General features: G+C 32.8%; 12 protein-coding genes and 1 long non-coding RNA gene across 19 annotated transcripts; 5 read left to right on the plus strand and 8 right to left on the minus strand.

Annotated features, from left to right (window-relative positions):
• Positions 1-26624: 26624 nt before the first annotated feature.
• LOC121118619 (Fanconi anemia group A protein) lies at positions 26625-29215 on the minus strand. 3 transcript variants are annotated; one of them, XM_040713198.2, is made up of 6 exons: positions 28949-29215; positions 28672-28839; positions 28540-28616; positions 28341-28481; positions 27772-28142; positions 26625-27699 (listed from the first exon to the last, which is right to left on the minus strand). In XM_040713198.2, the coding sequence occupies exons 1-6, from the start codon at positions 29051-29053 to the stop codon at positions 27065-27067; spliced, it is 1497 nt and encodes a 498-aa protein (XP_040569132.1). In that variant the 5' UTR covers positions 29054-29215; the 3' UTR covers positions 26625-27064. The 3 variants fall into 3 exon arrangements, with proteins under 3 accessions (XP_040569132.1, XP_040569134.1, XP_040569135.1); XM_040713200.2 differs by having other exon boundaries at positions 28672-28836; positions 28949-29198; XM_040713201.2 differs by lacking the exons at positions 28540-28616; positions 28949-29215 and having other exon boundaries at positions 28672-28805.
• Positions 29216-33384: 4169 nt separating this feature from the next.
• Positions 33385-35146, minus strand: Fib (rRNA 2'-O-methyltransferase fibrillarin). Its single transcript, XM_040712544.2, has 4 exons — positions 34953-35146; positions 34293-34819; positions 33803-34048; positions 33385-33743 (listed from the first exon to the last, which is right to left on the minus strand). The coding sequence occupies exons 1-4, from the start codon at positions 34963-34965 to the stop codon at positions 33576-33578; spliced, it is 954 nt and encodes a 317-aa protein (XP_040568478.1). The 5' UTR covers positions 34966-35146; the 3' UTR covers positions 33385-33575.
• Positions 35147-36207: 1061 nt separating this feature from the next.
• Positions 36208-37585, minus strand: LOC121118011 (uncharacterized). 2 transcript variants are annotated; one of them, XR_011780376.1, is made up of 3 exons: positions 37450-37585; positions 37132-37372; positions 36208-37070 (listed from the first exon to the last, which is right to left on the minus strand). It is a non-coding gene; the product is annotated as an uncharacterized lncRNA (long non-coding RNA). The 2 variants fall into 2 exon arrangements; XR_005864307.2 differs by lacking the exon at positions 37450-37585 and having other exon boundaries at positions 36834-37070; positions 37159-37298.
• Positions 37586-39191: 1606 nt separating this feature from the next.
• On the plus strand, positions 39192-43419 carry LOC121118010 (carboxypeptidase B). Its single transcript, XM_040712546.2, has 8 exons — positions 39192-41470; positions 41529-41750; positions 41885-41981; positions 42038-42337; positions 42406-42496; positions 42559-42764; positions 42819-42900; positions 43139-43419. The coding sequence occupies exons 1-8, from the start codon at positions 41409-41411 to the stop codon at positions 43330-43332; spliced, it is 1254 nt and encodes a 417-aa protein (XP_040568480.1). The 5' UTR covers positions 39192-41408; the 3' UTR covers positions 43333-43419.
• A 5223-nt stretch (positions 43420-48642) lies between these two features.
• Positions 48643-51047, plus strand: LOC121118014 (ubiquitin carboxyl-terminal hydrolase 37). Of its 4 annotated transcripts, none has more exons than XM_071888968.1 (5): positions 48643-48725; positions 49116-49346; positions 49427-49822; positions 49892-50735; positions 50823-51047. In XM_071888968.1, exons 2-5 carry the CDS (start codon positions 49142-49144, stop codon positions 50959-50961), a joined length of 1584 nt encoding a protein of 527 aa, XP_071745069.1. In that variant the 5' UTR covers positions 48643-48725; positions 49116-49141; the 3' UTR covers positions 50962-51047. The 4 variants fall into 4 exon arrangements, with proteins under 4 accessions (XP_071745069.1, XP_040568484.1, XP_040568483.1 ...); XM_040712550.2 differs by having other exon boundaries at positions 48713-48805; XM_040712549.2 differs by lacking the exon at positions 48643-48725 and adding an exon at positions 48919-49057.
• A 302-nt stretch (positions 51048-51349) lies between these two features.
• On the minus strand, positions 51350-52639 carry LOC121117610 (pyruvate dehydrogenase (acetyl-transferring) kinase, mitochondrial-like). The gene has a single exon (XM_040712053.1). It carries the CDS (start codon positions 52637-52639, stop codon positions 51350-51352), a length of 1290 nt encoding a protein of 429 aa, XP_040567987.1.
• Positions 52640-53500: 861 nt separating this feature from the next.
• Positions 53501-57282, plus strand: LOC121118017 (erythroid differentiation-related factor 1). Its single transcript, XM_040712552.2, has one exon. The coding sequence runs from the start codon at positions 53735-53737 to the stop codon at positions 57173-57175; it is 3441 nt and encodes a 1146-aa protein (XP_040568486.1). The 5' UTR covers positions 53501-53734; the 3' UTR covers positions 57176-57282.
• Positions 57077-58120, plus strand: CNPYb (protein canopy b). Its single transcript, XM_040712557.2, has 3 exons — positions 57077-57211; positions 57283-57469; positions 57531-58120. Exons 2-3 carry the CDS (start codon positions 57291-57293, stop codon positions 57970-57972), a joined length of 621 nt encoding a protein of 206 aa, XP_040568491.1. The 5' UTR covers positions 57077-57211; positions 57283-57290; the 3' UTR covers positions 57973-58120.
• On the minus strand, positions 57992-60049 carry Vha55 (V-type proton ATPase subunit Vha55). The gene is made up of 3 exons (XM_040712554.2): positions 59446-60049; positions 59079-59382; positions 57992-59018 (listed from the first exon to the last, which is right to left on the minus strand). Exons 1-3 carry the CDS (start codon positions 59807-59809, stop codon positions 58211-58213), a joined length of 1476 nt encoding a protein of 491 aa, XP_040568488.1. The 5' UTR covers positions 59810-60049; the 3' UTR covers positions 57992-58210.
• Positions 60050-61047: 998 nt separating this feature from the next.
• On the plus strand, positions 61048-62984 carry Zpr1 (zinc finger protein Zpr1). The gene is made up of 2 exons (XM_040712555.2): positions 61048-61673; positions 61737-62984. The coding sequence occupies exons 1-2, from the start codon at positions 61145-61147 to the stop codon at positions 62603-62605; spliced, it is 1398 nt and encodes a 465-aa protein (XP_040568489.1). The 5' UTR covers positions 61048-61144; the 3' UTR covers positions 62606-62984.
• A 1812-nt stretch (positions 62985-64796) lies between these two features.
• Positions 64797-67757, minus strand: LOC121118020 (transcription factor E2F5). The gene is made up of 4 exons (XM_040712556.2): positions 67236-67757; positions 67052-67161; positions 65362-66116; positions 64797-65282 (listed from the first exon to the last, which is right to left on the minus strand). Exons 1-4 carry the CDS (start codon positions 67395-67397, stop codon positions 65179-65181), a joined length of 1131 nt encoding a protein of 376 aa, XP_040568490.1. The 5' UTR covers positions 67398-67757; the 3' UTR covers positions 64797-65178.
• A 139-nt stretch (positions 67758-67896) lies between these two features.
• Positions 67897-74481, minus strand: LOC121118016 (vitellogenin). Its single transcript, XM_040712551.2, has 4 exons — positions 74069-74481; positions 73430-73905; positions 72220-73359; positions 67897-72124 (listed from the first exon to the last, which is right to left on the minus strand). Exons 1-4 carry the CDS (start codon positions 74097-74099, stop codon positions 68060-68062), a joined length of 5712 nt encoding a protein of 1903 aa, XP_040568485.1. The 5' UTR covers positions 74100-74481; the 3' UTR covers positions 67897-68059.
• Positions 74482-75441: 960 nt separating this feature from the next.
• LOC121118022 (serine/threonine/tyrosine-interacting-like protein 1) lies at positions 75442-96589 on the minus strand. The gene is made up of 6 exons (XM_040712558.2): positions 96220-96589; positions 77881-78070; positions 77477-77802; positions 77304-77415; positions 75804-75941; positions 75442-75660 (listed from the first exon to the last, which is right to left on the minus strand). The coding sequence occupies exons 1-6, from the start codon at positions 96444-96446 to the stop codon at positions 75571-75573; spliced, it is 1083 nt and encodes a 360-aa protein (XP_040568492.1). The 5' UTR covers positions 96447-96589; the 3' UTR covers positions 75442-75570.
• Positions 96590-118621: the final 22032 nt, after the last annotated feature.

Here is a 118621-nt window from a genome sequence, read left to right on the forward strand (position 1 = left end):
AGGATGGAGAATATATGTATAAGACTAATAGTGTGATTTTTCTTTTCTAATGTAATATAAATACTTTCAATTCCCAGTATTTATTATTTACTAATGGGCATTTCGTTGGAAATGAGAAACCATTAATTAATGATTAATTTATAAATATGTAATATAAATAATATATCAAAGTTGAGTGATTTCTTTGTAAACACAAGTTGCGGATATATTTAGCATTTACGTTTTGTGTTAATCATCATTTATCTCATGTCATGTTTAATTATCTTAATTCATTTGTATTTTTGAATTTATTCATAAATATTTCACTTCCCATAAAATCATTTATTTTCATTAATTCCCGAAAATTATCAGGGAAAAAATATCAATGACATATGTACAACTTTATGATGGGCTTCAAAAAGGACGATATTTTTGCACGCCATAGTTATTCATGAATAATTATCTACATAATAAACACGTACACACAGGTAAAAATCAAACTTACTTGTATGTACAAAAAAGGCACATCTACGCAATATTGTAATCTATTAATAATACCTAGACGTTGCCTTAGACGCCATAATCAAAAGTTTAATTTATTTTTTCATCTCCGACTATCACCTTGTGAGTTAATACAAAATAATCTTGAGTGAAAGTCAAGAAAATCAGGAAATATGTTTCGTTTTTTTTTTCTTCTTTTTTTTTTAAGATGAAGATTTACTCAAACAAAAATAGGTCACAGTTGACACAAACTGAGGATAATTATTCGGCAAAGAATATACAATATATGAGATTCCAACTCAATTTTGGGGGATATCATTAGATTTGTAAAAAAAAAAAAATATGTGGAAAAAAACGAAAATAAAATTGGCAACCCTGACAATGAGGCAAACTGAATAAATATATATTATGTGTAAACTGGTGTGACAGTCCTTCCGTAACAGTGGCTGCAAAGAATTTTTATATACACATATATTTAATAATATAAACATTCAAGGAGTTATATTATTCTTCCGCAAGACAACGCCATTCTTTGACGTTTTGTTTACAAATTAATAGAAGTAAACAAGGATTTCAATAATGTTTGAAAGGAGAGGGGTAAAGTTGTTTAACGTTTTATAAAATTGTGACATTAAGGAAATAAACACAAATCCTACTTTGTTTCTTGTAAAGGGGAGACCCGTAAAATGATTGTGGTAAAAAGCTTGCAGACAAAATCGTTGGGGTACTATCGTTGTGTACATATTCACTCTGAGACAAAATCGTTGTGGGTAGAATCATCCTGAAGCAACATCCTTGTAAGCAATACGATTTGAGTAATTTAATTGTAAGACAATATTATCATCTGCAATTTTCGTTCAAATTTATATTATATTCGGACGATAAAACTATTGAATGATGAAGAAACATGCAGGAATAGAACCCTTGTAATATGATATAAAACACCCTGGTCCACAGGTTGTGTAGGGGAACTGCTGGGCCTAAAGCAAGTTAAATTAAACTTACGGCGCTTCCCTGAGCATCAAGGAACCCTTCTAATACTCCAAAATACAACACAATCCTCAGGTTGTACATGGGAAGTGATGTACCCTAACTCAGTTGAAACTCCACTGCCGTTGCGTTTCTAAGGACCAAGAATCCCTTCTATTATTCTATAATACGCCCTGATCCACAGGTTGTGTAGGTGAACTGCTGGGCCCAAAGCAAGTTAAATTTATATCTCAGTGTTTTCTTGAGGATCAAACAACCCTTCTAATATCCCAAAATACACCCTGGGTCTCAGGTTGTTTAGCTGAAGTGCTGGGCTCTAGGGTAATTTAAACTCCACCACCGCCGTGTTTCTAAGCAACAATGAACTATGTCCCTTCCTCGAAAATAAAGGAGGTTGTAACCACAAAGATATCATTCTCGCCTAACGTCATATTTTTTACAGCTATAGAAATCCATGTAGCTTACTTTTTGTCTTGACGGACCACATATATATTTTATTATTTGCATTTCTGAAATAATTAATAATGATCTCTTCATTATAATGAAAGATAATGAAAAAGAAATATCATACATAGGATGTGAAAAAATGATATCTGAATCTATTTGAAAAGATCTCCCCTCATCTGGAGACGAATCTAACCTTATGCCGCGCAAACAGCGATGTAAAATGCGTTGAAGTTACATCTTTTTTCTCTAAAAATAAAAATGAAAATATGTAAAGTATTATTGCACTAATTATAGTATATTATGTATGTAGGTTGAAGACTGTAGGGTCGTCAATGCATCAACATATCATCATCCTTACTTGACAGTTTTTTGTCCAAGTTATTTTTTTATTTATTTTTTGCCCTTAAGTGACAACATCAAACTGACCTAGAGAAGAGAATATTTTTAATACAAAATTGATTTTTTTGAAACAATAAAAGAAAATGACTCACTTTTAGTATATTTTAACTTTTATAAACTATAAGGAAGACATGTGGAAAAAAAAACTATCACCCTAAAAAATAATAGGTATAGCTGTTTTTCTCTCAAATGTCCTTCAAATTCTCAGGGTTACCATGTTGATTTACTGTTTCTATCATTTTTCATACTGGTAGGTCATATTTTCTACAAGGATAAGTAGATAATACAGCACTCGTCATGAACAAAGTATTTCATAAACCCTTTCTGTTTGAACACGTACTTTGTACATTGTCCCCAATGGTAGGTACAAATTATGGCTTGCTTGTACGAGTTAGAACTAAAAATAAACCCCAATATTACTAAACATATACAATACATAACCATTAAAAATGACCTCCTTATATTTAATTTTTAAGGAGAAAAAAAATAAGGAGGGAAAGGTGAGTCATCCCCTCCATACTAGGTGAAAATAAAATGGCCTCTCAGCCAGGGGGCTCTTGCAATATATATAGTTTCAAAAGATGCATCGTAAAATGGGAAAGAAATGCCTGGGGGTAAATGCAAAGACAACTACTTAATAATTTTGTATTAAGTATTTTTGTAAATACGTACTGTTGTTAAAAAAAATTCCCCTATGAGTAAAAAGTTAAATTAGACCAAATGTGGTTAAGGCGTTCGCAGGATTATACCGGTAGTTGCATAAATACGCAGACTATTTGTGGCAAATAATTAAATGTGTAATAAAATTCGTAGGACGTATTTTTTTGAGAATTATATAATAGAGAATTTATTCTGGTATGAAATTTAATATAATGACTGAATATAACCGCCATCAGCTGCTATGACACCCTCCAAGCGACCACGGAAGGCCTTGCACACATTGATGATGTAATGGTCTTACATGCCTGCTCATTGACGCTGGCCTTCAATGAGTGCAAATTCGGGTGACGGGTAGCACAGGCCTTCTTCTTAATTTGCCACCACACACTGTAGTCAAGGGGATTCAAATCAGGTGATTGAGGTGGCCAAATGTTTTGGTTCCAAAATGGCATGTTGGCAGCGAACCAATCCTGAGTCATTCCAGAGGTATGAGCAGGTGCCCCATCCTGATGGAAGATAAAGGTGCCCCATTAGAGATCTTGAGGGTCCATGGAAGGACCTTGTCCTTCAAAATCTCCAAGTAGGCCTCTGATTTAAGTCTGATTAAGAGTGGCAACCATATGACGTTTGGCCTCGTCATTCATCGTAAAGGACTTTGTTTGATGCGAGTAAGAAAAACAAAAACAAAGCCAAAAGATTTACCGAGTTACTTGTGGTGGATTTTTTTATTTCCAGTCACGGAACCTCGAGATATAAGCGTTTAAAAATTAGTCCGCGTATTTATACAACTACCGGTATATATATATTTTTTTTTTTTGGAAGGGGGCTTGGTTTAAAAAAATTAAACAATGATATTATTATTATTTTTTTTTTTTTAAATCCAAAAAAAGTTTCAAAATCTAAAACTGTTTCCAAAAAATTAAATTTTTTGAAAAAATATTTTCAAGTATTAAATGTTTGGGAAAAAAAATTCGATAATTTATAGATATTTACAGAAAATTAAATTTTATGCCGCTTAAAAATTGATATAAATTTGCTACAGAGGTCAGATCATTTGATGAAAGCTTTCCAAATTTTTGTAACTGTGATGTTGAATTTCAACTGGCTAAGTACCCATTTCAAATATGTCCAATAACGTATGGAATGGGCAAAGTCATTCATTTGTAAAAACTGCAAATGTTTCTGTACCACAACTCGAGTCGATTGACCTGAAATCAAATGATGTAACAAGTTCAAATCATCATCTTCTATTGAAGAATTATGAATTGGAATGCTTTAGGATTTGAGGTTCTAATACAATTGGCTCTTTGTGTTTGTGGAATGTTTGGATCGACATGGATGTGCCAGTCTGTTTTGACTGAGATGAATGTGGTGAAAAATAATGATCGTATTAAACTCACGCATGAACACTTGGATCCAATAATGAGGATTGCTGCAACCAGTCTCAAACTAAGTTCAAAAAGATTACTCAGACTTCACCAGCAAATTAGAGTCAATATTCAAGCGTCAATGACTTATATCATGTATATATATTTTAATGTCAAAATAAAATTAAAGCAATGTTTCGTTTGTGCGACCCCCGAGATGATCTCTTAATTCAGGGGCTCCACAAGGGGGTGGTTGGTTCGGCTGTCGCCCACAAAAAATTTTTTTTTTTTGCATTTTACTACAATTTTTTTTTTGTAAAAATTTAATATCTGAATTTTTCTTTTCTATATTTGAAATGTTTTTTTTTAATTTAATTTTTTTTCTATAAATCTAATTCTCTGTGAATATCTATGGATTTCGAATTTTTTTCCTATGAATTAAATACTTGAAGTTTTTTTCAAAAAATGTTATTCTTCAAAATTTTTTTCAAAAATATTTATTTTCTGTGAATAGCTATGAATTTTTGAAAAAAGAATTCCTGAAAATCAAATATTTGCTGTTTTTTTTTAATTTTATATTTGAAATTTAATTTTTGAATTTTTTCCGAAAAATTTAATTTACTGTTACTTTATTTTTTTTTTTTAGTAATACACAAAAACTAATAAAAAAACCTTTTTCAAAGTCTAGTATATTGATATTTTCATCTTATCCTAGAAGTTTGAAAATAAAGTCCATATTTAAACGAAATAAACTCATGAAATATTATGAACTAAATATGTATGTTGAGGATTTTTCCGTTTCTTGATATTTACTTCAGATTCTTTTTGTGTTGACATAGCACAAATGTACTTTCTATAAATAAGAAAAATTTTATATTATTTAACTAGATATGTATTTTATTAATATTTGATGTTGGTGTGGAATGATTCAGCCCTAAAAATGAAAGTGTTTGTCTCTTGAATGAACAAGTCAAATATTTGATATTTACAAACATATGTAATATGAGCAGAGATTGAGCAAATATTAAAAAATAACAAGGAAAAAAAGCTTCATAAATTGTACAAAGTTAGTTTGAGCACAACTATAACGACAATGATTGGAAAATTCCCACAGATGCAATAAAAATCACCTGAAATGCTCTAATTAAGTACATATGATCAAACGTGAAAATCGTGTGTAGAATGAACATGTTAAAAAAACCCGACAAATCAACATGGTAACCCTGACAATTGTAACCAAGGGTAGGCAACCTTTGAGACATGGAGTACCAACTACAAAAGTTCTAATCAATGTGTGTCCCACAATCAACAATAATGGTAAAAAAACACACACAATCTACGTAAATATTTTCTAATTTACGCGTGCCAGTCAATATGCCTCAGCATGCCAGCAGTGGTACGCTGCCATAGGTTGCCGACACCTGATTTAAATAATGTTTTAGAGGAGAGAAATAATAATGATCATGACGTTTTATTAGATCAGCTAAAATTAGCTGTGACAAAAGAGGAAGGAGAAAAGGATTTAAACAAGGACATTTGCTAAAAATTACTCCGATTTCGATTCCCAATTTCTTTCAAAAAAATTATTTTTTTTATGAACAGCTGTGGTTTTTCCAAAAAATTTAATTATAAAAAATAATATAAAAATATAATACTTGAAATTTAACATTTGAAATTTTTTTCCAAAAATTTTTTTTTTTTTGTCAACAGCTGTGGATTTTCCTAAAAATTAAATTATTTGTGTGCATCTATGGATTTTTGAAGCAAAAAATTAAAAAGATACTTGAAATTTAACATTTGAAACTTTTTCCCAAAAAATATTTTTTTTTTGTCAACAGCTTTGGATAATTTAATTTTCCTACAAAAATTTTAATTTTTGAAATTTTTTTGCAAAAAAATTTGGTTAGTTGTGAATATTTTTGTAAATTTTTGAAATTTTTACCCAAAAAAAATTTACCATTTGTGTTTCTTTCTAAAAAAAAAATTTTTTTTCCCCAAAATATATAATCCTTGAAGTTTAATTTTTGAAATTTTTAACCAAAATATTTTAATTTTTAGTTTTTTTTCAAGAAAAAAATGCAAAAACCAAGCCCTCTTCCAAACAAGCAAAAAATATATATAATCATGCAGACGCCCCTAAAATATGATCACCCAAATCACTAATAGGGTCATTGAAATAATTGACCTAAATACATTTAGAAAGACCAAACTGATTGAATCCGGGGACAAACGAGTTTATAGGCCAATCTATATTATATTTTAGAGATGCAAAAAAACTGCAGATTTTTTATCCTTCCCGATTTTTGTTTTTAAGGGAAATTATTCAATATTCAAGTTAGTATTATTTGCAACAAATGTTTGAACATGATTTTATGTATAAATGTGAATCATAATTAGTCAAATTTATTATTTTAATAACTTGAGAATGAAGAAAGCAAATCCATGTTCTATTCCCTTGAAACGGTATTCCATTTTCAGTCTATCCCCGCCCCTCTGAGTGAATGTAAATAGTTACACGTTTGAACTTGTAACAAAAAAGTATTTCCTTTTTGTGTGTGTGTGTGTTTTTAAGACATGCCCACATAGTATGAAGAAAAAGGTAAGCTACCCTGTGGAATTCTAGAGACCTGGAATAATCACGCAGATTGATATTCCCATATGAGGAGAACATAAAAGAAGGGATTGGGTGAAAAAAGGAATAGAAGAATCATCTTTTTTTTTCACATTCCTATTCCAAATATTTACAGGGTGCAACCTCTATTTAACAACAAACAAAAAAAAATTGATTTTCGCCTAAACTAATTATCCGATTTTAATTAAAAGTAACGCCAATCTAAATTGACAAAAATTTTATAGTTCAACATAATCGCCTTTGGCGTCAATAACGTCAGGAGGATCAGTTGTTGTTTTGATCAATTCGCCCCACACTAAGTAGTAGATGAGGTCCAGTGAGCTTGGAGGTCAAACACTGGGTCCAACAAACTCAAAAAATAAATTATGACCACCTGGTTACCGTTTTCTTTGCTGTGTGGCATGGAAAAGAGTCATGATCAACTACAGAGGCTTTCAGTTTCTTCTTGACACTCTAGATAAAGGAACTGTTCAGGTTTAAGAAGGTTGCAATCTCAACATTGTCTCGTCAAGCGAGGATTGGAACAAGGATACATTGTGGAATAAATACTTCGTTGATCGGTGCTATTTTTTAATTTTCTATGAATAGCTATGGATATTTTAAATTTTTTTCAAAAAAAATTAATATATGAAATTTAATTCTTAAAATTTTATCCAAAAATTTAATTTTTTAAATATAACTCTTATAATTTTATTTTTTTTGTGAATTGGAACTATATCTGAATTTTTTTCCAAAAAAAAAAATAAGTCCCCCCCCAAAAAAAAAAAAAGAAGTTTAATCCTGCGGACGTCCCTGACTGATGTTGCAGACGCTTAAAGCTTGTTATTAAACAACAGCTGCACAGTGTAGATTATTGACAATTCCATCAAATCTAATAGTATTTCGTTTTTCAAGATTCTTATTTCCAGACAACTAGTGGATTTTTTTAAATGAATGGAAAATATTACCAAAGACAAAGAAAACTAAATTTTCTTTATTGAAATCTTATGTATCTTAATCACCATGATATTTTTATAAGAAGTTTCCACTCTGCTTTTATTTCCAAACAAATTCTAATATTCGTTTCTTTGTTTAATTTATGCATTTCTCTGATGGACAAGTGGGTCAAAAACCAAACATGTTTCCTTAAAAACACAAAAAGGTTATTTATTCATCCTCCCATTTTTATCCACGTAGTCATTATTTTAAAGAAAATCAATTTGTGAAGTGAAATTAATGGTAGTAAATAATAAAATATAATTGTATTTAGTCCAAGATCTATGTACATTCATTTCACATGTGATTGATATTGAGGGAAAACATATCAATCTTAATGTAATTGATTCTCGATATAAGGAGAAAAATAGCCTTTGCCAAAATAAATCATGCTCCAAGAAGAAATGAGGAGTGGGAATACTTGGGGGTTTAAAGCACAATTTTATGAAGTCTTTCTCCTGGTGTCTGTAATTAAAACTCCATCAAGCCATTATTATTTACAATCGATGTTGGGTTATTAAGAAAAATTGTTTCGAAGTGTATCATATGCTGTATGATTGGTTGCGATATATCGACAAAACAACGCGACAATGGACAGGGACGTTCGTAGGGGGTAGGCTTGAAGGTCTGCCCCCCAATATGTTTTTTTTTTTTTTTTATTATTTTACTAGAAAATTTAATACCTTGATAATTTTCTTTTGATCATTAACAATATGAAAATGATGCTACTCTTATAAAATAAAATTTCAAACTTATAATCAACTTGTTTGGATTAAATCCTTAATTCCACTTGTGTATATAAAAAATAAATATTGGTTCTTGTCCTCCTCTTTAAAAGCCCTTAGCACAAGACCTATATGTGTATAATTAATAATATATAAATATTAATTAAAGTAATGTATCAATTAAGAATTATTTTTTACTAAAAAAATATTTTTAGTAATTTAATAGACATCAGGTATTAGGTATTCAATGGCCTATTTCTGTGATCACATATAATCTTATTATAAAGTTTGATTAAAATCGATCTGTAACTTTTGCTCTAATCCTGCTGACTAATAAACAAACTAACCTCCGTTCAAATTCGTTGCAGCTTAAAGTTTTAACAACTTGAGATTTATACATCGATAATAAATCGATGACCAATGAAGCACCCAAATGTTTTTTTATAATATAACTTTAACGATACAAATGAAGAAAATAAAATTGAAGTCTATCTTAAAAACTATATTTTCTTCTTCAAATTGAACAAGTTATACAAAAAATTAAGATAATATAATATATATATTTATCCAAGATCCTGAAATTTAAAAAAAAAATCATGGTAAATGTGAAATCCTAATAGATATCTTGAGTGTCATCAAATTCCATCAAATCTACTCTCGATCAAATGTTTATATAATATTGTGAACAAATACTAAATGGCAATAATCTCTGATCATGACTAAGCAGTTTTTTTATACGCATGCTCCGTACACATGCTACATATTGCTTTAAAAATAGTTAAATCCCTATGCAAATATATATTTATGTATATTGTATATCTATACATACATACATTCTGTCAAAAAAGTACCGATATTTATTAAATAAAACACAAATTTCACATTTAATTATTAAAAAATTTTTTGTTCCCTTCAAAGTAATCTCCATTGGATGCAATACACAAATGTCAATGTTTTTTTCAAGTCATCGAAACATTTTTATAGACACTTTTTGGCATGATCTATAGCTCCTTCCTCGAATTTTGCTTTAAGGATTCAATAGACTCAAAACAGGTTCCACGGAGTGGCAATTTAAGTTTGCGGGGAAAAAAAGTAACACGGATCTAAATCAGAGGAATATGGTGGTTGATTTGATGGTATTTATTGCGTGTATGGCTTTGAATTTGCTCACAATCGTAGCTCTTGTCGATGGCGCGTTATCGTCCTGTAAAACCCAGGATTTTTTTCTCCATAGTTCTGGTCATTTTTGATGGCGAACTTTCTTATGCAAACGCCTTAGTACGCCCAAATAGTACTCTTTATTGACCGTTTGTCAATACCGGTCGGTGAGGACGAAGGTACCACTCATAACCACAGATTTTTATTATAAAACTGATTCACAAAATTCTTTTTATAACTTTTTCAAAGCCTCAGCACATAAAATTTCGTTCACAACACAAAATTTAAGCAAACTCTTTGTTCAACAATTTCATTCAATGTAAAAATAGTGGAGCACTATTGAGGCAGACTGGCTGAACCATCTTTTACAAGCAAACTGATCTACAGATCGCGCTCCAACTTGGCATTATAATGAAAGATAGTGCTGCCGACCCAAAAAAAAATTTAAACAAATAAAAATTAAATTAACAATTCACAGTACTCTTGGAACAGAATGTACATTATATGGAACACACAATATTTAATTTCTTGAGCTCTCATTTATAATCAGGGGCGTTGGAAACCAATTCAAAAGTTATGTGATGAAGCCAACTTTATGAAAATTACGTCATAGATTTATTGATGCCACATTATCAATCAACTTTTCTTTGTTAAATTCTTTCAAAAAGTAGATTGGCCCTTGACCCATTCCTCCAAGGTTTAAAGGTCATACTAATCATCACTATTCACATTGGTTAGTTGATCATTCTGTACTTTTAAATGTTTCTTTTTAAGGGGGGGGGTGAGTAGTTTGTAACGAAAAAAAGAGAGCGAGGAGAAGGCGGGAGCGATACATATGGTACTACTGAGTTAAGACCTTTGTTAATATCAGCAGCCTGTTATATGATTTTGGAAGTAGAAAATGAATTACTGCTATAATTATATATTTATTTAGTATGCATTTTCTAAACAATTTACACTAAAGATAGGCTAGAATGGTTACGTCCGAGAGAGAAGTTAAAAACACGACATAACGATTAAAAAGAGTCCATGCAACAACCGTTTTTCCTTTTCCAATTTCTAGAGGTAGTTTTTTCATACGCAAAACTACTCAACTCTAGGCATGAGAGTCGTTTTCTTAATTTAGGGAGTGCCGTCGTCTTGCAGCAAAATAATACAACTTTCTGAATGATAATATTTTTATATATAAAATATAGAAATATCATTCACATACTCGGTGCTGGGCCCTTTCATTCCTTGTCTTTTCATTCCCAGACAATTCATACCCTGTAAAATTCATTCCCGAACATTTCATTCCCACTTTAAAGATGGATATTTAGTGACGTCATCGGGTTTCAATACAGAGATAAACTTAACGTAGGTGAGTGTAAGTGATTCTGGAGAAGATTGTGAGGGGCTTAAGCAAACTTGCTTATTATTTACGTAGATGTGAAGTGTGAGAAGAGAAAAGGGTAGGACGAAATTGATATGAGGGAATAGTGGAAGAGTAATGACGTCATTTACTGCTACTTCCCAAGTTATGAACAATATCCATGGATCGGGATTCCATTCCTACTTACTATTAACGACTTATGATGACGTCATTTCTAATCGATAAACCCCATAAATCCTTCATATTCCTTTCCCATCCATCACAAGTTATAAAAAGTGATCTACAGTGCCGACTCTCCGGGCCTCTCTACATACTTAAATACTACTAACTAGTTTTGACAGTATGACGTCATTAAATATTAAAGTGGGAAAAATCCGGGCATGAATTTTACGGTGTATAAATTTACTGGGAATGAAATAACCGGTTACGATATCACTCACTGTGTAAAATTTATGGTATGTCTCCAATTACAGGCTGTCATAACCCCTGGTGGATAATATATATTATTTTTAGTTTGAACATGTCCTATTAAGACTATAGGCATTTTAGTACTTAGAAAAATAAATTAAAAAGAGAAACATATAATATAATATGATATCGTCATGGGCAAAACGTAGAGAGAAATAAAAGTTTTGATTTGGTGTTAACGTCTTGCTCTGAATGATGAATTAAAAAATCAAATTTTTGGAAAAAAATTTCAAAAATAAAATTGGGATACTTAATTTAATTGAAAAAAATTTCAAAAACCCATAGCTACTCTCAAAAATTCAATATTTCAAAAAAACCACACAAAATGAAGCTATAAATATATTTCATTTAATAAATTTTTTTGCAAAAAAATTTAAAAAATATCCAGCTGTTCACAAAAGATTGTAAAATATACATTTCAAATAATAACTTTTTAGGAAACAAATTTCAAAAATCCATTACTGTTCTCAAAAAATTTAATATTTCAAAAATCCAAATAAATAAATTTACTAAATGCAAAAAAAATATCCAGCTGTTCACAAAAAATTAAAAAAATTACATTTCAAATATTAACTTTTTTGGAGAAAATTTTCAAAAATCCATAGCTATTCATAATTAAATTAATTTTTTTTGAAAAAAAATAAATAGAAAAATAAAATTTTCTAGCAAAAAACAAAAATAAATTTGTTTATTAAACGCCCCTGCTGGTGTCATTACATTATATCTGTTCCATGGATTCCTCTGGTATTGGATTCACGATTAAAATTCTAACTCCAAAATCCTATGGAGTTTCAAATATTAACTTTTGTTTTAACCTCTAAAAAGCCAGTTCTAAAAAAATACCAGAAGCCCATCTGTACTGTTGAATTATCAAATTTCAATTTATATTAGGATGTGTATGTTAGTATAAATTTTGTAATAATATCGAAGAAATATGAGGAAATTTGTAGCACATATTACAGCTATTGTTGATTCCCAGGAATGATCTAGGAAAATTTGAATATAAATTTGTAATAATATCGAAGAAATATGAGGAAATTTGTAGCACATATTACAGCTATTTTGAAGGAACAATTTCATTATTTTAAGGAATCCATCCATTCCAGAAAATCTTTTTCTAATTCCCAGGAAATTTATCCACTTAAGTATTTATCTCTAGTACTGTAGTTATCCTCAATCTATAATAAGGTTCCCTAACTTGATTATAATCTAATTCAAATAATGGTTTCATCCAATTGGCGCTCAGTTCTAAGCAAAATGTCGGACTTTGTGGATGTGCACAATACTCATTATAGCAAAGTGGGATCATTTTACTCAAAATAGGTAAATATAGCAGGACAAAGGCAAGTATTGTGGCAAAATTTTAATGGCTAAAGACTCCAACAAAACCGGACTCAATTAATATGTATAAAAAAGCTAGAAATCAACATAGGTATGGACGAAACATTTATGAAGAACACAAAAGTGATTAAAAAATATGTCAACCAAATAAACAACACTAAAAGAGATCTTTATGAAATGAATTGCTTGGATGTGAAACTCTTTTGACTCTTACCAAAATTCAGTTAAAAAAAAAAAAAAGAAGCAAAAAAGCATACTTTTTCATTGTTATTCTAACAGAAAGTATAATTTTTTTCAAGGATGATGAAAATAAGACCAAAGAGGATTTAGACGAAAGGGATGAAGAAGAAAACTACTTGAATAATTTTTAGAAGCCTTGGTTCTAATAGAAGAAGCTATTTAAAAAATTCCTGAAAGAGATTCCAATCTCTTCACATGGTAAACCGCTACTAAAGTAAATTATAATTTATTATTCATTAACAAAATAGTTGACAAAGCTAAGGCTTTGTTTGTCCAAACCGGGGACTTGAATATTTTTCAACTATGCTTCGCAATCGACAAGAAGATGAAACCCTTCATGCTTTGCTATTATTCCGCACACATGTCAATTAAAAGGCACTAAAAACTTGAATATAACACTTATTTGTGTCAATTATTTTCTTAATAATTATCGATACTTCTTTAAGCATTATGAATATTATCAATATAGTTGTAATTAAAGATTTTGTTTTGTTTTTTGAGCATTACAATATCTTAAATATATATTCACCAGCAAAAGTGTACTCAGCGTTTCTCGGACCAAAGAGGGAGAGGAAATCTCATTGAAAATAGTCAAATTAATTGAGAAAATTAAGAAAATATTAAGAAAATACTTCTATATATTAGAGTTTTGTGAGTCTTTTTTTTTTTACTTCATAAAACTCGAGTACCAATTTACGAGTTTTGCTCATGGCACATCACTAATTATTCCTCCTTCTCTTAGCTCTCTTACAAAAATCCCATCTCTACTAATAACCAAACAACCCTCATGCCCAATTGTAATACAGCAGGGGCGTCCGTAGGATTATATATATACCGGCAGTTGCATAAATACGCAGACTATTTGTGGCAAATAATTAAATGTGTAATAAAATTCGTATGACGTATTTTTTTTTTTGAGAATTATAAAATAGAGAATTTATTCTGGTATAAAATTTAATATAATTACTGAATATAACCGCCATCAGCTCCTATGACACCCTCCAAGCGCCCGAGGAAGGCCTTGCACACATTGATGATGTAATGGTCTTCCATGGCTGCCCATTGCTCATTGACGCTGGTCTTCAATGAGTGCAAAATCGGGTGATGGGTAGCACAGGCCTTCTTCTCAATTTGCCACCACACACTGTAGTCAAGGGGATTCAAATCAGGTGATTGAGGTGGCCAAATGTTTTTGTTCCAAAATGGCATGTTGGCAGCGAGCCAATCCTGAGTCATTCCAGAGGTATGGGCAGGTGCCCCATCCTGCTGGAAGATAAAGGGGCCCCATTAGAGATCTTGAGGGCCTATGGAAGGACCTTTTCATTCAAAATCTCCAAGTAGATATACCTACCGGCGTGGAGGGGAGTGGCAACCATATGACATTTGGCCTCGTCATTCATCGTAAACGACTTTGTTTGATGCGAGTAAGAAAAACCAAAACAAAGCCAAAAGATTTAACGAGTTACTTGTGCTGGATTTTTTTATTTCCAGTCACGGAACCTCGAGATATAAGCGTTTAAAAATTAGTCCGCGTATTTATGAAGCTACCGGTACATATACATATATTGTGGTGGGGGATGGTGGAGCTTGTTGATTGGATTTTTTTAAAAAGAAAACAAAAATCAATAAGTATTCACAAAACATTAAATTTTTTAGAAAAAATTTCAAAAATCCATAGCTATTCACAGAAATTTTAATTTGGCAGAAAAAAATTTGTATAATTAATTTTTTTGCTATACTGCATAATTGAGTAAAATGCAAAAATTCTAAATGAGGGGGGCTACAGCCTCTGGAGACACTCCTATACAGTCAAACCTATATCATCCAATCAGGCAACAAATATGAAGAAGGGGCCGCTTAGTGCAGGTTATCTCTTAAGCCATGTTTCCTATTTCGTAGCAATTTCATCACTGGATAAGGCCACTTGTTGAAGTGACAGGTTTAAAACAAGTGGCAGTTAGATCAAGTTTGACTGTATAAATTTTTAGGGTGTAGGTAGCTATTTGGATAGAAAAAGGTTTGCCTCTGTGGGTCTCCCCATCATAAGGCATTAATTAAATGTGAATTCAATTCAAGTGACGTCAAATTTAATTTAAAATATCATATCAGTATAATTTGAAAAAAGGAAGAAGATAATCTTTCACTTTTTTTTTTTTTTTTTTTTTGTTAATATACAATGATGATATTGCAATTTCCATTATTAATTATAATTTAACTTGTACCACACCTATGTACATATATTGTGTATAGACTCATATGTATTCAAAAATGCACTGTGATCCAATTCAAAATATAATTAATAACGACATCATTAAAAAAAATAATAAAATGTATTATTATATCAAGAGGAACTTGATTTGGATAATTCATGATGAGTATCTAGGCTTGTAGGACTTGATAGTAGGTGGATAAATGCCTACTAAACTTCCCTTCAAACGTTTATACAACTCATTCTAAAGGCACCGTTTTTAAAGTGGAAGGGAAAATAATTGTCTTGAGTGACCAACTGTCTTCATTTGCCAGGACATGTCTTCTTTTTATATCCTGTTCAAGAGTCTGGATGACTTTTTTTATCAATTCATGAAATGTCCTTTTTTTTTAAATTGATTTTCTAGGATCTAAAAAGATAACGTGTTCGTGCTAAAGTAATTAATATCAATGTAATATTCGGTACGATGCAACAAAATGAAAATTCCAGCAAGCAGGATTACATAACGGTCTAACCTGTAAGCCTTGATGTGATTGAAATGGTTCAATAGTAATTGGAAAGAATAGGCTAACTGCTAAAAGGTTTTCAATGTTTTGTCTATCTTTTTTTGAAAGAAGAGGGGTTGAGCGATTCAACAAAAAGAACGTCATTAATCATGATAAAAACATCAAATATGTTCAAAATATGCAATGACAAAATATATTTTGATATAACGGATTAAGTGGTCTATAATTAGATTGATTTCCCTATTTACACCTCTACAAAATATTATGTAGAATGTACTATTTATGGAAACACAATATTTTAGAGCGATCCTTATCATTTTTGTACGCATTTTTTGATGAGTTCATATGACAATAGACACAAAAACAAAGGAATCTTTTGCACCTATATATAATTTTTCATCATTGCACAACAAAGCATGAAATTAAAGCGACACTCCATGAATTATTTTGTTGCAAATATGGAAATAGTAACAAATAGATGTGGACTATAACATCTATCCATCATTAGGGATGGGATTTTCGTAAGAGGGAGAGGAGAAGGAAGAGCGAGACATATGGTACGACTGAATTAAGAACCTTGTTAATATTTATTTTATTATACATTTTAAAACAATTTACATCAAAGATAGGCGATAACTCTTCTTTTCGAGGGAGATATTAACACACCCCCGACATATTAAATAATAAAAGATTTGTATGTTATATTCTTCAAACCTCAACAATTCTCCTTTTCAAGATTAAGAGGTTTCTTTGGTTAAAAATTCGCCTAGTTTGAGGGAGAGAAAATAGCACGCTAGCAAAGTTTAATAGAAATACAAGGTTATACCATAACCCAGGTACGACTGATGTTTGAATTCCACCACGCTTTTAAAAATAGACGTCATAGAATATGAGAGGTTGCGTGTTTTCTCAAAATATGATTTCTTGCCCAGCAGTCGGTACGATACATCAAATTGAAAATTCTAGCAAGCCCGATTACATGATGGTCTAGGCAGTTATTTCTATTAACCTTGGCACGTTAGTAATTTTCATGCTTTCAAAATATAATTTGTCATGGCCTTATAGTCCTATAAAACAAGACACATGTTAAATTCCAGAACCTCTTCATTTTCAAAAGGAGAATTGTTGATGTTTAAAGATTATAAAATCCAAAATTCTATGAAATAAATTGTCCAAAAAATGTTGACAATGTAAAGTATGGAGTAACTTCAAGTGTGTCTACCATAGGGGCCAAGAGACTATTAGCCCCCACTTCTTTGTACTAAGTGTAATACTTGTATAATAGAATTATAAGGTTGTATGACTATGACGTCATCATTATATAATTTGGCTCCCCACTTGCAAATACATTCAGGCGCTGCTGGCGTGTGCTCTTGAAAAATGGAGTGTGGCACTAATGATTTGTTGAGAGGCTATTAGTCTAAGTCCTTGTTGGGTTCAGAGTTGAAAATGATGATCAACATCGGAGTAATAACCGCATATGTCCTTTCTAAATACGGAGTGGGATTTGTGTTTAATTCCTCCTTTCAGCCTGCTTTCACCTAATCTAATATAACTTCACATAGAAAAGCTCTCCTCCCAAACATTCGTCAAAGTTGTCTCCTTGACAATACCATATCACACTTTGGTTTAGTTTTTCTTTTCTTTTTTACAGAATGACGGATCATTATTTTATAAAACTTTTCGTAAATACATATATAATGTAGTGTATAGTGTACGCACATGATGGATGTGCAAACTAGTAACCCACCTTAACTTTTAATAGTTGCTATACTTAAACAAAGAACAGACTTCCTGTATACCTATTTAAGTACATATTTATGTACTAATATTAAGAAGATAAGTTCTTAATAAGGGGAGACATTTTGGGGTTAGATAAAATCTGGGGTACATGTACCATCGCTCCCTCCCAAAGGTACTCAAGTTATTAATAAAATGATTATTTGACATGGTGAACCGATTTTGTAGACCAGTTTTTTTCTCACTTTATTTATCACCATATTTTTTTTTTTAGTCATTAATTTTTTCAAAAAAATATCAAAAGTACACGGTAAGTTCTAGAGCAAATACTGTATATATATATAAGAGACGCCGGTATCAAAATTAATCTGAGCCGTCTCTGTTTAAACTTCGTATGACGTCATTGTACTTGAAAATACATATGATGTCATGTTATAAACAATTTATCTGTAAAATCGGTCTAGACCGATTTTTTTGTTAGGCAGAACTAATTCGGTCCAACAAAAATATAACAATCTCAGACCGATCTAGGATTTCCAGACCGAACCCCAACACTAGTGGGTACTTTAGAATGATACATATACATGTAAATCCGGTGTGTTTTTTAGCTGGCCCGTTAATTTGTAATTGGTAGTATAAAGAACCAATTTTATTTCCCTTAGCAGTTGTCATTATTATTTAATTTCTGAGTAGTAAACATCCTTTTCTAAATAGATTCAATTATATTCAAAAGCCTGTTTAAACGTTCGTGTGTGCTCATAAAAGTCGGAGCGTAACCCTGAGGATTTGTTGCAGAGATATAATTATAACTCCTTGTTGAACTCAGAGTAGAATTGGGGATCGAAATCGAATTAATACTAGCAAATGTGAGCTGATCTAATTAAACGTCATGAGCCTTATTCTTTCTCTCCTGCAAAACATTCTTCAAATTGTCAGAGTTAACATGTTGCCCATTCCACACTGGAGTTTCATCTTTAGTCATCATATTAACATATGTACTTTAGTAGAACATTTAATTTGCTTTTTATTGAATCGATGGGAATTTTCCAATCATTGTTCCTATAGTTTGGCTCACTTTAACAATTTATGAAGCATTTTTTTCTTTGTTATTTTTTAATATTATATTTTATAATATTTCCTTAATCTTGTTGGACTCAGGGTAGAATTGGGGATCGACATCGGAGTAATTCTTGCTAAAGTCCATGTTCATTTTCTTCTCTTCCTCCTCTCTTGTAATTATCAGGGTTACCATATTGATTTCCGGTTGCTCTTGCTTTTTTAACAAGTCCATTAAAAACACAAAAAATTTCTCACTAATTATGCGTGTCCCTCCAATCCCGGATCAGTGAGCAAACAAATTATTACATAGCTACCACATAGGTTCATAGATGAACCTACCTTTAACAATCACTTTTTTTAAATTATATGGAGTCTTCAGAAATCAAAGACGGGCATAGACTCTTTCTAAATAATATGTGTATATATACAATGAATATGAGTTTTTCCCATATTTCTGTCTTTCCCTCTCTCTCCCTCTCTCTCAGTCAGAGAAGGAATGTCGTTCAATTAGTGTCCAGACCTAAACTGTATCCTTTATTGCGTTTTTTTATCCACTATTTTCAACTTTCTTCAGTTTCCCTTGCCTGAACGCTTAATTCAGGTTTTACTCTATGCACAATTATATTATGTGTGTTGATGTTTACAAACTCTTATAAAAACACAACAGGATTGACCAAGTATAATTTTACGAAACAATATCTTGTTCTACAAAATTCTACATTATTCTGACAAATTGTACATTTAAAAGTAAGAAAAACATTCATGTTATTAAGTTGTTAAACTTGATAAGGTAAATTGAGTAAATATAAAGATATCCAACAACTGTTTAATAGTACTACTTTATACGTATATAATGACCTTAAATGTATCTTAAGAAAATATACTCATTATTCTACAAAGTATGTACGATAAAATAAATATAAGCCTCCATTAAAAATTTTATGTACTATTATCTATTATATTCATAAATTTTGCTTTTTTATTTTTTGTTTCCTACAAAGTTAAGAAGAAATAGTCCAAGAATTTTCCTTTTCGTCAAAAATGAAAAATATACAATTTAATCTATGTTAATCATCTAGTTGAAATAACTGGGATTGCTCGCAGTTATAACAGAGAGGGAACCCAAAACTTTCAGTAGCATGACTGAATTACAAAAAAACCTGATTTTTATGGAATCTGAAAAAGAAAACTCACAGCCAAATTGTGATATGTTTAAATACTATATTTAGCTACATTTTTTTATTCAGTATATCATCCTTTACGAGCAAAAACAGCCTCGACACGCCAGCGAACAGATTGACAGATCAGAAGGCCAAGTCCATGGCATACCACGCTTTCAGGATGGCAGCGAAGAGAAAAATTGAAATTTGGATGAGAAGTTCGGCAAATATTCTTCTCCAAGACACTCCAAACAGCAAATTCCAAGGGATTTAGGTATTGGCTGGAGGAGGGAATCCAATATTTGACTCAAACACCCTGCTGAGAAGCTATTAACTCTATTACAGCCAATAGCTAAGGCTCTAGATCAGGTAAAAAGGGTCAAATACACTATTGATCAAGAAGTCAATACTAGGAAAGATTCATGTTACTAACTCAAAAACAACCAGCAAGTGGAAAAACTGGTGAGAAAAAAAGTATAAACAGTTTATTACCAAGGCTCATCTTCTTGCCAACATGACTGATCCTTCACTGCAGGAGAAGGAACTTAATGAAGAAGAGATGAATATGGCAATGGAATATGCAAATAAGAAATATCCAGCACTTGTTCCTATCATCATGAAGTTTCAAGCAAGATCACCTCTTTTTCAGTCATTTAAGTTTACAGAACATGTGACCTAGACCATTTCAGCTACTGAACGGTAGGAATCTCAAACAGGTTTTATAGGCAGTCACGGCAGTGAAATTGTTTCTACAGTTTATCAAGTGTCATATCCATGTTATCTGGATTAAAAAGAGTCTTCTCATCTTTTAGACTAGTACATTCTAAGCTGAGGAACCGCATTGGTTCAAAGAAGGCAGCAAAACTTGTTTTTCTTTTCAAGTCCATGAATGAACACAATTCAATCAACGAGGATGATGCATAATTGAAAATATGTTGTAACCAATTAATTTCAGATGAAGTAATGTTTTTCTTTTTTAATTCATGTCTGCATGAATAAACTCATGATGAAGGGTGATAATTTTGTAAAGAATAGAAAAGCGTGCGAGGAGAAGAGAAGAAATACTTATGGCATCATTGATTAAATAATATACATATTTTTCTATCAATCAAGAACGTTATCATTCCCGCCTTTATTATTCAATATTAATATTATATTAGATGCTGATAGTCAATAGAGAACTGAATAAAATGCCTAAAATACCGTCGCCTTCTGTCTGGATTGTCATTTATAGAAATACATATAAAAATGTTTTGAGTCATCCAAATCAAATATATATCAAATAATATCGCCGGATATTACTACATAGTTAGCTTTTGCTCTAAATCTTTAAGATGGATTTATTTCTACCATTTTTTTTATTAGTATATTTATTGTATAATTTTATGCTTTTGACATTTACTTTATTATTAATAATTAGTTAGATTTCATCGGTAGAGATATATCTATCCTGTGCACAATTGTATATAGCAACTTCCACATGAAGAAGAGGGGTGATTATCTTTTTGATTAAACTCCACGTCTCGCTAGTGTCTTGCAACCTAAAGTTATGACATATTTAACTGGATTCCGATGTCAAAACAAGAAAATATTATTTGTATCAATCTATTATTTCAATATTCTGTATGTATATATAATTTATTGTTATTAGTTATATGATTTCAATTGTTTAATTTTGTATATTTAACATAAATTTATAATGGTATATTGTTTAGTATGTAGATTATATTTAATTAAAGCCTTCTTTTTTAAACCTGGAACTTCAAATATATTTCGAAATACTCTACTTTGTCGTTTCATTAGCTATTCTGAGAATAAAGTTCATAATGAATTACAATTTCATGGAGTGTGACGTTTTCAAATCTACTGTAACGAATAAAAAACGTCTTAGTCAATTATACGTAGTATATCTTCATTAAACATTTTGCTAATAAATACTTTCATTATACCCTTAAAAATCATAATAAAGCAGGTAGATGATAATCACATCAGTATTTTAAACAATGATACCATATGTCTTTTTTTCCCCCTTCTCCTTACACGCGTTTTTCTCTACAATATTATCAACTTTACAGTCATGATAGGGATATTTCATAAAAATATGTTAGACTCAGAAGAAATTTAACTTAAAAGGACAATATATTTAATTTATAATTAAAGAATAATAATTTAGGTTGTGTAAGAAAGCTCAAAAAAAAGTTAAAAACGACAAATATTTTAAATTTACAACACAGTAGAAATTATTTCAGTAAACTCAGAAGAAATTTAGTTAATAAGGACAAAATATACTTAATTCATAATCAATAAATAATTATTTCAGTTGTGTAAGTAGGTCATTTTTCTTCAATTACGCTGTATTAAAAAAATAATTATTGGGCATCAAAATGTTATTTTTTATTTATACATTATAGAAGTATGATTTAAATAATTGATTCTTATTTTAAAAAATATTTTGATTTAAATCAATGATAGTTCTTTGGAATTTCCAATCCTACTCACAAAAAAAAAAACAAAAAAACTGAAGCATTAATTTTATACTATGAAATAATTAAATGTGGGATTTCCTAGTAAAATAAATAATTCCCTTGAATTCTTTTTATGTATATGCGTACAATCTCAAGAAATCTCGGGAAAACAGGATCTTGGTTTCACCAGAATGAAACTCTATTACCTACCTATCAATATATGGATATAAATATATATAACCTCTATTTAAAATCTAAAAATACATCAGATTATGTCATAATATTTAAATACAATTTATTGGCGTCAATATTTCTATGTTCATTTTTGGTTGCAATACTTTGCTAAAAAATGAGATAAGAGGTAGAGTTTACTTTTGAGGGCGGTTCATCCTCCCTTAAATGAGGTACATGGATACATAATAACACTATTAAGTAGTTGTAACTATATTTCTCTTAACCATAATTTAATATAACATTAAGTTAACATAATTAATGTAACTAATATTAACACAATTCACTACTTGAATTCCTTCAAAAAACCAAAGAGCTAAGAATATCATTCACGGCTTTACCTCGCTGACCCAAAAATTCACATTGTATTTTGTTAAAAATTTTTTTGTTTCTTTTCTCATAATAAGTGTACTGAACGTTGATTAGTTGAATTTAATTAGCTCTTGTTGAGCTGTGAACAATTACCGAGTGGTCCATTAAAATCTGAACTCTTTGAATTTTAAAATTCAACAAGATATAATTTATTAATGAACTATAGAATTTCAACGAAATTAATACTAAAGATAGATGTGTATCTGAGCTCTCATAATAATTAATTTAGCCGCCCTTAGCGGCAATGATGGCTTCCGAGATGCGGAAGACATGGAATCCACTGCAGACGTAGTCCTCTGTCATGGCGTCCCAGTGTTCGCTGACAGTGGCTTTGAGGAGCTCGGCGTTTGAACGACTTAACACTGCAGGCATTCTCCTAAATATGTACCCAAAAGTCGAGGGGGATGTATCAGGGTTTTTAGGGAGCAAAAAAGTGTCAAAAAGAGTTCAAAAGAACTCAAAAGACTCATTCAAAAGAGTCCTGCAAAGGAAGAGATGCGTTTCTTTATAAAAATAGGCCTCTCATTCCTCACAAGGCTTTTTGCACCCACTCTTTTGATAGCTCTCTGGACATTCTGGTGTGAAACCTCGAGATCTTTTGCATGGGCCCTCATGGACTTGAGGGGATTAGCCTGGGCTATTTTCTTTAACTTCTCCGAGTCGAGTTTGGCCTTTTTGAGAGAGACCTTCTTTGACTCCAACGTTTCAGACTTGCTAACGGCGTAGACGGTGGTCCTGGAGACGTGCAACTGCTTGGAGTCCGCGAATAGAAATTCGTCGATAACGTTCTAGTGTCATTTTTTTGGCTTATACTGAAGTTTGTTTTGTTTTGTAACTAATTGTTTCTGCTTGAATATATCGAAATATGAATTAATTTCAATCACTCAACCTTCATTAATTATTGAATTAGTAAGTTTTCAGATTTCAATGTACCACCCGGTACTAGAGATTATTGAATAATAATTATATTGTTTCGAATAATTCATTAACTAAAAACTGATTTTGGGCCTTATTTTCTGTTGTTTTTTTAAAGAAAATTTGCGTAGTAGAATAAAGGTAACGGCTGTGATGTATGTATAAAGGAAATGCACATTTATAAAGATGCATATACCCCTGGTTTTTCGTTTTTTTAATGTGGCCCTCAATGATTAAGATTATTTCCAATTCTTTAATAGTAAATGGGATATAAATATGCTCATTACTCATAAGTAAGGAAACAATCAAAAGAAATACATTTTTGAAACCAGTCACTGACATTTTTCTTTATACATTTATTTATTATAACAATTATCTTTTTATAAGCAATTCACTTTAGGCATCTCACAAAAAATCATCCTCTTTTTGTCGATAAAATATTCAAAGGTCCTTAAAATTATGCATCTTGGATACAAAGGGAAAATCCCCCTTTATGTTGGGAGAAAAGAGTTGATTCCATAAAATTTGGCTCAACCATGTAACACAATGTAATGTTAAGGGTTAAAATTGTATAAGAGATAGATATACATGACGTATCAACACATAATTATCATATCAGGGCCGTTCATAGAGGGCTTTAGCCCCTCTCTCATCACGCCAAAAATTGTCTTTATTATTTCAAAAATCTGGGCTAGTCCACTCTCCTCCAATGGGCAATTTGAAGAAGGGCAATTTTCCAGTTCCTGCGCTTGTTTATAACCTATAAACAAGAAGAAGTGGCCCCAGTCTACTTTTTTATATAGTCATTTTAAAGAAATTAATAAATGTATTTTTCTATAATAAAAAACAATCAATAAAGAACAGCATTCTGGTAAAAATCTTAATATTTTTCGAAAAAAACAAAACAACGAAGCCCTCCAACGAAACCAATATTTGAAAATAGTTTCTTTAAATAAGATTCTAAATAATTTTTTAGAAAAAAGGAAAGAAAATGGCTGCACATTTAGGTCCTGCTCAGAGTAAAACCAACCCTGTCTCTCTTCTAAACAAAAATTCTGTAGATGACTCAGCATATATGTGTTTAACTTTTATGTACTAAATTTGCTCCAGAGTAAGAATTATAATGATTCTTTGAAATACAGTTACAATTTTCAACAAAAATCATTCATCTTAAATCTAGTTTCGATAATAGAAAGCCCCTTACTCTAGGAGGCCCATGACTCCAAGAGGTGTATGTATGAGGGGGGTACATTTCCACGACCAAACACTAGTTCTCATATTTGTAGGAAAAGCCAAATTTTTCCACCAAAAAATTATTCAATTTTTCTTTCCTAAAAAAAGTGAATTTATTTCTTTTGTCACTAAAATTTTATCTGTCAAATTTAGTATTGATAAAAAAAGCATTCAGTTATTTTGTCAACTCGATCCCCCCCCAAATATTCGCTCTAATCTCATACTAATAACGATACGAGTTTAAATTTACTTTAGTTCTGATGCATCTTCTAAATTTCCCATATTTTGTATTTGGGTGGTATACAACTTTGTTGAGGGTCTTACGGCATAGAAATTTAACTTTTAAAAAAAAAAAGACACATTATTCTTTATTCATACAACTCTGATTGAGCTGAAACATAAGTATCATTCCGATTCTCAATCCTTTTATTAAGACACTTATAGCAAGAATCTACCCAGATACAAAAAAATGCTAAAGTTATCAATAAAAAGTAAATTACCAATTTAAATAATTTTATGAGATCTTAATCAATTTAAAATATAACTTCAATAAAAATCACCATCCCAAAAATGTGTAATTATGATGTCCATTAAACTGTACAATGTACACACGCTTCATTGGAACATTAAAAATCTTTTTTATATTCATGTATAAAAAACACTATTAGAATCAGTTATCGAATATAAAAACTTTTTATTACCATCGAATTTTATGATTTGAGTAGAGGATGACACATTATATTCGCCCATGAGTCAAATCAATGTCACAAATCCTGAATACAAACCTGGTCAAAATAACAATAAAAATAGTCAGGTAAAAAAAATAAGAACTAATATATGATTAAGTTGATCTAGGTGATTATTTAAATATGGGTCGATATAGAGATATCAGGGGTCTATGTTGGCAGAATGAAAATTTGAGGGTATACTTATTTAGCCAGTACACGAAATTACACAAAACACAAATTTGGAATATTCTGCATACTTATACATAAATGTTAATAGCGTTTAATAAGACTATCGAGGGTCCTAATTTATTTGTGATATTTTCGAAACGAAGTTTCATGAGTTTTGACTATGGACCATGGATGATAAACCCATACAATGAAATTGAAGAAGCAGATGTCATGTTACAAAAAGGACTGATGGGAATATAAATGGGATGTAAAAAATGTTGACAAATTGTTATGAGAGCATCAAACTCACTCTTCCCATTTATGATTAAAACATTATTTTCTTGTAATTTCATATAGGTAATAATATTCTTACTTTTTGATTTGTTACTAAGTGAATTTTATGTTTTATAAATAAATAAATATCTTCTCATTTCATTAAAACAAAAAATCGATAAGGGATCTATGGGCTAGAAAATATATGCTTTAGAGTAGCAGCTATTTCAATTTTATTTAAGGATTCAAGGGTCCATTGAGTCCTTTAAATTTTATTTACAATATAAAACTACGATATCTACTTATTTAAATTTTCAGTAGTTACTTTTATTTCAATAAGGGATTAATTTTAACTTTTTTAATGGCAATATTTATTTCCCTAAAAGATCAGCCTCCTAATAATTTGTATGATCTCTTTAAAAAACTTTATATTGGTCAATTTACAAATTGAAAATAATTACCATTATGTATTTGGTTTTAAAATATTTATAAAAAGAAAACGTAATATTCAAGAACTAATTAATCACCTAACCTCTGATTGGATAAATTGTACCGAAGAAACTTTTCATTTATAAAGGAATAGTTCAAAATGGACAAAATAATCACTTAACAAAACCATCTCATTTCTTTTCTTATAATCATTTCAAAAAATGTAAGATCATATATTAGTCATTCTACAATCATTTCATATTATGAAAAAATATATTTCCACATATTTTCTTAATAAAAAGAGATAAAATTAAAATCTTAATCAACTTTTTCTTTCCTCAAATAATTTAATCATATTTTTAGAAATTTTGCCTTTTTTCGCAAGGGCTTCAACCAAGTGAATTGTTTCTTGGGTTTTATCGACAGTCAGAAGAAGGCGATTCAAAAAATAACGATTGAAATATGGTTTTTTAAAAATACTGGCTTGAAGCAGTTTAGAAGGCAATTTGCCTGTCGAGTTTAAAGACTTAATTGCTCCTTTAATATCATTATCCACTTCTATTACAATCTCAGGAGGAATATCCGAGAAAAGCATATTCTCTTCCTCTCTTTTCTTCTCGTCTAAGATGTCAGCGAGTCTTGTTTTAGCCAGATTTATATAGTCTGCATATATAGTCTTTAAATTGGTACTAGGAACTGAAGGGGTTTTGGACAAGTGTGCTTTTAAGTAATGAGATTTTTCGTGAGGAACAAGTGACGTTAAGAACATGACAAAAAACTCATAATTAGCCCGCGATAGATTGGTTTTTGACGACTGCCCAGAGAATGTTGTTTCAAACCACCGAGCATATTTCGATGCGTCTGGTAAATATACTTGACGAATCAGTAAAAATGCTGTCACCATATATTCTGTATTTTTCTCATTAAATCCCGCATTCAAATAGTACATGACTAAATCTAGATGGGATGGGAATGAAGGAAAAAAATGTATTAATTTGATTGGAAACGCTTGAATTACGACAATTATACCATTGACTTCCTTTGTCACACCAACTCTATCATATGAATGAACTAAGGCTAATAAGCTTAGGCAATGAAACCAATTGACTTCTTTCCGTTTCAAAATCTTTTTATAAATGTTCATTACTTCACTCAGATCATTGAATGGGATTATCATTTCTATAAAGAGATTTCTTCGAACCTCATGCTCCAATGAGTTTATAATGAGGTTTCTCCAGTTTTCTTGTTCATTAAGAGCTGTTATCACTTTAATATTAGGATTCCAAGTAATAAAAATATTGATGACTTTTGAGTAGAATTTTTTAAGGTCATCTCTTTCAAGAGTTGACTTGTCATTTAGAGATTCAAAAAAGTTACAAGCAGATCCATTTTCCAGTATCCTATTAAATAAATTTATTGGGTGATGAATTATATGTAATATGTATAAATTATAACTTAATCAATGTATCTGTGAAATAAAATAGCTGATTAATTGGTAATCTTCTTTTTTTTTTTTTTTTTGTACAAAAATAGTATCAACCTCAGCAAAATCCATATCAGTCGTGTTTTAGAATAAATGAAACGTGATAGATACTCACGATTGATGAACAATCCAATCTAGAAGAGTTATGATCAAAGGACTTTCTAATACAATGAGGCGTTCCATCCAAGATACCAAAATTATATCATCATTTTCTTTTTTCCACGCTTCAAGGAAGACTTCTTTAGAACAATTGATACTGAAAAATGTTCAAAGTGAGATGTGACTATTTATAAAATATTTTAATCACATAATACCCGCTCAAAAATTGCTCAAAACTAAGGATTTTACATTTATCTAACTTGTACAAAAATCCAAGCGGTGGAATCTCCCCCTATCCAAGTTAGAAATTAGATTTAAAGCTTTACTAAAGTACTGGATGTTCTCACTTTTGCACGAATCTTTTGAATTGTTTTTTTTCGTAGTTCAGGGATTCTACGTACAGGAAGACGTCCGCCATTTAAAAAGTCTACTTCGAGACATGCATCATAATCATTCTGACTTAAACATTGAAGAAAGAAATGTTCATCCGGGTCGAGTCCGGACATTAGAGTCTGCTAAAAATATTGATTTTGATATACATTAAACATACAACAACAATTGAATAGTAATGATTTGAATCAATCAAAAGAAGTAGTAAGTGTAAACATTATAACTTTAACTTACCTGACTTGACTTGAATGAATATTTACTCTCATCATGAGAAAATTCGTTGCCACTAATCGTCGTATCAAATAAGATTTTTCTGAACTCCGTATCATAGATTCTCATGATTATCTAATTTGGACTTAGCTGAATTACTTGATAATTGCTATAAGTATTAGTTATTTACTATTAGTTGTAAATTATTAGTTAATAAGATTAACCATTAAGTGTTTAAATAATTGTGTTTATATTTCAAAGTTATGACGTTTTTGATGACGTAATAAATCTAAAATTAAAAACCAAATTCTCTGCATAAACGCCGCTATGTAGAAGGAATATGCACTTTCTTTTGATATTTTATAAGTTGTCGTAAAAAAATATCATTCCTGTTCATTCCTGTTCATTCAAATTCAATATATTTCAATTACATTCATTGAGTAAAAGTAGTTAGTATTATATATATTGAATTCATATAATTTTATTCCGATGAATTATCTATTATTGAAGAGTATTATATGTGTGATGATAGCAAGAAATTATGGAACAATTCATGTGGTTCAAAACTAAATTATCATATAATGAAGTTAACTTTTCGAGGATTTCTTCTAACAAAAATATATATTTTTTTTTTAAATATATTGATTTAAAGCATTTTTCCGTTTACGTTTAAATGATGGGCTGGGGTTTTTTTCTAGGTCATAATTGGAGGTTCTCGCTATATTTGCCATTTTCAATTCACTAATTATATAATTAACATTATCTTAAAAAGATATAAATTTATATTGTAATAATTAAACATTAATATTCAAAACTGAATTACATACCAATAACCTTTACTGTTTAATTTGAGTATACATATATATAAATATGGAGGTCAAAATAAAGGTTTATGTTTTTTGGTTTATTTATCCCAACTAGGTGTGATTCAAAGAAGAGAGGCACAAACTTCTTTGTACCCATCACTGATGGGCCATCAGTGAACCGAGCTTAAGTGTTTCAACATGGGATTGCTACGCTGGTTAATTATTTTTCTACATATCAATTATAAAAAAATTACAAAAAATGAAGTTTAGATAGAACATTTTATACGTTAAAGTTAAGAAATCATCTTTTCGGCAAAGGATGTACAATATATATAACGTAAATCTTTGATATATATAATTAAGAAAGAGAGATGATCGAAGGATGATTAATTGATTAACAAACAATATTAATATTTTAAAAAAACATTATTGTGTGCGTAACGTTTTCATTTATTTACTAATTAATTTTTTTATTATATACTAATATTATAATTACTATGCATCTTTGAAGGGCTGATTCTAAGTTATTCATCATTAAAACTACTTTATAATATTTCATTTTAAATTATGAAATGTATACCCAGTATTTGGTATATTTTTTGAATAAATGCAATGCCAAAAATACATTTAAAAAAATAAATAATAACTGGAATTATTTATTGTATACATGTCAGTATCCAATGATTTTTTATAGGCGCATGTCCATTTTGCCAATGATTTAAAATCTAAAATTATTTTATTAAGTATTATTACACAAACTATAATTTCAGTCAATGAGTTCTACTAACATTAGTAAAACTCTTTGGTTATGTTTTACGAATATAGTTTGTTTTGTTCATATCTAAAATAATAGTAATCCAATGACTACTTAACATGATAAGGGATATCCTAACCAAAAGACTTTCTAGGATATACTTTGTAAAATTTAATGTTCTATTCAAACATTCAATGATTATTGCCAAAAAAAAATTATATGTATACTGGAAGAAAAATTCATGGATAACTATTCATATATTATCCATGTTACAATTATATTTGACTCCGTGGGTAAAAATACATGTGACTTTGCTGACTCTCGGCTCACTCATCAACCATGCCTATTACTTCATGAGAATTAGAGATACTTAATTACTAAAAAGTTACTATGTTTTTAACGCCAAGTTGTTACGATTCCGCTATTTGAGTATTAGAGTCGGAAAAATAAAATCTCATTCGATATTTGTGTCCGTGAAGATCAAGCGGCTCACAGAGGACACATTCTGTGATGTCTAACTCCAACACTCTGAATGTATCCTTCATGAAGAAGAACAACAAGCTTCTTGCCAGGGCGCTTAATGAGAGTCGTGAGAAGATCCGTGATTTGGAGAAATCCATAATACCACTGGAAATAGAGAATGTCCAAGTTTCGAATCTGAAAGCCCAAGTTAATTATCTGAAGATCATTGTTGGTGTAAGATAAGTGATAAGGGATAACCAACAATTATCCTAGTTGGATTTAGAAGAAAGAAAAACCTTTTTCAGCATACAAAAATATATTTCACTCCTTCTTGAGAGCCTTTTCAATCGTAACATAAAAACACACAATCCGGGAGTTAAGTAGAGTAAACCAAACCAGCAAATATCTTACTCTTATTTTTTTAAACAGTCCATGAAGGATAATCTTTAAAAAAAGAAGGAAACTTGAATACAGTAGTGGACGTAGTTTCCTCACAATTTCTTATTTGATCCCACTGTCTTTGTGTTGAACTTCCAAATCCACCCTTCACTCTGGTCAATCTCATCACTTCTGTATTTGGGGTCACTTTTACAATGACTTGCATTTTTATATAATGCATCTTATGGGCACCAGTGAAATTTAGTCATGTAGCTTCTTCTCCCCTCTTGTAAATGGATTTAGTTGACTGTCTAAAGCCACTGAAAACTATCTTCCCCGGGAATTTGAACCACTTTGTAGACTAGTTTAATCCTATAGTTAGTAGTCTTAGTGACTCAAAAAATTTATGTTTTCCTCTGAAATAGCCACGACTTATCCAAGTGAGACGAGGGAATTGACAGCCAAGTCCAAACTAAATATGATATTTTTGTACGTGCCAGGAGGATTCGCCTTGAACGTGTCCGCTTTGTAAGTATTTTGCCCATCAGAGATATATTTATTGCCGCATCGAATCACAAATACGCATAAGATATAAACAAACAAGATCATTTACTCCCGAGGCACAGGGTGGGAAGCACGAGTGAAGAGTCGAAGCGAGCAAGCAAAATCTATGCTAGTGTTATGTGAATGAAGTATGCTGATATATTATATAAATATATCATAATCACAAATAGATGTAGACTTTCATGGACGAGGTCCCCATCTTGATCTTGTACTCTAGTGCAATCCTTGATGTAGGTAGAGACTTCAATAGCTCTTCATGTCATTTTGATGAAGAAATGGATTGTAAATGAATGCCACTGATTCTTTCAAACGGAACATGGCATTCTGTGATTCCTTCCCAATGCTTTGAAAGCTACGTATTAAGTTTTGAAATTGTCATTGTTTCAACTTTTTGTCCCTAATTTCACAAAGCTGAAATATAACGGTAAAAATTCAACTAACAAATATATAATTAAGAAGTGTTGCGTCTTGACGAGGGAGAGACACAAACTTATTTATAAGGTGGAGAGATCCAGGATGACCGAGAGACAAATGAGAAGATGAAATGGCGTGGAGGAATAAGACTACACTGTTTATAAGATCATATGTATTATATATAATACAAAACCATACTCTATTCAATTTACACAATACGAGACTATTTATACTACGTAAAACACAGTACTTTAATACACTAAAGAACATACAAGAAAATAAGAACAAGAAAGGAAATATGAAATACATAACAAAAAATGATGAAATTCACTCATTCTTGTGTTTCCTTCTAATTTGCTATTAATTTTTTTATGGCTCTACCCGTTTTGTAGTGACTTTTTTTAAGAGCACAACCAATATTACTAAATGCTGATTTCGTTGACAGGATATTGGTACATGTAACTTTTTAATCTGAAAATATTTTCACGTCTACTGTCTTCATTTTATTTATCTTAACCTATGGTCTAATAATATGTTTGTAAAAAATATAGTTTCAATTATTTTATATATTTATTCGAAAATTTAACTTAAAAAGTTCCATATTATTAACGAAAATCCTCCAACTTAGATATCGCAAGATTTTTTATCAATATCTTGCCACATTTCTCCTCAAACGTCTTTTTATTTCAATTATCTACTGTTATTGTATTATCACGCATTTATGACAATGACACAGAGTAAATGATAGCTGATTTAAAACCTAATATTGTATTCTAGCGCTAGTTGTATGTTCGAACAAGCTTACTATATTTATCAATTATTAATCGAAAAAGATTAAATTTTCAATATTCAGTATCTGTTTTTAATACTCAAATTAGTACTAATATAATAAAAAAATATAGTCGGGCTAGCCTAAATAAGATTTAAAATGAGCGATACTAAGGTTAGAATTCTTATCTTTTATTATCACGTAAGTACAAAACCTTAATTGGAGACGAGGATGCCAGCAGGGTGGTTGTATTCCATTATGGCGGTGACGCGCCAAAATGCTCTTAAATAATTATCCAGACCAGAAATGCTAATAACGTTTGTATGATAATTTTAATAGCTAAATATATATTCATATATCTACGAATAAGATAATTTAAAATAGTGTCTGCAGTTTGAACCGCAAAAATTATGTTGTAATAACAAGTAAGCATGTAGGAATATTGACATTTTAATATACAATCTTAAAATAGGAGAGTGGAGAATAATACTTCAGAGATCATGATTAGCCATTTTTGGGAGGAGGTCTGTAGGTTCCAACGACAACAGCGTGATGCCGTTCATATGGTTCCAGGGTTACTTGCTCTTGAGGTTTCATTTTTTCACCTTGCATCTTCTTCACTTCTCCAGCAAACACAGCCTCGGCTTCAGCAGTTGAGTCAATACAACTAGCCTGAATAGAAACAATAATTGATTCAACCTGGTTAAAGGAAACTTAATGTACTAAAATACCTTAATAGAGATCACGAAGTTGCCTCCATTTTTCAAAAAGTAATGAGCATTGTGAGCTACGATACGAGCCTGATCCGGCTGGGCGACATCAGCAAAAATGGTATCAACCATGGGGACCAACATACGGTATTTGTGTGGATGCCTAGCATCCTCGACAATGGGAACTACATTCGTTCTTTTTTTAGCCATATTAATGAGATCACGACCAGACCGATGAGAAAATTCCACAGCATAAACCATACCTTCCTATCATGATAAATAATAACCAGAGTTAGTTAATGCACGTTGTACTCAAGTGATAGTTAAATAAAAATCATATTATATTAAATTTGTAGGTTGCTATCAAGACCAATGATCATACACATGAAAACTGAGCTGGTTAGCATCCCTTTTAATCTAGCACCGCTGCAAAGCCGGGTAGGAATGAAGTCCGCCCGTCGATTAAACGCTGCACTTGGAATTAGAGACAGGGTTCATCAAATATACTTACAGGTCCAACAATATCTGACACGTGGGAAACAGATGTCCCAGATGCAGCTCCAAGATATAATACTTTAGATCCAGGTGCCATGTGAATTTTGTCGACACCACCAAGGACGGCAGCAGCAAGCTTAGATCTGAAGGGATTCCAAACACGGTACTCTATCTTTCCTGCATCACCTCCTTGATCCACAGAGATACGTTTTTCGCCATAGACGGCTTCTCCAGGCACTAAATTACGAGTAACGAGGGCATCTTCCTTTCCACGTGCAATGAAAACTCCTTCATGCCGATGGGGTTCAACCACAACGGTTTTTCCACCACCAGCACCTCCACGGCCACCTCTTCCTCCGCGACCTCGGGCACCTCCACGACCACCGGGGCCACCACGGCCCCTACCTCCAGGAGAAAATCCTCCTCTACCACCAGGAGAGAAACCGCCTCGACCTCCACGTCCACCTCCTCTACCAAATCCTCCACGGGAACCTCCTCCACGAGGAGCACCACGGCCACCTCCGCGGCCTCTAGGTGAAAAACCTATAGAAATAAAATCGGTTAGCGAACGGACGGAATCAGTCTAAATCCGTGTCATCTCTCCACATATCCAATGACAACAGAAGAGAACCATTGGTAAATGGTTCTAATGATTTATTTAATTACTCAACATTACCTGCAACAGCCATCTTTCGATATATCCGACTCCTATTCACACAGTCAAGAAACGTGGACTACTTGGGTTCTTGAACAAATTGTTTATATTTCTCTATACGAAAAACGTGTTTATAAGAAGAACCCCACGCGCACGCTTATCAGCAATATTACTGTGTTACGCGGCTACAATTTATCTTTTAGCCATTTTTCTGGCTATTAAGTACCATAGTAATTAAGCGGGGAACACTGAAATTTTTATGGAACGATATATTTTTTTTGGGTGTGCGCATATTTTGACTGAAGAGCAACAGAATTTTCTCATACTAATAAAGTAAATTTTAACTTTAAAAGCTCATATCTTACATATTTCAAAATTTATTGAAAAAAAAGTTTAACCATCATTTTTAATAAATAGAATATTTATCTTGTATATTTTAATTTATTCCATTTTTATAATGAAAATCATATTCACTTTTAACACGGAAGATAAAATGGAGCTAATTCACAGGTAAATCAAACTTTTAAAACAAAATTAGCAATTGAATAATTTTTTGAAACAATTATACTTTTTTTAAATTTCCATGTCATAAACAAAATATTTTAGCTCAGATATTGAATAATTTTGATACAATTTGATTGAAAAAGTGTTGAGTAGGTGGTTACTACTGCATGAAGTTTTTTGATACCATAACTCTTTGATATTGATATTTGATTTGCTCTCACTCATATGCTTAAATTGGTTAGGATTCATATTGTGCAATTGTGTATATTGGACATAATATATGTATTTAATCAAAAAATTGGTTTTAATTAAAGAAATATATATATTCAATGTCATTGAAATGATAGTTATTTAACTTTCTATAAAAAGTGGTAATTTAAAGTATTTACTTTATTAATATGAGAAAATTATTTTGCACTTCCGTCAAGATAAAAAAAGTGCGTGTTCCATATTAATCAAAGTTTTCCTTAGATTGAGGATATGAAAATTGTATAAATCCTCATGTGTGTAAATCAAAAAGAAATGTATGTGTTGGCAACATTGACAGACGACATATTTGCTATCAGAGATCATTCAAATGACTATAAAACCCAATTTATTGGACTGGAGCAAGGACTCCTGTAAGTAGAAAAAGACACTGCACTCACGCGTTTCCAATATGGGTCTTAGTTTATTCTATATGGAATGTCTCTCTTAAAGTGTTTTGCTACAAAATAAAGAGTTTTTAAAAGTATTTTGCCATCATCAACATAATAAAAATGATGGCTATATATTTCTAATAGAAGTGGTATTTTATTAGTACTTTAATCAAAATAAACATTGAAAACATATAAAAAAGAAAAGGCACTATCAAAAAGTATAAAGTTGGTCCAAGTCTACAGGTCAGAATATTTTGATTGAAATTTAGATTTTTGTCTATTAGCTTCTCAATTCTTAGCTGCCATTCTCTTTTTTGTTAAAAATCGGATGTCATCATTCAGTTTAGCACTTAAATTTTTACCCATGAGTCATGACTCATGACATTAAACAAAGCGAATGAAATTATTTGAAGAAAAGCTGACCAGGAGTGTCCTTCCTCGCACTTTACTCCCACAACAGCAATAATGTCAGAGTTTAAACTGTCCTGCATACTGTCAATGAATGAGCAACAAATGAAGCTCTAGGATTTGGGATGCCAAGTAAACTGTTTTTCTCTTCAGGAGTAGCTGTGATGTAAGAAAACATGGAGTGAGCATAAAGACAGGAGAGGTAGAGAAGGTCGGATGGAGTCGACAACCCCCTCTACTCATTATGTCGATGAACTCTTTTAGGTCTACATGCTGATTGGTTGGGCTATCGAAGGTTATTGAGTCAGGAGGTGTGTCTCTAATGACCATTAACTCTTGCCATGATGTACAGGTGATCTTCTTCTTCAAAGAAAACCCAATATACCCGGCAACAAAGTAGAGAGCATTACTCTCTCCCTTGGAAGCTAGTTCCTGGAGGTCATCTGGTTGCCAGTTAGTCAAAATGAGTCACTGTTGAGCCCTACGTGACGTGGTCGCAGCTTGAGTTGCCCTTGATGACGCTTTAGGAGTTGAGAGGTAGTTGGGGTAGTTAGTCCATAGGGATGGTACTACGTCTGGTTTGAGGTACCTGTAAAAGAAGAACAGTTATAAAAGTGAACAGCTGTCTTACCTCTTCTTTAGAGCCTTGCCAAGGGTCTGACTTCTTTTAGACTCACAGATGAAATCAGAGTCGTTGAAATGCAGGGAACACAGCTTTATACTTTTGGATGGTGCCTAATCTGTCTTCTTCAGATCTGTTTCTCTTGGAATAGCTCTCAGCCAGGCGGTATGAAGTCCGGCGTTTCTCTTTGTGTTTGGCCACAGATGGATCGTAATACCAGAATGTTGTGGCACGTTGTCATAGCCCGTTCTACACGCTGGAGCACAACACTTGGTAGGCATGATTGGAATTACAAAACACAATAATTATGGCGTTCACAAAGTAACTAATAGTTATTAGTAATAACCTTTAATATGAACAGCTCATCAGAGATATGACTTGATAGCAAAATAGAACACAACAAAATACACATTGATTACGACGAAAATCCAACTGATAAAATATTATCAGATTTAAAGTTAGTATATAGTTGAGACAACAACTAAAATCGAAGACATGCAGTACATATATGATATAAATATATCTATATAGATGCATTTAACAAAACAGGAGCACTAAGCAAAATTATCTTTAAAAAATTTTTTTAAGTAAACATATAGAAATAACATAAAAGACAAGGATGTTGCCCCAGACACAAAATTTCCATTTATAAGCTTAATGCAGTCATTCAAAAAAGTTACTAGAATCCCCAAAGAAAAGTGATTACTTCTTAACTGTGCTACGATGTTTTTTGTATTGCCTGATAATAAATTGGTTTTATAGTGTCTTTTTGAGGCAGAAGGAAAATATTTAATTAGATCATCGGCATATTCCCACCCTGAGTCCTGCAGTTACGGAACCTTCAATGAGAATGCAGATGCATTTTTTTAAATAATCTTCCTCAATTCCATGCGACAAATGATCGATCCCTCAGCTAGTTTTTGTGCTATAATAGCTTTGCAATTACTTAAAGCCTCCTCCTCATTGGAGCAACGGTTACAACTGAAGGAAAAACCAAACAACACCGTGACCTTTAAGCTACTTTTATCGGTAATTTTTATATTTAACCTTATCAGTTCCCTTGAAATTTCCAATGTAGGGCACTCTACAAAAGCATGCACCTCGTTTTTAAATATTTGCCGCAATCTTTACAGGGATGAAAAAATTTAATTGTTCCCGTTAAAATCTGGAATTGTGAGATAAACTTTCTTCATCATAGATACCACGTAATGACCTTATTTTCCATTTTTGTGGTATTCTTAGTTTGTAAATATAATAGTCGCATATCGTAGTTGCATTAACAGATCCTAGTGGCTTAAAATTAAATTTGAAATGCTAAGGGACAAGGGTGCCTTTCTTGTCAGAGGAAAAATAAACCTTCCATTAAAAAAAAAAATGTTATATGGACTCATATCATGTAGTGTCATGACTTCATCCCTCAATGCAATTCGATCTAACTCATCAGGTGCTAGAATATTTCTTGTAAAAGGGAGTTTTTTTATATTTGTGTCTTATAATATCCATAGTACTGTTTAAGTCGTAGCTAAGTGACTTACTTTACATGAATCTGTGAGCTGCCGCCCCTTCGCTTAAGATATCTCCGATGGTACAATTAGGTAGATCTGATCCCAAAATTAAAATCCTAAATATTGCAAAATTAGTTAATGTTGCCAAGAGAGTTTAACAATTTCCGATTTGAGTCATGAGGGCCTTTATTTGTCCATTTAATTCCTAAAACATTGACAACATCCTTTATACAACATCCCTACACGGTTAAAATCGCCGGTTTCCCCATGCCCATGTGAAGTATGGTTGTTATTTCATTGTTTATAATTAGGTCTGATATATTACTAAATTTTTTTAAAACATTTAAAATGCATTTGATTCTTTTTATAAGTTGACTTTCAGAGTTTCCTTCCACCATTATTGTAAGTTCTTCTGCGTATAAATCTAACAAAGGTTTTTCAATTACTAAGTTCTTACCGAAGCCTTTATATTTTCTAAGTAGAAAACAATTTATGACCTCCTTAGCTGCAAAAAATAATAAGGGGGTACAGGGCATCCCTGACTACAACTCTAACCTTAGATTTATGAGATTGCTCTTATGTACATCAATCTCTATTGTCGATAATCTGTTCTATAATAGAGCTCGGATGGGGTTGAAAAAACGTTTGGGTAACAGTTTTTTTACGGCTCTGAGAAGAAAATTGTTTTGTATAGTATCAACTGCTTTACTGAAATCAATAGAAATTATGACGGCATAGACATTCATCTACTTAGTTGAGTCCAGAACAGTTTGAATATTTCTAGAAATATCGGAGACTTGTCAGTTTTAAAAAACCTTTTTGCTCAACTCACTGTCCTTTGTTGAGGAAAGGCTCCACTTGCTTTGCTAGAACTCAGGGCAATACTCTGTAAGATTCGCAGATGATGGTTAAGGGACGCCAATGTCTAGGCAAAGTTCCATTTCCCATCTTTGGAATAAGAGAAATCCTACCATGTATGAGAGACGCAGGGGAGTAGGCTCCTCTTCTTCATATGGTTACCAAAACTATCTAAATAGGGTACAATTTCCTTTAAACAAATTGAATAAATATCACCTCTAAGAGTTGACCTCACAAAAAGGTTCTAGCATAGATCACAATGCCTTCTCTCATACTTTTCCATAGCCGTACTTGAGTTTTATGTCAAAAATGTGGTCTCCATCTCTAGCAAGGATGAGTTTGCGGCAATCCAACGCAACTTTGAACAGATTGTCATTTTCGTCTTTAAGATCAATCTTAACCGGTAATCTAATCTCGTTTCTGATTCTATCCATTTGAATTTTTTCTCGAGTAATAATTAGAGGACAATGAGGTCTGTCCCAATTAATGCTGTACACTTCACTTGGGTTGAATTTCAAAACCTCTGTTGCAATTAAAGCAAAATTGCCTATATGCATTTGGTTTTTACTTAACGAACATCTTTATTTAATCCTCTAAGCAAATAGACAGAAATATTTCCATCCTTTAGAGTCATTAACTGTACCATCTGATATATATTCAAAAGACGATCTATGTCCTTTTTTTTTTAAATTGAGTTGACAGCTCCACTATATGGCATCAAATGTTGAGCATTTACATTACCTTTCTTTAGGTTTCCAATTTATTTGCCGTTACCTCATTGGCAACAGGGATTCTAACTCAGGAATCAAGGAAAACCTTTATCCTCAAGAAGGATGTTATTTGCTCCAAGAAGAAACGCGTTCTTGGGAGCAGCTGAGACAATGTTTTCATCCATAACAGAAGCCAAAATTCAAGCCTTTCTTCTTAAAGTTTTTTTCGGAAAACGATGGTATGAAACGGCCCTTGGGGTTTTAGGAATGACCGCTGCATAGACTCTTGTAGTTATAATTACTTAATTAAATTAAATACATGGAAAATAAAAAATATTTTAACATACAAGGAAGTACCCGTATTATATATTTGAATACAAATTATTTTACTATGCACATACTAAGAATTCTAAAACAAACTTGCTAATCCGTGGACATATCTACTATAATATTATATTATAGTAGATTATTTATTAACTTGTGTTGTCTTAATAATTTAAAAGCTTACTTTCGGCTTTATATTTAGTAAAATATCGAGCAACCACTTTTATGATAATGATAACCTTTATTTGAATGTTTACTTTTTAAATTTATATAGTACTCCATAGAGGGTTTAGCTATAAATTAAAAAGTGACTGGCGTCTCAAAAAACAACTATACGAATAAGTAAGTTTTCTATATTTGTTCAAAATCAAAAAATTTATGGGCAGAAAAGGAAATCACTGAAATATATACTTTCATTTTGTTTTGTTTTTTTAAAGGTACAATTTTTTTTTATTATCAATGGAATATTGGATCCATAGATAAATAAAGTTTGTAGAAATTTGTCTAGAGATTCGTTTTATATAAATATTATTTACTACAAGTCTTATTGTCAAATATAGAAAGTTGCCCTCACTGATCTAGGGACAATATCAAATGCTATATTAATTAATATATATTTTATATCGATTTAACTAAAGATTATAACAAATAATGGTTATAGAAAATAAAGTTATTTTTGAATTATAATCAGATGGACATTAATAAAATGTCGAATGTTGTTTAATTGACGGATAATTAACTTTGCTTGAATCAAATATCTCTTTAAATTGAATTTTATCACTATGTAAATTGCACAAAGTTAAATATTAGGATATGAATTAGTTTTGCAAATGCTTATCAAGAATTAATAATAGTTTGGAGACCTTTATAAACGACGATGTAATTCAGTTAGAGCATCAGTCTCCATTATGTGGTCTAAACTAACTTGTTTAACACTTTTATTTGCTCTTGCAAATTGTAACTATATTGGGTAAGAAACTATATTATTTCATTTACTCTGGCTATAATTAATCATTATCATGGAATAGATACAAAGTGTTTCAAACCGAAGATATTCATTCTCAAGCAAAAGCTATTGAATTGATCAAATTCATCGAATCCGCAGATGAAGGAGTCTATGACTTCTGGGTGTCTCCACGTGTGGGCTCTTATGCTAAGGTAATGGTTGCTCCTGGATACGTTTCTAAATTCGAACAATTCTTGAAGGAGCAATCCATTGCCTCTACTCTTTTGATTGAGGATGTGGAAATGTAAGTTTATAGCTTTTAACATATTTATGCAGAGATGAAAGTCTCAGGAGGACAAATCTCCCTCACAATTCCTGCGACTGTGCTTATGTGTATCATTACTCGGTCCATGATTAATTGTCAAATCCTTCTTATAGTACTAATCAAAGATTTTCCATCATTGAAAATGCTTTAAGAAAAATCAAAACTTCATCCAGATCAATTGACTTTGAAAACTACTACAGTTCAGACGATGTAAAAGACACAAATGAGTTTGATTTTCCACACTAACTCACTTTCTCTTGTTCCAGATCTTTTCTTATTTGCATGAGCTTGAAGCCGATAATGGCTTTGTCGAAGTTGAAACCTATGGAAAATCCTACGAAGGTAGAGACTTAAAGGTCATCAAGATTATGAAGGCTGGACCTAATGCTCCCAATATCTTCATTGAGGCTGGAATTCATGCACGTGAATGGATTGCACCTGCAATGGGCACATACATTATTCATAGTCTTCTAGAAGATCCTGAAAATGCTCGTTACCTTGACCAATTCAATTTCCACATCATGCCTTCCGTTAACCCCGATGGCTATGAATTTAGCAGAGAACATGTGAGATATAAAGTTTCCACTTAGGATTGATCTAGAATATAACTTTATATATATATTTTTTTAAATAGAGACGTTTTTGGAGAAAGACAAGAAGCATAAATCAAGGATCTAGATGCAGAGGTGTTGATCCCAACAGAAATTGGGCCTTCCATTGGAATGGTAGTTATATTTTTAGCTTGTATTATAATATATGTACATAATATTTTTGATATAATGTGTAGAATCTAGTGTGAGTGATGATCCATGCACTAACATCTTCCCTGGATTAAAACCATTCTCTGAACCTGAAACCGACGCTATTCGTCAATATGTTGAAAAGTTACAACCTACTCCATTAATGAGCTTGTCTCTTCATAGTGCTGCAAATTTGTGGTTGGTGCCCTACGGATACGCCTACAATGTATATCCTGAGAATTACGATGAGCTTGTAAGCTTCATATTTATATTGAAAATAATAATTTTCATTGTATATGTATTATAGATGGGACTCGCAAAGAAGGCAGTCAATGCATTGAACGCAGTTCATGATGCTGGATTTGAAGCTATCAACTCAGCTAATTTATGTATGTACAGGGGCGTCCGCAAGGCGGTGGGCTGGAGGAGCAAAATTAAGCAATATTTGCTTTTTACTATAAAATTTAGTTTTTGAATTTTTTTTCCAAAAAAATTAATTTCTTGAGAATTTTTCAATTTTTTTAAAAAAGATTACCCCCCCCCCCAAAAAAAAAATGACCCTGGACGACCCTCTTTTATCTCTAAAATATTTGAACGAGTCATAGTATATCCTGATTATTTTCTTAGATCCTGCTTCTGGAGCATCAGATGATTGGTATCTTGGTGTATTGGGATCAACTTATGCTTACACTGTTGAATTGAGACAAGGTGGATTATTTGGCTTCGATTTGGATCCAAGCCAGATTAAAGAAAGTGGTGAAGAATTGTGGGCAGGAATGAAGGTCATCTTTGATAGATTGCATGAAGTATCATTACAATAAATAAATTTTTAATTGATATCCTGTATATCATTTATTATAAATGTTTTAATATTTCTTTTTTTAATAAATAGAACGAAAAAAAGTAAATTTTTTAGAGTTGGTATGACCTAGGACTGCATTCTTAATGTGGTAGGGGTGGTGGGGATTTTATTCTATCATATTAGAAGGGGTTCTCGGTGCTTAGAAATGCGGCGGGGGTGCAGTTTAAACTGCCTTTATGCCCAGTACTTCACCGGACAACCTAAGAGCTGGGGTATTTTTTTTGGTATATTAGGGAGGTTCCTTTTTGTCTAGAAACACGAGTGCGGTAGAGTTTAAACTATATTTTGGCCCAGTCCTTCACCTGTACATCCTGAGAGTCGGGGTATATTTTGGGATATTAGAAGGGTTTCTGGATGGTCAGGGAAGTGGCGGCGAATAAATTTAACTTGACTTGAACCTAGTAGATCACCTGCACAGCCTGGAGGATATATATTACATCATATTATAAGGGTTCCTTGTTGCCAGGAAACGCCAAGGCAGTAGAGTTTAACCTGTATTTTGGTCCAATACTTCACCTGCTTAACCTGTTAGGGAATATCAAGAGCTTTCATTGATACACAATCTATTTTGGAATATAAGGACGTTTCCTTCATACTCCAGGAAGCGGCTGCGAGTTGCCCGTCTGGCACAGAATAAAGCAACTACTACCTCATCGCGTGGAAGAAGAATGATTATATAATGTTTAATTATTAGTATATCATACAACCAACATGAGGATAATTCTTAAAATTTTACCGTCTTTATTTTTTGTTTTATATTAAGCAGAAGAGTTCTGAATTAATTTTTAATTTCTTAATGTCTCTTAAAACGCCTGGCAACCCTACTCTAATACGATAAATATTTATGAATTTAAATATAACTATAATATTTTCGCTGCCCTAATGAAGAAGATTCTCCTCTTTAGAGAAGTTTTCTCCCCCCCCAATAATATAACTGGGAGCTGATATTAACAATGGTCTTTTTTATATACATCAATTTTTATGAGTCAAATTTATATGCAAACGAATTTCCAGACAAATTTCTAGAAACTTTATTCTATTTACTTATCCAATATTTAATTGGAAGTTCATTTTTGTTTCACCTCAAACAAACGAAATTGCAATTTTCACCCCCATCGTAGCCTGTCCTAGCTCAATAGAGGGACCCATGCAAAATTTCAGCCTCCTAGGTTCAATGGTGTGGGAATGTATAAAGGACATCTACATACACACACAATCTCCCTTTTATATATATACAGAAGATATAGACAAAGATAAAGAAGATTAATATGTTATTATCTCTTGGTTTTTAATAATAAACCAAGACTCGCCAAATGACGTCACCAGAAATAGAAACAGATTTATTTAATGAATATGCTGTGCCTGCGCAGCCCTTTTCTTAATGCCTAGCCTTGCTCTAGTAACATAGATAAAAACTAAAAATGCTTTAATAAAAACTATCGTGCTTCTTCCTTGATAAATGATATTACTTTTGACATTTTCAAAATAAGGAGAAATTATATAATATGAGCACTAAGATTTTACAGGTTACCAACGTAAACTCTTTTTTTACTGACACGTCCCTGGCTAATAAAGTTGATAATTCTGTAGAGAAAAACGAGTGCAAGGAGAAGGAGGGGGGAGAAAGACTTATGGTGTCATTGTTTAAAATACTGATGTGATAATCAGCTGCCTGCTTTATTATGATTTTTAAGGGTATAACGAAAGTATTTATTAGCAAAATGTTTAATGAAGATATACAACGTATACTTTGACGTACAGTGGATTTGAAAACGTCACACTCCATGAAATTGTAATTCATTATGAACCATATTCTCAGAATAATAACTAATGAAACGACAAAGTAGAGTATTTTGAAATATATTTGAAGTTCCAGGTTTAAAAAGGAAGGCTTTAATTAAATATAATCTACATACTAAAAAATATACCATTATACATTTAGTTAAATATACAAAATTAAACAATTGTAATCATATAACTAATAATAACAATAAATTATAAATATAGAATATTTAAATAATAGATTGATCCAAATAATATTTTCTTGTTCTGACATGAATTCAGTTAAATATGTCATAACTTGAAGTTGCTAAACACAAGTCAGACGTGGAGTTGAATCAAAAAGATTATCACCCTTTTTTTCCTAATGTGGAAGTTGCTATAAACAATTGTGCAATGTTTAATAAAATTACACAATAAATATACTAATACAACAAATGTTAGAATTAAATCCATCGTAAAGATTTAGTGCAAAAGCTAATTATGTAGTAATGTCCGGCAATATTACTCCTTATTAAAGGCATCAAAAAAGATTCCCCCCGTTATTTATGCTTGCTTAACAGCATACTATTATCATGAAGTATACGCACAATTGCTAATTATAATGCTACACCCAATGTAACTACCCCTGTTGTTGTGACCATTTAAGCAGTTGTTTTGCCTTTTATGTGTTTTCTGAACACAATTTCTTGGAGCTTATGAACCATAGCTAATCCTTAAGTGATAAAAAAGTAATATTTATTGACTATGTAATATTAGAAACCTAAAGAGCAAACCCAAGTCTTTAAGTGAAGAAATTAATGCCAGACAAACTAGTTGCGGGCCATCCAAAGCTACTACCCCCGTTGTTGTGACCATTTAAGCACTTGTTTTTCCCATTTAATGAGTTGTGTATTATAATTCTTGATAATTTTAGCTAAAATACAATCATATTTTATGATTAGATTTAAAAAAAATGAGTACTTATTGTTAGATGGTACAAAATTCAGAGTTCCATTTCGTAATTTCGTATGTATGCCTCTAAACATGCTGAAAATTATCTTAACTTCACAATTTACCATGGGGGTATTTCTATAAATGACATCATTACCAACACCCTCCATTAATTAATGATGGTTCCTTGGGAAGGGAAGAATTTACCCGTGTATTTCTCCATAAATTTTTTGAACGTAGGATGATTAGCCTTGGATAAGGTTATCTAAAATGCAATAAGCATCTTTGTGAGATCAAGTTAAAGTCTGACTTGATGTATTCATCGTTAACTTGATTTTATAGATGAATATCCTTACTATTGATATGAGACGAGGATAATGAGTGGCGTGTAATTCTAGACAGGGACTAAAGGCACATTTATATCGACAAATCCGACAAGCCATATGTTTCTCATCCGATAAGTATTTTCCAAATTCCTGGCCCTCCATTTTTAGAAATCCAGACAGAAGGCGACGGTATTTTAGGCATTTTATTCAGTTCTCTATCGACTATCAGCATCTAATATTATATTAATATTGAATAATTAAGGCGGGAATGATAACATTCTTGATAGAAGAAGATGTATATTATTTAATCAATGATGCCATAAGTATTTCTTCCCTTCTCTCGTACGCTTTTGTATTCTTACCAAAATTATCAACCTTACGGCTATTAATAATCAATAACAGAATAAGTTATAATAAAATATATAGGATTGTAAAAGGTGATTCAAAACGAGCGGTTTTTGGATTGTAGAAATAAAACACATAAAATATTATATTATGGTCAAAACTTTATTATGACCCGAAAAAACAATCCTTTACAATTATTTCTAGAAAATAATCCCCTTGATATGTTGGCCGCAACAGGCCTTTAAATGGTCTATTCTTTCGCGCCAATTTTCGATGACGCGTTCGAGCATTGTGACCAGAATCTCACGAATAACTCGCTCAATATTTGCTTCCAATGCTTCAATCGTCGCTGGTTTATCCACATAGACTTTTGCTTTTACGTAGCCCAAAGAAAAAAGTCCAAATGTGTGATATCACATGATCTTGGTGGCCAATTCACGGGGCCAAAACGTGAAATTAATTGCTCACCAAAATGATGTCCCAATAAGTCCATTTTTACGGGCGCTGTGTGGCAAGTGGCACCGTCTTGTTGGAACCAAATATCGTGGAGACCATGCACTTTAATTTGAGGTACCAAAAAGTCTGTTACCATGGTCCAAAAACGTTCGCCGTTGACGGTAACGTGTTGGCTGGCAGCGTTTTTGAAAAAATATGGACCGATGATTCTTTCTTGGATACGTTCAAGAGCCCATTCACTGAACACACGACGCAAACGAAGGTCCGGCGGCTTCAATTCTTGCACAAGCTATATTTTGTATTCCTTTAAACCCAAATCTTTCTTCAAAATAAGCCAGGTTGTTGCATACGACAAGCCAAGTTGTTGAAAGCGGTGGCGAATCGATTCTTCACGATCTTCGGCTACAGCCGCAATATTTTCTACGCTGCGAGCTATACGTGGCCTACCAGACAACAATTTGACAAAACTCGTGCGCGCCTGTCAAAAAATCCCTACTGGAAAAAACCGCTCGTTTTGAATCACCCTGTAAAAGATAGGATACAAAAAATATCCTAAAGTATGTAGCCCAATTATAAAGTAGACATTAACTAATAAGTCTACAATATTTATGTCGCATCTTATTAAAAGCGTAGCTATACATTTGTCTCCCTTATTTAGCGATAAGATCTCGGATTTTCCGCGCTTTCTTCTCAGGAAGGACGAAATCATCATGGACGAAGAGTCCCATGACAACCCAGATGAATAAGTTGTTTTCTTGGGGTCCAAGAACTCTTATTCAAATTTATCTTGAAACCAAGGATTGTGTATACCATCAATACTATACACGAGGCGAGTGAGCCTTGCTCAACGGCAGTGGGCACATGTTTCACAAGCTTAGTGAAAATTCTTGGTGCTAATGTCAATGCGAAACATAAAACATTAAATCGATAAATATTATCTTTCCATCGATAATTATTTTTCTTAGGAACTACAAAAATTCCCGAAATAAAGGAAGCTTAAGAGCCATATACTTTGCCAAGTCCCTACAATCCCCCTCCGTATTCAGTCTCCCCTTCACTTCTTCCACGAGCTACGAAGCATCGGGGAAGTTTTTCTCATTCTTATCATTTTACGGAATGATTGTAGAAGAAGAATTGCTAAATAATATGTTCCGTGGCGTCTTGTCCTTTGCCTCCTCTTTAAGAACCAGAGATATCTATGGTTCCCTCAACGAAGAAACTATCACTAATGTAAAGCTACGCTATGACATAAAATTAATTATTATCAAATAATACGCTTTTGAGCAATACCCCGTAGAAAGTTGGATCACGCAGATATGGCAAGCCTTAAAAACCAAATGTTTATACTCTTAATTTTGAACCAATCAACTCTTATTTAGAAATGCATTCACATCGTATTAAACAAAGTAAATACTTTTATAGCAAAACGCAGTTTGATCAAACATTATGTAATGACGTAATCATTCATCGAATTCCCCTCCCCCTGACCTTATTCTTATAATTATTTACTTAGGTATATTAACTATCAGTCCACATAAAATAAACAGATAACTGTAATTCAGCATCATAATATTGTCTATTGACTTGTAGATAGTAGGTTAACATACAATATTTTATAATATTATGTACTTTTAAGTACCCTAAGAAAGCTAGAAGCTACAGAATAATATAAATTATTTTATTTTAGACTATTAGTTATATCCTTCATATGATGTTATGTTATGTAGAAGTTTTGTTTTAGAAACTACATACACATAATATTTTTGTGTTTTTTCTTTTCCCGGTTTTCTTATTCCATTCACTGCTCCCTGAAAAAAGGAAGAAAGAGACTTTCCTCGATTCATAGTACTGAGCAGTCACAGCTTGTTTGATTGTTAAATATATGTTTTGTGATTCATGTTAGGGAAATGTGATGAAGGGAGCTTCGGAATGAAGGAAAGTGTTCGGAATTCATCGCCGGGAATCCTCCGTAGAGTCCTCGAAAGCCCTCAGTCTATCAAGGAAAATGATGAAAATAATTCTCCCAAAAAAGCAGAAATTGTTGTTGAGTCGCCCGAGAGTCAATGCAAGGAAATCAATGGAAATAAACAACTATTTCATTCCACCTCTTCCTTTTACGAATCTCCGAGTAAATGTATGATATTTATTCATTTAATATTGTATTGACGTATGTATACAGAACAACCTAATCATGCACTCATTGAATTTTTACAGCTCGATTTAAAACATATCCTCGAAGATGTCGTAGTTCTCCTCTTGGAGCTCACAACACGCCTTCTAAGCCCTATGCCACATCCAAAAGCCTCTATTACTCTTCTCCAGAAAGAACTGACTCTAAAAAGAATAATATTTTAGCCTCTCATCGCATTGGATTTCCCAACATTTATCAGACCTGCTATTTAAATGCTATATTGCAATGTTTGTTGTCGCAGCCCAGCTTTGTACAAGGTCTACTCGACATCAAATCTACGTATAGTGGGAGAGTTCCTGCTCTCCTAAAGAGTTTTTGTGCTCTTGCTGAGGCCAAAGAATGTGGAAATCAGTCATTAGTGTCCAAAGAGATCCTCAAGTTGAAAAATATCCTTTCTAATCTTGATTCCACATTTAAAGGTTGTTCATTTTAATGTTTCTTATAATTTATAGGTAATTGTTGATACCCTCTCATTTTTGTCGTTATAGGAAACTCCATGCACGACGCCGACGAGTTTCTACTCAAGTTTTGTGACACTCTTCGTGAACAATGTAAGTCTCTTCAAGCTTCGGATCCCATTACGGAAAATATTGAGTATGAAGTTGAGACCATTGTTACTTGCTCCTCTTGTGGTCTACAGAGCTCCATGACTTCGAAAAATTTAATATGTACCCTAAGTTCTCCAGTGGATGATAACAAACGGACTTCTATCGGCGGACTTTTAGAAAATACATTTTCTGCTAGTAAGATTGATCAATGGTCATGCGAAAAATGTGGAATTAGAAATGGATCTGCCATTCTCACTAGCTCTTTTAAAACCCTACCTCGCGTTCTTATTCTTCACGTTCCACGCTCAAATTACGACTCTCACAGTGATGTCAAGAATCATAAGATACAAAATGCAATTAGCATTTTTGAGAACTTGAACTTATCTTCACTCACAATTAAAGACGTCGTTTTTCCTGAGAAGAAGAGTTATATCTTTCAAAATGATGAACTATGGTCTGATGATGATGAAGAGGAAATCACGAGTTCAAACCTTCTAGGTACTCCTGAAAAGTTGAGAAATCTATCCAAGGAGCAAATTGGCAAGTTAAATGAAGAGGACTCACTTGCTCTTGCCATACGATATTCCTTGAAAGAGGCTGGTTCCCCTAAAGAGGGTTCATTTAATGCCCCTTTGGATCCAAGTCCGAATGAGGATATGCGCTTTTGTGAAACCTGTGATTTAGACACTAAGAAATCCATAAATATATCTTATCAATTAGCTTCTATAGTCAGCCATTTAGGAAGTAGCGCTTCTTCAGGCCATTATATTGCTGATGTATTTAGGTAAATTAATTAAAATCAAGCCTTTTCTTTGATTTCATTTCCATTTAATAATGAATTAATTATAATATACTTATATTTAATGCTCAGGTTCGATAGAAAGGCATGGTTTCGCTATAACGATATGAATGTATTTAGACGGAACTTCGATAGTGTAAAAAGCGACGAAAACATGAGAAATGGTTACTTGTTCATCTATACTCATTGCCAACTCCTATCAGACTTATAGCATCAATTATTATTATTTTTTTGTTTCAAAAACTATTACATGATATATATATAAGTGCTTGGGAAAGATCTTATGCCCATTCTACAGATTTGTTTTTGCTTTTCAATACCCAAAAATACGATTTAAAAAAGCAAATAAGAGAGATTATGGTTTTTTATATATATTACGTCTTAAACTAAATTAAGGACAGACTGAGAATCTACAACTATTTAATTATATAGCTTAGAATCACCTAATCAACATTACATTACAGGGATCAAATTTTATTAAATCAAATACTAAACTAACGTGATGCTTGTGCAATTTTTTTTTAATTTTGACAGATTTCATAGTTCGATTACATATAGATATTCTGACTTTGTTTATAATTAATAAATTATTGGAGGTATTAGGGTCTCTCAACAGTCCAGTCATTAGGTGTGAGGTGCGCTTCATATATTTTTCTCGATCCTGCTTCATGGTAGATGGGTAGATTTTCTTTAGCTAGATCTGATTCAGTCTGAAGATAAACAAGAGCATCTGTCCCATATCCATCACACGAATAAATTTGGAGATCGCCTGCAAAATAACGTGCATACAATCTTGAGAGTGGAAGACCATAACCATAGCCTGCTAATGGTACTCCAGTGCCCATCTCAGGTTGTTGTGAAGCTACGGCATCTTGTGAAGAGGACGTTAAAACAGGGTTATTAGCTGTAGTGTATAAATAATGAAAAATTTTATCTCTGAGACGGCGTGGAATTCCACCCCCTCTATCTGAAAGCTTGATGGTAATGTCTTCCTTACTTCGAACTACAGTAGCTATTAGAGGAGGTAAGTCATATGTATCATTGCCTTCTGAATGCTCAACTGTGGCTCTCATTGCATTTTTAATTAATTCAAATAAGATGTGATAGAGATGAGAAGGGACATATACAATTTCGATCTTTCCATCTTGATCTGGTTGAAGAATATTCTGGGTGTGGACTTGCATTTCGGGTGCATTCATATAATATTGTTCACATAGGAAACGTGAATTTTTATAGGCTTGATCTAATACTTCCAGTATATTACAGCATGGATCTATCGTTCCAACAAGTTCTGTATCCGAGATAGGATTTTTGTCCCTTGCACAAAAGAGAACATGTTGATTAATAAGCATTCGAGTAGAAATTCTGCTCATGTACAAGCGATCTAAGAAATATTGAATATTTCTTTCAAACTTGGGAAGTTTTGTAACTGCAGCACTTGATGAGAGATAGGATTCCTTTACAGTGAGCACAGCATGAGCCATCGTTGTCACCGTATCCGCATGTCGACGATAGACTTGTTTGAGAGTCTCAGTAAAATCCTCAATTTTTTCAGGAGGTTGTTTCTCAAACCTGAGGATGTCATCCAAACTGGACACATACTGAGAATGAATTTCTTGACAATGAGGTAAAGATTGTAACTCAGCGGGTAGAAATGCCAATTCCTTTAGTATTCCGGCAAGACGGACGGGAAGCTCTAATTGTAAAAATTTATAAGACGATTCCGGTGTGAAATTACGGCCAAAATCAAGGAAACGCTGAATGGTAAGGGGTGTGGGACGATATCTGGAATACTTTTCTATATTTTTGATGTGAACATCCGATAGAGTAGAGCTTCGCGAGTAAGAGAGCGTCCTTTTACCACGAATAAGGATTCGTGTTCCGTACATTGTCGATTTGTCTTGTAAGGAGGGAAAAGTGTAGCGCCTTTAGTTCCATACAGGGATGAGGAACTGATCGGTGATATCTATTAAAAAAGAACACAGACTGAGTCCACTCTCCAGTCCAGTCTCAAGGTTAGAGCTAGTCACAATGTCAAGTGGTATGAAGAGAATTTAACTCACAGATGACTGATGAAAAGTCAGAAGAAAAGGAAAGGAGAAAATGAAAGACGCAAAACTTGAATTCAATTCACTTTAAAATCCTGCCCTACATTACTGTAGTACAATAATATTTACATATATTACAATTTCCTTTGAGTAGAACAAAAGATAAGATAAAGATAAATATTGTACTTATAAAGTAAAAACTGTCTAATATTGAAAGAATTTTCCTTTCATTCAACAATTGCTGCAATTGAGGCATGAAGCAGCTGAGAAATTGCGTTATCGAATTTGTGACGCAGCTATCTGAAATAGCCAATATTATTCAATGAACACTTTGCAACTACTGCCTACGTGTTATAGCCTATAAGCTAGCCTTGCACAGTCCTGAGTTCACACCTAGTATGCACACTCCTTATTTAATTATTACTGCAATCTATTTCGCTCATTAGTAGAAGTGTATAAAATATGTCCTATAAAGCGGGAGTAGCTTTTTCAAGTTGGCAATCTCAACATTTTATTTTAATTTTCATAGCTGATCTATAAAGTAATAACTATTGCATGTTCTCATGAAAGACTGAGAGTTTGCTCTTGAGTTATAAGTCTAAGTCCTTGTTGGATTCGTAGTAATTCCAGGATATATCAGGTGTGGAATTTTTGTTTATTTCCCCCTCCTCACTCACCCCTGCTTGCAGCTGATTTATGAAACGTCATAACAGCTAAGCTGCTCTCCTATCAATTAAAGATTCTTCAAATTTTCAGGATTACCAGGTTCATTTTCGGTTTCTTTTATTTTTACAGACCGGCAGCAAATGTTTTATCTATCAAGATCAGTATCACTGTTCATAGCTCTCTTTTTCTCGATTCAGTGTCAATCCTAAATAATTAATTAAAAGTCAAGCCCATTTTGTTTATTTTTTGAAGGAAAGGTTGTCAGATGCAATGGAAATCTCTTGGAGTTCTAGTGATAGCGACAGAGGTCAGGATCTCCGAAATGAAGATTCCGTCGGAGGGGCAGAAGACAAGGAGGAAAGACCTATTAGTGCTCCAACGTCCACAGCAACTCAAACAAGTGAGACTTGCAGCTCGAACATGAGTCAAAGCCAGTATCCAGTCATACCTTTTAACCGCCTTTCCATTTCCACGAATCTGGGCCCTTCTTCTCGTCAAAAGGAATTTAAGTTTAATTTACCTCAGCATCCAGGATTTACCTCATTTGCCATTTCTTCCGCCTTCCCGGATTTTGTACATTCAGTGGACGTCATTTCAGATGCTGAAAATATTAAGAAACTCCTCAAAATCCCCTTTGCCGATCCCTCAACCACTGTCTCCATGGTGGTACATCGCATTGGAAAATCTCTGCTCATTGATGATTTAGATATTGCTAAATATTTGTTACTTACTCAGGATCCAGATTGGAAATGGTTAAAAAAGGTCCTACTAAGTGCAATGAAACCTGAAGCGCTTCAAAGGAATACTTCAGAAACACCTCTTGAGCGAAATCTTTTGTTACAATTCCTCTCACAGTCCTTGAGCACAAACGCACTTTTACCATGTTCAAAGCCCCTCACGGATACGGGTAGAACAGTGGATGCTCATAAAGTACTTCCTCCACTGCCTGAGCCCTCTGTGGAAGAACAAGTTCCAAGAAGAAATCCCTTTGCAAGGAATATTGTTTGGAATTTTGAGGATATCCGTATGTTAATCGGCTCAGACATGCCCATTTTTGGAGATGCAGAACATCCTTGTGTATCGTTGCGTTTACGGAATGCAAAAAATCCTATTAATATACTTACTGGATTGGATTATTGGTTGGATAATCTGATGTGTCAAGTACCAGAGGTACTGATGTGTTTTCATGTTGATGGTATTGTACAAAGATATGAATTATACAAAACAGAAGACTTACCTTCCTTAGGAGGTTGTAAGTTTAGTCCGACAGTTGTAAGAGATGTGGCTCGGAACATATTGTCATTTCTAAGATCCAATGCGACTCAAGAAGGCCATACTTATTGGCTATTTAAAGCTCAAAATGAGGATGTAGTTAAGTTATATGATTTAACATCACTTGGGGAAGATTTTAAAGCCAAAATGTTTATGAATAGTGGGGAAAATCAGGAATCGCATAAGGAATCTGATATTTTGAGAAATGCTCAAGAAGAAAATGGAAATAACCCTTTTAAAACAGCAGTTTCAATGCTTTTGTATAAAGTAGCTCGCAATTTAATGCAAAGTGATCAACGCAAATTCGAAATGAGCACTGTGCGTCGACTTCTTAAAAACTGTTTGGCTCTTCTTGATTCCAAAAAATATCCACAAATTGCAACATCTGCTCATTACATGCTCTCTGACTTACTCGTACCAGATGAAATCAATCCTGCCTACCCAGACTTTCCAGTTTTTGAAATTGATACCCATGAGTCGGATGAAAAGGAACGAAGATTCGTAAGTGATATTGATATTAGAACTTTAATGCAGTCAAACAATAATCCATCCTTGACGGACTCAAAGTCTTCCTCCTCAAAGATAAAAGCTATTCCAAATGAAAATATTAAACCTGATGGTCATGAGACAGTTGCTCGTTGCAAGAAGAGTTTGATTCATGTCGTAGAAGGTTTCAAATATTTAGATGTGATCATAAGTCAAGAAGAAAATAAAAATGGCATCAAATCCAGTAATGAAGAGAATCCCAAAATGTGTAATCCTAATGAAGTTATTCCAATGCCCTATAATAGTAAGACTGATGACTATGATAAGTCTGAAAATAACACTAAATCCATGAAAATTCAAATCTACGTGAAGAATGAAGAGCAACCACCGGTTTGGCATGAACACTTCAAAACAATTCTCTTTAAAAAGTCTTTTCTGGTCTACGTCACTTTAGCAGAGTTGAATTTCTCTGAAGGGAGATACGGAAGTGTGCTAAAGGGAATCAAAAGGGCTCTGGAAATAGGAAAGATATTGAAAAGTTCAACCCATTCAAATTTTAACTCTGATCCAAATATAGCTTTTTCGTCTTTCGCATGGGGAGTGGCTGGAGATTCTTATATGTCAATGGTGAAGCAATGGAGTGACCTCGTGGGCTATCATGAACAATATAATTCCAATAATGAAGCAGATCATTGCCTTTCGGAAAGGATTGAGAGTGAACATAGAGAATGGATTGTCAAATTTCCTATCGATATGGAAGAAGCCATGCTTCTTGCAGCTCAGTGCTTTAAGAAGGCAGAGGAAATTTTAAGGGACAAAGAATCATATATGGACGATTACCTTAGTATTTTGAAGCGTTTGGGTAATGTGGAAAATGAGGTGGGCGTATTTTACATGAATCATGCTTCGAATTTATGCCAAAACTCAACGTCTTCATTGGAACCTCATATAAAAGAGCTATTCAGCAAAAGTCTCTTGCATTTGGAAGAGGGAATTATCTACTTTGAGAAAGTAAAGGATTCTTCTAACATATCTCTCTTAAACTCAAACATTGGACGTCTTTGCCGTCTCTATGCGTACTATGGAGGCTGTGGAAATATTGACGATAGAACTGAGTTTAGTGACTTTGAGTTTGAACAATATTCTAAAGCTATTGAGCATTACGAAATAGCTCTCAAAACTGTTGGTAATCGAAAGAATAATCCTTTGATATGGGATTCCATATCATGGGATTTATCTAGTACACTTTTCACCGTCGGAAGCTTGCTTCAAGATTTTGCTCCATTATCGACTAAACCTAAAAGTGAGGTGGAAAAATTAATTTCTGACTATTTTGTAAGAGCTCTTAAATACTGTGATTTGGAAAATAAAGGTCCAAAACTTCCAATATATCAACATGAAGCCGGGAGAATTCATCATCGACTTGCATCAATGTATCACAAAAGCTATAGAGGTGATTATGTCGTTGAAAATGAAACACGACGTCATCATTTAAAACAACTTGCTGAGTTGCATTACTCAAAAGCCGAGAATCTCTTTCTCATTCTTGAAGATCAAGTTGAATATCTCAAAATCATGGCTGAAAGAATTGGGCTGATTGAGTTTCAAATGGAGTCCACAACTACATTACCCAAATTAAAAGTAGTGAAACAAATATTTGATGTGCTGTTTCGTTCGATTGTAATGTTCGAAAATTTGAAGGCAGAAGAAGTTGAGGTCTTGGATAAAGAAAAGCTCAAAATAATTAAAATATTAGTCCAAAGGCTTCAACATGCTCTTCTCTCTCTAAATAAAATCCTTCTGGGGAAAAAGAATTCCAAACATAGAGACAACACCTGGTGCAAACTTTTGTATTCTAAATCTCTTAAATTAAATGTGGAAAGTGAGGAATTCAATAAATGTCTTGCTTCATTTTTGACGGAATTAAAGTCTGTAACCTCTGATCATATGTAGTAATAAATGTTACTTATACGCATAAAAAACATAACTGTAATAATTTAAAACTCTGACAAAACTTGAAGATATATATTGAAGCAAATAGTTTTTATCCTATTTTTCAGGTCTTAGTATGAGAGTGCCTCTAATCTGTATAATAGGACTACTAAGCCTTGTTCACTGTGACCAATTTGACGAGGAGCAATACGGTGTAAAGTATGCAAATGATTGTGAAGTATGTAAAATTGTATCGAATGAGTTTACAGAATATCTTTCAGAGTCAGCATCTAAATTCGAGACCCTGGAGACGGGGTAAGTTTTGCATGAGTGAAGTCAAGTCATAATTATGATTCATATTTCTATTATATTGTAGCTATAGTGTGGAAAAGAAAAGGAAAAAGACTAAATATATAAAGTCTGAGCTGAGACTTATAGAAACAATGGAGGGGCTTTGTGAAAGACTTATGAAATACAACATTCACAAGGAAAGAACGGACTGGACTAGATTTGCAAGAGGTACATCACAAACGTTTCAAGCCTTAGAGGGGTTAGTAGCCAAGGGTGTCAAAGTGGATCTCGGCATTCCTTATGAACTTTGGAAAAACCCTTCAGCGGAAATTTCAAACCTTAAGACTCAATGTGAATCCTTGGTGGAAAAACACGATGAGGACATAGAGGATTGGTATTTCAAGCATCAAGAAAACGCCTCCCTAGAAAGTTATTTGTGTGAAAAAAGATTTCTTAAATCCAAGGATAGATCTTGCCTCAAGATTGCTTTGAACAAAAAGGGCGATGATGGAAAAACTGAACTATGACGAATAAAACGCAAATGAATTATTTGATCTCAATAAACTACATTCGTATAAACCTACTAAAAGGTGGTGTGATCATTTGTAATCATTCATATAATAATAATAAGTAAAGATCTAACAATAATCAAATAAATAAAACCATAATAGTAAACATTTTGTTTAAATCATAAAGTAATAAGTTAGAGAAATGGAATGATAGACTCAAAATTTCAAAACGACTTCCTGATAACGAATAATAAAATTAATGCCTTGAATCCCTTGGATAGAACTCAGCCAGAGTTGAAGCTGGAATACGCTTCAACATCTCTTTGGGGAAGATACGCAGAAGTTGCCATCCAATATCTAGAGATTCAAAAACCGTTCGGTTTTCGTAGTTTCCTTGAGCGATGAAGTTTTTCTCAAATTTCGTAAGGAATTCAAGATATAAGAGGTCATCGGGAGTAAGAGCTTCCTCTCCTACAACAGCCTTCATTGCTTGAACGTCTTTTCCGATAGCATAACAGGCATACAATTGATTAGAGACATCGGAATGATCTTTTCTTGTCATTCCTTCTCCAATAGCAGACTTCATTAATCGACTGAGAGATGGAAGTACGTTAATTGGAGGATAAATTTGTCTATTATGCATTTGTCTATCAACATAAATCTGCCCTTCTGTAATATATCCAGTTAAATCAGGAATGGGATGAGTAATATCATCGTTGGGCATAGTTAAAATAGGAATTTGAGTGATTGAGCCGTTACGGCCTTCAACACGACCAGCTCGTTCATATATTGTAGCCAAATCTGTGTACATGTATCCTGGAAAGCCTCGACGTCCGGGTACTTCTTCACGAGCAGCAGAAACTTCACGAAGAGCTTCAGCATATGATGACATATCAGTTAAAATGACCAACATATGCTTTTCACATTGATAGGCTAAAAATTCAGCAGTAGTGAGGGCTAATCGAGGAGTAATGATACGCTCTATAGTAGGATCATTAGCCAAGTTTAAAAATAAGCAAACGTTTTCCATTGAACCATTTTCTTCGAAATCTTGCTTGAAAAATCTGAAAGAATTTATCTTTGTTTTAAAATAATCCTACTTTAATCATCAAGAGACAATTTACCTTGCAGCTTCCATATTTACTCCCATGGCTGCAAAAACGATTGCAAAGTTATCTTGATGATCATCTAAAACAGACTTTCCTGGAAGCCTTACGAGAGATCCTTGTCTACAAATTTGTGCAGCAATTTCATTGTGAGGCAAACCATTTGCAGAAAAGATTGGGATTTTTTGTCCTCGAGCAATAGAGTTCATAACATCAATGGCAGAAATTCCAGTTTGTACCATTTCCTCAGGGTAAATACGACTATATGGGTTAATGGGCTGTCCTTGTATATCCAGATAATCTTCCGCCATCACATTAGGTCCTAATAAAAAGAACATTTAATTAATTTCCTATGAGAAGGAAAAGAAGTGAAAAAAACAACAACCTTTATCAATGGGCTTTCCAGACCCGTTAAAGACTCGTCCCAACATATCCTCAGAAACGGGAGTTCTCAAAATATCTCCAGTGAACTCACAAGTAGTTTTTCTAGCATCAATCCCTGATGTTCCCTCAAACACCTGAACAACGGCTTTGGAGCCAGATACTTCAAGCACTTGTCCAGCTCTGTGAGACCCGTCGGGCAGCTTAAGGTTCACGATTTCCGCGAATTTGGGGAATTTGACATCTTCAAGAATGACGAGGGGTCCATTGACGCCCGAAACAGTTCTGTAGGTGATCCGCGGTTGGGCGATGTAATCCCGCGTCACAGCCATTATTTCCTCGATTTTACTTTGTCGAATTTCAATCATGGTGGGTGAGTTAGGGGGAGTCTCCTGCAAGTGTAGATTCTATACAACTTACTTATGTCAAATAGAATGATAATAAAAAAATGAGAAATTCCACTCTCGTGACAACTGAGCAGTGAGCTGCTCTCCTCTCCTAATTTAACATCTGAGGGAGAAACAACTGCGTAGACTCTTTACAATCTAATCATATCCTCCCAGCTAACTTGCTGTCACTTTAATTCGATACCTACAAAAATAATACGTAGCTGGCTTAGTTATAACTTATAACTCCTTCCTTTAACCAACTTACTCACACCCCAAACAGTCTCTCGATCCTCCCTCATCTAGAAAAGCCATAAATTGTTATCATTTAATTATCAATATCCTTAATAGCTAACTATATTCTACCTTCACCTGGAGATTCATAACGAGATAATATTCCCCTTATGCATTCATAGGAAATGACTTAATATTAATCCCCTCTCATTAGTCATTAATTATTATAGTAAATTAAAGATAAATATAGTTTTATTCTTTAAATATTATATACATACATTATACAAAGTGCAGATCATATTTGATAATATACATTATAATTTATATAAAGAAAAAATATAGAGTCCACTCAGTTGAATCTATTGCCTATTCCCACTACAGTCATTAAATCAATACTTTTCTTACTTAGTATAAATGTAGTGGGAAATTTCAAAATCATATACCTAGTGAATTAAGACATTTAATGATGAAATATAGGTATATATATAACTTCAAACTTATCATTTAACATTCTATGATAAAATATGGACTCAATTTACCTACTTTTAATAGAACATTTATTTATCATATGTACAACTTTTAACATATTAGTAAGAAACGCTGATAATTATTCGGGTACATGTAATTGCTATACTTGAACAAATGTGTGATTATATGAGACATTATCACTATTGAATTGTCTGCTAAAAATAGTAGCACATACTTGCTCTTCTTTCTATCAAAATCTTTTTTCATAATTGCTAATTATTTAATTGTTCTTTGATGAACAACTTTGGTGGAGGGACAATAAATGAATTCAGATTTTAACACATTAATATTTAAATGTAATAAAATGCATCCATCCTCGCTATAGATTGACTATTTAATAAAAAAAGGGATACTCCTAATTAATTATACCGACGTAAGCCTATTATTATATAATATACTGCCCAATGAATTTATACGTAATCTCACTTCTAAGAGGTTTGGAGATGTACAGCTAGCATATCATGCCAACAGCTCCAAAAAGTAGCTTAGTAGCTGCCGACCAAATTCACATTGTTATTAATATAACGTGCTCCGTCTATAATATTTTCTAGAAGCATGGACGGTGAAAAGCCCAATACGATGATATTTCGGGATATCAATGGGGAACTGGAAGAAGGTCCCACAGAGATAGAAAGCATGTGTCCCTCTTGCCATGAAAATGGACTAACAAAGCTTCTCCTTACGCGAATTCCCCATTATGGTGATGTTGTCATTGTCTCATTTTCTTGTGACAGTTGCGGTGAATCCAACAACGAGATACGACCTGGTGGGAAATTTGCTGAGGATGTCGGTATTAGCTTTCATTTGAAAGTATCAAGCGTTTCGGACATTAGTCGGACAGTTATAAAGTCGGATTGGGCTTCAGTTCAAATCCCATCCATTGAATTAGAAATTCCTAGCCAGAGTCAAAAGGGCGAAATTACGACGATTGAAGGGATTCTCAATAGGACGGAAGAAGGTTTAATATCTGAGCAACCTGCTAGAGAAATCATGGATCCGGACGGTGCTAAACAAATTAAAGACTTTGTGGATAAAATTCATAATTTACTCAAAGTGGCTGAGCCATGGGAAATCATTATACGAGGTATTTATATACTTTGAAATGAGCTATTTTTTTATATATATAAATTGATCACTTTTTTAAAAGATATAAGCGGACAAAGTTTCATTGAGAATAAGAATGCCCCACAAACTGATCCTCTCCTATCCAAAGTTCATTTTAAGCGCTCTAAAAGTGAAGATGAAAAACTCGGAATTTTTCCATTACAGGACGAGGAAACGACGGATCCTGATGAAGATCTAAAAAATGAGGTTCTTTGTTTCCCATCCAATTGTCCAAATTGTAATTCCCCTGCGGAAACAAACATGAAAATGACGGACATTCCTCATTTCAAAGAAGTTGTGATAATGGCCATGGTCTGTGATTACTGTGGGCATAAGACGAATGAAGTTAAATCGGGTGGTGGTATTGAGGCCAAGGCAACTAAGATAACATTGAATGTTAAAGAGTCTTATGATAATTGCAGAGACATTTTAAAATCTGAGACTTGTTCTATTAGCATCCCTGAGCTAGAATTTGAAATGACGGGCTATTCTTTAGGTGGCAAATTCACAACTTTAGAAGGTCTATTGAACAATATTAAGGATCAGATTGAAAACAATCCATTATCGAGTGGGGTACTACATGGCGATAGTAGTCAAGAAGATACTCAGAAAAAACTTTCTAAATTCAAGGAAAGACTCGATGACTTCATTGTTGGAAACACACCTTATACTTTCATTATGGATGATCCAGCTGGAAATAGCTACATTCAAAATTTATATGCTCCAGAGGATGATCCTCAGCTCCATATTGTTCATTATGAGAGGACAAATGATCAAAATGAAGATCTAGGATTAAATGATATGAAAGTTGAAAATTATGAGGAGCATCCCACAGCCACTTCAGTTACTACTAAGCTCTTGTCTTTGAATGAAGACGAAGAACCGAATGAAATTGTTGCAAAACAACAATGACAAATGTTATCAAAGTTTATTCTATTTCTTTTTATCATATTCTTTGTTGTAGGATGGTCATATATGTTATGCTCTCTTGATCACGACTGCAAGCCTTTTTGAAGAAAAATATACACACGACACGAAAGTTTATTTATTCATTTGATACCACCCTTCTTCAAGTTTCCGCCGTTCTTTAGTTTGCTTGTTTATACTACTTTTATTTGGCTATGCACACATTTTAATAATTTATTATTAATTAATAAAAGTTATGTTAGGTATTGTCATTTTCAATCTGTAGATTTGACTCTCATATTTTGTTAAGTCCTTTATCAAGAAAAACCCATAATATACAGCTTGTTAATTAAGAGTATTAAAGAAATAAACTAAAGTAAATTAATTGCATTTCCTCAAAAAATAATATTTTTTAACCAATGGATAATTCTAGCATATGTCATTTATCTGCTTTAAGTCTTGGAAGGCTCTAGTTATGTTGTTGTTAATCATCCCAGCTTACCCAAAATACGTATATATAGAGTGGGGAGGCAAAAAATGAGCGGTTAGTGAAATTTAGAATTACGTTCATGTGTCTTTATTTTTTAGAATTTTTTTATAAACTTTTTTTGGATACTAAGAAGTGTAGTAAAGGAGCTTAATCATTCAATATGACATCCACATTTATGATGTCCTCGATTATGGCCCTTAAGCTGGCGCACTCCTTGTTATCCTGTTCAGAGTAGTATGCCCACTCCTTGTCCATGGCAGCTTTGAGAGAGTCCATATTGGGATTAGGGGTCGCATTGGCCATCCTCTCGATGACGCCCCACCAGAAATAGTCTAGGAGGTTGAGGTCTGGGTGGATTTTCTTACACCTCTCAGGTCTTTTCTGCTTTAACATTTTGCTGAGGTGCCTTGGTCTTCGAACATAGGAATTGAAGCCCAAGTCTTCCTAGATTACCACCCTGATGACATTGGGGTCAATGCTGAGGTCTTGGCTAGCCTCCTCACGCTAGTCGTTGGGTCAGCATCTACCTTGGCCTTTATATCCTAGACTCTTCTCCCATGCAAGCAAACTCTATATAGTTTCAATACTCTCCAAGTAGTTCGCTATCAAAGATTATCTTTGCTTATTTTGTACTCGAAGCTGTAACATTTCGAGTATGATTATTACTTTAAATTAAGATTTTATTAGGAAATGACTTAACACCTCCTACTTTTCTGTAAGATACTTCGACTCAAAAATATTAATTATGCAGTTGAAAGGTGGTTTGTTGATCATACTTCCGAAATATTTAGAGGACACTAAGATCAGTTCCTACATCTAATCGATTTGTTAATAACTCCATACTCGTTCTTAATACATGATAGTAATGCATTATCTGATCTCTCGACTCACTTACTACATGAACGAGGCTGGGAAATTATAATTTCTTAAACAAAAAGAACGATAAAAAAGGAATAATGGGACTATTCACGTACAGGGCTATATCCGATTAGTTCCGCCTTTTTAAAGGCTTACAATGGAATAATGAAGTTCTGGAAAGGGATTACAGGAATTTAGTGTGCCTATGTACAGAATGCCCGTGGCAGTGACGATGAAAATCGGGAGTACTGCGATAAACACGAGATATTTAAACGTTTTCCTAATCTAAATGGTAGGTAAATATGAATAAATTACAGTCAAATCCGGATAAGAGAAAAATTCGTACATAAGATACTTTTTCTCATTTACTACTTTGCATAAAAGTAAAATGATTTTAAAAAATTCGAATAAGTGCAACTTTTGGATTTAATTTTTACTGTGAAAATTCCCAAAATAGAAAGATACAATTATTATTATTTAATTACCCCCCTGTATTTTTTATTATTTTTTTTTTTCTCCATTTGTCTATTCTATTAATATGTCGAAATTAGATTTGTTAAATATAATTGACTCGACAGTCCCACTGAAATTTAAAATTATAACAATCAATCATCCTAAGCCAAAAAAGACTTAATTGAATAAACATACATTGAAATTAATACTAAATTGATTTATTTCATTGTGTAGGTCCCCAATGTGCTTAAGTAATAATAAAAATGTGATTTTTTTCTTCACTATATATTATAATATCAACATTTTTTTCTGGAACCGAAGAAGGGATTGGTCTTATTCGGATTTGTCTGTACTTGATTGTCATGATGTTTAATAAGAGTAACGCAATACTACCTATTGTAACACAAATCAATTTCTATTCACTGCAAACAATACTAAACAAAGAATATACAATCTAATCTTTTAATACATATATTTAAAAAGCCCCAATTATTATGGATTATAACCGATTTGAATTTTTGTACTTCTATTATCGTCATCAATATTGCGAATCATTATTGCAGTAAGGGATATCAATGTCCTATAATAAACCAATCTGACCAAATTGGAAGAGGCGGAAAAAAAATGAAGGGATGTAGAAGAAAATTATTCATTTAGTGGAATACTCCAAGAGACATCACAAACCAATATAAAGGGAATAATATGCTTCTGATGATCAAATGTGTTTTTTTTTCTTCTGAAAATTATTTTTTAGTGTCTTTACTAATTTGGAAGAGAATCACAGCACGTCAAATAAATCGCAGACACCTTCATTATCATCAAGATTAAAACAATAGTCTTTTTCAGTCGGTGGAGGACTCAAGCGTAATAATGGACCAAATACTATTAAAATAGAAAAGAAGAGGGATTCATTATCATTAAATGATTAAGTAGAAAGGAATAAGAAGAAAAAAACACTTACTATCATTACTGATAATATCGTCTAGACCCGGGAAGACAAGGTTCGACTCCGAGGATTGTATGATATCCGGTAAAATTCGTTCAACCTCATTAGAGGTAGATTCTTCTTCTTCCGTATCATCATCGCCCAATTTCAATTTTTTAATAGCAGAGGACGATGAAACAGAAGAAGTAGAGGAGAAGGAATTAGCAGCAAGCATTCTTTTCATAGCTAAGCGTGTAGATGGGGGCTCAACAGAAGCAATGCGAGGATCACGATCGCTACAAGGTATTTCAAGAGATGTTTCTGCACCCTCCACCACAACTACCTCTTCCTCATTCGGTGGTTCTTGAACCACTTGAGTCCTATTCATGGCATCTGCTATTTCTTGAGGAAGGGGAACTTGTACTGCTAATGGACTTGAGCTTTCAGATTCTTTATTGACTAATAAGACATAGATTTGTCCTTCTTCTGACTTTAAATGAATTTGGTATCCCTGTTTATGAACGTCAGGGATGGGTACTTCAAGAGTTGTTCCATTAGGTGCTTGAATTGCAAGCAAGGTATCTCCTTTAAAAGTCGAACAAATGTCATCATGCGTCACATAAGCAAGATTATCATTCGAAAAGTCCTCGGTTATATTCTTTATACTTTGTTGTACCCATTGTTTGTGTAAATCAATATTTTTTTCATAGAGATCCAATTGAGTTATTTCCTCTCTTAAAACAGAGATTCTATCATTAGCCTCTTGAGAATTTGTTCCAGCAATTGCTCCCCTATAAATAAACATAAAAAAATATATAAGTCAAGTCCACATCATATTTTCGGTATACCTCGAAAATTGTACAAAATCAATTAATAGTTGACAAAAGTGTACTTTTGAATAGTAAATTATATTTTTTCGTGGTAGGGACTATTTGTGCCCCGTGAATACAAAAGTGAGTTTGTACCTTAATCTAATTATCTTACATGACTATTAATACATAAATTGCACTTAAAGATCGTCCAAATTCTTGATCAGTTATAGAAAAAAGATAAAATTGATTATATTATAAAAACCATATTGGAACTACGAAAAGTATCAAATGAACGCTCTAGACTAAATCTAATATTCTTAGATAATATCTCAACTCATTCCACAAATTATAATATTAAGGCCATAATTGACTGAAATAAGTCAATGTAATACTGGGGCGTCTATATTCATGGAGTAAAACAATAAATAGGGAATTTATCATTTTCTAGATGTCTTGTGTTTTGGCCAACACATATTTCATTTATAGAACTTTAATTGATCCAGCATACACATATTATATGCCTTATTTATCGACACTCAATACCTTATGCAAATGAGGGGATCAGTATGTCATAACAATCTAAATTGTTTAAAAAAAGCAAAAAAAAAACAACTTAATACTTTGTAACCAATATGAAATGAAATATCTGTAATTAAACTCATGAATATTAATCATTGAGAGTAAGAATGTGTTGGGTTGATCGAGTTTCATAAATGGATTATGAATTGTACAAATATATTTAATCTCTTTACCGAAGAAATGATAATAATTTTTGTAGGAAATTTCCCTAGTACCGGCACTTCTTATAGAAGTAGAATGTGTCAAATTCGTACACTTTTAAAGTTTTTGGTAGATGCATATTTATAAGAATTAGTTTCTATTTCAAACTAATGAATGAAATAGCAGGCCCTTACTTCCACTGGATGCAATTTTTATTTTTTTTCTCAATGAGGCCGATCCCTTCCAAAACATTGGTAATATCGTAGATCCTCCTCTTTTGCTTCACATTCAGAGCATCGGCTGCCTATAATAAAATACATCATTAATGAATGGATATAGCAAAATACACATTACAACATTAATAATAAATGGACTTACGACTTTGAGATCCAAAATCCCCTCATCTGCATCTTGAAGCAGATTGACGAATCTGGTAGTAAGAAGTCCTAATGATTTTTCGAATCTAGATCCTGGATCTGAAGAAGTGGTTGTATTATGATTGTGAAGGAAATGATGATGCTCCATAATGGATGACACCATTCTGGGAGCATTCAGAATAATGAATCCTTCTCCAATCCGTCTGACTTTCAATCAATGAGGAATTCAAAGGAATCGTTGAGGCTTGCCTTTTTCAATGAATACATACAATACAATACAATTCTCCCATACTAGTAAGAAGAACTACGCTAGTTACTAAGCATGCACTGAGTGCGTTTTGCTTTTCTCTTTTTTCTTCTCTTCCTCACTTGCTCTATGTTCTAATATGGAAGAAGTACAAGCCAACCCAGTACAAGAACGTAGCGCCCTCTTACGAATTTTTATATATTTACTTAGAACTAGCTATTTTTTAATATTCATCCCAAATTTAAATCCATGCATGATACTATTATTTAATTATATTCAGCACGGATGAAGTCCCAACATCCGAGGTCAACCAATGGTGAAATCCTGTGTTCAATACATTTTTATGGGGGTTAACATATGTTCCTTTCTTAATTATATGTTATGTATGAAAATAAATAAGGCTTGAATATGTGGATTTAATGTTAGATTAAAATTTGTTTATTTTCCCTCTGCAGTAAAAATAAGTAGATAAAAAATATGAGTACATAAATGTGTTAGTACACGCTTAATTAAAATACTAAATTTCATATTCATTAAAAAGGTAAGTTAATCGGTTGACTATGTTATAGATTGCAGTTTTACAATCTACTGGAACCAGATCCAATACTTCCGTTTGATCCAGAGCTTCCTCCCATATCAATTGTATTCATAATTCCATTAGAGTTGCTGGAAGAAATTAAAGACAAAATGGGATGTCCTGAAACTATGGAGCTACATGATTGTGGGACAAGAATTGCTGTGCTGAAGGTAATAGGACGAGATTGAAGCTCTGGCAAGACAAGACCTTGAATAACCTTTTCCCGGTATAATTCAGTAAGGCGGCCGCTCTTCATGCAGTGAAATCCAACCTTCTTGTGAGCAAGTTGCTTGGGTTTTGGACTACATTGAGCTCCACATTGGGTAACTGGGGTAGTTGAGAAGCAAGTTTCACTTCCACGTTCAAGGATCATGTGTTGTTGACGAGTACACTTTCCTGCAATGGAGGCGTAGGTCTTAATGACTTCAGTTGGCATTTCTTGGAATCTTGCACAATTGTTAGTTTCAAGGTCCAAGATTTGTTTGATTTTGGTATCCATAGGAGAGCATTGAGGTGTGCTTACTCTATAGGCAGCAACTTCTACAGAGGGAGAGGAGTAGACACATCTTGTTGGTCCAGAAATATCAGCGAGAGCTTGGTCATTCATATCTCCACAAATACCACAAAGCCTACCTTTCATTGATAGAGATGGTGAAACAGAGATACGTTCTCCATTAGTTTTGATAGTAATGCCAGTGGTAATACCCTTAAGATGATAGACATCATCAATAGATCTGTAAATTTCAACAACTGGGGTTACAGAGCCAACAGGGAAAGTCTTGGTAATTTCTCTTGGGATGACAAACTCAGATCCATTAATTTGAATTTTGACATCTCTATTTCCACGAGAATATGATGGAGTAGGGATTAATTTAACTTCGGTTTTCTGCATGTATACTTTGATTTCCTTGGCAACGGTGTGGGGAACAACACGAGCGAGGATGCCGAATTGCATTGTAGTTGAACAATCTCCGGCAATCACATGGAAGCAATCATCCATATGTAAAGGCAAACTTTTATTATCAAATGTTCTAAGCCAGTCTTTTTCAATGCGGCAAGTTGGTAACATTCTACTACCTGATGTTATTTGGACAGCCTTCATAAGATTGCTTTCTCCGGCTACAAAAGGTAAAAATGGTCTGAATACATAAGGAATGCGAATATTACTGAATTTGACGTGTCTTTCAGGAGTTTTCAAAGTCATGCTGACTGTTTCACTAGATTTACAGAAGCTTAAGTGAATTGAGGATTCGCGTTTTGGTTGATAATGTCCAGTAACATGAGTGAAGGAATGATTTTCTGTTACATAAGGCCACCATAATCTTTGTAAAGAGCTTGTAACCTTTCCAACGGTATTTTTGATTGTGGTAGGAACATTAATAGATTCGAATTTAATATCAACTTCATCATACATTCTTGCTAACCAGTGAGTTTCTTGGCATTCAGGAGTAGACATGGCTCCAGGAACACGTCTTTCGATGAATTTTTCACATATCTTGGCAACAGGGGATTCTCTGCTCCATTGTAATTGCTTTTCAGATACTCTTGAGGTGACGAAAGTTTTGATTTGAGATTCATTGCAAGTTCTTCCAAAGCCAATTGTGTTTTTGATTAATAAATTCATGTTCATGTTACGGGTCATTCCAATATCCCAAGTTGGAACTGTGGGCAAGGTAACATGTCCATCAACACAAATCTTTTGACTCATGGATGGAGAGTTTGGTTCAGTCTCCCAAGTTCCATGCCAACGAGTAACATTGGCAAGATCCTTTCCTCCTCCAATAGATGCTTGATAGGTGAATAAGCGGGGACGTTGACCTCCGTTAAATTTTGCTTCCAATCGGAGAACAGCGGCAAATCCATGACTCATGTGTGTTTTTTCCATCATAATTGATTTAAGTGTTTCTTGAACAACTGGTAAAACTTTTGTAGAGATTGGATGCACTTGGACACCATATGGCATCCATGACCACAAGGTTGAGCCACCTTGTCCTGAGGTTTTTGGTGCAACAGACATGATAAGTGGTTCTTTTTGACCCATTTTTTTTACAGCACATCCAGGCAAAAAAGTAAATTCAGCTTCTTTTGTTGACGATGAAAGTGCGTCATATTTGACTCTGAAGGTGTGGTAGCGAATTGAAGGTTGTCCGTTTTGAGTTACTGAGTGTGGTGCAAAGAGGAATCTGATCATATTGACTGGATTATAGTTATACATCTTAGCCATTTGCATGACGTATGGGAGATCCAAGAAAGGTGTTTCAGTTTCAATAGTAGCACTGAGACTTAATCCCAAGACAGATCCTCCAGATGGAATGGATACGGCTCTCATTGGAACTTCAGATTTAATGTATTTGAGATCTGAGCTATGACATCTTGGCATCAATGAGAAATAGGATTGTGCTGTTGTAAAAGGCTTTGTGGAGAAGTAAAGTAAATCGGTTGGCTTTTTCATTTCAACAGGCTTAAGAATAATTTTAACTTCATTTGTACTGACTTTGTAAAGTACATGAGTTTTGGTTGGGATATTAACTGTAAGATCTTGCTTCAAGCCAGTGACAACTAATTTCTTTGTGAATGGAGAGTAAGTTCCAACATGGACGTGATGGTGAACAGATAACATTGGAAGAGCTTCAAACTTGATAGTTGGAGTTTGCACATTGCAGTTCATTTCCATACTTCCTCTGATTGAGACTAGACCAGGCATATTTTGTTCAATAACGATGGGGAAACCCATATCTGATGGAATCAAAAATTCGGCAGAGCCCAAATTCACCATTTTTTGGCCATTGACAGGTAATTGTTTTTCACAGATTGTGGATTTGACTTTTTGAATAGTTTGGGCCCAATTATTAGATTTAGCATCTTTTAAGTAAGGAAGGATCTTTTCCCTGAGAGCAGTGACGGTGACTTCAGAGATAGAGGTGAAGAATGTAGCATCATCAAAAAAGTTCAAGTAAACGAGTGTAGCAAGAGGACCATCTTCTCTTGTTTCAATCTTTAATTGTTGAACGACCTTCATCCATTCAGCATGAAGTTGGCTCTTCACACTTTGAATAGTACTTTCAAGTAATCCAGGTGTACCGGTCTTCATTAAGTATTGAGTTTCATGTTCCATCATGGATTGACGACGGGATTCAGAGGTATAGCGTCCTCCATAAACTTGGCCTTCGGTTGGGCTTCCAGGTTTACTGAATAATTCAAATGCAGCTTTTTGCTCTGATTCAGACATATCCTTAAAGTTGCTGAGTTTTTCCATGAAATCATTTCCTCCATACAATTTGAAAGCACCTTCAAAGGGAGAATAATTGAACTCTCCAATAGAGTTAATAATTTTCATAAAGACATCAGATGGGATAACGGATCTGTAATTGCTGATCCAGGAAAATATATTCATATATCCGGCTTCCAAGAGAGGTAAATGACTAGATTCATAGAGTGTACTAGTGGATTGAAGTACTCCACTGGTTTTTCTCATAAGGGGAACTACCAGTTGAGTCTTTTTAGCTAAAGTACTCTCAGGGCTTGTGTCTTCCAAGTTGGAGATATCTACACTACGGCTAAGAGTGTAAAATCCAGTGTAGGTTTTTTTCAAAACTTCTGTGTTTTTTTCTGACCATGTCATGGCAGCTATTTTTTGGATGATATTCATTGGTGGGTTCATGTTAACAAGCATATTAAATGCAGCGATTCTTAATTGAGTGTTCTCAGCTGGGTTTGAGTAGACGGATAAAATAATTGGAAGGACGAGTTCAGGGTGATGTACTCGAACATTTCCAATAGCATAGATACTTAAAGTACGAGAAATGTTGGGAAATGCAACTCCACTTCCTTGTTCGATAGGTCCATGGCCCTCGACAAGAGGGAGTAAAGCAGGAATGATATCCTTGTGTTTGAGAGCTCCAAGAGCCATAATGATGGCATTACGTCTATCAGCAGTTGGTGCAGTTTGAACAGCTTTGGTCAAGTAAGGAATCCATTTCTCAGTGACAATCTCGCTTTGAGCATCACAAAATTGGCCAAAAACGGCGGTAGGGTAAGTAACTTGACGTGATTTATCCAAACAAGTCTGAAATCAAGAATTATATCGTGATTAGTATGCATGTTAAATACATTTGATTTAAATATTTGATTAGAGATAAAAATAATTTAAAAACTAATTACTTTCTCAACTAAATTGCTCATTGAGAGGATAGCTGTGTTGTAAAGGATGGTGTTGCTAATAACTATTTCAGATTGAATGATTTCGAGTAAAGATGTAAAGACTTCCTTGGTTGGTGTGATGATGTGGTGAGGCAAAAGCATCAAAAGGTATGTAGCTTGATAGGTAGGTATTTCTTTGGATTTAATCATATCCTTCAAGAAAAGGACAGCTGGTGTAGTTCCAGAAACCATTACAGCATCGAAGAAAATATTGTGGAACATTGAAATTTTCTCTTGATTTGAGTGAGCTGGTGAGTAAACTGTGGATTTCAAATCTGTGTAAAGACTTTTAATGTCCTCAACTTTCAAGAGAGTCATTCCTCTAATGAATGTTGTCAATCTAAGAGGGATTTCTTTTTGAGCAAGTTCTTCAACTGAGCTTAAATCATCAATGATTGAAATAATATAACTTTTCAATTCAGCCTTGATCTTTGTTGCACTGAGATGTTGTTTTGATTCGGTGGAAGAGGGTGCAGGATTAAAGTGACGTGGCAAATATTTATAAATTTCACCACTCTTTAATTCAGATTGAGGGATTTTAGGAATGATTCCAATTTGTTGACGGCTAACTTGGCCAGCATTGATGTATTCATACATAATGGATTCAGTGGTTCTGGGTTGAGGTGGTTTGGGGACTTCACTGCTAATGGGTTGAATTGTTCTCAATTTGAGAACTTGTCTTGTTCCTGTGGTGATGGTTTCACTTTTTACACCTACGGGTCTTTGGACGATTTCTCCTTCATTGACAATTGTTTGGAGGATCCAATTAGATCTTGGTCCGCAAGCGTAGTACCTAGTCATTGATGATGCAGATCCAAAGGTGTTGGACAAACATTTGAAAGAATTGCAGGATTCTGCTTTGACTGCTGGCTTCATGAAAGTATAAACTGCAGATTTCTTGCAAGAGTCGATTTCCTTTGTCTTTGTGATTTCATAGAATTTCTTTGATGTGCAGGCTTCTAAGTGGGGGAAGTAATGGGCCCTTTCCTTAACAATATATTCTGGAAGTTCATTTACTTGGTAGATGACATCACAGACTCCTTCAATGGTTTCCTCAGATACCTTCCAGTAATTTTTGGTTGAGTCTGAGTCCTTGACAATCTATATAGATAAAGAGATCAATGAAAAAATTAGAATCAAATTATTTTCAAATAATAGTAAATGGCATTACGGTATTCATTTCTAAGTCCAATGTGGAGGTTTCCATTTTTGTTTGGAATAAAGCGACTAAGGCTTTTTTGAAATTGAGAGACCATTCTTGCTCAGTTCCAGAGACTGTAATAGTTTTAATTTCTCCATCATGGATAGCAAAAGTAATTGGCACTTTCAATAATTTCTTGATGTCAATTGGTGCTTGAGTAAATTGAGGCAAGAGAACGTATCTCCAATTGGAACCTTCATAGCTTGAAGTAACATGAGGTAAACCAGGAGATAATGGACCATTGACTTGAGTGTAATTCACTTGGCGAAGGTTGAGACGAATATCTTCTAAACTCTTTACTTGAAGATGCACTTCAGTTTCAATTCCTATACCCGAAAAATGGGGTCTTAATCCAGGAATACCAGATAACAGTCTACCAGTATAGTGGAAAATATGTTCCTTTCCTGCTTGCCATTGCCAGCTTGGGGAGGTGGCAGTTGCCAATCCTATAAGGTATAAAAAAAATAAGGAATCAATGATAAAGGCACAAATGATCATGTGTATTCTTGATAACAGTTATTGAGGTTTTTTTTTTAAAATTCGGTTATGTATATCGAGAATGTAAAATTATAATTATTCTATTATAATTATCAATCATGGCATCCTTACCAATAAAACAAAGAAATGCGAAAAGCTTCATGTTACGAGAGCAATCTGTTTTCTATAATTGAATGCTGATTGCACTGAGGAATATCAGAAAGGAACGAACTATTTATACCAAAAAATCGATGACCCACAATTATTTTCGTTCAGCTGTACTTTACTTAGGAGTTACATGAGTTGGCGTGGACATACAATTCAGGTTCCCAATTGAATGACAAAAACAACAGCAACAGAGCAAAGAGTGGCTAAATTAATGTAGTAATACGGAGCAAGGGATATGAGTGTGTATAAATGGATGAATGCACATAACTGATGATGCTTGATCAGCACAATATTAAGATACACAACTTGAAGATTCTGATGATATGACTATGCAAGAATATATTATGTAGCCGTACGTTATAATGTATTGAAATATTAAATATTAACCTCAGATGATGATGATACAAGTATATGTACAAAATACATACATGTCTAGGCTGGTTTCTCTCCCGGGATCTTTGTTTTCCCGGGGTTTTACACCTACGGAAAATCCCGTATTTAATTATTTAATAATACCTGTAATCTTCATTTAATTATTATGGGATGATTAAAACAAATAAATCCCGGAGCAGATTCTTCAAATTTTTAAATAATAGTTAAAAAATACTATTTTGCTATAAAAGGCGTTCAGAGGATAATGTTTTAGGGGGCTTAGTTTTTGTATTTTTTGGAAGAAAGAAAATCAAAAAATTAAAATTTTTTGGAAAAAAATTTCAAATATACAATTTTATATTTAATTTTTTTTTCAAAAATCCACAACTATTGACAAAAAATTTACAGTTGTTAACAAAAAAATAATTTTTTTCAAAAATAATTCAAAAATGCTTAGTTATCTATTAGTAATAATGATCAAATGAAGAAATGAAAATTACGAATAAGACTTCTTTAAAATTTAGTATTTCTACTTAAAGTACAAAAAGAAAAACTTTCATTTCACATTATTTATATTTCCTGAGATCAATAAATTTTTGAATTTGTTTCCCGGGATCCCACTCATCGACAATTTCCAGGAAAATAATAAAGCCTAATATATAGGTTGGTAGATAATATAGTTGTTAATTATTCACAGTTTAGCAGGAGCCCATGTAACCAATCAACGTTGAGAACATTGATTATGAGGAAATGCGCAGAAAAATTGACAGCTGTAATAAGAAACGGTGTTGTGTTAGTGGGGTAACATCGTGTGGGGGTCAAAGATTTGAAGGGTTATGTGGGTCGATGCCAATTTTATTAATAAGGTAGTGGGGCTGCAAGCCCAACCTATTCCAATATCAGTTAAGTATAGTACAGTTTTAAATGTGTTAGTATCCCAGTAGGTAAAGAACAACAAATTCGGATTCAAATAAGACTTTTTATTCACATCATAAGTAATTTCTTGAGTTTGAAGACTAAGACAAGTTTAATTATATATTAAGTTTGTGGTTTTTTTATTTATAAATAAAAGTATTGGGAGAGTTAATGTCGATTCATTTCCAAAGCATATTCAGATCCGTAACCTCTGATCCAAAAATATACCGTTCCCATTCGGATAAACAACGAAGACTTTCGTCATCAATCTGCAAATGTAAAATAAAACTGCATTTTATTTAACATGTATACAATAGGGTGAGCAATCGTTTTTTTTCCATGAACACTTTTTGGGAATCAAAATATGTTCAGCGGTTACCCTAATATTTGTATAACTTAGAAATGTTTTTACCGATAAAAATGGTCTTTGGACTTGAAGGTAAAAATAAGCTTCATCCAATAAAAATGGACCGGAGATCATTAAATAGCCTATCACAACTGCTGCAGATCGGTTCAAACCTTCCATTCCGTGAATTAATATTTGTCCATTCTGAAAGAAATTGATGTATTATTATTGTTGGAACGGTAAAAAGAAAGAAAAAAAAAAAAAAGACTGCATTTCTATCTGTCCGGCTCTAATAAATTTGTCAGTCCTAGGACGGATCCTTATCGGTCTTTTGTAGAAACTACAGCAGTTGAATTTACGTAGTGAATACTAACTACCATATTTGAATCACGTACGTTACATCATAATTCATTACTTCTTTCAAAGAGACAAGATACCTGCAGGAGATGTGTGACTATATAGAACGTGTTATCATCCTTTTTAGCTATGATTCTTTATTTTCTTAGTTGTTATATTCTTCAATCCTAGCTATAAGTGAAGAAAATAAAAAGATAGCTAGGATTGTAGGACTGAAAGATTGAATATATCAGTCCTGTCTACCGTTGAATGGACCAAAAAGATCTGACTGATTAAAAAAAAAAAAAAAAAAAAAAAAAAAAAAGACTGAAAGGGGCGGTGAAAAATGTATGATAAGGCGATCAGCCCTAGGACTGATCCAACACTAACTTTTATTTATCTATTAGATATAAAAAGGGCTTAGACTCCTAAGAACGAGGGATTCATCCACCGCCAAAGGATTTTAACTGAGAGAATGCCGGCTCCGTCCACCCTTTTTGAAAAGAAAGGTCCAATAATTGCAGTTTAAATAAAACTTTTCTGATGATATACATATGTTCACTTTTACCCGAACATATTTTCTTAATATATCCTCTCCAGACCATCTGCTGGAATTTTTTTAGAAATGTTTTTTTTTTTATGGGTTAATTCGATTTTCTGGATGAAGAAAGAGTACATGTTTGTACAAAGGAGGACAGTTGATGAGTGATCCCCCTTACACGAGTATTATTTTATCACAATAGCAATTTTATGTTAAATATAGAAAATGAATGTATAAAATTAAAGAAAGATCAAAACAATTTTTCATTATTAAAAATTATAAGATTAATTAGTATGAATCTCAATTGAATATTAAATTTAACTCATTTAAGATTCAATATTTAGCCAGACACTACCTTAAAACTGAGAGAGATTAGAGCTTTAGTTAAAAAAAAAATCATTTAAATTAAAAATATCCCCTCAAAAAAAAAAAAAAAAAAAATCATCCACTCTTCAACTACCCTCCCAGGACCGATTTTAACGTAGGTGGGACCTGAAGCCTTTTCTTTCTTTTTAAATTTGATTTTTTTAGATAATAAACTTGAATCTTTTTTTTGTAATTACAAAAATCCCTTTTTTCTTCTTTTTTACAGTCAATCCTGGGGCGTGATCACCCCCCAAAGAAAAAAAATCATTGTCCCTCCAGGTCTGAAAATCTAACTACGCCACTTCAGCTATATATCATTTTACCTTCATTACTAATTTTCTAATGAGTTTACATGCATCAATAAGAGTTTGAAAGAAATTTAATTCTCCATCAAGACCGAGGTAAGATATTTGATTCCTTCGAACTTCAGGACCTCTGAAAAAAAAATAATGTACATTTATCCCAATGATGTTTGATTAAATTTGTTAAAAAATACCTTCCAATACTAAGAATATGAGTGATTCCAAGATGCTGAGCAACATTGGGATTATCTGCTTGTTCCAAAGAGCCTAAAAATATTCTACTCTTCTCGCCCACTCCGTATTGAGAGAAATTTCGTGGAAATGAAATGATAGTTGGCATCCATGAGACTGATTTGCTCTCTAAAATCCGTTTTTCTTGAAATTGGGGAAGAGAATTGGATGCATAAATTTCAGATTCGTTTAACTGTCTTTCTATAGGATTTGAGGAAGGATGAATAACAAGATGTGGAAACTCTTCACTCAGGGACTTAATACCTCCTAGCAAACAGAAGGCCTCTATCTAATTAACAAGGAATAGTGATACTTTCCTTTATTTCCATGTGCACAGTTGTGATAAAGTACACGGCTTAATACCTACTTGATGTGCTGAAAGCTTTTTGGCTATCCTTTTGATGAAAGATCGTAGGTTTGCGGACGAGGCTCCATCATCATCATACAAAATAATAGAGGAGTAGCTCCGAAGACTCTCGTCGATAGCTGAATACCAATCCACTTGGGTATGATGAATTGCAGTTACCACGTGGCTCTCCAAGTATTCTTCAATGAATCTGCAAATATAAGATTAAAATGGTGCATTTTATTATTTAGAACAATGGTTTTAAAAAAACTGGGATAATTGTTTACATCATCTTGATATGAGGGAATTACAATCCAACCAATCAACGTTCAGACCACTAATTAGAAGAAAAGAAGCGGAAATATCGACAGTTGACGATAAAATGTTGTACATTTTGTGTTAGTGAGGGGGGAGGGATACATTACGAACCCTCTATTTTGACATATGTACACCGTGCGACCCTTGTTTAACAACGAACTTTAAGAGTCTGCGATAGCCTCACATTCATAGGTAGAACGTTGTTGATTGTTTTGGTGGCGAGCCAGAAGTGTTTAGCATCAGTTTAAAAAAATAGCATGGATCGACGAATTAATTAATCCACAAAGGTGGAAAAGGTGAGTGTCCTTGTTGCAAATGTAGAGATTGCAAACTTTTTAAGCCTAGACAGTTCCTTTGCCTAGACTCTAGAGGGTCAGGAGGTGATAATTACTTTGCTCTATACCACACTGCAAAGAAAACGTTTACCTGGTTATCAATTTTTTAATATTTTGTTGGGCCCAGTTTTTGCCCTACAAGCCACCTGTTCCTCAACCCCATGTACTTCTTTGTGTGGGGCGCAGTTAAGTGGTATTCCTGCTACACAAAATCCAAACTGATTTTCAGGATGCAAGAGAAATTCTGGAATTTGGTAAGAGAGATTGTCATCAAGACCTGCACCCATTTTCGAGGTAGGGTCGAGGCCGTTATTGACGCCAAAAGCGATTATATTAAATAATAATAATATTTGTTTTGATTAAGCTTTTAATCGGCGTTGGTTATTATTAGAATCGGATGAAGTTTAGAAGAAAATCCATTTCAAGGAAAAACGTGTTGGTTATTAAATAAAGGTCGTACCCTCGATCAAAGTACCAATAAACATATGGGAAATCAGGTATGTAGGTATATAAAAATCATTAATTAATTGCCAGCATTTTTGACATTCTTGGGCATTGTTTATTTGATTTTGATATCTTTATGTATCTACATAAAGATATCAAAATCACAAGGTCGGATGTTAAAGTTATGTCCAAACTTTTTTTATTAAAAAAAAAAAAACTATTATAAAGGGGATTATTCAGACGGTGTTAACCACTAAAACAAAAAATAAATTATTTTTTGGTTCTCAGTCCTGATCTTTCTGCTTCCTTTAGCCTAACAGTGTTCAGAACGTTGTTGATTGGTTGAATTTCAATAAACTCTGAGTAAAGTGCTGCTGTACACAATTCCATGCAACTTTTAATTGAATAATAACTCCATAACTGGGAGGAATCGGCCAACTATTATCAACTGATTTTAGCTCTTTTTTTAGTGTTTCTTTTTGGAAGAGAAACAGTTGCGAGGAATAAAAAAGGTAGCGAGGATTGTACAAATACTTATTAGAATATTTGTACGACCATTATATTTGGATGTAGTGTACTGTTATCAAAAATATTCCAAATGTGAGCGCGAATTTTAAATACATATGTATAATACTGTACATGGACAATTGGCCAAAATCAAATTTGCCGAATGAAATTTCCCCTTAAGACAATTTGCCGAATGTACAATGATCAATATATAAACACAACACAGTTGTATATGGTTCGAATGTATTTGGAATCTTTGGCGTTGTAGTACTTTAAATAAAATGAATAATAAACAAATACAACAGCAATTCGAATTGAAGAAGTGTTAATCACTTCTCCGTTATCAAATCATCATCATTCGACATAATGAATTATTCATTTTGGAAATTACTCATGTATTGAGGAATAAACAAAATATCAGCCAAGTGTTTGTTTTGTGTTTGAATAATGAATCTAATTAATTAAAAATAATATTATTCTGCAAAAAAACACTCATTAATTTATCTTATATGATATATATAGCTTATCAACAATACTATTTATCATCATTTTACGGTATAAGACGTACACACTAGGGTTTCTATTTAGAGATCCCAGGCTACATAATTGAAAAAGGCTGGAACCCCCTGGCTCTAAAAACAACGCGTAAACTAATAGTGATGATAATAAAAGGACTAAAGCGATTCAATGAAAATCCCCGGATTAGATGGATTCTAATAAATATAAACAATGTAACAAAAAATTATCAGCTTTAACTCTCATTTTTAAAATGATCCAAGTCTGCTATGTTCATCATCTTTTGAGTCCTATTATTGTTAGGGATGATAATTTTTGTAGTTAAATATGATTGTTTATTCTCCTCGCGCTCTACAAAAGCCCCAACCCCAATCATTTTTTGATGGAGAGTGTTTGAACCATGTCTTCCTATAGAGTTTCTTTAGATAAGAATAGCTTTAAATGTAATATATTATTAACTATCGGGATTCCGGCACAAGGCAATTTCCCGGTAAATGATCAACTCCTTTACAGACATAATGAAATTTACACACTTGGCAATTATCCTGAATTATCTACATTTTTTCAAGCTATGTATGTATATTGTACACGTCGTCATACAAAGTTTCAAAGTAAAGAAAGAGACGGACAAAAATAAAGTTAAATGAAATACAAGTAAACTTTTTGACCTATTTCAATCCGTACAGTCTTTCTCTCCCATATATAATCATGCGTTTATACAGTAGATATCTTTATTTTTTAATTACCTAATTGAATCTATTATATTATTTGCTCCGTCAATACAAAAACAGGCATACAGTGTCTGTAAAAAATGTATTGTCAGCAGCTTGTTCGGATTTTTTAAAGTTACTTTGATTAATTATACTTTGTGAGCCATAATGAGGACATACAGATCATAATCAAATATTGACAGAATCAAAAGTTGCTTAATTCCCAGCTTCTTTTTTTTGTAAATCTAAAAAAAATGGATGACTTTTTCAACAAAAGATACTTTGTCCCCTAAAGACCTTTCTGAAATTTATTCATATGTATAAAGAGGAGTTTGTCAGATTAACCATTGTAAATTAGTCATAAAAAGGTCACAAAACAAATTTATACTGATATTTTAAGGGTTTATATTGTATTGACCCCGACACCAAAGATGGGGGGTCATGTATTAAATTGCCTTATTTCAGATTTATCAGTTTTTGACCGGACATATCCTCTTTTAACATTATTGTCCTGCAAAAAGTGGACAGTTGGTCACCTTATAATCAGTACAATCTATTTGATTTTTTTAATTAATTATAAACGGCGAGATTTATGTGTAATTTGGAGAGTATTTAGAGGAGTATTATGAATAATTAATCATAGATATGGACGGTAACTATGAATTATAGTAGTATATTATTACATAACTAGTTGTATGAATTCAAATAATTCATGCTTGCTTTTGTATTGACGGAGCACATAATATGTATAATGGACCCCCAGATATATTCCTTTTTACATTCTACCCCAGGACTTTTTTTTTATAATTCATGAAATGTTTAGTTTCTTGGCGCATGTTAAAGATCGACTTAAAAAACAACAACATTTTAAATGAAGGAAAGAAAAACATACAAAAAGTTTTCTTTAACCCTCGTATGGTCTGTACATTGTATACTCATCCGTTACCAAGGGTCAAAATGACCAGCTTTTAAAAATATCCCATAAAATAACGTGTATATTTGAAGTTTCGGATAAATTATGTAATACCTAATTAGTTACACATAACAGATGTATGTCCAAAATGGCTAAAATTTTGGTGAGTAACTGTCAACAAATGCTAGCTAGATGTGACTTCCATTTATTGATGAGTGCTGCCATCTTCACGTGGAGGTGGGAAACTTTTCAAACCATCCAGCTATAACTTATTCGATGAATATTATGAAAAATACCTTCCACTCTCCGCGTCCCTAAGATTATATGTTGTCTCATCCCAGGATAGATCGACGCCGGTCAATATAGCTTGGCATACTTTCTGGGACCAGGAGTAATCGTTTTAAGTTGTAAGCGACAAAACGTCGAATAAACACAGCATCGAATGAATAAAACGTCGACCGTATAAAATGTCAACCAACAGAATGTCAACCGGAAGATATTACATTTTCAAATATGAAAAACAGTTTCTAAAACCTTTCACTCCAGATCTTTCCCGCCCCCAATATTTACTCAACACTCCCCTACATAAAGCAACAGTAAGGAGCCCTCACAAACCCCATTTATAACTCGAAATTTGGTGCTATTTTGGGTACCCCCAGACCCCAAAATGAGATGAAACCCATTGCTCTTAATTAAATTACTTTTAAGCCCCCTCTCAACAACCCAATTTATTCCGCAAAAATTAATAGTTATAACGTTACTTCATATTAAGTATTCTTATTTATTCAATTATTTTCTTGTGAATATAAAATAGGAAGTGTAAAATTATAAATTCTGACCCATGCAATGTTCATATTTTTAAAATATCCGTATTTTCATATTTATTAAAGATATTAACTAATTTTTATTCCCATTTTCATACTTTTTGGATGGCAAAATATATTTTATGATATTCTTTTTTCACTTCTCACATACATTTCCCGCCCCTCCTTACATAAAAAGCAGTAATGGCCCTCCGCCCTCACACCCCATTTATAACCCGAAAGTTGAGATGTTTTCATGTATCGCCAGGTCCCAAAAAGGGATGAAACCCACCACTGTCAGAAAAGTAACCTCCAAGGGCCACTTCCAACCCCTCAATTTATATCCAGAAAGTTGAGGCTGCTTTCGGATACCGCCAGTTCCTAAAACGAGATGAAACCCGAAACTGCCTCCAATTTCGGTTTACTTCGGGGGTAAATGTAAGTAGTGGCGGTGGGTTTAATCTCATTTTGGTGTCCGGAAGCACCCCAAAAGAGCCCCAACATTTGAGGTGTGAATGAGGTATTGTGGTGAGCTCTTAGTGGTTACTTAAATAGTGGCATTAGGTTTCATCCCATTTTGAGACACAGGGGTACCCTAAAACAGCCTAACATTGGGGTTTTATAAGGGGTTTGGAAGGATCCCTTACTGGTAGTTTATATAAGAGTGGTGGTGGTAGTGGGGTGTTATGTTTCAGGTGGGAAATGTCTGAATGGGTTATGTTGCAACATCATTTGGAGGAGTCCCTCATTATATATTCTACGGTCGACGTTTTGTCTGGTCAACGTTTTGTATATTTAACTTTTTGTCCATTCCACGTTTTGTCAGTTGACATTCTGCCTGTCCACGTTTTGACGGTGGACTTTTTGTCCACACACCTTTTTCTTCAAATACATCTTCCTCAAATTCTTCATCCTGAATAATTTTAATCCAGGATATTTTATCGAGTTACTTTTGATTCCATTTGTAATTTTTTACTTTGCTTTGATATTATGTGGCTTTATACTAATTCATATGCATGTGTTTACCTCTGTTGGATCAATATTTTTAGGTAACGCTGATGTATATAAATATGTCGTTTTATACATTTTTGTAGCTATAAATCTTTTGTTTCTTCGGTGCTCTTATTCTGGATATACATATCTCTGCAGAAAATGGTCATATTTATTCTACGAACGAATATCCATAAATATTTCATATTTCAAGGTTTTCATATGTTTATTTTGAATCTTTATAACATAAAATATCATATATAATAACTGGGTCCAAATTTCCCCTAAGACAATTAATGTACAAAATTCATTTTGAGTAAAAGTTTAATGATACAAAGTTAAAATGATTTACTATCTCTAATGTTGAGGTCTATTTAGGAAACGTAAGGAAGTTTCATGTCTGAAAAATATCAATAAGAGTTATTTTTCATATTTCAAGTTGAAAAAGGGTTAATTTGATCCATCGGATAACACAAGAGAGAACACAAATTTGGTTCGTCAACACAAAAGTAAACTAGAAATAATGATTGATCGGGGATGACAATTTTTTATTCTTATTAATTTTTTGGATGTGTCCCAAATTGCCCTTCATTTAGCTAAAATTGATCGTCACAATAGATTATGAGTAGTTGTTACATTTTAGTTGAAAAATCAAATCGGGGCCAATGTAAGTCTCTTAAATCAAAGGAAGGATTCAAAGAGAAGGAAGTTACATTGCGACTGACTGCATCAATTCTCTCAGATGGAAATGAACAAAGCATTAAGTATTGCAATTATACAGACCCCAAACAAATAAGTTCATCTACAAAAAAAGGGACACCTCTGTAATAGCAAATGCCATAATAGCACAACATGCTAAAAAAGTAGTTTATTTGGTGAATTTGTTTATGTTTAGAATATATTAAGTAAAATTATTAAGGTAAAATATTAAGTAATATTAGGTATGTTCAAATAGATATTTATTTTGAAATCATAACATTTGATGTTGAAAAGTATATTTAAATAAGTTTTTTGTTCATATCTATTTTGAAGAAACTAATAAAATTTATATGAAATATACAGCCCTGTAGTTAGAAGATTATTATATAAGATCAACAATTCTAATGTAATTTTGTATTAGATCTTTAATTGTTGCTGTAGTCATCCTGATATAGCAACATTTTATCACGTTCATTCAAATTGCTCACATATTTGAATTAAATTTTAGTATTAAAAATAAAACAAAACTGAATCCTCCTGTTAACCCAAAGTTACACATACCTTTACAGAGCCCACCAAGTATAATACCAAAATAAATTTCAATCCCTTGAGTTGTGTGAATAACGACGGTTCTTGACGCACAATGAAGCGGTGGCAGTGGCTAATGACCCACCTTTTCGGCCCTGGCTCACTTTCACAACCCTTGGATGGGGATGTATCATAGGATATTATAATGGGGTCCTTGAAGCTTGGGATAATACCCCTGCAAAACCTGTTGGCAGGGCTATATTTTGCAAAATAAAATGAAGTCTCTTGTGAATAATTTTTTATCACATTATAGTTTGGTTGTCTGAATACAATATAAATTTCAATGAAAATGTACTAGATCAGGAGTATCTAGCCTTTTAATATAATGGGGCGCATTGCCACTTGAAATATTTTAATGGGCCGCAGTTGAATTTCTTGATAAATGGGTTTATAGAACAAAACCATTGAATACAAATTTATTTCAATAATAGACCATACATAAAAAAAGCCAAATATATTTTTTCAAGGCCAAACCGCTTAAAAAAGCTAATCTGGCCAGTCTATTAGAGTCTCAAGAATCTGGACTACATCAAAAACAGGTTCTAGCTTTGGATAAAAGGCTAAATTACTTTAAAAGGAAAGTATAGAACTTAATTCAAAGATTGACATGTGTACTTAATTGAATTACTTAACTTCTCAGGAAACTGCAAAAAGGGGTCTGCGCCTTGAGTGTGGCCATACCTTCTGCTCTACCTCTCTTCTCCTTCGAGAACTTTGCTAAAAATACCACTTGAATTGAGAATGAATAGTACAGCTAAACATTAGGCGGCCCAAAATGCGGCCCGCGATCTACAGGCTGGACATATCTGTACTGGATTATCAAATTGTACTATAATCAAATCCTTTAATGATGAAACTCCTCGCAATGAATTGTTTAATAATCAAATTACCCATAATCCTTTAATCTGTCAATGTAAATGAGCGTAACATGACCACTCTAACGGGCATTTTGCAAATTATCCGATTTCCCACATTGCCCGTAACATATATATTATATAAACGACAAGGGATTTAGAAGAAATTGTATCCTTGCTCTTTTGGGAACGGAGCAAAAGTATAGAATAACTTATTACTTTGTTTATTGATCAAAAAGAATGAATTATGAAATAGTCATGACGTATAAAGCACGACGAAGGAATCGACAGCTGACAACAAAATACAAAGGGTATACGATTGTTAGCGAGGTAACACCGTGCTAAGCGATTACTTTTTTGTCCACTAAGGACGTCGAGTATACTTGAATATTACTCCAAAATACTGGTTCCTAATGTGTTCATTTAGGAGTTGACATAGAGCTGTTAAATGTCTATGTTAGCAAAATAAAAATTACATTATGCATATTTATTCATAAATATTAATAAAATTTAATAGAATTATTTGAATGCATATTTTATTTGTGAGTGCTATGTGGCAGCCTTTCTTGGTAAAATTGATTTGATGAAGCAGATAATGGAAGGCTTGAATTTTCAACTTGACATCGACAAACGTCCAGGATGATGAAGTTTGGGTCTACGTTCAACAATTAAATGTTCTGCATGAAGATTTTTGGAGCAGGTTTGGTGATTTTTTGACTATGGACCATGGATGATCAACCCATAATATGAAATTGAAGAAGCAGATGTCATGTTACAAGAAGGACTGATGGGAATACGATGACACGAAGTACTTAAGGTATAGTTCAGAAATCCCTTTTGCGTATTCTACTTCATGGGCTATTGCAAGAAAGTTATTGATAGATTTTCCATCTTCATACCTCGTGAGAAGAGGCTTTAGTGCGGTTTCAATTCTTCTTACTAAATCGATTGAATAATTATTTTCTTGCAATTTTACGTGTGTAATAGTTTTCTTTTTTTTCATTTGTTTCGTTCCAATCTTTATTGGATTTTCCGTTTTTTCAATAAAATTATTTTTTCTTTTCTTTTTTATTACAACTGTCCAATTTGAAAATAATTCGATCAAAGTGAGAATCCAAGGTGACTATATACATGGTGTGGCGATGAGAAATGCTCCCACAAGAAGCTTCTATAATTCAAAGTGATTGCTCAGACCATGGAATACAAGTGGCACTGAACTTTATGTTCAAACAACTAATTCTTGAACGATGCATGTTTCTTGAGGAGGCCTTTTCATTCCTTAAGAGGCATTATTGATATTTTACCAACAGTTTGAATATAAATTGTAGGAATTTCAAAGTCTTCATGAGGATGGCACTGATAAAAGTGGAAACGTTTAAAAGAGTGTGACTGATCCTCTTGTTGAACTTTATTCTAGTTGGCAAAAGGAATTGATTAATTATCTTTATTGTAACAACAAGACAAGAATACGAGTTGTACCTAAATTACAAACTTAAGCTCAAAAATACTAAAGTAAAATTGAGGAAAAAAAAAAAAAAATGGCCAATTTACGAATTAGTTATTACAAATATATTTAGTTATAACAAGTAAAAAAATATTTTTATGATGAAAAGATTGTGTTTAAATCATTTTGATTTAGAAATTTCTTTTGCTAATGTATATTTTGACCTATTTTTAATTAAACAAACAACTTTTATTATGTTTTTATTTAATACATTCAGTGCCATAAGATACCTGTGCCCTCTCCAAAAATTATACAAATAGTATTATCCGATACAAAAATAAAATATTTAAATATATGAAGGCAATTTTAGTATAATACTGGCCACACAAATCCCCTGTTTATTTTCAAAGCCGTGTCTACGGTACGGGTATTTCTTCTAAATATGATCACCAAACCGAATGAAATGGTCATGTGTGTCATCATTTTTCAAATAAACTATCAAAAATAATTAATCAGCATGATAATTTGCTTTATGAAATTGGATTTCCCCGTCCAAATAAACTTCAAGAAAGAGAATTCAATAGGTGATCTACGGAAAACAAAAATCTACAAGTTGTCTATGGTCTAAAATAGTTTGGAAAGCTCTGCGTTTAAACGAACTATGCAACCCCGAGGAGTTTATCCCTTTTATCTGAATTAACAATGTAAATTCAACGATTAACAAGAAAAAGTTGTTTACGTATATATATATACCGTGACGTCATCATTTGGAATAATAAAAAGGGACACTTTACAAAGAAAAAAATATATCAGTACGACTGTAAAATGATTGTGTTAAAAGGTTGCGGACAAAACATTGTGTAATATCGTTGCGTATTAATATTGTTGTGTACATTATCATTGGGGGACAAAAACACTGTGGACAATGACATCTTGAAGTAATATCATTGTAAGACAATATTATCGTGTGTAATTTCGTTGCAATTTATATTATATTCGGACAATTAAACTGTTGAAGAATCAGGGGCGTCCACAGGATTATATTTAAGGGGGCTTGATTTTTGGAATTTTGTGGGAAAAAAAAGTTCAAAAATTACAATTTTTTTAAAGAAAAATTGTAATTTTTCTTATTTATTATAAAAAATTGAATTTTTTGGAAAGGAATTTCAAAAACCAGAGCTATTCAAAAAAATGAAAAAAATTCTAAATTTAAATTTCAAATATAAAATCTTTTGGAAAAAAAAATCAATTATTAAATTTTTCGGAAAATATATATCTGTTTACAGATAATTCAATTTTTTTAGAAAAAAAAGTTCAAAAATTTAGTGAAATTTGAAATATTAAATTTTCTGGTAAGAATAAAAAAAATCCTTAATTTGAGAAGGAGCTACAGCCTTTTCCTACTGACGTCTCTGATAATGGAGATATATGCCAGGATAGAACCCTTCTAATATGCTTTAATACATCCTGGCCCACGGGTTGTGTAGGCTAACTGCTGGGTTAGTACATCAGGTTATAGCCTAAGGAAAGTTAAGGACCCAAAGGAAGTATAAACTCCACCGCCGCCACTGTAAATAACCCTTCTAATAATCTATAATACAACTTCGCACAGAGGTTGTGTAGGTGAACTGCTGGGGTTCGAGGCGGTGTTTGTCTCACAACGATATTACCACAACGTTTTTGTACATAGCCTGTTACAAAAATTATTCTATCGTACACCGAGGAATCTACTCAAGCTAATAGTCATCTTTCAGCACTTTATTTGATAGTTTTGGCTATGGATATCGTTGAGACACTACCATACTACAAAAGTGGGTATAAATACATTTATAGTTATTATAAACTAGCGGTAGTAACCGAGATTGCACCGGATATTATTAGGGGTCGAAGAACAGACACACTTTGCTTTAATATCATAGATGTGCAATATTAAGATTGAAGATGGACAAAAAAAAAAACACCAAAAATTACAATTTTTTGGATAAAAAATTAGAAAAATTATATTTTTTTACAAAAAATGTCGAAAAAAAAATTACAAATATTTTTAATATTTTCAAAATTTCACTGCTATTCACAAAAATTAAACATTTTTGGGGAAAAAAAAATCAAAAATCCACAGTTGTGGACAATACATTTAATTTTTTGGAAAAAAAATTCAAAAATTTATAGCTATTCACAAAAAATTAAATTTTTTGAAAAAAAAAATTCGTAACTGTACTCAAAAAATTTATTTTGTTGGGAAAAAATTATAAAATCCTAAGCTGCTGACAAAAAATTAAATTTAAAAAAAATATCTATAGTTATTTACAAAAACTAAGTGTTGGAATTGGAAGAAAAAATTAAATATTAATTTAATATAATATTAAGTTTTTAGAAAAAATTCAAAAATCCATAGCTATTCACAAAAAATTTCAAAACTTAAATTCTTGGAAAAAAATGTCAAAATTCTAAAGTTATTCACAAAAAAATTTAATTTTTTATTAATTTTTTCCAGAAATCTATGGCTACATATTCACAAAAATATTAAATTAAAAAAAAAAAAAAAAGATTCTTAATTTGGGGGGCTACAGCCCATAATCAATTAATAGTGTCGAATTAATAGCATTTCTTTTTAAATAAGCTTGCGGGTTTTACAGAAAATATGATTTTATGTATGTATTTTAATTTATTATTTGCGAAAATAATTAATTAGAAAAAGCACAATGCAGTAAAGGATTACTTCACATACAATGAAATATTATCCCCCTTCCTAGGCTGATATCATCAATTTTCGTATTATCTGAGTCATTGCATTTTATTTATTATAATATGTGCTAAAAATTTCGTATTGTTGCCATCACAACAAGAATAACAATGGAAAAAGTAATTGCAGAAGTCGTCTTGCACAATTTAATTCCTTAATCTAAAATAACATATCCCGAATTGCTACGATTTACTTAAAGTATGAACCTCAAAATGGATTTAAAGAAATAAATAATTCATAATAAAAGAAATATAAATTAAATATTTATTTTCTTCGATATTCATTATTTAATGTTTTCTTTTTTGCATATTTGTTATTAAAAATAGTAAAATTAAAATAATTTCTTCAAATATTAATCTATTATGGGGTTAATTAGGATCTTATGAATTGTTAGAAGCCAAATTTAGGGGTAATTTTCCATGTATTTTAATAGAACTACCTTAGGCCCTATTGATAACTTCTAAACTACCTCATATCAAACAATATCGTCGACCACAAAACCGGAGCAACAGTTATTAAAGTATTGAAATCCATGGCAGGATCCTGGGTGAATTTGGAAACAAGTTTATCAATTATTAATTGAAACACGAAGAACAAATTTTGGTCAATGTATCCACCCTCAGAATTGATGGCGAGCTCCAAGTGGTGGTGGAAGTTGCTGCAGCCCCTCTGGACGTACTTGGCTCTCATGGAGGCCCGTACCTTATTGACGGAGATTTCCAGGGCGCTGGTGCTGTTGTGGCGTCTCCTGCAAGATGTGGACTCAATATGCGCCTCACACGAGCTGAGGTCTGGGCTCTGCGGTGGTCAGAAGTCCTTTTCCTAGAATTACATTTCGGCCCGGAGCCACTCTTGGGGGTTTCTTTACGTTGTGGACAGATGCTCCATCTTGTGTATCCAGGAAGAATTGCCAACGATGGAGTGGATCTATGGGATAACTTTGGTCTCCTGAATTTTGACGTACTCACCAGCCTTTAGCCTGTATCCTAAAGGGAACCACACGGCATTCATTACCTTCATGTTGGATTTAACCAGGCCTAACATCAACACTGAAGCAGGGTGTTTGGTGGTGGAGGCATAGAGTGCTCCTCTGCGACATCCTCAAATGTCACTACTCGATTATTCTGCCTCTTGTCGACAGGGTCAACAGTAAAGGTCTTTTCATCAGAAAAGATCACAATGTGTTTGTAGGTTCCCTTGAGATGGTTCACAGAATCTTTTTTGTACACTCTACCCGGACTTTTCTCTCTTGTTCTGTCAACAGAGGCCACGGAATACGCCAAAGAGAACCTGCCTTTTTTTTAGAGCCCTGTACATCACTGACGAGGACTTGTTCATCTTACTGTCCATGTAAGCAATGGAGGAATTCGGCTTTTCTTGGAGGCCGACTTCAGGCGACTGAAGAACACGAAGGATTTCCTAACTCCTCTTCGTGAGTGTCTGAGGTCCTCCACGATCTTCAACCGCATGAATACATACAAGCGTTAGTCTTCTCCCATATAGCTTTCTCTGACAATCCTTTGTGGAGGAGCACTAGGATCGAGATTCAAGTCCATCCAAAGGTTATCAGTTGTATTTCGTACATATAAATATTTTGCTGAATTTTATAAGATATTTTTTCCTGCAATGTTTACAAGCTCCACCTTTTTTAATCTCCTTCTTCAAATATTTACTGAGTAAATCACATCCTTTGCATAAAAAATACATTTTCTTTCTTTTTCCATGGGATTTAATTACATAAATTGCATATTTATGTGAATCCTTGTTCTGGATCAAAATGGATTGATAAGTTAATTGCACAATAAAAATAGAATGTTGAGTCTGATAATACCAAAATACAAATCTAAAAAATTTCATGTATTTGTGGCCATTCACTCTTCCTCAAGGATATAATATTGAATTTAGTAAATGTCTTGACGACAACTTTTATTAAATCTTCAACTTTTTGTGGATTATTGACGGATTTAAAAATTAAATCGAAGCTGCTGTCTGGCGAAATTTTTTTAAAATGATTTTTAACAAGAAAGTGTATAGAAACTTGTACTCAAATGTACCACAAATTATCATGCATGCTATGAAAGCCATAATGATATAATTTTTATTCTCGTCTCCGAAAAGGAAATCAATTCCAAAAAAGTAGAGCTTCCTATCTTATTCCAACTTTCTTACCCACATAATCAAATTGAATTTCAAGACACAGAACCCCACTTACACGCTACAATTCATGATATATGCCAGACAATTTGAACCTTAATAGTTTCCTACTATTGGAACAAGATTAAAAAGACTGAACACATTAGATAAAAATGTAACTACTCAGTTTCATCAAAATATATATGTTCCTTCTCCTTCCATTCTCAATAGCAAAAAGTTAACTTTATAAAGATCAATTAAATGTGTCTTTCGTATTTGCATTGACGAGTAAGGAATTGATTTAACTTAAGAAAAATATATCACTAATAACGTAACAGATTTTGATGATTTTTAAGGTATTCAACCCTCGTAGTGTAATCTCTACGTTCACTTTGGGCATGGTGAATGTGTTCCTTAATACTGTCACTAACATTTAATATCCAATCAACCAAAGGATTTTTTTTTTGTTAGATTATCTGAATAATGAGGCCAATTCTTGAGAATGATCGTAACAAATATGGCAATCTTCGCTTCGCCACCCAATAATACCCAATTCGGGACTCACAGTCGTACAATGACAAATAAAAGTGGATATACAGCAATATTTATCGAACCCATGATTCCTTATACTTATTATATACAAATTCCCTATTCCAATGACTTGGGAAATAAATTGTTTATAGATCATAATAAGATACCACTCTTCCAGGGACAAAAATACTACGATCCTTTATTAGTTTCTCCAGAAAATGTTTAATACCTTCTTTTGTTTTATTAACATTTCGATTGTACGGGTTATTAGATCAATTTTCCGTCAACTTGTGTTGCTTTTATGTGAATCCATTTTTCAAATAATGAGTGTAAAGTTCTTGAAATCTAAATTTAGCCATAGCCATGAGGGGGAAAAAAAAAAAGTTGTAAGACAAACTATCCGTTCACTAATTGTGAATTTGATCTTCCTAATCCAAAGTACCAAAATGTCCAAACACATAGGCTTCATGACTCAATAGAGCATTGAGATCGACGAAAGAAACACATGCATAATCAAACCAAATAAGACAATGAGTTTTGTTTTCTAATGGATCTAATGGTCATACAAAACACGTACAATCATTTTCGAGATCCATAATAATTAAACATCCTTCATCTGCATTCCACATCACGATATGTGACGTCTCATTGCTTCGAAGTTCGGGTATCAAAGATATCGTCAATAGATGAAGAACAAATTCATGGCAAAAAATTTATTATATCAATATATATAATGGCATCATAAGATTGAAAATAATAATAACTTGAGATCAGCGGGTTAAAAACCTAATTCTACCAACATCAATATTGACTCATCCTTATAATCTAACTTAATAGTATGTTGTCATTAAATAGGCGATTGGGGCTTTTTTGTAGTATTATACTTTTAAATAGTGCATTCAAATTAGACTAAGGATTCTAATTTCGTGGTGCTAGAATAGGTTTTTTCTTTTCTTATGAAACAAAATTAGCTCGAAATAGAAAAATCCGTTTTTCTCCTTTTCACATACTTTTTTCAAAGTTGATTTCTTGTTGTTTCTTATACAATTTTAATAATTTGCAGAGTGCTTAATTCCCACAAAGAGTGTCTCAAAGAATATAAATGTTATTTAAGTACAAAATTGCATAAAATAAATAAATTACAAATCTAGGAATATAAATAAGAATTTTATCTTAATTGTATATCTCTCAACCCTTCCTTCCTCAAGGAGTAAAATACCCTCAAAATCAGTTGATAGTTAGTAGAGTTTCTTTCCGGGAGTTTACACATAAAACAAAATTCCCGAAAAATATTTCTTCTCCAAGCAAATCCCGTATTTAACCATATAATAGTATAATAATAGTATATACTTCATTTAATTATGTATAATTAATAAAATTAAACGTTGAACATGTATTAAATGAAGAAAATAGAGTAACATATATTCTAAGGATGTGCGAGTAGACATTTAGCCCCCGGATCGGGTTGTAACTTTCACAATTATTAAAAAATTAGCTCAAAATTTATTATTTCTTCACATTATATAAAAATAAATACTTAAATTTTGCAGTAATTATTATTTTCTGATAATTATAATTGCAAAATTTGTTTTCCGGGAAATGAAAAACCCAATTACAATTAAAATCATTTATAGATGTTGTGTCCATGTTGGGATTTCTGATGGACTTCTAACTTGCATTATCAATGTGTAAGAGTTACAACTTCTACATCTTTTGTCCGTCACCATAGAAACAATCTTGAACAAAATTCAAGAAATACCAATGTATTTTTTTAACTTTACATATTTGTACCTACAGTCCAATTTTTAAAATACATGTTTGAGTCAATTATGGGCTTTGTATTCAAACTTGGAAGATGCATAAATATATCTAAAAGTATTAACTATAGTTTCTCACTTTTATTTTATTTAAGAAACTTCATTTGGCTCCGGTATGACCTTTCAAATCAAATTTCTCATGCTTTTATAGTGACGATGAATTTTTTGTTACTTTAAGTGGAGTGTGCTGCAGATTCGAAGGGTTTTGTAGAATAATTTGACAATAGATTGTTTAAAAATACAAATGTAATTCACTCTCCATTTTGAGATAAATCAATCTAGTTTACTTTTATGTTGACGTATCTCTTATTTACAACATTGGTTATTTTTAGTAAAAGACTCAAGAGACCCTTCTTGTTTTTGTGAAATAGATAAAATCGAGTATCGAGCTGTCATTAAATATTTGATGTCAGAAATGGCTGCAACTAATCCTAGATAGATGTGACAAGTTTTTATTACCGAGTGTTGCGATCTTCGTTTTGAGGTCAGAAGTTTTTCAGACCATCCGTGCAAGTATGATAAAATTGACATTCGACCAAGAATATAGTATACATTTTAATGCTATTGGACACATAGTAATCTTCATTCTATCTCTCAACTTTTCCTCACAAAAGCAAATGAAAAAAGTTCCAAAATTGGCTGTCAATTGGTAAACTTTTCCCGACTGTTTAGTTATTCGCCATTAAAAGTCAGAAAATTGTGAGATACTTAGATATAACTAATTTTAATTTAGCCTAGAGAGTTTCTTATGAAAAATACAAAAAAAATGTACCTAAATTATGTTAACCCATTCACGCAATCTATATCAAAAAATAAAAATGGCTAGAAATAAAAAATTTTAAGAGCGCGAGTAGAAAATACTTTAATTTTCTCATTGCAAAAATTCCTATTCCTAAGAAAGACGCGAGACAAAAGATGAACTTAACGCAATTTTAAACTCATCAGAATTCAAGATTATAATTTTTTCTCAATTGATAAGCTTGTCGACTTTTTTCGTTAGAGTCTTTTAGTTCAAATAGTTTAAGTTCAGAATACTATTAAGAAGGAGTAAATAGAAGAATTTACAGCTTAAGAAATATATGGTGAAATCTACATTAATTGTATACTATTGAATGGTACCTTGTGGAATATAATATAACGAACTAACAATAGTATTAGATAAATCAACAACTGCCAAAGTAGGTAAATTTTCATACTGTTGGGATTACGCCATAAAATAGAATATGTATTTTGAAAAACCTTGAATCAAGGAACATAAATTATTATTTAAAAATAAATAAATATGTACATTATTATGACGTCAAAGCATTTAGCAAGTTACAGGTATGTTTGTACTTGTATAAAAGCTATAGGTTAACTGCATTTAATATGTATAAATCTGTGTCAGAATCACCAGCTGCCCCGGTTCTCCCAAAAATGTAGCATGTACTTGTAATCGTATTTATCGGTCCTATATGAGGAGTTTTCGAAGGGCAATACAATGAAACAATTGTACGGGACATTGTAAAACCCGGACTAAAGGGATAGCATTTTTGCATTTTCTAATTAGTATTATTTTTTTAAATATGTACGTGGGTTGTGTTAAAGCTACCCATAAATTTTTTCTCTAATGTGTGTCTGGATTACATTTGTACTGTTCAACAAACTATCGTCAATTTTTATCAAGAAATTATGCTGAGTATCCCATATTGGCTCAACGAATTGCACTTAAATTAGCAAACATTCCCTGAAAAATTGATAGATTTTATTAATTTGAAAAGGCCGTATTGGAGCCAAATTAAGCTTTATTAATGGAATTAAGATTTTAAACTATAGTTAACATTCTTGGGTATCTCATTTCATCATGTAAATTTGAATACCAGGCCTATAGTTGACACAAATATGCCTATGAAATGTTGGAATGTATGTTGTACAAAATAAATCTGAAGCTTTTTTAATTTTTTACCAGATTTTTTTTGTGTTGACTCACCACATATACAATACATACAGTAAATAATGTTGAATTAATATTTTACCTGAAATCTACAATCAATAAATAATTTGGATTTGATAAATAGGGCCCACAGAAGCCAGCGTGAATTAAATTATAAAACCCTGTGAGTGAAATGTAATGCTCATAATTCTCTGGATTAATTGTGGCTGGCTCTTTTTCGAGGGATCCGAGATACGAAAGAGATTGTCTCTCATACTCCATTATCCTTTCTGCAAGAGTGGATTTATTTCGACTTGTATTACATCCCATTATTTGTATGTATATCCTTGATTAACTGCACTCACTAATTATTATAGCAAAAATACAAAATTTTAATAAAATTGAATTAAGCTTTCCTCATTTTCACTAACATTAAATTCACTTTTTTTCTCACAAAACAAAGAATGAGAACTGAACTTTGTTTTCTTAGGAAAGTATTATACATTTATTTCCCCTTTCTAATATTTGCAGAAAAAAAAAAAAAAAAATTGAGTGAAGGCTTAAATACGAATCGCATACATTGTTATATACTTATATATTTTAATTAATGATTGCCTTAAACACAAATTGTTATCAAGATTCATTCAAGGTAGATATTGTTGCAAGATCTATATACCGGGCCAAATATAATTATTATATCATCTCTATAATCGCAAATTTTGAGAGGTTAAGAGTATTTTTTTTACAATGTTTCGATGAACAATGTTGTAGAACACATAATTAGCTCTCGATTGCTAAGCAAAACATTGTCCTAGTCGCCACCATGAGCACACAGTACGAGAAGAAGAACGAGATCGTAGCGCTCCTCCGCGTGAGATCGTCCAGGAAGCCATCTGGGAGCATACTAAGGCCTCAAGGAAGACGATTAGAATGTATTCATGCGGCCAAAGGTCGGGGAGGACCTCAGACACTCTCAAAGAGCAGGCAGGAAATCCTCCGTGTTCTTCAATCGCCTGAAGTCGGGTTTACAGAAAAAGCCGTATTCTTCAATTGCTGACATGAACGGAAAGGTAAAAAAGTCCTCATCAGCGGTTTCCAGGGCTCTAAAAAGGCAGAAGGAAAGTCTCTTTGGCGTATTCCGTAGCCTTTGTTGATGGAACAGGAGAGAACAGTCCGTGTAAAGCCTGCAAAAAAGATCCTGAACCACCTCAAGGGAACCTACAAACTCATTGTGATCGTTTCTGATGATAAGAACTTTATTATTGTGCCTGTCTTCAACAGTCACAATAGTAGAGTTGTGACATTTGAGGATGTCGCAGAGGAGCACTGTATGTCTCCACCACCAAACACCCTGCTTCAGTGATGATGTTAGGCCTGGCTGCATCCAATTGGAAGGCCATGAATCCCGTATAGTTCCCTCTAGGATACAGGCTGAAGGTTTATGAGTACCTCAAAATTCTGTACACCAAAGATCTCCCATGGATCAAATCCATCGTTGTCAATTCTCAACAAAGCTGCACGTGATGATATATTACAGTATCAAAATCATAAACACTATTCTCATTTTCAGCCGCCTTGCTTGCGTTTTCTCCTTGTTAAATGAAAGGAAAAACAGATTACATTTGAAAGGCCATATGAGAACCAAACAAAGCCTCATATATCAAATGAAGGCTTTCGTGCAAAATTTTAATAATATTCCTAGATTTCCCCCCTACAAATCCCAGGAATCAAGGCTGAAATCCTTTGAAAATGATAATAGTTTAACAAATATCAATTGACACTCACTTTGAATCAGTTATATTATATAATTCTTCTTCACATTTAATAATATCTTCTAATTAGTGTATAAAATCTTTTTCTGTAAAGAGTTTAAGCTTATTTTTGTATTGTTGATAAACATTCTCCTATGTAAGTTACGTTATAAAAGCTTTAGGAGACTGCCAGTTCAAACATATTCCACAGTTCCTTCTGATTAATTATTTAGCCACAGTTAATATAAGACTAAACGAGAAGAGGTTTTAAAAGAATGGAAAAATACTAAATGAGTAGTAAACTTTTAACGCTTTGGATAAACAAAGTTTGTAGATAAAATTAATGTAATCAAAAGAAAGTAATTAATTATTGTCTCTAGATTTTGACATTTTCATTCAACACTAATGTAACCTCCATAAACCAAATCTTGGGAGAAATCTAGACAAGTGGTTCTCAAAATGGTGGTATCCATACACCTTGGGTACCCTCTACACCCCAAAAAAAAAAAAAAAGGATATTTGAAATTTAATTTTATTTTGTGTCAAAAGCTATGGATTTTTAAATTTTTCTCCAAATAATTTAATTAAAATTTTTCTACAAAAAATTTAATATTTGATTTTTTTTTCTAAAAATTTTATAATAGTTGTATAAAATTCCATTTTTTCAGAATAAATATGGATTTTTGAAATTTTTTGTGAATAGCTAGGGATTTTGTAATTTTTCCCCCATATTTTAATTCTTTGAGAATAGCTATGGATTTTTGAATTTCTTCCCGAAAAAACAAATATTTTGAGATTTTTTTAATCTAAAAATATTAAGAATATAATTGACCAGAAAAATAATTAAATGATGCGCCATTTATATTAAGGAAGTATGTAAATGAATCAATTGGCAATTTCTCATTTTTTTCGGTTTTTTTTTTTCAAAATTGCTTTTGTCATGACACACCACACATACGGGGTGGATCTTAGATACTGTAAAATCAATAATTGGATATAATTTATTTATATATATTATTTAGATACCTAAAATTTTATATGAGTACTACCTACAATCTTACAAATAAGAGACAAAAATATATTCAAAATGGTCTCTTTTTACCAAAAATTACACCTTCGAGTCTGTTGGAGAAGGTTTTCCAGCAGGAACGGCCCATCTTCATGGAAATATTGTCCAATTCTCGAGTTAGGGAGGCTTTCAGTACATCCAAATTTAAATAAGGTTTCTAGCAATGTGGCCTCCAAAATGTACCAGATTCCAAAATCAATCGAGTTCAAAATGGATACCAAAAAATATGGCTCGAAAAGCTAAAGAGATTAGTATTGCATCACCCCTGCATCATATTGGGCGTTGGAGAAGGATCACCATCTTGTTAAAAGGTCTAAGTCTCTTCTTTAAAGTGGGATCTTGCCCATGGAAAAAAAACACAACCTTTCTCTAGGAAAGTGTTGACGTACTCCAAGCTGTTAATTTTGACTCCAGAGAGTAAAAATACAGTGGGTTCCTTTCCAGATCTCCCCAGACCACCATGACTGTAGTTTTTGAGTCCAATATATTCTACAGGGCGTATCAGATCCTTTTATAGCCAAAACTCGCTTATATTGGGAGTTTTATTCAGCCTCTCCTAAAAAACTTTCTCATTACTAATGATAATGTTGGTAGCCATATGCAACTTCAACAGTGTGAGGAGTTTTTGTTTCGTTTAATTTTCTTTTCTTTGGGGTTGACCGAAAGGAGATGTCTGTTCAGATGATAGTAAAGGAATATCTTTAAATACTTCTTCACAAGTTTTTCATGGTTGTATGTCCCATACCTATCTCCATGGGCATCTTACGGAGGCTCCTCTTTGAATTTTGCAGAATAGTATCTCGTATAATCTTGATGTGCTTCGTAGTCTATGTTGTTCGTGGTTGACTACTTTGAGGAAGATCTTTGACACTATTTGTCTCCTTGTATCTAATTACGATACCTTTTATGAAGGTTCTGTTAATCTTCATTACTTTTAATTTATTTACCACGGAAAGTTTTACAGCGATCTCTAAAAACTTCTACAAATTATATAAGCTTCAACATTATTTACAGTATTTAGGGTCCACCCTGTATATTTTAATATTTCCTTTCTAAATATATATATATATATATATACAAGATAGTAGCAAAATGTCCTCTAATTTTTTCTATCTTTTTGCTCCATAGGATGACATTAGAGAAAACCTTTATAAATACTTTTTTTATAGATTCAAAAAATAGTTATTCAAATGATTTCTTGCAATATAAAGAAAGGCTTTATTTTCGTAGAATATTGAAATTTTGCTTAGATTGTTTTCTTTTTATCACAGAAACACTTTTCTTCAATGACGTTAATCAAAATTTGGAAAAAGTTGAAAAACCTAGTCCTAATATATGTTCATAATTGTGTACTTTATACATATATGAAGAAAGTCATGATTGCTAGCAACAATTTTCAGATAATAGTATGTTATAGATTGTATGTAATATTTAGCTAAACTACTGAAACACCTTCTCATATTGCAAAATTAGATATCTATTCTGACATTTATGCACAACATCTTGCTACTGTATCTTTTTATTTATTTAGATACATATATTGTAGTAGGATGCAAAATGTATAAGCGATATCTGTATCAATAATAATAATAATAATTATCTCTCAACACCTTCTTGGTCATAATAAGAAAAACACAAATATCCTCAATGCTACTATGTTGAACTCTGAATGCCTTTAATGATAGGACAGATCCACATTTTCTCGGTATATATCTTGAATTTTATGAGCACTTTACCTGAAATGAGGAACGTAATAAAATTGTATCCAGATTCAGATTATATTTTGACGGATTACTAACGCCGAAACCGTATGTTAATACTATTGAAACATAATGATTAGTTAGTATTAGAATTATTGTTATAATAATATTGAACACGTAGATACATATCCTGTTTCTCGAAACCTTTCTCCAAAAAGAAACAAAAAAAAAGTGATGCCATGTCTGTTTCAAAAACCGATCTTTGATGGTCTGGGAAGGAGTTTCAAGCTCCGGTGATAAGCTTCCTTTAGTTTTTCTAGGAAGGGTCTTCGTATGAAGCTGGAATATTGCAAGGAGGTCCAGATAAATTGGGGAAATCTTTACAGGCTTATAACAGACTAACTAAATAGGGCAGAGCCATATTTTTTAAAGTTATTTGAAAGCTACATTTAATGACATTTAATTATTTATAATGAGATCCGCCTTTCTTGATAACTTCGGCCACATGGCTCCAAAACCTTTGGGAGGCCTAGGTGACCTCGTGCGGATCCAGTATTGCCATTGTACGGGTAATAGATTCTTCAGGGTCATGAAATGTAGATTTAAAAAAATAATAATATTATTATACGACATCTATTTCGTTTGTTATAAGGCTATAAATATTTTCCCAATTTATATGGAAACCCTGTGCAGTTCAAATGGTTGTAAGAAATAATTCAATTTTGTGACAAATCGATATGGTCTCCTTGGAGTCCAGATCTCAACCCTCTGGGTTATTTTGTGCAGAGTTATCTAGAGTCAAGGGTTAAGGTTCATTCCAATCATAATTTGATATCTCTATGAAATGCCATTGAAGAAGCGTTGGTAGAAAAATATATCCGTACAGCATAAGTGCTTAAGTAGAGTACATGAAGGGCAAATCTCGACTACCCATCTTGAGGAACATGAAGACCCTGGAGATCAACCCCATGCTCATCAAGAGAACCAACTACAGGTACGCAGAGACTTAATCTATCAAGGACATACCAACATCAGGTAGACCAAGATCAAAATGGATACCCAGATTCGCCAAGGTAAGGCTTGCGAGAAATCCCAGTAGGAGCCTCACCAAGATGTCCAAGGATTTCAATATGGGTGTAACAACAATGAGAGACCTTATCTGAGATGACCTGGGGATCTATTCCTACAAATTGAAGAGGCAACATCACCTGTCATGCAAGGTGAATGCTAAAAGACTTGAGAGAACCAATGTCATTCTTCAGAAGCTGAGGACTGGCACGGCTCCCAGCATTTTGTTTAGTGATGATAATAATTTCACTGCAGAACAGGATTTTAACACCCACAATGACCGGAGTCTGGCCAAAAAAGGTTGGCTGGGTGACAAGGAAGTCAACAGAGTGCAGAAGCCACAGTCTGTGATGGCTTGGGCAGCCGAGACTGAGACAGGAAAATCCCCCCTGGTGTTTGTGCTGGCTGAGGTGAAGCAACACCAAGGAGTACATCAGCACCATCCTGAAGGAAGATCTTGTTCCCTGGGCCCAACAACACTTCCATAATGACCTTTCAACAGGATGGTGCCCCCTCCCACACATCTAGAGAGCCGCAGCGGTGGGTTGAGAACAATTTGAGTTGCTTCAAATACAAGACAGTCTGCCCTCCCCTCCTCCAGCTCTGACATAAACATAATAGATTACTCCATGCGGTCCATTCTGGAGAACAGAGCCTGTGTCACCCCAACAAGAATTTGGACGACCTGAAGGCCAAAATGGTGGCTGCCTTGGACTCCATCCTAGTAGACATGGTGTGTGCAGAATGTAAGTCCTTTCCAAAAAGATTTTGGGTGTGGTCAAGGCTAAACGTGACCATTTCGAATGAAAGTAATGTTTTGAAACTTGTCTCGGCCTATAGTTATAATTGCAAATCATGTAATTAGTTATATAATTAGTAGTTTAATAAACATTTAACAGAACTGTCTGCGGGCTTTTTCAAAAGTCTTTGCACTGATTTAAATAATACATTATTATGATGTTTCTAATAAACCCATTGTAAAATTCAGCACATTTTTTGGAAATTCAGTCTATGAGCGGACGAATGTTCCACATTTTTAAAACAAAAACAAATAATTTAACTTCATGAAAGAGAAAATAATTGAAATGACGACTTTACTTTATGCCGGACATTCCATTGATCAATATCAATAATGTGTCCAAAAGGACCGTGCTTAACGTTCAAAAACGTCTAAGAGATGGTGAAGGCCTCAATGACCGACCCTGGAGTGGCAGAACAGCCATTTTAAGATCCAAGGACGTAGCATTAGCCTTAAGGGTGAATTAAAAGATATAGATGATGACTTTTGCCCTTAAGAAGAAGGTGTCGGTGCCCACAATGTACAGGACGGTGATAAAGCCTGGTGATAAGTCTCTCAGACTTGCAGAAAAAACTCTTCTATTTCTCTCCATTTCTGAAGTGTTGAAGTGTTACAGGTACCTTCTAAACTGCTTGAATCACAATGGTTGACGAGTTCTCATTTTCTCTACAGCGAAGACCTTCACTGTCGATCCAGTGATCAGTTAGCTGAATTATGTGGTCATTTGCTTCAACAAGACTGATTATGATCTCAGCAGAGTCTTGTGGTGGTTTATGTGTAATAAAGCTGATATGTTTTCGTTTTATCTGTTGTTGTACGTATAACTTTTAAGTAAAATAAATCAGTCTTTGTCCTACACTCAGATCTTACACATCGACATTCCATCAACTCCCAATAACCCATAGTCTTAACCCACCAAACACCCAGCATCTATGATGATGTTAGGAGTCGTGGCATCAACTGAGGACAAGATGCTGTCATTGGGGTTCCCGAAGGGCTTCAGCCTGAATGGCGGGACTACTTTGAGATTTTTGACAAAAAAGGTTAGACCATAGATAATGAAGATCACCAAAGATTCTCCATACTTCTTCCAACAAGATGGGGCACTTGCCCATACCACAAAGAAGGTACAGTTCTGGTCCTTTCGACCCAACAACTTCTAGCCCACCTGGAGTTCCAAGACTTTAAACCTCTGGATTACAGCATTTGGTGACATGAGGAGTTCAATGCCTTCATAATTTAACACATCAATATTGATTACTTCAAAATATCTATGAACAAATTATGAATGTCCTTGAGAAAGAAGTACATCATAATGTGTACATTGTACAAGGCCTTTAGGGGCCTCCAGGAGCGTGTTATTGAAGTCAGTGTAACTGAATATGATTAAATTCTACTGAATCATGTTAGATTAAAATAAGTATTTACAATAAATAAGTCATACTTCACTAAGATCTCTATCATGGCCATGATTGATTAAGTCACAAAACGTGCAAAGCCCCTTGAAACCCCAGTCCTGCAAATGCATATGAATTATGATATACATAAAGAAGAGAAATAACAAAAACAAACAGAAACAGCGCTACATACCCACACCCGCAATATTTCATTCAAACGACTACATTGTTATTTTTTAAATAGAAAATATGTAAATGATATACATCTGAAAGCACTATATACAGTGCACTCTGTATACACGCTCGATGCTACATGCACACATCTGCAATATTTATTAATACGACCACATTGTTATTTCTTACATCAAAATACAGTGAACCCAGTACACCCACTAGATACAAATAAATTTTGCTGTTTTGGACATTTAAAAAAAACAACAACTCTGCTTTCTTAAATCAATTGAAAGTTGATCAAAGGAAGTCTCCATGACAACATCTCATTTCCTGATATTATATATATATATTTATTCGTGTACACGTACGATAGATGTGGTAACCCACAAATGAGCTTTTGGGAAATAATGTTCATATTCTATTGACAATTCTTTAAATCATCATTTTCCCTAGAATCATACAATTCCTGAGTAGTGGTGTAGCCAGTGAGAAGGAGGCATAACAGTCTGTGCTCATAGATTATTTCATTGCTAAGATATAGGCTTTAATTAAAGACTATGATTCAAGTTTATAAAGCTTTTTAAATACACCGACCCTGGAGGACTCGTATCAATAAGAATCTTCAGGTTAAAATTAACCAGGAACATAACCAAAGCTATAAAATTGGTGGCGAAACACATTTGTTAGCTTTAGTAGATTCTTTGGCTTAGAAAATATTTTTTCCCCTTAAAATATTTTGAGATACTTTATCGTTTTCCTTCATGGCATATGGAATGTTTTCTTCTCTTTGCAGAATTTATCTTGTTAATTCAACTAAAAGGGAGAATTCGTGGAGATTGCGAGTTTGTTATAAATTAATGTTTAATGCCACTCTTCACGTGGTCTGTGTTTTGTCACTTGGTTTTGTTGATTCTATAGGGCATGTAGATATAGTACAGGTTTTTAAACACTCCAGGAACGTCGTTTTTTTCTCATTTCTATGATCCTATACCGCTTTCATACTCTTAAACATGAACAAATCATAAAGGATAAAGTCAGTTTTATTAAAATGATTGCCTTATTTTAATGCAATCATCACCAATTTTTCATTGTTAGTTTTTGTTATTTCCACATGAATTACCACCACATCAATATGGGACAAAATAATTAAAGCACTATTATATTTAATTATGCTCGACCACACGTGTCTTTATTGTAATATAAATAGGATTTACTTTATCATATATATATATAAGGCGCACAAAGCAGACATAAATTAACAGGAAAATACTAATGCTACATGGAGTATACTGGAAAGAAGAGCATAATAATTAATATACATATTAATTAACGATTAATTAAATCAGTACTAATCCAGAAGGTATAACCAATGTGACTTTATATATTGCCCGTGTTAATGTTCGACCATTAGAAGCTCTGATAAGTACACTTCTAACAAACCAATCGAAGATTTCTTTGTGGAGTTATCCACCTCGAGCTCCTCTGCTAATCTTGAATCTACTCCATCATCAATCATTTCCATCTAGATTGGGAGTAACCAATCTATTTTTTCCACATCTAGAATTAGGAGCGTGGATTTCTTGTCCAAAAAATAACATGAAGATTGACAATATTGAATACTGATATTAGCAATACATTTTCTAAATAGCCTACTCATCGACAAGATTTAATAGCTTGCTTTCCTAAATTAGTTATCAGTTATCACAAATGGTCTGATGAACTCCGATTGATTGCATTCTAAATCTTGTATATTCTTTTTTTTCTCTATATATAAGATACCAAAGTCAGTTCACATCACTTCATTTTAGTTCAATTAAAACAATCCTCTTTGTATTTTCGTTCAATTAATCACCTCATCAGTTAACTAATTTTTCAATTTAAGCTTCCTATCAAAATATTATGAAATTACCTTATCTGACTCTTATATCTGGCATAAGTTCTTTTTTTTCGTAATCTCTTTAAAAATTAAATTTAACAAACATGCTGATCAAATCACTGTCTTTAGTTTTGTATATTTTTCACAAAAAATAAAACTAGGTGGATCACATAAGCCAGGAATCCTTGTGCCATTTATTTTGACGTTGACATAACCAATTTGGTCCCCTAGACCAAAGGCAACTCTTCACAAATTTACAGCAATCATTCTGCAACTCGCCCAATCGGCAAAGTTTTCTTGACCAGAAACGGGTAGCCACACAGCGCTTGTCATATTATCATTTATTTGCTGAGTTCTATTAGTGCCATATGCTGTCCAAACACGCAGTTCTTTTTGTAGCCAATACCACACCACCGTGGAATCTATCCAATGGAGGATTCTTGATATCACAATGCGAGTAATATAAATAAAATAATTATCTATGCGAAATTCCAATAACGCAGCCTTTTCCATAAGCTTCTCAATCGTGCAATAAGAAGATTCATTCGAGCTAACAAGATGCTCCCACCCTTCTCTCAATGTTTTTGGGAGTTTATTTTTTAAAATTGGTATTACAAATCTTTTAGCGTTCTCTTCATCTATAAGTACATCATTTATCTCTAAAGATCTTTTAACATAAATTGTCATAAAATTTACTGATACTCTTTAATTATTTTTACAAACAGGTAAATTAATGAATTCGTGAACGTGCTTGCTGATAACCGATCGGCTTCTACCATGCAAAAGTTCCAATGGCTTCATAGCCTAGTAAAAACCCTTTTATTGATAGGTAGTGATACTACATTACCAAAAGTTATCCCTTGAAACAACTCTTCAAATTTGAGAATTTCAATAAAGGATCCATATTTGACGAATCAAGTAATGCTTCAAATGAATTTCTCCTCCATGAAAATTCCGTAACCACTCAATCAAATGAAGCCTTGGAACAGGATTAAGTACAGAGCTTCTAGTACAAATATTCGTGTACTGAATATACCGATAGTTGCATAAATACGTGGACTATTTTTTTTTGTAATAAGAATTTATATAATTAAATCTATAACCAACGTTTTTTCCAGCCCTCGAAACATTTTTTATAGGCACTTTATGGCATGGCCTAAGCTCCTTCCACGAATTTTGTTTTATGGATTCAATAGACTCTAAAACGGGTTCTATGGAGTGTTTTAAGTTTGAGGAACAAAAAAAGTAACACGGAGCTAAATAAGGTGAATATTGTGGCTGATCGATGGTATTTATTGCATATTTGGCTTTGAATTAGCGCACAATCGTGTCTTTGTTCCATGGCGCGTTATCATAGTGTAAAATCTACAAGTTGTTCTTCAATAATTCTGGTCGTTTTTGACGGATTTTCTCACGCAAACGCCTTAGTACGCCCAAATAGTACTCCTAAACGACCCTTTGCCCCTTTGGAACGAATTTATGATGCACCAGACCGCATATATAAACAAATAAAACAATGAGCATCACCTAGACTTTTTCTTCAACTTCTCACGCCCCTCCTTCAACTCTTTGCACCACACATATGTACGGGTTTTTTTGATAAAACTGATTCACCAACAGCTTTTTCAAACATTTTCAACGTGTCACTAGATGAAATTTCGTTCAGTGTGGGCAATTTAAATTAACATTTACTTGTACTTTTTTGACTGAATTTATAGAGGTATAGGCATGTGGAGACGGGTTGTGGGCTGTTGGGTCCCTGAGGCAGTTTTTTTTTCCAAAAAATTTAATTGTCTGTGAATAGCCTTGAATTTTTAAATTTTTCTCAGAAAAATGAAATATTTGAAATATTTTTTCAAAAATTTAAATATTTGATATATATTTTAGACGTTTTTTCCGATAAATGTCATTTTTTGTCAACAACTTTGGATTTTTGAAATGTTTTTCAAAAAATTTAATCGTCTGTGAATAGTTATGGATTTTAAAATTTTTCTCCGAAAAATTAATTATTTAATTTTTTTAAATTTTTATATTCAAAATTTAATTATTGAAGTTTTTATACAAAAAAATTCATTTTGTGTCATTTTTTCCCCCTAAATTTAACTTTGAAAATAGCTATTAGCTATGGATTTTTGAAATATTTTCCCGAAAAATTTATTTATTTTCAATTTTTTTCTTCTGACAAATTTTATTTTTCAAATTTTTTTATAAAAATATTGTAATTTTTTGGATTTTTTTGTTAGGAGAAAATCATTATTTTGTTTATAAGCATCATTACGAAAAATGAGTCAGTTACTTAGAATTTAAATATATATTTATAACTAATCAAAAATTCAAAAATATCGATTTAGAAGGCCACATATTTTTGTTTTTAGAAATGGACAAAGATTCTAATTTCACAAAATCGGAAATTTCTCACAACCCATTAAACTAATTAAATTTTATTGGGTCAATTCATTTTATAATTAGTATATTTATACTCTAAACGGAGCTAATCTAAAGACTTGCTGTATACACAATTCTTAATAGTAAATAATATGTAAAAATCGACAAATATTGTATGGGTTCGATGGATGGAAAATAAGTTTCGCAATTTGCATAATTCAAATATGGCCAAAAAGGAAATGAACCATTCAAGTGTTTTATAAAATGGTTTAATTTCACCATGTCAAGAGATTCATAAAATAATCTTCACACATGAGGCAAATAGAACATATTTCAAAATCTTAGAAATAAACTGGCTAGCAATAAAGAAAATTATAAATACTATTTTGCATTGGACAAATATTATTAATAAACTATTTGTCTCACATTTGAACATAATTTATTTTCAATTTTTATATTGTATGAATAAGATTAATTATTTAAAACATTTTCATAGACTAAAAAAATTAATAATGTATAGAATATTAGAAATTGAATATTCGCAAGAAGTAAGTAGATATTAATCACGAAACTTATTGTATTTTTATTTTATTGTTTTGCCAAAGACTTGTGTTGTATCGGCCTACAAAAACTAAAAAGACTGCTGTTCCATCAGCCCGGTCCTAATAAAATGTGTCAGTCCGAGGACCGAGCCTTATGTGTCTTTATCGAACCTACATCAGCTGAAATGACGTAATTACTACTAACTACGTCATTTGAGTCGCTAAAGTTATATCTTAATTCATTATCTCTTTCAAAAAGACAAACATCTATGGAGACAAGATACCTGTAGGAGATTTGTGGCTAGAACGTATTATTATACATGCTAGTTATCATTTGAGTGAAGAAATTAAAAAATAGCTAAGATTGTAGGACTTAAAGACCGATGTATAAGTCCTTGGGACCGTTGAATGGTAAAAAAAGATCGGACTGATAAAAATAGAGTGAAAAGGGTGAAAAAAAAGGCTGATAAGGCGATCAGTCCTAGGACCAATTTTTGAGATAAATAATTAAACTCTGAAGAAAATAATATTATGATCCGTCGATATACTAAAAAAAAAGGAAACCGAAAATAAACGTTTTCATAATTTTTAAGGTGCGTGTACAGTATACACGCACCATAAAATTATGAAAATGCTTATATTTGTATGTTGTCAATAGTTACTTAATGAGTTTTTAATTAGAAAATCGACTACATAATTCAGTAAGAAAAATTACTAAACAAGTTCAAAAAAATTATAAAAGATGTTTTTCTTTTTTTAATTTGACCTCATTTTAAAGTACTTTTGGCGCGCTGGAACTTTGACCGGATGGAGGGTAACGGTTTTTGAGGGGGCAGAAATTTTTTTTAGGAGGTCATTACCAACACCTAAACACATCTCATGATTCATGATAATTTTGAATTTGGTAAACTTTAAAAACTCTAGTGTACATGTATGGGGTTTTAAATCGTAATCATTATATTAAAAAAAAAAACGAACGAAAATCTACATGATGTGCCTGACAATTTGAAGAATGTTTGAGTAAAGAGCAGCTTAGTTGCTTAAAATACAAAAATTAATTATTTTTTTTTAAAATCCATAATTATTAAAATATATTTTTTTTTAATGTTCCTTTAATTGGTTAAATGGAGTTGCATTGATTAAGTATAAGAGAACATTATAGTATTACAATTACTCCAACTAACCAAGGAATCTTTTGGTGAAATCCATCCATATACAGAAGGTATATTTCTTTCTCTAGGAATCACTGGGGCGCGAACGCACATTGAATTCAAGAGAATAACTTCTCCCGAGCACGTTGTCGATGAGAAACGGCGATTCCATAAAAGAATTATTTTTTTGCAAAAAAAAGTTATTGACAAAAATTTCAAATATTAAATTTTTTCGAAAAAAAAATTCAGTACTTTAAAAAAAAATTGGATTTTTTTTCAAAATGACACAACAGTTTCATTTTTATGCGTTAAGAATGAACAAACATTTGAGTAGTTTTTGATTGGATACCATAAAAAACAGTGACATGAACAAATTCAAACTTATATCTGAGTTCGAATTATCAAAGCATGATACTATATCAAAAATGAATATTTAATTTTAGATGTGAAAGTTCATTTCTCTTTTTCCTGTCATGTATTGGGTGTACCTGTTAAAGTTAAACTCATCGCCACAAAATCCAAAAGAAACCCTCTTCATTCAATTCATCATGTCGTTCATGACCGTTTATTTTTGATCTACAATGTCTTTCAATGATAAAATTATCAAGTTTTGATAGTTGGATTTCTTTGCATGCTACACACAGTTTTGAAGTTTTTAATATACTATTTTCTTGTCAATTGTATTTTTTATTAGAGCATAAGTTTTGTGATTTGTGGCAAGGAACAAGTCCACTTTGAAAAACAAAAAAACAGTTCAGGGAATTATCTTCCTTTTTATGACGTCATAGGAAATATATATTTTTTTAAGTGAGGCCCTGTAAAAAGTTCATTAGAATAGTTCTAAAGCCATTTGTCATAAATCATTCCTTAAAAAATATTAACAAAAAGAGGGAAACACCACTTAAAACGTGTGGCTTGGAAGTTATGAAGCAATCTTTAGCAAGCCAAAACATGACATAGTTACTAGTGTTGAGACTCGGTCCAGCACGGATTTTTTTTTCGGTTCTTCCTTAAGAGATATTTTCTAGACCGATTTTTTGGTCCAGAGCACGTTCTCAGACCGTAGACTGATTTTCCGGTGCAGAGCACTGTCTCAGACGGTAGATCGACTTTTTTCGGTCTCACGTTGTAGACCGTTTTTTATTCGGTCTCAGTTTATGTACCGATTATTTTTGTTTCATATATTATGAGAGACCAATTTTTTTTTTTCTAGATCAACTTTTCATTTTTTTCAAAAAAAATCTCAAAAGTACACGATAAGTTCTGTATACATATAAGAGAAGGCGGGATCAAAATTAATCCAAGCTATGTCTGTTTAAACTTCGTATAACGTCATTGTACTTGAAAAAATATATGATGTAATGTTATAAAAAATTATATGTGAAATCGGTAAAAACCGATTTTTTTGAGACCGGTCCAGACAAGCTTTTTTGTTGAACCGAACTAATTCAGTCCAACAAAAAATTATTACGGTGTCAAATTGGTCTAGGATTTCCAGATAGAAACCCAATACTAATAGTTACATTCATTTTTTTTTCCTGAAATTATTTTTTCCTTTTCAAATACAAGGTTGCTAGTGGATAAAAAAGCTCATTGTGTTTATATCTCATACTAGATGGTCAGATTTCAAAAGGATAACGTCACGTAAAGACACTCTTAATAATTGATATAGATATACTCCAGGGAAATAAGAGAAAAGACCGCTGAAATAATAATAAACAAAAAAACAAAAAAGTATTTAAATTATGTTCACTAATTTACACACCCTCGATCAAAAAAAAGAAAAAGAAAAAAAAGAGAAGATATGGAGACTTTGTAGAGCGCGATGATAATAAAAATGTTAAATTACCCTACAAAATTCCATACCTAACAATGTTTCGAGTCAAAAGGTGAGAACATTGAGCAATTATACGATTTTTAACCTATAAGAATTCAGGATGATAATTGCATTTCGCCTCTTTCCTTAAAGTCTCCTCAGATATATATACCTGTGGACTACATATATATTCGTAAATACGATCCTACCCTATAAAATTATAATGTACATTGTGGTTTGTTGTAAGCTGTCGATTTTCAGCTGATTTCCCCCTTTATAATTGGTTGAATCCGAGTTAGTTTTTGTTAGGATGTTAACAATTTTCAAAATTTAATTAATAATAATAATTGGGAAGAATTGACTAATTATGTACTAATTGATTTTGGTCCTTTATTTTCTGTTTCCGATTGGAGTAAAATTTTGGAGTTATAATAAAGATAACAACGGGATATATGATATATTTATTTTTTACGCAGTATGCGTATATACATCAACGTACACTCATACAGAGATACATACATAAAAGTTGTCTATTATCTTCATAATATTTTGATGAAGTCGTGTTTTGTGTTCTATTGAATATATAAATATTTAGTTTAGTTATATTCTTTCATTAAATCCTTTCAATTTCTACTTCTTTTTTTTCACTGATGAATAGAATTCTTTTATTTTTTATTTGTGGCGTTTTCCTAGTGATAAATTCGTTATTAAAAGAGAAATTTAAACAAGGACTCCCGAATTTTATTTAACTTATTTCATCGTATAAAAGAAAAAACTTTCAAACTCATCGTCTCTTAAAAATATATTATGTATGAAACTTTGAATAAAAAACAAAAAACAATCTATATTAAAAAAGTAAAGTTTGCCTGTTGAATCCTCCTTTTTGTAAGCGCAGACTCTTTGCTGAATGACCACTTTGCCGAAAAAATTATAAATACATTACATGATAACTAATGTTCCAATACTATGTAATTATTAGCGATGGGAATCGGTCCCGCTGTGACTTTTTATATGGTTCGGTCTTAAGTGCTTTATCTAGACCAATTTTTTGGTCCAGACCGCGGTCTCACATTGTAGACAGTGGTTCTTAACCTTATTGGAGGTACTGAACCCTTCAAGCTTTATCAGTGCATTCACCGAACCCCTTCATGATTGGAAATATAAATTATGATTTCTTCAGAACATAAGTATTTATTTTATTAGTGTACAAAATAAACCATGCACCCAAAAACCACTGTGTTTAAAGAACAAAACCAACCAAACATGAATTTCACACAAAAACATAGCTAATGAATATTTGCCTGTGCCTTTAAGACACAAGTTCAGAGATTTGTGGCTTCAGGTTGGCAAGTACCACTCTCATATCGTTTTCTCAACAGAGTCTGTTCATTTTCTTCGTTTTTATCTATACAATCCTCAAAAAGGATTTCTCACAAAGATATGTTGTTACAAACGGTATGAGTATCTCCAGGGCTTTCTTTGCAATAAGAGGGTATGGTACGATTTTGTGGATATGAACTTGAGGTGGGGAAGTATCCCTCGAGAGACTTTGCAAGATATTCTAAGTGCATGGAAATTGCTTGCTTCAGCTCTCCAGGTACATCTTACTAACACTATCATCCAACAGAGAACAGTTTGCGAAATTATAATGCTTTGTTTTCCAGCCGAAACCCAACACTAGTAATTATGATGCCCATCCATGTTATTCCAATTTGAGAAGATCAAAAGTTAACTAATTGCCACGAATTACAATCATTAAGTGTTCATTTACAATGATAATTCATTTCATTATGAGGATATTTCAACAGTTGGCTCGAACCGCTATTAAAACCATTGTGAAAGAGCCTCAATTTGTTTCCTAAAAAAGTAAAAGAGAATAAAAATAAATACATATTTTGGGGACATAGGCTCCTTTGAAACAATGCCCTCAACACTTATTGCGATCATTATAATCAACGAATTAAAAAAAAAAAAATCAATGTTTGGAAGTAAAAATGCTTAGTAGTCAGGAAGGACATAAACACATGCCCCACTATGTATTAAGCAAGAACATAGGTTCCGTTGTCGATCCTTAACCCTACTATGAATCCAAGGAGAAGTTGCAATTAAAAATCTACAATTAATCCTTATTTCTACTCTCCGTTATACATAAACACAAAAAATCATTGTTACACTTTATACTTCTATGTTATCTATTCAAGAATTTTAAAAAAATATTGTCAACAGTTTTGGAGATAATATATAAAGGGAATTTTTATACATTTTTTAGAAAATTTAGGATTGAATATATAATCTGTCATAATTCAGGATCACCGAATTTTAAAAGTAAATAATGAAATATTTTTTAAGTGAACAAAAATTATAAGATTTCAAATTTATTTAGCTCAATTATAATGTCTATGTAGAACTCGATAATCCATGTATATTATATATAATGAGCCTAAACATTGCATAAAGCGGCATTTTGTAAAAAAAAAAAAAAATCCATATTTAGAAGAATGAAAAGTCTTTTCTATTTTCTTAAACGAAATAAAAGACAATGATGACATTTTCAATCAATCAAAGTGAACCATTTCCTGGCATTGCATTTTCAGTGTCTGTGGATGTCAGTGGCCGTTATTCGAACATAACCCATGAATAGGGAATGCCATACTTTGAAAAAACATTGAGTACAAGAAAAGACAAATCAATTCCTACATCAGTTCTCATGATGCTCTTGTTCCTCGTTCTCAGATGAAACATATGGGAGTTGAATAAGTGGTCTTTCATTCAAGTGTTTCATCCACATATGTCAATATCTTCATGATATTCATTGACAAACTCATCAAAGGAGTGGCAAATCTTATTCTTAGAGTACCTCTTAGAATCTACAAGAGATACATCGATAACATCTTCTTAATATGGATTGGTACGTAAGAAAAATTCAAGGCATTCATGGAGAATATCAATTAACTTCATCACACAATCAAATTCATTAGCTCATATAACTTTCAGAGCAAATCCACAACCTTACTTTACACTACTGTTACCATTAAAATAGCTTCATCCTTGAACCCACCTCATGCCATCTAAAACATCGGAATTTTTATGATATCCAGTGATTCTGAACAAAAAAAAAAAAAAGAATGGTTGACTGGAAAGAGGTGTTGATGAACAAAAGCTACTGTGGAAGAATATTTGAAGACTGTCTAAAAAGAGCCATGGCCACTCCAAGACAAGAAACACTTAATCCTATTGTGAAAGTGAAGTGTAATAAGTTTGTATTTCCCATCACATTTTACCTAAAGTTCCAAGGGTTTCCCAGATTATTCTGAAATACTGGAACGCATTTGTGAGGGGTCCCATAATAGAACAAGTCTTCCCACTTCCACCAATGATTGCATTTAAACAACTTAAAAATATATAAGCAATTATTTGTAGAACCAAGGTTCCGGAACCTTCAAGTAGTAGACCTACCAGATCAAATGTGGGTATGAAAAAGAGTAAAAAGGAAAAATGCAACTACTACCCATTTATGGATATTAGCAAAGAAGTATGTACCACTGAGTCAAAAGCTGTTGTACATGTTAGTTATTTGGTTGACTGTAAGACAAGTGGAGTAGTCTATTGCATTATTTGCTCCAAGCCAAATGTTGAGCCCAATATATAGGGAAAACAGGAAGAGGATTGAAAGACAGAGTGAAAGAACATGTGTATTACCTCAAGCGAGGAGAATAACCTACTTGACTATACTTCACTGGTGCCTACGATATACCAGCTGTAGAAAAAGTACTGAGACCTACCTCTAAGTAGTTATTAATATACTCATCATTGATCAGGATGATGTTGTACATGTACAATTTTATGTTATAATATTTTTACTATAACAATGCACGTTAATTATGGATCTGACCACTATCAACCTCAATGACAGCCTCCAATACCCTCCGGAACCCTTTGCACACATTGACAACGTAGTCTTTTTCATGATCCTCCACTGTTAGTTAAAATAAACCAACAGACTGTGGCCTTGCTGACGTTTAGGTCTTCATGATGTCCGAGGTGGTCCTCTTGGCGTAGACTAAATTGCCTATGATGGCTCTTTTTATTTCCATCACGACACATACAAAATGTTTGTTTACAAAATGTACATCAATCAAAGGCTTAGATTCTAAGCTATTCAAAAATAATCGAACCATTAAGATTTAATCAGTAGCACTTATACAAAACTGTATTCTTAGATGATCTCATTACTTTTTGACACCCGGTATATCATATGAAAGTATAAATAGTTGAAAAAGTGACCCCAAATACAGAACTCATGAGGTTGGCCAAAGTAGGAGAATTGATTCAGAAGTTCAACACAAATCAATTAGGACTAAATAGAAAATCATGATGGAATAACTTCCACCACTTTATCCCAGTTCCTTTTTTCTAACCTTTCTTGTTTGACCTGTTTTTTGAAAATAAAGTGAGATATTATCTGCTTTAGTGTACTCCACTTAATTAATGTCCAGTTTGTGTTTACTTTTCAAGTATTACAATACTCCAATTACAATTGAATAAGCTTAAAAGGGGTGGATAAATATATTTTGTTTACTGACGAAACTGTGTTCTTTCTCCTATGTCCAACTAGGAGAATTATTGCTTGTCTTACTCCAAAAAACATCTTTAGTATTGTTTTCTTCCAATACAAATCAAAGATGAGTGTTCATAATTGGTTAATCAATTATACTATTTTATATGACTACGAAAAATATCCTTTTGAATAACTATTTTATTTATTGTTTTTTTTTTAATATGAAGAATAATTTTTCTATTTTTCTTTGGAAACTTTCAAAGAAAATTGTCATTAAAGTGTTCTGACTTTATTACCCAAGGTATTGATTTATTCTTACTATTGATCAAATTGAGCAAATATAATCAATTAATTTACAAATCAATAGTAATATTAAACGAAAAATCCAAAATCCCTGTAGCATTATATAATTTTATCTGATTGTATAACATTCATTTCCATGCTATGATTTGCCTTATATACGAAGTCTATGACTATTATCGAACAAAAAAGAAAAATATTTATTGGCTAAAAATTCATATTCTATAAATCATCAAAGCAAAAAAGGAGGTGGCTTTTACTAGAGTTATATAAAATACGATTTGAAAGTAAGTTAAAAAAAAGAAATCAAAAATCAGCTTGTTAACCTTGATAGTTTGAAAAATGTTTTGGAATGAGAGAAGCTTAGGTGTCACGACTGGTGTTGGATCGGTCTAAAAAAACTAAAAAAGACTACAGTCCTATCAGTCTGGTCATAATAAGGTTTGCCAGTCCTGAGACCAGTCCTTATGGGCAAATTACGTAGTTAACTACATCATTTGAGTCGCTGAAGTTATATCTTAATTCATTACCTCTTTCAAATAGACAAGCATCTATGCAAGGTTAATATAAATATGTACAAGGTAATACTATAACGCCTCTACGACTGATGTTTGACTTACACCACACTTTTAATATTGACGTCATAGTAGATGAGTGGTTGCGTGTTTTGTCAAAATCTGTTTTTCCTTCCCAACAGTCGGTACGATACATCAAATTGAAAATTCTATCAATAGTGACGGTATAGAATATGAATGTTTGTATGTTCTGTTAAAATCTGCCTGTCTTGCCTAGCAGTCGGTACAATTCATCAGATTGAAAATTTTAGCAAGCCTGATGACATGATGGTCTAACCTTGCATCTATGGAGACAAGATATCATTAGGAGATACGTGAGTAGAACGTTTGATCATACGTTTTAATTGTCATTCATTATTTTCTTAGTCCTTATATTCTTCAATACCAGCTATGAGTGAAGAATTTAAAAAAAAGGAAGGACCGTAGAACGGAAAGACCGATGTATCAGTCCTTAGAACCGTTGAATGGTAAAAAAGATCGAACAGATAAATACAAAAGAACGAAAGAGGCGGGGGAAAAGACTCATAAAGCGATCAGTTCTAGGACTGACCCAACACTAGTCAAGATGTTTCATAATATTCGCTGTTAGTAGCTATAAAAAGAATAAAATAAATACAAGTCGCACTCCGTATTAACCTATAACATAGGCCAGTATTGCACATATCTCAATTTTACTAAGAGTTCAACCAGGGCTTGCACTTATGCCTCTCTCAACAAATCATCAGTGTTACTAGATTTAGCATTCATGAGCAACCGCACTGAATACTTACATGTTCTCTCGCAATAATGAAAGAATAATCTATAATGAATAAAGGTGAGCGTACAAAATTTGAGGGATGACATATATGCTGACAGAGATCACTATAAATTATAGTACTCCTCAAAGCTATAAAATATAGGCGAAGTGGCCAAACGAAGACCACGTTATTAATATTTGTACAAATTAGTGTTCCTTGTAGAACTCAAAAAAAGTTTGGGAAATTCTGTTCTATATAACAAAATACGGAGATTCCATGGATTCACATTTTTGACAAAATTAACAAGGTAAATTCTGCAATGCTACACATTGTCTAGTCCCATATTTTAAGGGTCGAACTAAAGAAATAAACTTACACTGAATTAAAAAGGTAAATTCTACAATATTATAAATTGTCTCGCCACATATTTTAAGAGTCGAACTCAAAAAAGTTTGAGAACTACTACTCTGTATAATTAAATTCGTAGATTCTATGAATTCACATTTTTAACTGAATTAAATAGGTAAATTCTGCAAAGATAAAGAAAAACTTGCATATGGTATACGAAAAAATGGCAAAAAAATGATACAGTGACGTAATCTGCGGT

This window comes from Lepeophtheirus salmonis, chromosome 5, assembly GCF_016086655.4.
Source record: "Lepeophtheirus salmonis chromosome 5, UVic_Lsal_1.4, whole genome shotgun sequence".
Taxonomy (NCBI): Eukaryota; Metazoa; Arthropoda; class Copepoda; order Siphonostomatoida; family Caligidae; genus Lepeophtheirus; species Lepeophtheirus salmonis.

Excerpts from the sequence above, each read along its gene's own strand:
- LOC121118017 (XM_040712552.2), top strand. The coding sequence starts at position 53,735 with ATGGAAATCTCTTGGAGTTCTAGTGATAGCGACAGAGGTCAGGATCTC.
- LOC121118014 (XM_040712548.2), top strand. The coding sequence starts at position 49,109 with ATGTTAGGGAAATGTGATGAAGGGAGCTTCGGAATGAAGGAAAGTGTT. Across the intron at positions 49,347-49,426 it reads TTACGAATCTCCGAGTAAAT|CTCGATTTAAAACATATCCT; the intron begins GTATGATATTTA and ends GAATTTTTACAG. Across the intron at positions 50,736-50,822 it reads TATATTGCTGATGTATTTAG|GTTCGATAGAAAGGCATGGT; the intron begins GTAAATTAATTA and ends TTTAATGCTCAG.
- LOC121117610 (XM_040712053.1), bottom strand. The coding sequence starts at position 52,639 with ATGTACGGAACACGAATCCTTATTCGTGGTAAAAGGACGCTCTCTTAC.
- LOC121118619 (XM_040713198.2), bottom strand. The coding sequence starts at position 29,053 with ATGAGAATCTATGATACGGAGTTCAGAAAAATCTTATTTGATACGACG. Across the intron at positions 28,617-28,671 it reads TTCAAAAGATTCGTGCAAAA|GGGGAGATTCCACCGCTTGG; the intron begins GTGAGAACATCC and ends TAACTTGGATAG. Across the intron at positions 27,700-27,771 it reads TGTGACAAAGGAAGTCAATG|ATTTAGTCATGTACTATTTG; the intron begins GTATAATTGTCG and ends CATCCCATCTAG.
- LOC121118010 (XM_040712546.2), top strand. The coding sequence starts at position 41,409 with ATGTGGTCTAAACTAACTTGTTTAACACTTTTATTTGCTCTTGCAAAT. Across the intron at positions 41,471-41,528 it reads GCAAATTGTAACTATATTGG|ATACAAAGTGTTTCAAACCG; the intron begins GTAAGAAACTAT and ends ATCATGGAATAG. Across the intron at positions 41,751-41,884 it reads TTGATTGAGGATGTGGAAAT|TACTAATCAAAGATTTTCCA; the intron begins GTAAGTTTATAG and ends TCCTTCTTATAG.
- Vha55 (XM_040712554.2), bottom strand. The coding sequence starts at position 59,809 with ATGATTGAAATTCGACAAAGTAAAATCGAGGAAATAATGGCTGTGACG. Across the intron at positions 59,383-59,445 it reads TGGAAAGCCCATTGATAAAG|GACCTAATGTGATGGCGGAA; the intron begins GTTGTTGTTTTT and ends TCTTTTTATTAG. Across the intron at positions 59,019-59,078 it reads GTAAATATGGAAGCTGCAAG|ATTTTTCAAGCAAGATTTCG; the intron begins GTAAATTGTCTC and ends AAATTCTTTCAG.
- CNPYb (XM_040712557.2), top strand. The coding sequence starts at position 57,291 with ATGAGAGTGCCTCTAATCTGTATAATAGGACTACTAAGCCTTGTTCAC. Across the intron at positions 57,470-57,530 it reads TTCGAGACCCTGGAGACGGG|CTATAGTGTGGAAAAGAAAA; the intron begins GTAAGTTTTGCA and ends ATTATATTGTAG.
- LOC121118016 (XM_040712551.2), bottom strand. The coding sequence starts at position 74,099 with ATGAAGCTTTTCGCATTTCTTTGTTTTATTG. Across the intron at positions 73,906-74,068 it reads CGCATTTCTTTGTTTTATTG|GATTGGCAACTGCCACCTCC; the intron begins GTAAGGATGCCA and ends TATACCTTATAG. Across the intron at positions 72,125-72,219 it reads TGAGCAATTTAGTTGAGAAA|ACTTGTTTGGATAAATCACG; the intron begins GTAATTAGTTTT and ends TCTTGATTTCAG.
- LOC121118020 (XM_040712556.2), bottom strand. The coding sequence starts at position 67,397 with ATGGTGTCATCCATTATGGAGCATCATCATTTCCTTCACAATCATAAT. Across the intron at positions 66,117-67,051 it reads AAAAATTGCATCCAGTGGAA|GGGAGCAATTGCTGGAACAA; the intron begins GTAAGGGCCTGC and ends GTTTATTTATAG. Across the intron at positions 65,283-65,361 it reads CGATATTATCAGTAATGATA|TATTTGGTCCATTATTACGC; the intron begins GTAAGTGTTTTT and ends CTATTTTAATAG.
- Zpr1 (XM_040712555.2), top strand. The coding sequence starts at position 61,145 with ATGGACGGTGAAAAGCCCAATACGATGATATTTCGGGATATCAATGGG. Across the intron at positions 61,674-61,736 it reads ATGGGAAATCATTATACGAG|ATATAAGCGGACAAAGTTTC; the intron begins GTATTTATATAC and ends CTTTTTTAAAAG.
- LOC121118022 (XM_040712558.2), bottom strand. The coding sequence starts at position 96,446 with ATGGGATGTAATACAAGTCGAAATAAATCCACTCTTGCAGAAAGGATA. Across the intron at positions 78,071-96,219 it reads TTATTGATTGTAGATTTCAG|ATTCATTGAAGAATACTTGG; the intron begins GTAAAATATTAA and ends TTATATTTGCAG. Across the intron at positions 75,661-75,803 it reads TCCAAAGACCATTTTTATCG|ATTGATGACGAAAGTCTTCG; the intron begins GTAAAAACATTT and ends TTACATTTGCAG.
- Fib (XM_040712544.2), bottom strand. Across the intron at positions 34,049-34,292 it reads TGTCAGATATTGTTGGACCT|GAAGGTATGGTTTATGCTGT; the intron begins GTAAGTATATTT and ends TTATCATGATAG. Across the intron at positions 33,744-33,802 it reads ACTTCGTGATCTCTATTAAG|GCTAGTTGTATTGACTCAAC; the intron begins GTATTTTAGTAC and ends GTTTCTATTCAG.